General features: G+C 38.7%; 1 protein-coding gene across 5 annotated transcripts; it reads right to left on the reverse strand.

Annotated features, from left to right (window-relative positions):
* Nucleotides 1-6,768: 6,768 nt before the first annotated feature.
* ca (RCC1 and BTB domain containing protein claret) lies at nucleotides 6,769-97,737 on the reverse strand. Of its 5 annotated transcripts, none has more exons than XM_076199498.1 (26): nucleotides 97,621-97,737; nucleotides 76,916-77,043; nucleotides 74,581-74,714; nucleotides 73,901-74,039; nucleotides 71,732-71,903; nucleotides 70,465-70,732; nucleotides 58,773-58,990; nucleotides 55,503-55,676; nucleotides 53,450-53,694; nucleotides 48,778-48,952; nucleotides 45,433-46,287; nucleotides 45,140-45,334; nucleotides 42,792-42,995; nucleotides 42,496-42,650; nucleotides 42,170-42,266; nucleotides 41,769-41,954; nucleotides 38,748-39,279; nucleotides 37,994-38,212; nucleotides 31,891-32,036; nucleotides 26,797-27,006; nucleotides 25,838-26,026; nucleotides 25,373-25,626; nucleotides 22,544-22,741; nucleotides 21,917-22,056; nucleotides 17,443-17,774; nucleotides 6,769-15,514 (listed from the first exon to the last, which is right to left on the reverse strand). In XM_076199498.1, exons 2-26 carry the CDS (start codon nucleotides 77,029-77,031, stop codon nucleotides 15,347-15,349), a joined length of 5,721 nt encoding a protein of 1,906 aa, XP_076055613.1. In that variant the 5' UTR covers nucleotides 77,032-77,043; nucleotides 97,621-97,737; the 3' UTR covers nucleotides 6,769-15,346. The 5 variants fall into 5 exon arrangements, with proteins under 5 accessions (XP_076055613.1, XP_076055522.1, XP_076055370.1 ...); XM_076199407.1 differs by having other exon boundaries at nucleotides 41,769-41,957; XM_076199255.1 differs by lacking the exon at nucleotides 6,769-15,514 and adding an exon at nucleotides 16,811-17,109.
* Between the last annotated feature and the right edge of the window lie 46,442 nt (nucleotides 97,738-144,179).

Below are 144,179 nucleotides of genomic sequence, written 5' to 3' on the forward strand. Positions count from 1 at the left end.
ACAAAAAGAAACTAAAGAAAGACAGTTAAAGAAGAGACCTTGAGAGAGGGAAAAAAAAAAAAAAAAAAAAAAAAAAAAAAAAAAAAAAAAAAAAAAAAAAAAAAAAAAAAAAAAAAAAAAAAAAAAAAAAGCTTCCCACACAAAGTGATTGATGTCTGGAACAAGCTGAATGGAGAAACAGTGAATGCCAAAACTATACATGATTTTAAGATTAAACTGGGTGTAGAGAAATACGAAAACAGGTCACTACGAGCATAGCTCTCATCCCATAAAACACAACTAGGTAAATACACACACACATATATATATATTATACTGTATATATATATTACACACATACATATTATATATATACATTACCCATATTACATATATATATATATATATATATACATGTATATGTAATATTTATATAAATATATATATATATATATGTATACATATATATGCATACATGTGTATATATATATACATGTATATATGCACAATATATATATATATATACATACACACACATATATATATATATTTACACATGTATACTTTATATATATATGTATACATGTATATATGTATATACATACACACACACACTATATATATATACTTATATTTGTGATGAATGGAGCAAATTCTCATAAATACAGAACTTATTCTTTAGCATCCTCCAGATGGTTGAGTTCTGGTTAGGAAATTGGAGAATACTAATGTATCAGTTGTCACAATGCTATCAGTTTCAATTCCACTTACATACATACATACATGTATATATATTTATATATACACATATATATGCATAAATGTGTGTATATTTCCATAATTGTAACATACAGAAAAACAGCTACACTGGTAGGGTCTCCTGTTTTTCTCCAACAATCACATGGTTTTAATTTATATGATTTTAGATGGTTCTATATCCTCCCAGGTATTCCAGAAGTTGATGCATCAATACAGAAACCCATATCACATGACATTCTCCATACTCATCATCTTCAATTTGTTCCCAAAATCTTGTGATGGCCTTGCATCCAAAACCACGAAATCTTCTTCTTTAGTTTTATCAATTTCTTTTCATCACCTGGACATAATGATTACTGTAACCTCTCCCTCTCTCTCTTCTATATTTCAATGATGGCAGATCCTGTATTTACCTAGTTGTAATATACAGGAGGGGAGCTATGCTCGTGGTGACCCGTCTTTGTATCTCTCCGCATCAAGTTTTATCTTAAAATCTTGTATAGTGTTAGCACATACTGTTTTGTTGTCTAATTTGTTCCATGTATTTATTGCTCTGTGTGGGAAACTGTTCCTTTTCAAGTTTTTTCTATAACTATCCTTTTTCAATTTTTTTCCGTGTCCTCTTGTTTTACCGTTGTGCTTCAAGATGTCTGTAAACTTAAAACTGTATTTCTTCTATTTACATAAGGAAAGGTAACAATGTATGCCCACATCCCCCCTCTTATCACTTTTAGCTCTTTACACAGAAAATTCCACATTAATACAGCACAGACAACAGTCCAATGTTTCTTCCCAAAGAGATCTCTGTGAAGAGACCATACCACTGCTGTGTATTCTCTCCCTCTATTAAGTGAAAATCCATTTTTATATTAGTCTATGTTTCACCCAAAAGTTCACAAATATGGTCAGGTGACAAGTATCTGTAATCAACACTCCCTAATTCTTCTCTTTTGTTTTTGTAATTAACTCATTTCCCACTGTATATGTTGGTCAGGTGACAAGTATCTGTAATCAACACTCCCTAATTCTTCTCTTTTGTTTTTGTAATTAACTCGTTTCCCACTGTGTGTGTGTGTGTGTATTTACCAAGTTGTCTTATATGGGAAGGGAGCTATGTTCGTAGTGACCCATCTTTGTATCTTTCATGATCTAGTTTGTTCTTAAATTCTTGTATGGTTTTTGCACATACTATTGTTTCATCCAATTTGTTCCAGACATCCACCACTCTGTGTGGGAAACTACTTTTTTCAGATCTCTTCTATAACTATCCTTTTTGAGCTTCTTTTCATGTCATCTTGTTTTTCTTTCATCCCACTTTAATAAATCTTCTCTGTCAAGGACTTCCATACCTTTCATGATTCTGTAAATGACCAATCTTTGTTCATATATCAATTTTGAAAGTCTTGGTGCCATCTTTGTCATTGGTCTTTGGATTCTTTCTTTTTTTTATATTCTTTTTTGTGCAGAGTGTTCATAGTGTCATAGCATACTCCAATCTTGGTCTTACCAGTGTGTGTACGTGTGTGTATTTACCTAGTTGTATCTTATGTCCCGCCTTTGTATCTCATATTGTCTAGTTCATGTCTTGTTTTTGCACACACTATTGTTTTGTCCAGTTTGTTCTAAGTGTCCACCACTCTGTGTGGAAAACTCTTCTTCAGATCTCTTCTATAACTATTTTTTATGAGTTTCTTTCCATGTCCTCTTGTGTTTCTCTTGTCCCAATTTAACAAGTCCTCTCTATCGAGTATTTCCATGCCCTTCATGATTCTATAGATGGTCAGTAGGTCACCTCTCTTCTTTGCTCCAAAGTCAGTAACTCCAATTTAGCCAGTCTCTCTTCATATGACAGGTTTGAAAGTGTTGGAGCCATTTTTGTGGTTGCTCTCTGGATTCTTTCAATTTTCTTTATATTCTTTTTGGTACTGGGTGACCATAATGTCACATGTTCCTGTCTAGGCCTTATTTGTGTGACTAATATTTTTTTCATAATTTCTTCGTCCAAATAGGTAAATACCACTTTTATTGATCTTAGCAAGTTATAGGATTTTCCAACAATTTTGCTTATTTGTTTATTAGAGGGCAAGTCATTTGAGATAATTACTCCCAGATCTTTTTCAGATCCCACTTTCTTTACTTCCTTAGTTCCAATTTCATATTGTCTTGATATTTTATTTTTACTTTTTCCGAACTCCATTAGGCTACACTTAATGTTTAAGTCCACTTCATTTCCAAACCTTGTTCAGGTCTCCCTGTAGTGATTCACAATCAGTTTCGGTTTTCACTTTCCTCAACAATTTAGCATCATCTGCAAAGAACCTCATGTAACATTCCACATCATCATCCATGTCATTCATATAGTGAACATTATTGGAACCAATACAGATCCTTGTGGAACTCCACAATCACCTTCCAACATGAATGTTTTTCTCTGAGTACTACTCTCACCTTTCTACCATTCAGGAAGTCCTCCATCCAGTTTAGTAGGTTGCCTTGTATCCCTCCTATGTTTTCCATTTTTTTTTTTTTTTTTTTTTATAATTTTTTGTGTGGTACCTTGTCAAAGTCTTTCTGTAAGTCCAAGAAAGCACAATCACCCCATCCATCCCTTTCTTGTATTATATCTATTAGTCTTTATCAAAAACAGATTAAATTTGTGGTATATTATCTTCCCTGTCTGAACCCAAATTGTCTTGGGTTATATCATTTTCTTCCAGGTGTTTTACCTATCTATTCTTGATAATTTTCTGACAATTTTGGCTACAGTGCTTGTTTGTGAGACTGGTTTGTAATTAGTTGATTCTTCCTTGTTTTCTCCCATCTCAACATCTTTAATTATCAAACTGCTTCAATATTATTTACATTGTCTGCTGGATTGTTTCTTCTAACCTATTTCTCAAATCAGAATTAGTACATCCATATAGAAAGCTGCATTTCTTTATGTACTTCAAAGACTCGTCTTCAGTTTTTCACTACACCTTTAAATTCATTAGTCCCATAATAATAGACCTTCTTTGTTAATTTTTTCCAGTTTCCATAGTCCTAAGGACAGAAGTCAAACTGAGACATTCTTTCCTTTCTTCCAGTGTGAGTAATACCAAATTATCTTGGGATTATTTGATTATTAACCTTTTTATTCTATTTCTTTTTCTTATATACAATGTTTTTTTTTTTGTGTGGGGAAACACCACTACTGTATATTCAAATTTGGGATAGACAAGACTTTTAATATATATTATCATATCTTTGTCAATATACTGAAATGCCACTCTTATGTTCACCAACAACTTGAATATCTCCCACTATCTTCTTCACATGTTGGGAGTAAGAATGGATACTTGTATGTGGTGCTCTTACAAGATGGATGGCAAAACTGCCCATTTTCAAAATATGTCGTCCCCTCAACTCCATCAGGAGGTACAGCTCTGAGGAGCTGGGATTCAGTCTCCAGACTGGGACCAAGGTCTCTCTTTATCAACTTCAACTGCATTTCTTTAGTCTTTTTCACATGAGAGCTGACAACCAGCAACTGGTCTCCTCTCCCTACCACTTTGAGCAGGTGACATAAAAAGTCCCACACTGATACAACACAGGCTACAGACCAAGGTTTCTTCCCAGAGAGATCTGTTGCAGGTTCTGTGGACCATTGCCAGCCACTGTGGGGGTGCAGATTTTCCACTTACAGAAACTCAAGGCAACATTGAATTGATTGTTAATATGTTTTTCAGGCAACATATTACCCATAACTAAGACTTCCAGGTTCCTTTCCTGCTTTAATTTAACCATTTCATTTCCCATTAAATAACTTCAGGGACCAATGACATGTACCTGCAAGATAGACATCTGGAAGAATTGTCTCCTTGCTACCCATCTTCAAATACACTTACATCTCAAGGTGCACCCTGAGAAGCTGACACTAAGACTCTGGACTGGGCCCAAGATCTCTCTAAACTTTAACTACATTCCTCCACCTTTTCAAAATAGGCAAACTGACATCCATAGATTGTTCTACTTCTACTATTACAACCCAGTAATACAGAAACTGCCCACAACAATGCAACAGTCCAAAGTTTCTTTTTGGAGAACTCTGTGGGAGGGTCTGAGTCACTGTGGGGCTGCAGGATTCTAGTCTGTAAAATCTGAGGCAATAATTATCATTACTGTTTAACTTCATGGCAGTCCTCTTATCTTCACCCATTTCCCAAATTTTGCAGTAAATTTAATTTTCCTCTCTGGGTTCTGTCATAAATCTTGTTTAGATCTTCCTGTAATATGCAAGCTTCATTATTTTCTACTCTTCATGATCTTGGCATCACCTGCAAATAGGTCATTATAACTATTTGTTTCATCTATTATGTCCTTGACATACATTAGGAACATTACAAATGTCAGACCCAAACCCTGTGGGAACCTACTAGTTACTTCTCTCTAATCCAACATCACATCCTCCACAACTGTTGTCATAAACCTATCTTTTTGAATATGTGTGTGTTTTTACCTAGTTGTATTTTGTGGGAGGAGAGCTATGCTTGTAGTGACCCGCAGTTATATCTTTCCGCATCCAGTTCTTTCTTAAAATCATGTATAGTTTTAGCACTCACTGTTTCTTCTTTCAGTTTGTTCCATGTATCTATTGCTCTGTGTGGAAAGCTGGGTTTTTTTCAGATATCTTCTGTAACTGTCTTTCTTAAGTTTCTTTTTGTGTCCTCTTGTATTTCTTCTGTCCCATTTTAGTAGGTCATCCCTTTTATAATTCTGCAGATGGTTAGCAGGTCTCCTCTCTCTTCTTTGTTCCAGGGTTGGTAGTTCGAGTTTTGACAATCTTTGTTTGTATGTCAATTTGGAGAATGTTGGTGCCATCTTTGTCATTGCTCTTTGAATTCTTTCTAATTTCTTTATGTTCTTTTTAATACTACATGTCCACAGTGTCACAGTATATTCCAATTTTTGTCTAATCAATGCAACTAATACTTTCATCATTTCTTCATTCATGTAGTCAGAGGCCAATTTCATTCATCTTAATAAATTGAAAATTTCTCCGACTAATTTGCTAACACGTTTGTCTGGTGCCATGTCATTGTCGATAGTTACTCCTATGTCCCTTTCCGAGTTGACTTTTTTAATTTCCTTTGTACCAATTTTGTATTGTCCCAATATTCTGTTTTTGCTTTTTCCAAATTCCATTTTTCTACATTTCTTGATGTTGAAATTTATTTCACACCTCTGACTCCATTTCCAGATTTTGCCCAGATCTTCTTGTAATGATTTGCAATCTTCCTCTGTACTTACTCTCTTTAGTAGTTTTGCATCATCTGCAAAGAAGTTCATATAACATTCCACACCTTTATGCATGTCATTTATATATACAACTAAAACTATCAGAGCCAATACAGAGCCTTGTGGGACTCCACTTATAATTTCTTCCCAATCTGAATTCTTGTCTCTGAGTACCATCCTCAATTTTTCCCATTCAAGAAATCTTTCAACCATTCCAATAATTTTCCTTGTATTCCACCCACCTATTCTTTCAATTTTCTAAGTAGCTTTTTGTGTGGTACTTTGTCAAATGCCTTTTACAAATCTATGAAGGCACAATCTGCCCATCCGTCCCTTCTTGGATTATTTCTATTAGCCTCGGGTAAAAGCACATTAAGTTACTGCTTGCAATTGTTCTTTTACCTTTCTTCAGTTCTTCATTTGTCTTTCTAATTTCATTTTCCTTTCTTTTATTTTCTCTTTTTATTGCACTTAGTTCACTTTTTAGCTTGTTTAATTGCCCTAGTATCACCTCATTAGTTGTAAGTTGGATACCTCTAGTTGTAAAGCTTTATGGTCTAATTTTAAATCAATCAATTCATCTGTTAAGTTGTTAATTTCTCGATTCCTTATTGCTCTGCTAATCCTAATATCTCTATCAGTGTCCAAGGTTTTATCCATTATTTCCCCTTGCCTCATAAAACCCGAGAATAAATCCTCATTGATGTACCTGCTAGTCGTCTTAGGAGTATCATTTAGCCTTTTTTGTTGTTGTTGTATCACTCCCAATGGGGACTCAATTCTGGATACATCCAGTCCTCTCTTGGTTGATTCATTAATCTTTAATTCTTCTTTGTTATTTTCCATTTTGTGCTAAAACTATTAATCCAAGAACTGGACCAGGTACATACCTTGCCGGTCCCATGAAAACATATTGTTTCACCCCGAAAATGACAACAAGGCATTTTTCTTGTTCTAGCAACAAAGCACTAATGCGTGTGTGTGTATTTACCTAGTTGTATTATACGGGAAGGAGGCTATGCTTGTGGTGACCCATCTGTATCTTTCAACATTAAGTTTTTTTCTTAAAATCTTGAATAGTGTTTGCACACACTGTTTCTTTGTCCAATTTGTTCTAGGTATCTATCACTCTGTGTGGGAAGCTACTTTTTTTCAGATCTCTTCTGTAATTATCTTTTTTGAGTTTCTTTTCGTGTCCTCTTGTGTATTTACCTAGTTGTATTTATCTTGTTGTATTATACGGGAAGGGAGCTATGCTTACGGTGACCCGTCTTTGTATCTTTCAGCATCAAGTTTCTTCTCAAAATCTTGAATAGTGCTTGCACACACTGTTTCTTTGTCTAATTTGTTCCAAGTATCTATCACTCTGTGTGGGAAGCTATTTTTTTCAGGTCTCTTCTGTAATTATTTTTTTTTAGTTTCTTTTCGTGTCTTGTTTTTTCATTGTCCCATTTCAATAAATTATTCTTATCTAAGATTTCCATTCCTTTCATAATTCTATAGATAGTTTGTAGGTCTCCTCTTTCCCTTTTTTGTCCCTGAGTTGGTAATTCTAATTTGGACAGTCTTCGTTCATGTCATTTTGGAAAGAGTTGGTACTAGTTTTGTTGTTGCTCTTTGTATTCTTTCTAATTTTCTTATATTCTTTTTGGTTCTGGGTGTCCATAGCGTTGCTGCGTACTCGAGTTTTGGTCTTATTAGTGCAGTTAAAAAAAATTATCATTTCCTCATCCAAATAGGTTTCTACGACTATTTTATTAATATGCTTGTCCGGTGTCATGTCTTTGCTGATCATCATTCCAAGGTCTTTTTCTGAGTTTACTTTTTTTACCTCTTCTTCACCAATTTTATAATCTCTCGATATTCTGTTTTTACTTTTTCCAAATTCCATTATACTACATTTCTTGATATTGAATTTCACTTCTCACTTTTGAGTCCATTTCCATATCTTGTCCAAGTCTTGTTGTAACGAGTTGCAATCCTCCTCCGTTTTTTCTTTAGTATTTTTGTGTCATTTGCAAAGAAATTCATATAACACTCTACTCCTTCATCCATGTCATTTATGTATATGGCAAACATGATCGGGGCCAGTACTGATCCCTGCGGGACACCACTTATCATTTCTTCCCAATTTGAGAATTTATCTCTAATTATTACTCTCATTTTCCTCCCAGTCAGGAAGTCTTTCATCCATTCCAATAATTTTCCTCTGATGCCACCTATTGACTCTATTTTCCTTATTAGTTTCTTGTGTGGTACCTTATCAAACACCTTTTGTAGGTCCAGAGAGGCACAGTCTGCCCAACCATCTCTCTCTTATATTATATCTATTAATCTCGAGTAGAAGCAGATCAAGTTTGTTGTACATGATCTTCCTTGTCTGAATCTGAGTAGAAGCAGATCAAGTTTGTTGTACATGATCTTCTTTGTCTGAATCCAAATTTATTTGTTTTGTTGTACATTAGTCTTCCTATTCTATGTTTATATCATTTCTGCTTTGATCCATTTGCTCTTTCAACTCATATTCTATTATTAATTGGACACTCTTTCCTATCGAAGTTTTGTCATCAATTTTATCAACAATTTCAGGCTCTGTCGTAAGTATTAAATCCAGCCTTGATGGTTCTTCACTACCTCTGTACCTGGTATTTTCCCTTATCCACTGAGTCATCATGTATTCGATGGTCATGTCGAGCAGGACGTTGCCCCAGAGTTCCTCTCCACCCTTCACTGTCATTTCCTCCCAACATAATTCTTTTGAATTAGAGTCACCCATAATTACTATATTTCCTCTGTCCTTCAGTATATTAGCTAATTCGTATTTTGTACCTTCTAATATTTTGGAATGATCACTTTCTGTCCAGGACTGTGTTTTTGGAGGGGGGGCACATACACCACTACAAATTTTCTACTCTTAATATATTTGCTTTCAACTTGTATCATAATTTATTCTACATTATTTTCTCCTTCAGTTATTTTTGTTACATTTAAATCTTTATTATTCAAAATTAATACTCCACCCTGTTTATCTTTTCTCTTCTTTGTCCAAGAGTATAAACCTTGTCCCACGGTGTTGGGTGGTAGAGTACACTTTAATCTAGTCTCCACTGTTCCCATTCTGTCTGGTTTTTCAAAGGCCAGATAATCATTTAATTCATTCATTCCTGAGGTTTTTCCATCTATATTGGTATAAGCTATTTCTAATTTCCTTCTCCTCATCTTTTTCTGTCTGCTTTGTTTCTTTTTCCTTATATACCATTTTCTCAGCCTTAGGTCCACAACTCTCCAAAAAAAAATTATTCTTTTCAGTTTGTTCTTTTTTTAGTTTTTTCATTCGCTTTGTTTTTAAGTTCTTTTTCTTTTTCACTTGTTTCTTTTTTATCCATATATTTTTCATTGTTCACTATTTGCTAATTTCGTTGTTCTGAATAGTACTTCCTCTGCAATTGTTTGAGATCTAAGCTTTACTTTCAGTGGCCTGTATTGTTTTTCTTTAGAGTATCTACCTATTCTATAGGTCTCGATTTCCCTATCCAAACCTTGTCCTTCCGCTTGTAATACTTTCAGAATTTCCTTAGCGATCTCTTTCTCCTTTTCCCTCTGATGTCTAGGTACATCATGCTTCTCTTTAATGCTATAGATTACAATGCATCTTTTTTTATCCACTGTGTCCCTAAGTTGCATTTCTCTTTAATTACTTGGATCACCATTTCCTTGGTATTCTACTTGACCTGTTGCTCCATTATTTCTTTAAAGGATACTTTTTGACATTCCTATTCAACTTTCCACTGTTTATTTCCTCAAGTAATTTTCTTGGATTTTTTCTTCCACCTTTTCAGTCACTGCTTGCATTTGATCTTTTATCTCCTTTTCTAATGCCTCATTCCTATTCATATCTTCACTTTTCAACCTTTCATTTTCTCCCTTTTATTTAATTCCTTTTTTAAGTCATCTATCTCCCTATTATTCTCCTCATTGGCTTTCCTTAACATAGCTACTTCTTTGTACATTGTTTTATACTCACTTTTGAGGTCTATTCATTCATCCAAAATGTCATTAATATCTCTATTTCTCATTATATTTCTATACCTGGGCTCTCTATCCATTTCTAACCCTTTATGCATAATTTTTCTTTCCCCTTCAAACCCCGAAAAAAAAAAATCTTTCAAACCTTTGGTATTCCCTTAGTGTTTGAGAAAGACACATCTTCTTTTGAATGACACCAAATGGAGTCTCTATTCTGCTTTCTTCCAAGCATCTTTTTGCTGGTCCTTTGTCTTTCGGAGTTTCTTTGCTTCTTTCCATTTTTTATATTAACAAAAAAAAAAACAAAAAAAAAAACAATAATAATAATAATAATAAAATGGAGATACAAAGACGTTTACATTCTGGTCACAGTGAATACATTCTCCCTTTACCATATCTTTGTAAACAACTAGGCCCGCTTTCAAATTCGTTCATTCACGAATTGTGAATGTGTGTATTTCCAGCACGTCTTGCTTCAACCACGGTTGGTGTAATTTGTGTGTGTATGTGTGTATTTACCTAGTTGTACCTAGTTGTATTTTACGGGACGAGAGCTATGCTCATAGTGACCCGTTTTCACATCTCTCCGCATCCAGTTTATTCTTAAAATTGTGTATAGTTTTGGTATTCACTGTTTCTCTGTTCAGTTTGTTCCAGACATCAATCACTCTATTTGTGTGTGTGTGTGTATATGTGTGTGTGTGTGTTTGTGTGTGCACACATTGTACATGTGTGAGTGTGTTTTTGTTTTTCAGAAAACACACTTGCACATGTTCATGGTTAAATATACACATCACTAAGCAAATGACCCATACGGCCAATTCTTTTTTCTTTTCTGCTGATGACAGTGACTTAAAAATGCAGATCATTACTTGAAAATAAGCACCACATGAAATAATATCACAGACTCTGAATCATTCATCTGGTTGCAGCTTTTGTGGGCACTTGGATCAAGTACAAATACAATCCTGGACTAATCTTATTATTAAATCAACAAAATCTGTGGCTCTATCTTCTTCCAGCAAATTGTGACAAGCCTTGATGGAACACCTAAGAACCATTTTAAGTCCCTTTTGCCCTTCTTTGGCACCTGCATGACTAGACTATGTCCACTGGTAGGCACATAATGCTATTAGTCTAAATAAACACGATTATTACCCTAATACTCAGTCTAAAGTCTATATATATTACTAATGCTAACACATTATCTAGCCTCCCTGAATTGAATTTACACAACATATCATATAATTGAGTCATTATTTGAGATTCCTATGGATTAGCGGATCTGCTCTACAGCATGCCCATGGTAGAGCACACACAGGATATTAGAACCAAGACATTGTAAATGTATTTAAAAAGACAGGTTAAAGTTCCATTCAGCAAAGGAACATCACTATCTTTACCAAGGCAGTAATCTAAAGCAACAATACAGTATCATTTTCAACATAACTCATAGCAACAAAGTGATTCTTTGACAGTGACAAAATGTCTACCTTCTCTAAGCAACAGCAAGCCATTCATCAGCTACTATAACAGATTTGATAATTTGTCTGCATTTTACAAAACAGTCCAAAGAAAGATAATTGAGGCTACTTTCAGATGGTGAGAGAGAGGAGGAAAGAGAAGTGGTCTGAGAGATGGAGGTGAAAAGCAAAAGTATTAGAGAGAGAGATGGAAGAAACAAGCAAAAGCAAGAGGGAGGAGGAGTGAAGAGAGAGAGAAAGAGAGGAGAGAAGATAGAAAAGAGAGAGAGGAAAGAGAAAAGGGAGGGATAGGAAAGAGAAGAGAAGAGGCAGAGAAGAAAGAATCCAATAAAAAGAAAGGAAGCACAACAGGCTCAAATCCTTCCTAATCTTCAACATGTATGTAATCTGAATTCTAATTAAAACCAAATTTCACCATAAAGTATACAAAGAAAGACATGGATATGCTTAAAACTAGAATAAAAAAAGTAAATTTTGAATGTGAAAAAAGGCAACAATTATGACATCAATAACTATATCAATAAACTATGCAACTTAAAGAAAAAGAAAAAATATATATAATTCACATATACATGGGTTTGTATTCTTGATGAGTATCTTTACCACATTCTAAAAATGACAGGAAGCTTTTTCTGGTTAACCTTTTTCTTTTGGGCAGAATCCTTCAAAACAAAGGAATAAACACAACAAATAACTCCAACAGCTTTCTTCCATGATCCTGCCAGCCACAAATATTTGCACACAAAAATTACCCTTAAATGATTTATATCAATGTTCATAACACACAAAAGTAAACACATACACACACACACCTACACACATTCAGTCATAAAGGATTATTTAAAAATGTATATTTAAAACTCATACAAATCAAATCAAACGTAAATGCACAAGTTCGCTAACATACACACAATCCTAAACATGTGAAATCAAGTTATTCAATAATATATACATAAAACTCAAATACAAATCAAACACAAACAAACATCCACACATGCATTTTGATTGCCAGTCCATGGTGGCTGATGACAACACTGCTTTGCTTTCAATGCGGTGAAATGTGGATTCAGTGGTTGTGAGGCTGTTAAAACCTACACGAGAGTCACATATATGGCGTGGTTTCGGCTCTCCTGTCAAGCTCACCAAGTTGGTCTGTCAGCAACCTGTGTTTATCTCCAGTTCCTAGGTGTCATTTCTCAAGAAATTCCTAGAAATCCCTGTACCTCTTTATTCATTCATTCATTTATTTGTATGTCTTACAGTTCTATCAACCTGCAAATTGTCTATAAAGAATTTGTCTCAGGAAGCTGAAATTCAGGCACCAAATACAGTGACCCAGCCAGTAAAGATGTTGTTTCTATGCTGGAGATCTGAGTGTGACAACATAATAAATTTTTCTCTTCCACAAAACACCCAGAATCCTTCAGAGACATCCAGTGTTAAAATTCTCCAGAGAGCATATTTGGTGTCTACCCAACCACCATTTTCTGAGCTCTACAGCAAGTTGGAGAAGCATATGACCTTGTATAAGGCAGCATTAATGTTTATTCTATTATTCTTGTTTAGGATGACTCTCTCAGGCAGCCAAATCTAGTGGAATAAGGGTTTATTCTCTTAAGCTTCTCCTGATAAGTAAGTAGTCTGCAGTAACTGTGCTACCTAGATATGTTAAACACTCAACAGCTTTATAAGTTCCCCACTTATGTGGAAGTGTAATGGAATTTGTGGTGGGTTCCTGTATTGTGTGAATTTTGTTTGTTGACTTTGAAGCCCATGGCAGCATAAAAGGAAGAGAATATATGAAGTATGTTTTGTAAAGAGCCAAGTTCATGGGCAACAACACAATCATCAGCATACTGGGGCTTGATTATCTATGTTGGGCATATTTTGGTCCTGGTTTGCAGACAATAGAGATTGAAAAGTTTGCCATCCAACCAGTGATAGATGTTTACACAAATATCACTGCCAATATTAAAAAAGATAGTAGCAAGTATTTACCTAGCTAGACAAAGACAAAGTTTACAAAGATGGGTCACTATGAGCATAGCTCCCTTCCTGTATAATACAACTAGGTAAGTACATACATGTATGTATGTATTTACCTAGTTGTATTATATGGGAAGGGAGTTATGCTTGTAGTGACCAGTCTTTGTATCTTTCAGCATCTAGCTTGTTCTTAAATTCTTAAACTTGCTTGATGACAACCTTCATTCTAAATGGATCCAAGATATCTGAGAATAAACTGCACTCTTCATGAATAGTCCCCAAGAGGGTGTCAGATGCCTTTGTGGAATCCATATGAGCAATGAAAAAAATCTTTATTTTCCCTTTGGGGCTTTTCTTGAACCTGACAAATTGAGAAGACGATGTCAATTGTTCTGCATTTTTTTTTTTTTTTTTTTTTTTTTAAGCCACAATGATTTAAGAGATTTCTTTTAGTAGCAATCAAATTTGAAAACCTGATCCTGTAAAGTACTTTCCCAGCTACTGCCAGATGTGAGATGCCTCTGCACTTTTTACATTTTGCTCTGTTTTCCTTTTCATTTGAGACAGTTATGATGGTGGCATCTTCCAGTGTTTGGGTTACTTCTAATGTTCATGCTTCAATAATTATGTCATGGAGATGCAATTTCAAAAGGAATCCCCTTCTCTTGAAAATTTTATAAGGGATACAATAATATTTGCCCCTGGACTCTTATTATTCCTTAGCTCTGTATGGTGTTCCATTCATTGGTTCCATTCACAAGAGGGAGGCTAGGTCTTGTCAAATATATGTGGCATGATAGGGTTTAGGTTAAGTGAACTATTAAAGTGTTCAGCACATTTGAATCGAATTTGCTAACCAGGTAGCTTGTATGTTTCTTTGATCCACAGATTGTCTTCACTACATTATAGAAGCCTCGTGTTGCTAGTGCCGATGCTCACACATACACTCATGCACACACATTCACATAACAATTCCAAGCAAATACAAAGTAAGTTCACCAAGAATTCATAAAAATAATATACAACATACAAATATACACACGCGCATACTAATATATTTATACAAAACAATACAAGTGGATACTGTGCAGCCTTCTGTATCCATATGTCTGAGCACCACAGATAGTTCTTGACTTGTTTACCCTATTAAGTTTTGATATAGTCCTTCAAAATTCCTATAATTACATACCCCCTTTATCACCATGTTAAGAGTAATTGCAACAATTTCACAATAACTATGTCAATCAAATGTTACTTCTGATTTACCCAGAGTAACCAAAATACCCTCAGACATTTGTCAACCCATGTTGCACAATCAAACACTAAATGCAGCTGTTTCCTCCTGCAACAAATGTACATTTTGATCATAAACAAAATACACATTTGATATTAATAATCTGCACATTCATAATAAAAAATATCTATATTCCCCAGTATGATGCTCTGAACACTGAAGCCTTGCTTTACCCACTTCCAGACTATTATACCATCCTTTCCTTGTTATTCACACCAAAACACCACTATGACTCCAAACAACTCCGTTCATGACTACAAAAGCTTATTAAGTTCTGCAAATGCTTATTTCCAGTCTTAAAATCAAAGCCTTTGTTCACTTTCCTATACATACATCATATTACTTCAGCAACCTCTAGAGAAAAATATTATAGTCACTCTTCATTATAAAATCTGAAATAATTTCAAAAACCTTCAGACTTGTAGAAATCTAAAAGAACTGGGGATAAACTTTCTACACTTTCACACTAACGCAATTTACTGAAAGAGTGTCACTGTAGATGTAAGACATTGTAAATGTTCCAAATTCTCGGGTTCAATGACTACTTGGCATGCTTAGTGAGCTTGATTGCCAGGTGAGCCAGGACACAGTGTGGGCAAGCCATTTCAGGTTGATTGGTGTGGTACTGGTCAAGCAACACCTTAGCTGTCTGGCCAAGAAGTCCTGGAACTGTCATTACTGAAGTTTCCAATTGGGGTAGCACATGTTTCTGGAAGAAATAATTTGGGAAAACTTCAAGTACACATACAAAAGGTATTTAGTATTTCATTGATAAATATTTTGTGCTTCTATCCTTGAGGACAAAATCATATCTAAGAGATAGAGTCAGGGGTGTTACAGGAGAGATTTAAAGAAGTTAGCAGAACTGATGGAGAATACATATGTACATACATACACCAATGTTTTTTCCCCTTTACAAGGGAGGTAGCCAAAGTCAAAGGCATAAATCCACTCGCACCCATTTCATCCCCACATACTCCACTCCCATTTACCACCCCTCTCTCACTCTTTTCTTGACACCTCCTGGATGATGGGTCATCATTGCATCTTGCCCACTGCCCTGGGTCAGAGGCAATTTAGCAAGACACAGCACATCCACAGCAAGGCCACTTCATTTAACTGGCATCCCCCCTCTCCATTCCCTCATGCAGAAAAAGAGAAGACAGGAAGAAATCCTTTTGAGCTGAGTCAAAATATCATTCACACATACTCCCTCACCCCCCATCCCCCACCCACTCCCTTCCATGCATCACAGCATCATCCATACACAACCATTCCCCACTCACCCCTATCTTGTCTTCTTCCTTCCTCAACAGACATTCCCCTCTTTCCCATCCATCCATCTCATCCTTGGTCACCCCCTCATGATGGAATAAGTCTAAATAAAAATATTCTTCTAAAAAATGCTGTGGAAGTCGGGGACAGGTGGTATTACGGTGACACTTTGTCCTAAAAATATTCTTGAAAAGCGCTTGGGTAAGTCGGGGTCAGGTGGTATTCTTCTTCTTCTTCTTCGGGTCCCTCTTCTTCTTCGCGTTCTTCTTTATCTTCTTCGCGTTCTTCTTCTTCCTCGCGTTCTTCTTCGCGTTCTTCTTCGCATTCTTCTTCGCGTTCTTTTTCTTCACGTTCTTCTTCGCATTCTACCTCGTGTTCTTCTTTGCATTCTTCTTCGTGCTGGGGATCCCGTGTTGGGGTTCCGCCCCGAGGCCGAAGGGGAAAACAAGGGATTAGAGCACAGAAAGCTGCGGCCGTAGGCCGCTGTTTGCGCAGCCAAGCCCCCAGCGAAGCCCGCGGCTTGTATAGAAGTAAAAAAAATATCTTGTTTTTTTTTTTTTTTTTTTTTAATGGAGATTTCAATTTCTATGAAGCTCTGGGCTATAAAGACATCACTAAAGTCACAAAAATTTATCTATATACCAAGGTCCTCTTACCCCTTATATGTAAAATAGCCAGTCAATGCACCCACCCACCCACCCACTCCCACCCATTCTACAAGTACTTCCATCCAACACCCATTGTTGTTGTTGTTGTTGTCGTTCCCTAGACTGTCTGTCCGAGCAGTCCCGTCTCCCCAAGGAATGCCATAGCCGAAACTGGGTTTTCCCACAAATCCTTTATAGAGTGTATGTTGTGTTGTTTGCGTGCATGATTGTGTATAATGCAGTCTTCCATTATGTGTTGTATGGTATGGGGTGAAGTGTTACATCCTGGGCAGCTGTTCACAATGCGGTCATCCAGCCTCTTCTGGTAGCTTAGAAGTGCTAGGTGGTGGCCACACCGCAGTCTGGCCAGGTGGACTCTGTCCTTTTGTGGGAGAGAGGATTCAGTGTGTTGTCTGTCTCATACAGCATCACAAAAAAATGGGTCACAAAAATACTGATTGCAGAATATATATGCAATCAATATCTAAGACAGAGCACACATAAAAGGACAGAACCAAATAGCACCATAAACCCTACTTTTACATACAAACATGTTGGTGCTGGGAATGGACGCAATAGGCAGACTATGGAAAAATGGGTGAAATAAGTAAATGAAGTCATTTGAACTTGTGATCAGGATGCCTAACAAAAGCAAATGTAAACCAAATGTACAACCCCTTTTACAATAATAAAACTGACACTTATCAATATTTACCTGAAACTCCTTTGTAGTGAAGTGGTGCCCACATGTAAAGAGAACACAGTCTGTTTTACTCTTTCCTTTCTCTTCTGGCACCTCCTTGTGTTTTACTTTCTTTGTTTGCTCATCCTCTTTGCTCTCCTTATCTTCTTTTTTCAATGCTGCTACATGGTCTGGACCAAGATTGATTTTGTCAGGTGCATCCATTGCTAAACTTCCAAGAACTGTGCTAAATGATGGGGTATTGCATGTGTCCTCCAAGCTTGTGACAGAAGACTCTGCTGTTGTTCCCTCTGAGACTCCACTTATTTTGGCAAGTGCATCAACATACTCATTGCCAATACCACCTGCAAGACAACACAATGTCATATTTGTATCTTATGAATTAAAATTTCTATACTAAATTTTTTAACAGTGCATATATATATATCCAAGTCTCTTCATCCAACACTTGCCAACCACTACTCATGCAGATGTTTGGGCCAAGGGCATAAACCCACTTCAGGAATTGGCCCTGGACATAAAACACTATCAATTCCCAAAGTGGATTTATATCCTGGACCCAAACATCCACACAAATAGTAATTGGTGATTGTTGGATTAAGAGACCTAGGTGTACATACATATATAAAGGATACTTGCTGAGTGTGTTACATACATACATATACCAAGGCTTTTTCCCCCTTACAAGGGAGGTAGCCAGAAAGGAAAAGGCATAAAATCATTCCCACCCATTCCATCCCTGAATACACTCCACACCCCTCCACCCTCCCTCTTATCTTAGCACCTCCTGGATGACGGGTCATCCCTGCATCTTGTCCACTGCCCTGAGTCAGAAGCAGTGTCACCAGACACAGCACATCCACAGCAAGGCTGCTTCATTAAATTGGCGACACCCCCCTCTCCGTCCCCCCATGCATAAAAGGAGAAGACGGGGAGAAATCCCTTTGGGCTGCGTCAAATTTTGCTCACACATACTACCTCACCCCCCATCCCCCTGCCCATTCTACCTCATGCATCACAACATCATCCATATACAACCATTCTCCATTCATCCCTGTCTTCTGTCCTCTCCCATCCTTCCTCAACAGACATTCCCCTCTTCCCCAAAGCCCCCTTCACCCCATCCATCCACCTCATCCTAGGACGTCCCCTCATGTTCACTCCCTCCACATCTGCCTTCCATACCTCACTTATTAGTCTTTCTTCATTCATTCTTTCCATGTGTCCAAACCATCCTAATACTCTTTCATCAGCCCTATCTCCCAACTCCCTTTCCACCCCCATTCTTCTTCTCACCTCCTCATTTCTCACTCTATCTAGCCTAGTAACCCCCATCATACTTCTCAGACACCTCATCTCAAACACATTCAAACTCCTTCTCTCTTCCTCTCTTATGTTCCATGTTTCTGCCACATACAGTGCTGTTGGCACAATCACTCCTTCATACAGTCTCCTCTTAGCATCCATTCCCAAATGTCTATTCCTCATTACACTCTTCAATCCACCAAGGCATTTACTCGCTTCTCTCAATCTACATTCTACCTCCACCTTCACTCCACCTTTTCCTGCCACATTTGCACCCAAGTATCTAAAACTATCCACTTCCTCCAGTCGCTCTCCCTTAATGCTCACTTCCAGTCTACTGCCACTTTCACCCCTTGTACATCTCATCACCTTACTTTTACCCACATTTATCTTTAGCTTTCTTCTATCACATACTCTCCCAAACTCTGTCACCAACTTCCTCAGTCCCTCCTCCGATCCTGCCACAAGCGCAGTGTCTTCAGCAAACAACAGCTGGTTCACCTCCCACTTTTCTCCATTTTCTTTAACCATCTCCAATCCCTGACCCACCACCCTTGCATTTACCTCTCGCACTACCCCATCCATGTATAAGTTGAACAGCCAGGGCGACATAACGCATCCTTGACGAAGTCCCACCTTTACCTCGAACCACTCACTCTCTCCATTTCTAATCTACTACTCTCATAAAAACTCTTGACAGCTCCCAGAAGCTTTCCTCCTATCCCATATATCTGCATAACCTCCCACAGTGCCTTTCTGTCTACCCTATCGTAAGCCTTTTCCAGATCCATAAAAGACCAAAAAACATCCTTACCTTTTCCTATAGCTTTCTCACATATTTGTCTTACCACAAAAATCTGATCTACACAACCTCTACCTGTCCTAAATCCACACTGTTCCTCACCAATTACTCCCTCTGTTCCTCTCCTAATCCTCTCAATCAAGATCCTCCCATAAGCCTTCCCAACTACACTTAACAAGCTAATCCCTCTGAAACTACCACATTCACACTTGTGTTAGAGTCACACTTGTGTTAGAGCATCATTAATTGGGACAGAGGTAGTGGAGGAAGTTCAAGTTCTGCCTGGCAGGAAGAGTTTGCAGTAAGTACATACATACATATACCAAAAGCTTTTTTCCTTTTACAAGGGAAGTAGCCAAAATACAATGGCATAGAAACCACTCCCATCCATTCCATCCCCTACATACTCCACTCCCTTCCCTCTTATCTTTGGCACCTCCTGGATGAGGGGTCATCCCTGCATCTTGTCCACTGCTCTGGGTCAAAAGCAGTGTCGCAAGACACAGCACATCCACAGCAAGGCTGCTTCATTAATAAATCAGCAACCCCCCTCTCCATCCCCTCATGCAGAAAAGAAGATGTGAAGAAATCCCTTCGAGCTGCATTAATTCATTTCTCATATATACTCCCTCAACCCCCATCACCACCAACTCCCCCTCATGCATCAGAGCATCATCTATACACAACCATTCTCTATTTACCCCTATCTTCTATCCTCTCCCATCCTTCCTCAACAGACATTTCCCTCTTTCCCAATGCCCATTTTACCCCATCCATCCACCTCATCCTAGGTCGACCCCTCATATTCACTCCTTCCACCTCTGCCTTCCACACCACCTTTACTAGCCTTTTTTCACTCATTCTTTCCATGTATGAAAACCATCCTAATACTCTTACATCAACCCTATCTCCCAACTCCCTTTCCACCCCAGTTCTCCTCCTCACCTCCTCATTTCTCACTCTATCCAGCCAAGTAACCCCCATCATACTTCTCAGATGCCTCATCTCAAACACATTCAAACTCCTTCTCTCTTCCTCTCTTATGTTCTAGGTTTCTGCCCCATACAGTGCTGTTGGCACAATCACTCCTTCATACAATCTCCTATTAGCATCCATTCCCAGATGTCTATTTCTCATTACACTTTCTAATCCACCAAGACATTTACTCGCTTCTCCCAATATACATTCTACCTCCCCCTCCACTCCTCCCTTTCCTGCCACATTCATACCCAAGTATCTAAAACTATCCACTTCCTCCAGTCGCTCTCTCTTAATTCTCACTTCCAGTCTGCTGCCACTTTCTCCCCTTGTACATCTCATCACCTTACTTTTACCCACATTTATCTTCAACTTCCTTCTTTCACACACTCTCCCAAACTCTGTCACTAACTTCCTCAATCCCTCCTCTGATCCTGCTACAAGTGGAGTGTCATCCACAAACAACAACTGGCTCACCTCCCACTTTTCTCCATTTTCTTTAACCATCTCCAATCCCTGACCCACCACCCTTGCATTTACCTCTCGCACCACCCCATCCATGTATAAATTGAACAGCCAGGGTAACATAACACATTCCTGACAAAGTCCCACCTTTACCTTGAACCCCTAACTCTCTCCATTTTTAATTCTGACACATACTCTACTACTCTTGTAAAAACTCTTGACAGCTCCTAAAAGCTTTCCTCCTATCCCATATATCTGCAATACCTCACACAGTGACTTCCTGTCTACAGTCATAAGCCTTTTCCAAATCCATAAAAGCCCAAAATACATTCTTACCTTTTCCTATAGCTTTCTCACATATTTGTCTTACCACAAAAATCTGGTCTACACAACCTCTACCTGTCCTAAACCCACACTGTCCCTCACCAATTACTCCCTCTGTTCCTCTCCTAATCCTCTCAATCAAGACCCTCCCATAAGCCTTCCTAACTACACTTAACAAGCTTATCCCTCTGAAAATACTACACTCACACTTGTCCCCTTTTCCTTTGTAAAGTGGAACTATACAGGCACTCATCCAATCCTCCAGCACTCTACCCTCTCTTAAACATCAGAGAGAGCCCCTGAATTAGATAGAATAACTTTTTCGCAGACAGAACAGACTAAGATTTCTCCTGGGTCCTGCCAGATGATTTGATTTAATAAAGGGTTTAGCTTCTCTCCATCTAACCTTTTCACAGAACACCACAATTCAATTCTCTTTTCTTCAACTTACTGCCACACAACTTCACTCAACTATAGAAATAACCCTTGTCTGTAAAAGGGCTAAATTCATCAAATTACATTTTTCAACTTGGTGCTGTCCTTTGTAGGTTTAATTCTAAGCACAACAAATATTCTAAAAAGAAAGATAACAAAATCACCTAAGATTCTCACCTGCTTCTAAGTGGTGCACAACTGAGGAACACAGATTAAGACAAAATTTGGTAGATAAGTGGCTGAGAACCTTCAACACATCCTCCTCTTTTCCCTCTGCTGTCTCTTTCTCATCTTTGTCCTCTTTTGAAGTTCCATCCCTGCAACATACATTTAAATACATAAGTATTTGAGGTTGATTGTGGCAATGAATGAAGAAGTGGGAGGAATGGAGGTGGAGGTGAAATATAGAGTAAGTGAATCAAGTAAATGTCTGGGGTAATGAAAAGTATCATGAGAAATAGGTATCTCAAGATAAATGCAGAGAAAAATCTGGACAAGAGAATGGTTTTTCCCACACCGTTGTAAAGAACAAAGATTTAGAATATGAGGGAGGCAGACAGGAAGAGACTAAACATACTGAGATGAAGTGTTTAAGCAATATAGTGGGGGTTAGGAGCATAGTTAGAATGAGAATTGTGGTTTAACGGAGATACATATATATTTACAAAAGAATCCCATTTGCTTTGAGAAAATGAAATTACTGGAAAATGTTTTCAAAACTAAGCAAGAAGTCAGATGAATATAAATCCTAAATTATGGAATTAAATTCTCTATGAACCAGTGCATGATACAACCATTACTTACCCAAACAAAAGCAGAGCTAATGGATAAACAGTACGAGGTAAATGAGCCAAAAGCAACTCCTCAAGCTTTGAGAGTGGTAAAGCATGATTTAGCCATTGTGATATGCCTTCGTGTAGAACCTGCTGAGTGCCTGATTGCGATTCCTCATTTTGTAGGTGAAGGAAATGATCAACAATTCTTACTGCTTCTTGAACAATCCTGGAAAAGAGAATATAGATCTGAGTAATCATGCCTTATTCACATACCATAATACTTAACATACAATAACTCAAAATAATATTCAAAAGTATTCTGTAACTGTATACTGAAAATTAATAAATAAATAAAATCCTCACTGTCTAGAGTAAAAAGAAATTAAATAACATTTCTGGATGTTACATACATACATATACCAAAGGCTTTTTCCTCATTACAAGGGAGGTAGCCAAAAAGGAAAAGGCATAAAAACCATTCCCACCTATTCCATCCCTAATACACTCCACTCCCCTCCACCCTCTACCCTCCCTCTTATCCTTTTATCTTGGCACTTCCTGGATGACGGGTCAACCCTGCATCACTGCCCTGGGTCAGAAGCAGTGTCGCAAGACATAGCACATCCACAGCAAGGCTGCTTCATTAAATTGGCGACCTCCCCTCTCCATCCCCCTACACAGAAAAGGAGATGGGGAGAAATCCCTTCGGGCTGCGTCAAATTTTTCTCACACATACTACCTCACCCCCCATCCCCTACCCATTCCACCTCATGCATCACAACATCATCCATATACAACCATTCTCCATTGAATCTTGTCTTCTGTCCTCTCCCATCCTTCCTCAACAGACATTCCCCTCTTCCCAAAAGCCCCTTTCATCCCATCCATCCATCTCATCCTAGGTCGCCCCCAAATGTTCACTCCCCCCACATCTGCCTTCCATACCTCTTTTACTAGTCTTTCTTCACGCATTCTCTCCATGTGTCCAAACCATCCCAATACTCTTTCATCCACCCTATCTCCCAACTCCCTTACCACCCCCGTTCTCCTCCTCACCTCCTCATTTCTCACTCTATCTAGCCTAGTAACCCCTATCATACTTCTCAAACATTTCATCTCAAACACATTCAAACTCCTCTCTTCCTCTCTTATGTTCCATGTTTCTGCCACATACAGTGCTGTTGGCACAATCACTCCTTCATACAGTCTCCTATTAGCATCCATTCCCAAATGTCTTATTTCTCATTACACTTTTTAATCCACCAAGGCATTTACTCACTTCTCTCAATCTACATTCTACCTCCACCACCACTCCTCCCTTTCCTGCCACATTCGCACCCAAGTATCTAAAACTATCCACTTCCTCCAGTCGCTCTCCTTTAATGCTCACTTCCAGTCTGCTGCCACTTTCACCCCTTGTACATCTCATCACCTTACTTTTACTCATATTTATCTTCAACTTCTTTCACACACTCTCCCAAACTCTGTCACTAACTTCCTCAATCCCTCCTCTGATCCTGCTATAAGAGCAGTGTTGTCCGCAAACAACAGCTGGCTCACCTCCCACTTTTATCCATTTTCTTTAACCATCTCCAATCCCTGACCCATCACCCTTCCTTTCACCTCTCACACCACCATCCATGTATAAGTTAAACAGCCAGGGCGACAAAACACATCTCTGACAAAGTTCCACCTTTACCTCGAACCACTCTCTCCATTTCTAATCCTGACACATGCTCTACTACTCTCGTAAAAACTCTTGACAGCTCCTAAAAGCTTTCCTCGTATCCCATATATCTGCAAAACCTCCCACGGTGCCTTCCTGTCTACCCTGTCATAAGCCTTTTCCAGATCCATAAAAGCCCAAAAAACATCCTTAACTTTTCCTATAGCTTTCTCACATATCTGTCTTACCACAAAAATCTGATCTACGCAACCTCTACCTCTCCTAAATCCACACTGTTCCTTACCAATTACTCCCTCTGTTCATCTTCTAATCCTCTCAATTAAGATCCTCTCATAAGCCTTCCCAACTATACTTAACAAGCTAATCCCTCTGAAGCTACTATACTCACACTTATCCCCTTTTCCCTTGTAGAGTGGAACTATACAGGCACTCCTCCAGTCTCCCGGCACTCTACACTCTCTCCAGCAAACATTAAATAACCTCACCAGCCAGTCCACCATAACTGTACCTCCTTTTTTCAGGTGGTTTGGGCATACAAAAAGTCAATATATCAAGGGTCTCTTCTCCTTTATATGGGAGGTAGCCAGCCAACACACCCACCCACTCCTACCCATTCCACCTCATCTTAGCTCCATGTGGATGAAGAGTCATCCCTGTCTCCTGCCCAATGTCTGGGTAAGAAGCAATGCAGCAAAACATAGCACATCCACAACAGGTTTGTTTCATTTACACATTGACCCTCCTTCCTCGTCCCCTTTGCTTTTTCACAATCTTTTTCCTGATGTTTCTTTTTTTCCATGTAACCAAACCATCCCAATACTCTTTCAGCAGCCCTAGCTGCCAGCTCTCTTTCTACCCCTGCTCTTCACCTCACCTCATTTCTCACTCTATCCAACATTGTAACCCAAACCATACTTCTCTGATATTTCATCTCAAACACATCTAAACTTCTCCTTTCTGCCTCTCTTAAATACCATGTCTATACCCCATACTCTGTCGTAGGCACAATCATCTCTTCATGTAATCTTCTCTTTACATCTGAGGGGGTGATTGTGCATGAGGCATAATTTCACATCTTTACATAATACAGTTAGTTTAATCTTAGTTTGTGCACTTTCATCAATAACCCAATAATTACTCCCAATTTTGATTCCACAGTGCTATACACACCCATTCTCAGTGACTGCAAATCCTCCAACATCATTTTCGGTTGTACTGTCCACATCTTTAGTCGTTGATTTGACTTCCTTTTCGATAGAAATTTTGTCATCACTGGGATCATTTTCTTTTGTTTCACTGTAAACACTATGCTTGTCCTCTTGGCCTCTGAACAGTGCCTGAAGCTGGTGGTGCATGGCTTGACTGTACTGTCGCTCGAGAGCATACACCCTCGCTAAAGCTTGATGAGCTTCTGCTTCTTTCAACTGCAAAAAGTGTTTCATCAACTTTAGTTGTATCCCCAAACTGCTGATAACTAAGATATTGTGACCCAAACATCTTTATCATTTGCAGTAAATGCAGAAAAAACAAAATATTTCAATTTCTTTTAACAAATCCAAGGTAAACACATCTTCTGGAAAAACTAAAACATAGAAATGGTTTCAAAACATTTTAAATATCAAAACTAATACTAACCATGGTTATGATATTTTTTGTATTATATGTGCTGTGAAGGAACTGCAAAGCTGTATGTAGCGTCTTTTCCCCATACATGCCTATGCTAGCTGCTTCAGTGCGAAACTTGTTGCTGATGTCATCTGGGTCAAGTTTCTCAAGGGCTCCCATCTGAATTCCACTTAGCCAGTGAAGCGCATTAACTGGCTGCTTGAAAATATGAGAGAGAGATCTTATTCAAGATTTTATGGGCTTGCAAACAGGATCTACTACAGCTACATGAGCTAAAAGAAGTAAAACTGGGAAGATAACAACACTGCTTGAAGATAGGAACACTAAAATAAATTTTCAGGGTTAAAGCCATCAATTCACATTATCAAGAGGGAAAACAGAGAAGATAAATAAGGGAAAAAGAGGGGAAAGAAATAAGAGAGAAGTAAAAGAAAAGAGGGAGATAGATGGGAGAGAGGAGAGAGGGGATCTAAAGAGGGAAGGGAAGAGAGGAAACAAAAGAGGGAAAAGAAGAGATATGAGAGAGGGAGAGACAAGAGAAGAGAGATTAGGAGATAAGTGAGGAAGAAAGAAAAGAGAATGAATGAAGAGATGAGAATGGATGAGAGGAGAAGAGAAATGGAGACAGAAGAGGGAAGAAATATGAGGGGGCGATACAGAGAAGGGAGTGAAAGACATGGGGTGAAAGAGAGGAGGGAAGAGTGGGAGAAGAAGAGAGAGGGAAGCAAAAGAGGAGAAAGAAATATGAAGAAGAGAGTGGGAAAATAGGGGAAATAAAGAAGAGGTAGGAAAGAAAATAGGGGGAGGGAGAAAGAAGAAGAGAGAGAAGGGGAGAGAAAAGAGGGAATCACAAAAGGTGGGGATGAAGTAAGAGGGAATAGGATGAGGAAGGTTGAAAAGAACATAACATTTATACAAGAGTAACAATGATAAAACCTAAACACAACCCTTCTCATCCCAAAACTCACCTGATCTATCATGCCTCCATTACAACCTGCTTGATAGTGTGGTGAAAAGGAGGCTGGCTGTGAGGTGCAAGTGGGAAGGCCACTGATGAGCCTTGGTGCTTCGCAGTTAGAGTGCACACTGTGAGGAACTTTAAGAACTCTTTTTGTGGTTCTCAACATGAAGACCCTTCCTGCCTGTCCTTTGTCTTCCTCTGGTCCACCCTTACCAAGCTACGAGAGAATTAAATACCACTGTTAATGAATTCTGTGAGAACTAATCTCATTTCAACACCAGTACTTCAATAATACATTTTCTCAAATAACATTTTTCAGTGAATGTAATATGCAAAACATTCTATATCAGAGGTAGTACACTATCTTCTAGGGTATCAGAGATTTTCCTTTCCTTTTAATTTTTTTTTTAACCTAATAAGATGGAAGAAGTCTTTTGGTTTATAAAGATAAATTGATAGAATTCATATACAACTTCCCACAAAATGATTGATGTAGGTAGGCATAGGAGACTGTTATATGATACAGGATACTCTATTTGGTGATAAAATTGGTCCTGACAGTAGTTTTAGCTATGTACACAAGAGGAACTAAGCTCATTGGAGCCCCCATCTCTTTTTTCTTGACCCATCATTCATACCTAACTTTAAATTTGTTTATGGTCTGAGCTTGAACTATATTATTCTTTAGACCAGTGGTTCTTAACCTGTGGAGATTGGCGGAGTTGCCAAGTGGGGAATGACCAGTCGGACAAAAGAACCAGTCTTTTTTTTTTTTAATCGATGTGTTTTTGTTTCTTTTTGTTTGTTTCTGGTGTCTTCTTGTCACATTTCGTGAATTTGTTTCCATCCACAAATAATCGATAGTGCTTCAAAATTTAATACATTACATCCAAATGTTGACTTACTTGGCTCACTAAAAAGTGGGGAATTGGAGAAAAAAGGTTAAGAACCCCTGCTTTAGACTATTCCAGTAGTTAAATAAACCTGTAACTATGTGAAATTCTGTTTCCTGACATCCTTCAACCCTGTGGTCTTTTTTCAATTTGTTCACATGACCTCACAACATCTTTTTGTCTCAAACCAAGAGATCATTGCCAGTTGTGTGTGTACATGTTTCAGTAAGTCATTGTGGGAAAGAAGGATAGGTTATGGAAAGTGTTGTGGGTGTTTGTTTCTTATCAAGGCCTGTGGACTTGCATCTTGCACCTCCATCTGAAGGCTGACACTTCACCTCATCCATTGTTCACCCACAAAGTGCGGTGGCTTGGCATGGAAATCTATCCTCAATCTTGTCATTCCCATCACAAAAGGTTCTTTCATTCCTTCCTGCTTACACCATGCAAAGACTGCAACAACACTCTCCCAACAATGATAATGATATGGTTTAACGTCACACACTCCCCCCTATCAGGAGGCTAGGACGGTGCCCCTCACAGAGGGCTTTGTAGTGTGGGATTTAATGAACCATGCCCTTGGTTCAACTTCGCTGGTGACAGGATTCGAACTGCCCTCACCTCGATCTTCGTCGCAAGTAACAACACCCTAACCCGCTCAGCCAGCGAGTTCCCAACAATACTGTGTGTATTTACCTAGTTTTATTATACGGGAAGGGAGCTATGCTCGTGGTGACCTGTCTTTGTATCTTTCAGCATCAAGTTTATTCTTGAAATCATGAATAGTATTTGAACACACTGTTTCTTCATCTAAGTTATTCCATATATCCAGCATTCTGTGTGGAAAGCTATTCTTTTTTTATCTCTTCTATAGTTGTCCTTTTTGAGTTTCTTTTCATGACCTCTTGTTTTTCCAGTCATTTTTTAGTAAATCTTTTCTGTCAAGGATTTCCATTCCTTTCATGATTCTATATATAGTCAGTAGATCACCTCTTTCTCTTCTTTGCTCTAGTGTTGGTAGTTCTAGTTTCGTTTATCTTTGTTCGTATGTTAATTTGGAAAGAGCTGGTGCAACTTTGTTGTTGCTCTCTGTATTCTTTCTAGTTTCCTTATATTCTTTTTAGTACTGGGTGTCCATAGTGTCGCTGTATATTCCAGTTTTGGTCTAATCAGTGTGACTAATATTTTTTTTAGCATTTCTTTGTCTAAGTATTCAAATGCCACTTTTATTGACCTTAGTAGGTTGCATGTTTCACCTACTATTTTGTTTATATGTCTGTCCGGTGTCATGTCATTGTGTGTGTGTACATAGGTATAGTATATACATACAGTACCTGTATACATATATATATACTGAAATACAGTACAGTATTAAAATATTAAAAAACCAAGAAAGAATTATAAAAATGAAACTAAAAGGCATAAGATTGATAAATAAACAGTAAACAGCTTGTATGTAATAGTATTCAATAGAAAGTTACTTAAAAATGCAACACATTGATATCATGTATCCTAGAGTATAACCCGCGTGTTGGCCATTTTAAATAGGATCCGACTTACGACAGGTTGGTCAGAACCAATCTAGGTTGTAACTTGGATAGTGACTGTACCTTCATTTTTCTGTGAATAGAAATTTCCTCTACCACAGACAAAATGATGTGTGGCTCTGGTCTGTAGGGGCGCCCCATATAGACCCTAAAATATCAGCTGCACGTTACTTTGTAGCTTTTAACCCCACAATAACATGCAGTCAATACCCCGGACAGGGAAAATGAGTGAGAGTGGTTTTTATGCCTTTGTTTTTTGCTTACCTCCCTTGTAAGGGGGAAAACCTTTTGGTGTATGTATGTATATTTTTAAAGTAACTAACTTCCGGATTTCTCCCCGTCTTCTCTTTTTCTGCATGAAGGGACAGAGAGGGAGGCTCGCCAATTAAATGAAGAGGCCTTGCTGTGGATGTGCAGTGCCTTGCTGCATTGCTTCTGACCCAGGGCAGTGGGCAAGGTGCAGGGATGACCACCCATCCAGGAGGAGCCAAGAAAGGAGAGAGAGAGAGGAGTGGTGAATGGGAGTGGAGTAGGTGAGGATGAAATAGGTGGGAGTAGATTTATGCCTTTGACTTTGGCTATATCCCTTGTAAGGGTGAAAAAGCCCTTGATATATATATATATATATATGTATATATATATATGCATTATATATATATATATATATTATATATATATACATATATATATATGTATATATATATTATATATATATATATACATATATATATATATACATATATATACATACATATATATGTATATATATATACATATATACATACATACATATATATATATATATATATATATATATATCTACGTAACTATCTACCAAAAGGAAATCTACTTTAATACATCAAAATTCCAACAATTACCAGTGTAAGGAAACAAGTTGTGCACAGAGCATATAAAAAAGGAGCCTTTATATGACCTATGGGGGATGAGGGGTTTTGAGTATGTCTGAGAAATAAGTTGACGCAGCCCAAAGGGATTTCTACCTGTCTTCTTTTCTGCATGAGGGGACGGAGAGGGGGATCACTGATTTAATGAAGTGGCCTTAATGTGGATGTGCTGTGTCTTGTGACACTATTTCTGACCCAGGGTAGTGGGTGAGATGCAGGGATGACCCTTCATCCAGGAGGTGCCAAGATAAGAGGGACGGAAGGGGGTGGAGAGTGGAGTATGTTGGGGATGTAATGGGTGGGAGTGGTTTTTATGCCGTTGTTTTTTGGCTACCTCCCTTGTAATGGGGAAAAAGCCTTTGGTATATGTATGGTATATGTCTCAAGTTTCACTGACTAGAAACCCATGGTCTGAAAGTGGATGGCAGTAGTCTTTGGATCCTCCCACATATCTCTAAGGAAAGAAACTCTGGACTGTTATCCGAGTTGTTATTGTTGTTCTAAGTCTCTTTTGCATAAGACCCATGGCTCCCAGGTACCCTGCAATGGCCACCAAACTGACCCACAGGTCAAAGAAGAGATTTTGTGTTAAGGTGGCAGCACTATCATGCTACTTGCTTTTGCTAAATTGTTTGAGTAATGACTTCGGTAACAACATTCTAGATTTCCATAAGAACATCTCAACAATGCACCTAATATTCATATTCTAGGTTTAACTTCTATTAGTTCATCATTCAGCTTCTCATTATATGATGCAAGAGTAATTTGACATTTGGAAATTTGAAAAACAAAAGATCATGACCAAAATCATTTCTACTCAAAGTACATACATATACCAAGGCTTTTTCCCCCTTACAAGGGAGGTAGCCAAAAAGGAAAAGGCATAAAATCATTCCCACCCATTCCATCCCTGAATACACTCCACACCCCTCCATCCTACCTCTTATCTTAGCACCTCCTGGATGACGGGTCATCCTTGCACCTTGTCCACTGCCCTGGCTCAGAAGCAGTGTCGCAAGACACAGCACATCCACAGCAAGGCCGCTTCATTAAATCTGCTCAAAGTAGCAAAAGCAATAGGCACACTAGTGAGAAATGCCTAGTGTGCCACCACCTTTATCTGTTTGGGTTGGGCAAGAGTGGGGCAGTGAAGGAGCCATATTAACCCCTTCGTTACCGACCCGTCAACCTTACGTAAGTAAACATACGTTTCAAACCGTCCCACGAATGGCTGGAGCCTTTTGTTTGTAAACACAGACACTTGCCACCACGTGGGTAGAAATAACCCAGAAACCGAGGCCTTGACAGCTCTCAATACACACAACTTATAACTGTGACACGTGTGTGTCACGGGGAGCATGCTCAGTTCCTGGCGGGTGCACTCAGCCGTGACACGCAGGTGTCACAAAACACACATCTGGTACTCAAGGGGTGTGGGACAGTTTTCATGTCACCAGCTTATAGTATTATGAGGAAGAAAGCAGCTGCCACTTTTTAGCTCTCAGTGTGTAAAAAGGTGGAAGAAATAGAGCTGAAGTTGATAGAGAAAAATCTTAGGCCTGGTCTACAAACCAAGAAATGGCCCCTTGGGGCTGGACCTCCAGAGAGAGATGAGGCTGTCAATGGGTTTTCAATATCTGTGGCAGGTAGACAATTCTCTCCAACATCCTTCTTACAGAAGCAATATTTGCATGTACCCATCATTTGTCCCAAAGAGCTGTATAATAGTGTATGAAAAATCACAACCTTCTCTTACCTGTGAATAATAGTTGGAGCCGAAACCCCATACGCGCCCTTGTGCATCTATGGCTAGTGTGAAGTCAGACCCACAAGCAATATCTGTTACGTGTGCCTCCTCTAACACTCTTACTGGTGTCAACACTTCCCGCTTATTACCAGTGCCTGAAAAGAGAAATTCAAGTTTGCAACATCTTTTTGGTTTTGGAAAAAGCCACTAATATTTTAGGATCTTAATGTATCTCATTGTATATATCATACCACGGGCCTCTTCCATCCAATTGTAAGGGGCTTGGCCAAGACAAAGCATACCTCAATTCAGTGTATATGCATACATACATATACCAAAGGCTTTTTCCCCTTTACAAGGGAGGTAGAAAAAAAAAAAAAAAAAAAAATCCCACCCATTCCAGTGCATATGAAAAAAATATAATGGGGAGCCCCCAGTCTTTCTCCCCCATTTACATGCCTTTTACAACATGCATGGGAATATAGCAATGGCATTTTTATCACATGATCATAACAAGAACCTGAAATTTTTAGCTACATATCTGCAATACACTGCCCCTTGAGAAAAGGTCAAGCCTATCATATTCCTTGTATAAGGGCCTTGGTACCTAATGGAAGGGGTCCTGCAAGATGGTGAGACGAGAGAATCACCTCCTTTCAAAATCCATCAACCCTCACCCCCATCTGCAGGTACAGCCTCAAAGGTTGGCACTTTCTGGACCAAGCCTACGATCTCTGTAAACATTAACTCTATTTCTTCCACCTTTACCTATAAGGAGAGCTGACAACTGGTGACCACTCCCCTTCCTCCTCCTCCTACTTTCATTTAATGACAAAGACATAGTCTCACACTCATACAACACAGAGACCAGTCCAAAATTTCTTCCTAAAGAGATCTACGAGAGGGCTCGTGGATTGTTCCTTGCTACTCTAGAGCTCTGGAGCCACTTGAAACTCAAGGCATCAATTAGTGTTCCTTGTAAAACTGAAATTTTGTGAAACCGGTACATTTAGCTATGAGGACATTATTGTGTTGCAGAGGTGATACAGGAGAGCTTTAAGAACAATAATCAAATACAGTAAAATCACCATATACAATATCTACACTGTAGTCTATTGATGAAACAGACTACAATACTTGTACTACAGGAAGCTGATGTTAGGAGACCAAATGGTCTCTTGACATTCATCCCATAGTACAGTCAATAGTGCACTAGGGTTTGAGATGGTATAGTAGCATCCAGCCTAGGGTTAAAATCCCACGGGCAGAGGTATTTAACCACTGTCAGTATGCGTATACATATTTGTTGGAAGGCTCTCCTGAATATGGACACAATGAAATAGACAACAGGACTTGTATCACAGGAATCTCTTAGTCACTTCTTGCCACCTCACACTTCCCTACTACTTCACCTATTGGCTCATCTCCTACTCTAGCACTAAGATCTCCTAACACCACTATATCAATATTCTTCCCAAAACTTTCTAAACACTTATTTAAATCAATCCAAAATGCTTCTGTCTCTGTGCCCTCCCATGGATCTCTAGAAACTGGACTGATGTCTGCATTGTATTAGTGTGGGGCTATTTCTATTAAGCTGCCTTGTAGTAGCAAAAGAGGAGCAGTTGCCAAGCTGTCAGCTCTCCTCATGTGAAAAGGTGAAGGAAATACAAGTTCAAAAAGTGAAATCTTGGTCCCTGTCCAGAGACCTATTCAGTCCTTCAGGTTAACACCTCCTGATGGGGAGATGTTAATGGGTTTTGAAGATGGAGTTCAAGGAGATGATTCCCTCTGATATTCATCTCACAAGGCCCCATTACGCAGGTACACAACATCATTCCTGGGAGACACTAAAGGCCCTAAAGTAAGGAGGTGTGGGGCCCAATTGAAAAAAAAATTTGGCTGGCCCCTAGTTCCCAGCTAACTTGCATCAAGGTCTGTAGAATCATAAATATATAAAAAAGTCTATTATAGACTTTATATACCTGTGGCAGAATGGAAAGCAATCAAAATGTGTGCTTGAAAAATGCATGCGAGTTAATAGATCATATAGATGTAAGCTACATTTTAATATAAATTTGCATACTTGTAAGCCTACAAGTACATATATACATATACATACATACATACATATACATATACCAAGGCTTTTTTTTTCCCTTACCAGGGGGGTAGCCAAAAAGGACAAGGCACAAAAACATTCCCACCCATTTCATCCCCGAAAACACTCCACACCCCTCCACCCTCCCTCCCATCTTAGCACCTCCTAGATGACGGGTCATCCCTGCACCCTGTCCACTGCCCTGGACAGTATACCAAAGGTTTTTTCCCCTTACAAGGGAGGTAGCCAAAAAAACAAAGGCATAAAAACCACTCCCACCCATTATCCCCACATACAGGTTGTTCGGGATAAATTTGATAATTTTTTTCTTCTGTCATTTCATTTGATGGATTTAATAGTGGTAAAGTGTAATGTATAGCTAATTCTGTGTTCTATTGGTGGATGTGAGAGCTAGAGAGCATAGACGACTGGAAAGTACCAGAATATTGGAAGAGGGTGATCTGCATCATGATGATTCAAGCCAGATTAAAAAATTCAGAAATCTTAGCTGCAGCTCAGTGCTCCTTGAATACTGTGAAGGCTGTGAGATGTGAGCTGGAGAATTGTGATGGAGATGTGGAAGTAGTGACTAGCAGGAAGGATCATAGCAAGTGTTTTGACTGTCCACACAATGAAATTTATTGAAAGTTGCAAAAAAAGTGTGGCAAGATCCAGGCAAGGCAATGCTGACCTTGGTGAAAGAGATGGGCATTGGAGTGGCAACTATGAAGAAACCACTGAACAAGGATCTTCACTACTCATCATACAAGAGGTGCAAGGGGCAACTGCTCACCACCAAGGGCCAAGAGAACTGCCTTATGAAAGCCAAGGAACTCCTCAATGAGGTCAAACACCCAGTCAAGCTAGAGATGCTCTGGTTCTTCTCAGATGAGAAGAACTTCTGCCAGGACCAGTTGCACAACATGAAGAACAACTTGTGGCTAGCCTACAGTCCGCACAAACTCCCGTGCTTCATGAAGACCAAGTTCCCTCAAATTGTATTTACCTAGTTGTATTTTGCAGGAGAAGAACTATGCTCGTAGAGACCTGCAGTTGTATCTTTCCACATCAGTTCTTTCTTAAAGTCATGTATAGTTTTAGCACTCACTGTTTTCTCTTTCAATTTATTCCATGTATCTATCACTCTGTGTGGAAAGGCATTCTTATTCAGATCTCTTCTGTAACTGTCCTTCTTCAGTTTCTCCTTGTGTCCTCTTGTATTTCTTCTGTCCCATTTAAGTAGATCATCCCTGTCAAGGATTTCCGTCCCTTTCATAATTCTATAGGTAGTTATCAAATCGCCTCTTTCTCTTCTTTGCTCCAGAGTTAATAAGTTTAGTTTGTCCAATCTTTGTTCGTATGTCAACATGCTAAGTGTTGGTGCCATCTTTGTTAGTGCTCTTTGAATTCTTTCTAGATTTTTTTTTGTACTGGGTGTCCATAGTGATGCTGCATACTCTAATTTTGGTCTTATCAGTGTAACTAGTATTTTCTTCACCATTTCCTCATCCATGTAGTCAAAGGCCACTTTAATTGATCTTATTAAGTTCTAGGTTTCTCCAACTATTTTGTTTACATGTTTGTCTGGTGTCATGTCATTTGAAAGAATTACTCCTAGGTCTCTTTCTGAGTTTACTTTTGTGACTTCTTTTGTTCCAATTTTGTATTGACTGGATATTCTATTTTTGCTTTTTCCAAATTCCAATATACTACATTTTTTAATGTTGAAATTCACTTCATTCTTTTTACTCAAATTCCAGACTTCGTCCAGATCCCCCTGAAAAGATTTGCAATCTTCTTTATTACTCATTCTCTTCAATAGTTTCGCATCATCTGCAAAGAAGTTTATATAAGATTCAATTCCTTCATCCATGTCGTTTATATAAATAGCAAATATTATCGGAGCCAACAGAGCCTTGGGGTACTGCACTTATCATGTTTACCCATTCTGAGTTTTTTCTCTAAGTATCACTCTCAATTTTCTTCCTTCCAAGAAGTTTTACATCCATTCTAATAATTTTCCTTGTATTACACCTATTATTTAAATTTTTCTTAGTATTTTTTTTGTGCGGTACTTTGTCAAAAGTCTTTTGTAGGTCCAGGAAAACACAATCTGCCCAGTCATCTCTTGTATTGTCTAGCAATCTTGAGTAAAAGCATATTAAGTTTGTAGTACATGATCTTCCACTTCTAAATCCAAATTGGTTGGGGTTTAATATTTTGTTCTCTTCCAAGTGTTTAGTCCACTTATTTCTTATAACTCTTTCGCATATTTTTGCAATTGTGCTTCTAAGGGATAACAGTCTAATTTGTTGGATTTTCTTTATTTCCTCCTTTATATATTGGTATAATATTAGCATTTTTCCAGTCTTGTGGTACTTTTCCTTCTCTGAGTGAAGTCAATTATCATGTGTATTTTATCTGTGAGTTCATCTATGCATTCTTTTAATATCCAGTTCGCTATTCTGTCTTGCCCATGTGACTTTCTGACATCATGTTTCCTTATTTGGTCTCTTATTTCTTTCTGTGTCACCATTATTTCTTTCATTTTAGGGGATCCTTGCTGGTGATGGTCTTTGGATGTGTTTCCAGCAAAGGCCACATCATGCCATCCCTCATTTTTGAAGATGGACTCAGACTCACTTCAGATGGTTATATTGAGTTGTTGTCTACTGTTGTCAGGTGCTGGGTGGAGAAGGTGGCTGCAGGAAGATCATATGTGTGGCAGCAGGACTCATCTCCATGTCACACCTCCAGGAAAACCCAGAAGTTGTCTGAGAACTTCTACAACTTCACCAGTCTCAACATCTGGCCCCTCCAACTTGCCTGATTGTAACTCCATGGACTATTATGTGTGGAGCACAGTTGAAAAAAAGACACCAATTGTACCACCTGCAACACCAAGGACAAGCTGATTGCCAGGATCAAACTGGTGTTCAGGCATCTCTCGAAGGACACCGTGAAGGCATTTACTTGCTTCTCTCAATCTACATTCTACCCCCACAACTAACAAACATTCTACCTCCTACAAGTAACAAAAAAAAATTGTATATCACCTCTAAAAAGGATGGTTTGGACACATGGAAAGAATGAGTGAAGAAAGATCAGTAAAAGAGGTGTGGAAGGCAGAGGTGGAAGGAGTGAATATGAGGGGGTGTCCTAGGATGAGATGGATGGATGGGGTAAAAGGGGCATTACAAAAGAGAGGAATGTCTGTTGAGGAAAGATGGGAGAGGACAGAAGATAGGGGTGAATGGAGAAGGGTTGTGTATCAATGATGCTGTGATGCATGAGGGGGAGTGGGTGGGGGATGGGGGGTGAAGAAGTATGTATGACAAATAATTTGACACAGCCCGAAGCGATTTCTCCCCGTCTTCTCCTTTTCTGCATGAGGGGACAGAAAGGGGGGTCGCCAAATTAATGGAGCGGCCTTGCTGTGGATGTGCTGTGTCTTGCGACACTGCTTCTGACCTAGGGCAGTGGACAGGATGCAGGGATGACCCGTCACCCAGGAGGTGCCAAGATGAGAGGGAGGGAGGAGGGTGGAGGGGAGTGGAGTATGTAGGGGATGGAATGGGTGGGAGTGGTTTCTATGCCTTTTTCTTTTTGGCTACCCCCCGTGTAAGAGGCAAAAAAGCCTTTGGTATATGTATGTATGTATGTAAAAAGTACACAATCACAATACCACTTCTTCTAGTAATTGTGAAGTTATGAAAAATATCAATTAATTTTTGTTCAGAAAAATAAAAATCAGAATTTAAGTCATTGTTGGAAACTTTTTTTTTTTTTTTTCTTTTTTTAAGCCTGACAAGCTAAGAGTAAACTACACTAGCACAGGGGCCCATCAGAAGCAATTGGTCCAATTGACTTAAGGTTAGCCCTGGTAATGAATACTTATAACAATGCAATCAGTACTACAGTACAGGGTTACAATAAACCAAATAAAAATAATTCAGACAAAACCATATGGATTTAATTTATCTAAAAGAATAAATCCATTGTTGCACCCACCTAATTGGCCACATATGTTGCGACCCCAGGTGTACAGTGAACCATGTGTGGTGAGTAGGACACAATGCTGGTTGCCACATGCCACTGCCTTGACAGCCCCAAACCCTTCAGGCATTTCCACCTCCTTGGGTGTTAGGTGACCCAAGTCATTAGGATCACATGAAGGCACTGTATTAACGGTGATGGGCTGTGGTTGTCTACACAAGGTCACAGTTTCATCTGAAAAGTATTTAAGAATCAATACAAGGAATACATTAAAAACGCTTAAATGTTCGATAGTTCAGTTACTGTATCCCTCCTTAGAAGTCCCTTGGAAGTTACTATAAGTTGAATACAGTAATCTAGAATAAGCAAAAATACATCATCTAAATGTAATGTACCCAAATATGCTCTAAAAGGTTGATCAAGATAATCCAATTAAGACAGTTGCTCAATCGTTTATAGCCTACATTCCTCAAAGCTGAACAAGTCTGATGTTAGCCATGACAAAATCCTCAAACATCCCAAAATTTATCCCAATACATTGTGAAGGTGGCAGGGAGGTGGGGTAAACAAAGAAAACAGTTGCCATTTTCATCTAATTACATTTCGTCCTTAGCCGTACGCCCATACTTCCTCAGTAAGTTCTGGTAGTATAGATGAAATGTACAGGAACAAAAACACCAACTGTTTCTGCATTTATCTCACTATCCTACAACTACTTCCATATCTCAATATTGTGAAAGGTTAAACAAGATTTGATTGAATGCATTACCATGGTTTCTGTAGCTATTGTTCTGTGTGTCCTGGTTTTCTTGACATGAATTTGAGCTCTTGTCCTTTGTGCTGTTTGAGTCACTGTCAGTGTTTTCATCAGATGCATTATCAAGTCCTAGCTCCATAATGGGAGTTTTGTCCTTTGGAGATGGTTCGGGTGAAATTTCAAACTCTTTATCCTGAGTGCTACCATCCCCCTGTTCCTCTGGCAGAGTCATAATTACATCCTCGTCATAATCACTCGATACTTTACAACTAGGGTCTTGACTTTCAGATTCACTGTCTACAATTTCATTTCCTTCAGTAACACCCTGCAGTTTCTCTTCATCATCTTGTTTCACTTCCTCCTCCCCATTTTCCCTATCATCACACTTCTCTTCTTCCTTGGCATTTGCTTTGTTTTCTTCCTCATCTGCATTCTTCTTTGTTTCGTTCATCATCTTTGCTCTTTTCTGCAGCTGAGCCTGAACCCTTAAGCAAGCTGGGTTACTTCCCCAAACAAAGACTTTATGGGATTTCGTAACAGCAAGCTGAAAAATTGTGAAACAAGAATTAAGTAAAATTACAGCCACACACATGCGCTTCAAATATATAAAGAACATACAGTCTACGATGAGAAATTGTTAAAAAGCACAAATTCATAGTGTTTAGAGAATGTGAAAAAAATGTGGAACAAAGGGATTCAATGGTGTCTTCTAGTATTTCCACTTACTTTTTTTTTTTTTTTTATATATATAATTTTTTTTATCTTAGACATCACAATTTTCATCCTAATCCTAGGAGCTGACAAAGGTAGGTAACTTTACCTAGATACACTAAAACCTTCATCCCACATGCCCAAGATATGACAATGAAAATCAACAAGAAAATATCTATCTATATACAAACAGGCCTCTTCCCTCCCTTATAAGGGAGGTAGCCAGCCAACGCATGCACCCACCCTTCACCCATCTCATAACCATCCAACAAGAAAATTAACATACTAAGATCAATGAGGAGCTAAGATGAGAGGTAGGAAAGGGTGGTGGATGGGAGTGGAATGGATAGAAGTGGAATGGGTGGGAATGGAATGGGTGGGAGTGGAACAGGTGGGAGTGGAACAGGTGGGAGTGGAATGGGTGGGAGTGGGTACATGCCTTTTGACTTGGTTATTTCCCTTGTCTATCTAAATCCCAAAGGCTTTTTTCCCCCTTACCAGGGAGGTAGCCAAGTCAAAAGGCATATACCCACTCCCACCCATTTCATTTCCACCCATTCCACTCCCATCCACCACCCTTTCCTCCCTCTCATCTTAGCTCCTCACAGATGATGGGTCATCCCTGTATCCTGCCCAATGCCCTGGGTCAGAAGCAATGCAGCATGATACAGCACGTCCACAGCAAGGCTGCTTATAAGGGGGAAAAGAGTCTGGTATATAGAAAGATAGAAAATCAACTGCAAGCACGGTTTTTGGACAACAGAAAGAATTTCTAATCACAGTCCACAAATAGTTATGAGAACCATATACGACTATACTTCCACAGTATGGCTCACACTTAGGAAAACAAATGAAGACACTTTACAAATTACATAAAATAAAGCATTGAGAATAATAACTATGCACCAAAGCCACCCCAAATAGAACATCTGCACAGATAAAACAATATTTTTCCCTGTAGAACATCACATGAAAATGATAGGTGTACACTTGCAAGAGCCCTCAACTGCACTTACATATCTTGTTAAATCCTACAAGCACTACCAATTTAATGCTTGAAAAGAAAAATGACACCAGCAGCATATTACTCAAACATCTACAACATCCTTTCTTGTGTGACACACACTTCTATACAAAAATGCATTCACACTCAGATCACAAGATGACCACACAAAGACTGACCACCAACACCATTCTCCATCAAACCTCTCAAGACAGACCCCACAGAAAAATCTCTCCCAAGAGAAGTGAGAACCACACAAGCACAACTGCATTCAGGTCATCATCCAGCAATAAGACAGTACCAACAAAGAACTGACATGGCCACAAACACAAACTGCCCCAGATCCAATTATCATACAGAAGAAAATGACCACCTCATCTCACAATGCCTGACTCTAGCCATACTCAGAGAACAGAAAGAACTGGGTGAAAGGTCTGGAGTGAAAGTAATTCAAGGTTGCAAATTTGTAGTAAGGGGACACATACATATATCAACAGGTTTTTTCCCCCTTACAAGGGAGGTAGCCAAAGTCAAAGGCATAAATCCACTCCCACCCATTTCATCCCCACATACTCCACTTCCATTCACCACCACTCCCTCCCTCTTTTCTTGACTCCTCCTAGATGACGGGTCATCCCTGCATCTCACCCACTGCCCTGGGTCAGAAGCAATGTAGCAAGACACAGCACATCCACAGCAAGGCTGCTTTATTTAACCAGTGACCCCCTCTCTCCTCCCTCCAGCTGCTTCAAAATATCATTCACACATACTCCCTCACCCCTCCCCACCCACCATCCACTCCCTTCTGTGCATCACAGTATCATCCATACACAACCATTCTCCAAAATGTTCTATGTCTTCTGTGTCATGATTACTCAAGATCAAGATATGAAACAAACTCAACTGTGTATAGGCAACTTAGTATAGAGAATATCTGTCCTACAAGACAATGTACCAGGGATGAACTATCAGTGTTGAAAAAGAAACAAGGAAAATTTTCAAATGGTTCAAGCTGGAAGGACTGAAAGATCTCAGTGTGATGGGAATGAAAAAGGTAATGGCCACTTCACATAACAAGTAATGGCTAATTGGTTGGAGGGGGTTTAAGGAAAAAAAAATATATATATAAATACATACATACATACATACATATACCAAGGCTTTTTCCCCCTTTCAAGGGAGGTAGCCAAAAAGGGAAAGGCATAAAAACACTCCCACCCATTTCATCCCTAAATACACTCCACACCCCTCCCACCCTCCCTCTCATCTGAGGGATATATAAATAAAGTAACAAATTACTTTTCTCACTGCCTACTTACATTGTGGAAATAGCCAGCAGCAATGTGAGTCACTGGATAGGACATGGGAACCATCTTTGGCTTGGAAACTTTTGCGATAGCTCCATTGCCAATTTGCCCATAGGTGCCACATCCCCATGCATACACTTTCCCATCAGCAGCTAGAGCAACTGTGTGGGCATAACCACCTGCTACAGCAGTAATGTGCTGCTGGTTGAAAGGAGAGACAGTATAAGTTTAATGTAATTAATAATCAAGGAAGTGGAATAGACATTCTAAACCCTTATTGAATGGTCAATACAATTTGGTTTCACCTTAAGCACACCAATTTTCATACTGTAAAAACTAAACCATATTTCTAATCTTAGAAATAAAAAGTGTATTACTGAAATAAAAATTGTTTAATTTTTCCCGTGCCTAACCTTCTTGGACAATCGCATGATGGCCCTGGGCTGGAGGACATCCTCCACATTTCCGTGTCCCAGCTGGCCGTGAACTCCCCAGCCCCACGTGTACAATCTACCAACAAAAGTACAAGATGAATAATGTCAAACATAAACATAAGGCAATCCAATCATGGGTATGTAATCGGATAATGAAGAAAAACAAAAGAAGGCCTAATCTGCATACTTTATTATATATTCTGGAATATACTGTAATGTATTTTGTTTCTCAATTTGCACATATCTCTCATGAAAGTAAATGCTTGAACTATACGAAAAACTGATACCACAAAACAAAAACTCACTTTCCAGTTGCTGACACTGCCATCGAATGGAACTGTCCACAAGCAACACTAGTGATACTGGCACCTTCTAAACAGGAAATCACCATTGGATGAGGAAATCGACCAGTACTGCCAGTGCCAACTTGACCATACTTGCTGCTGCCCCAACCATACACCTATTGAAGAGATTTTTATTTTCAAGCCATTTTTTGCAACAACTAAACACTACATTAATCCCAAACAAAACTTAAATCTTAAAGATGAAAATAAAAACTTCTATATAAAATATATCTATAGTTTTTAATTTAAATCCTTACCCCATTATCAGTTAGTGCCAACATGTGATTCTTGCCACAGGCAACACTGAAAATTCGCATATTGGCCAGAACAGACACTAGACGAGGTTCACTGCCATCTGTTACAGGAGCCAGGTTAGCCCCAACCTTCCCATTCAAGAACAGGGAGAGGAAGTTAGCTGGGTTGTTGTTGGCACTGTTGAGTCCTGTACCACTGGCAAAAACCTAGAAAAGAATATGAAACATTTTGAGTTTGTTTACAAGGTGCATATATATATATATATATATATATATACATATACTCATTCTCCTTTTCTCTCTCATTTAAGCAGTTCACTCTAAGTACCTCCCTACCTTCTGCCCTTTTCCTTTTTCTCCACCTATTTTCCACTCTCAATTTACCTTCCACCAGAAAATGATCTGATATTCCCCCATTCTCTCCCCTTAGAACATGTACATCCTTAACTTTTCCTACCATACTCCTGGTCACCACTATATAGTCCATTAATGCTCTATCTGGCACCCTTCCATCCACCACCCTCTCCCATGTGTACTTATGCTTGACTTTCTTCCTAAACACTGTATTTGCTATCATCAACTCTCTTTCAAGACACATCTCCACCATCAATTCTCCACTACGATTTTTATCTGGAACTCCATACTTCCCAATCACTCCGTCTATTGGTTCGTTTCCTACCCTAGCATTAAGGTCTCCCAATACAACTACATTGACATTTCTCCCTAATCACTCTATGCACTCATTTATTTCTACCCAAAAAGCCTCCCTTTCCTCTACGCTATTCTCACTACCAGGCCCATATGCACTTACAAAAACCCACATCTCCCTTGCCAGCTTCACCTTCATCCACATCAACCTTGATGAAACCTCCTTCCACTCCACTACACTCTTACTTATTAGTATAGTCACCCCTTCTCTCCCTCGTCCCCTCTTCACCCCTGAGTACCTCCCAGCCACACTCCCAAACTCACACTTGCCCTTCCCTTTCATTTAAGCTTCACTCAAAGCCAGCACAATCATCTTTCTTCTCGCAAACATACTGCCTATCTCTTCCCTTTTACTCTCATCTGTACCACATCCATGCATATTAAAAGACCTAAACCTTGGGGTACTGGTTGGAAAACTCCCAGACCCTATTAACAATGGAACAGAGAAGAGAAAGAGGTGATTTGTTGACCATTTACAGAATTATGAAAGGGATGGAATTTCTCGATAGAGATGACTTATCAAAATGGGACAGAAGAGAAAAAAAGAGGACACGAAAAGAAGCTAAAGAAGGACTGTTACAGAAGAGATCTGAAAAAGAATAGCTTCCCACATAGAGTGATTGATGTCTGGAACAAACTAAATGGAGAAACAATGAGTGCCAAAACTATACACAATTTTAAGAATAAACTGGATGTGGAGAGATATGAAAATGGGGCACTACGAGCATACCTCTTGTCCCGTAAAATACAACTAGGTAAATACACACACATATACACACTAAAGGACCACTCCTTTATAAAGGGGAGGGAGGGGCCAAGTCATAGGTTACACCCACCCAACCTCCATCAAAACCCATTCATTATCCCTCCCATCTTAGCAACAAATAAATGAAGGGTCATCCCTGTCCCCTGTTAAGCAACTCAGATCAAAAAAGCAATGCAGAGATGCAAAGCCTCCACAGTAGCACCTCACAGGCAAAGCTGGTTTATCCCCACCACTTCAATATATGGTGATTTACTGCCTCATTTGAAGGCTGCAGCCAAGGTAACATAACACATCCCTGGCAAAGTCCCACCTTTATCTCAAACCACTCTCTCCATTTCTGATTCTAACACAAGCTCTACTACTCTTGTAAAAACTCTTGACTACTCTTAACCACTTCAGTATGAGTCAAATTCACTCCTTCCACACTTCTTTTACTCTTCTTCACTCATTCTTTCCAAGTGTCCAAGCCATCCCAATACTATTTCATCAACCCTATCCCCCCATTTACTTTCCCACCTTTGGACTCCTCATCTCCTTGTTTCTCACTCTATCCAACCTTGTAAGCCCTACCATACTTCTCACATTTCATCTCAAACATATTTAAACATTTCCTCTTTTATGTTCCATGTCTCTACCCTATACAGTGCTGTTGGCACAATCACCCCTTCATAAAGTCTCCTCTTAGCACCCATTCCCAAATGTCTATTTCTCATTACACTTTTTAATCCTACAAGGCACTTACTTGCTTCTCTCATTCATCAATCTACCTCCCCCTCCACTCCTACCTTTCCTGCCACATGTGGCCCCAAGTATCTAAAGCCTCTAATACATCTGTTCAATCACTTCCCATGGATTTGCACCAAATAGAAATACTTACATCTTTCTTCATAGCATGAGGGAGGTTAATGCCTTCCAGCAGTTTGGGGCAGGTAGTTGTCCGTACACCATGACCCAACACTCCATAGTCAGGCATACCCCAGGTGTACACCTGACCAGATATAATGGCTGCAGAGTGTCCATAGCCACAAGCCAAGGGACACCTAGTAACCATTTCTAAACTAACTTGTTGAATCTGCAATAAAAGCATGGGTAAACATAAAAAAAATTCCTACAGTGTTTGAAAAATAAAAATTATATGTTTCATCAGTGATTGTATATCTATCAACTTGCCTGTTTAGGGGCTTCAATGGTGGAAGTCAAAAGAGTAGAACTGTAGTTCCATCCTCTTTTTTGATTAAGCTTAACAACAATGGCTAAAAAGATCTCCACAAAGGATTCTAAGGTTATCTTTCCATCTGACCCATATGGCACTGAATTAGAACTGTTCATGATGGAAGAGAGAGGATAAAGTGAAGGATAACCTTGCCACTTGGCTGTTGTTGGCTGCAGGAATGGCCGTACAGAAGGTCGACTTGGATCATACAAAGCTGCAAGTCTGTTCAAAACTGGTATGTCTAAAGAATCCAAAAGACTTCGTACTAATGCCATGTGAGCTCGAGCAAGTGTAGGTCGAGTCAGGATGTAGTGACCTATCTCTGGATCAGAGATGCAGTGAAGGTAGCCCGTCTCCTGTTCCCGTGACAGAGGACAATTCAAATTGCTCGTCTGGTCCTCTCCTTCACTCTCAGCCTCTTCATCATCTGACAGCAGATCCAGTACAGGGGAGGGTTGTGGGTCTAGGAGTACCTGTATCTTTTCAAGGTGCAAACCACGAGCTGAAGAGAGGTACTGCAAAGTCTCCCACCTCCAAGAACCAGCTGCAAGAATTAGGGCAAGACCTTCATCATAATACTGATTATCTCTTAGGAACACCAGAAGGTTCTTCAGTGGTTGTTTTGCCATTCCAAGGATAGGATGACATAGCTGGTAAAGGTGGCAGATGACAGCCATATTTGCTAAGTTTCTTCTTTCTTCTAATCCAAGATCAGGTGTGCTGGTGCCTGAAGTTAAGGTTCCCATGTAGGTTAAGAACTCTGACAGAAGACCATGAGCAGCAAACTTGATCGAGCACCGGACATGAGGACACTGTAAGTTTAAAATATTATAATTTTCTAAGGACCCTGGAAAACAAGTACAGGTTGTCAAGATCCTACAAGTATTCCTGTTCCTCATTTGAGGATGCATATGTATTCATAGAGATATAATCAAGTTAAATAAGATAACCACAAACAAATCATGATCATAGGCAAGAACTTAGAAGCATTAATCACTAAGCAGGTACCTACCATTGGTCCCTCATACGCAGTGGTATTAGAAACTTTTCACCATGCACCTAGATCTCTTAATCCAGTACTCACCAACCGCCACTTGTACGGACATTTGGGCCCAGGACATAAACCCACTTCAAGCATTGGCCCAGGACAAACCCATTTCGAGCATTGGCCCATGACATAAAACACCAACTTTTCTTGATGTGGGTTTATGTCCTGGACCCAAATGTCTCCACAACTAGTGTTGGAGAGTGCTGGATTAAGAGACCTCTGTGTAATAAACTATTGCAGGAGTAAAAGAATCATCTTATAACAGCAAAAGTAACCCATGAAATGTTTTGGAGTGTTTTTTTTTTTCCCTTCTTTTCAAAATTTAGCTAGTTACTAAATATCTTGGACGATGAAAACCAAGGTAATTATATATATATATACCGTATTTTTCGGTGTATGACCCGCGGCTTTTTGCCTCAGAAAGGGGCCAAATTTCGGGGGTGCGGGTGATATAAAGGTGCGGGTCATCTGTGGATTCTGGTTAGAAATTGCCCTCTTACGCAGTCAAAAAAAAAAAAAAAAAAAATGAACGATTAGTTTAGCTGGGTGCCCTCTCGGATCGGGGATTTGCGGGGGGACCGACCGGATTCGTCGTATGAAAGTTGATTAATTAAAGTCATAATACAGCGCGTACGATCGAGACAAACGACAAAGAGAAGGTAGGATTTGTCTTACCCGCTTTACATGCTCTTGTTATTAATAAAGGCATTATCACAAATAAAACAGGCTTAACTAAACAGCATGAACACAATACAAGTGACCGGTACCAACACCAACATCGTGTGTCGCGATCAAACAAAAACAAGCGGGCGGCCATTTTCACAATTACAAATTACAAACTGTACCTGATTCCTTAATGCTAAATTTGTGCATTACATGTGGGTCGTTCAAGCATGGAAGAAAATTAAAGAATCGACTATTCAGAACGGTTTCCGTAAATCAGAAATGTGCCATCCTGCAATGTTCGATGCATGCTACGACTCGGAAAAGGAATCGGACGAATCCGAAATCGAAATGGAAACGGATGAGGTTACTGCATCAGAATTGGCCGATTTATATCACAACCTCTTCCATGACGATACAGAGGATGAGGAATTCGATGGCTTCGTGAGCGATGATACGCCTTCATAAACATTGACTGTCGTCTGTGATCACTTTTTTTTTTCTAATAACGATGTGCTCCATTGACTCTGTTCATAACAGTTCAGTAATGTGCTCTATTATTGTTCTATTCTATTGAAAACTAACCATTGGAAATTGTTTGGTTTAAAAATTAATTACCAGTGTTTGTATGGCATTTATAAACCAATTGATTAATTACCGGTAAACAATCAAACAGGGTTTTATGGCATTATTTACACAAATTTATTAAGGTTCTTTGTAATATATATATATAAGTGCATTAAAATATATTGAAATGTAATTTGTTGGTTATTCTTCATCTTCATCACAATCAGAAATAAATAGGACTGGAGGAATACTAGTATCATGATCATGAATCGCAATGCCGCGTCCTCGACCCATCCCAAAGGCATCGTAAGATCAGTTGCACACTTTCGAGATCACCCCTCTTTCATCGAAGCTACCACTATATCTAGTGGCAGCTTCAGAAACCAAATTGTGATGAATCCTGAAAAGCAAGATATCACCAAGAAACCTGCTAATATCGGAAAACATATATCTTTTTTTTACTTTATAAATCACATAAGCATTGATGAAACAGAAAATTTAGAAAAAGCCTCAACTTTTAAATTACTTTGATCACCACGTCAACGGCCGGCCGTAACAACAACCGCCGTGAGCTGTGCCTGTGGCCACCCATGCATGGGTGCCCACGCACGCCGCGCACGCCATATGACTGCGGGTCATACAGCGGTGCGGGTCTTGTGTGGATTTTCACTAAGGTGTAAGGGGGTGCGGGTCATATAACGGTGCGGGCTATAGTCCGAAAAATACGGTATATGTATGTGTACGTATGTATATTTATATGTATATATATATATATGTATATATATATATATATACACATATATATATATATATATATATATATATATACATTCATTAACAAAACTAGCAGTTACTAATTGACTGTTATCTATTGATTACAATAGAACTATATTAAACACTTCTTACATCTCTTATTACAGCAAAATCTTAATATGCTAAACCAGTTATTTCTAGCTATTCTAAAGAAAAAAAAAACTGTAACCTGACTTGATATACTCAATTTTGAAGAAACAGTTATACATACCCTTGAGTGTTTATAAAGAGTAATAGCAGAGGCATATTGTCTTGCTCTTAGTTTTGCATCAGCTGCTATTTCAAATAGCTTTGGGTCAAGATAAAATATGACACCAAGTCTATTGGCACCGTCAGTATCACCCAGACACAGTACCAGGTCCATGAACTGGGTTTCTATGCTTGCCCTAGAAGATAAGAACATTTGTAGATTAATCATGGGATGATTGAGGATGAGGTGGTTGGATGGGGTGAAAGGGGTGGAGCAGGAAGAGAATGTATGTTGAGTAAGGCAGGGAGAAGGGAGGAGATAAGGTGAGTGGAGAGACTGTGTATAGATGATAATGTGAAGCATGGAAGTGAGGGAGTGAGGGCTGGAGGAGTAGGGAATGGTCATGCATGAATGATATTTCGACGCTGCTCGAAGGAATTTCTCCCCATCTTCTCTTTTTCTGCATGAAGGGTTAGAGAGGAGGGTTGCCTATTAGATGAAGCTGCCTTGCTGTGGATGTACTGTGTCTTGCTGCATTTCTTCTGATCCAGGGTGATGGGCAAGATGCAGGGATGCCCCGTCCCATGAGGAGCCAAGAAAGGAGGGAGGGAGGGGTGGTGAATGGGAGTAGAGTGGGTGGGTATGAAATGGGTGGAATTATGCCTTTTGACTTTGGCTACATCCCTTGTCTAGGGGGAAAAAGCCCTTGTGAGGTATGAGGTGGAATGGGTGGCGGGTGAGGTAGTATGTGTGAAAAAAAATTGACATAGCCCAAAGGGATTTCTCCCCATCTTTTCCTTTTCTGTATGGGGGGATGGAGAGGGAGGGGTTGCCGATTTAATGAAGTGGCCTTGCTGTGGATGTGCTGTGTCTTGTGACACTGCTTCTGACCCAGGGCAGTGGACAATATGCAGGAATGATCCATCATCCAGGAGGTGCCAAGATAAGAGGGAGGGTAGAGAGTGGAGGGGAGTGGAGTGTATTAGGGATGGAATGGGTGGGAATGGTTTTTATGCCTTTTGTTTTTGGCTACCTCCCTTGTAAGGGCCTTGGTATATGTATGTATGTATGTATTTGCAAAACTATATATGTAAAAAAAATCTTCCATTATATATTTTTTTATTATTAGGTTTGTATATCCTTTATAAAGGTTATATTTCAACCTTTGTTATAAAGTATAGTATTTTTGTTTTTGAAATGTACTTATCACTTTTTTGCAAAAATATATATTATGCCAAATGTCTTACATTATAGAATCTTTTTTTTTACTGAATTTTCTTCCATATCCTTTCAAAATTTTTGTCTCTACTTCACTTATAAAGTATTAATGAAGAGGTCAAACATAGGAAAGCCACACTACAACATATATATTTATTCTTTGATATAAATCAGTTATAATGATATAAGTCTACTCAAGATTGGAGTGTATGTGTGTTGTATAGGCTTTATAAAATATGTAGGCCATAATCAGTTAATTACATTAAGAGGAGTCGGAGTCGGTGTCGGAGTCGGTGGTGCCAAAAATAGAGGAGTCGGAGTCGGAGGTTTTGTGTTCCGACTCCACAGCCCTGCTAGCAACCCCTATCATACCTCATTAACACCTCATCCCAAACACATTCAAACTCCTTCTCTCCTCCTTTCTCATGTTCCATGCTTCCTCCTCTCCCATGTTCCATGCTTGTGCCCCACACAGTGCTGTCGGCACAATCACTCCTCCATACAATCTCTTCTTAGCATCCATTCCCAAAAGTCTATTTCTCATTACACTTTTTAATCCACAATGGATTGGATTTTTGTGGTAAGGCGAATGTGTGAGAAAGCTATGGGAAGGGGTGGGTATGTTTTTTGGGCTTTTATGGATCTGGAAGGGGCTTATGACGGGGTGGACAGGGGCCACTGTGGGAGGTTTTGCAGATGTAGAGGATGTACAGGGAAAGGGGGACAAGTGTGAGTGTAGTAGTTTCAGTGGGATCAGCTTGTTGAGTGTAGTTGGGAAGGCTTATGGGAGGGTCTTGATTGAGAGGATTAGGAGAGGAACAGAGGGAGTAATTGGTGAGGAACAGCGTGGGTTTAGGAATGGTAATGGTTGTGTAGATCAGATTTTTGTGGTAAGACAGATATGTGAGAAAGCTATAGGAAAAGGTAAGGATGTTTTTTGGGCTTCTATGGATCTGGAAAAGGCTTATGACAGATATATGGGATAGGAGGAAAGCTGTTAAGAGCAGTCAAGAGTTTATACGTGAGTAGTAGAGCTTGTGTTAGGATTAGAAATGGAGAGAGTGAATGGTTTGAGGTAAAGGTGGGACTTCGTCAGGGATGTGTTATGTCGCCCTGGCTGTTCAATCTTTACATGGATGGGGTGGTGTGAGAGGTGAATGCAAGGGTAGTGGGTCAGGGATTGGAAATGATTAAAGAAAATGGAGAAAAGTGGGAGGTGAGCCAGTTGTTGTTTGCTGATGACATTGTGCTTGTAGCAGGATCAGAGGAGGGATTGAGGAAGTTAGTGACAGAGTTTGAGAAGGTGTGTGAAAGAAGGAAGCTGAAGATAAACGTGGGCAAAAGTAAGGTGATGAGATGTACAAGGGGAGAGAGTGACAGTAGGCTGGAAGTGAGCATTAAGGGTGAAAGAGGAAGTGGATAGCTTTAGAAACTTGGGTGCAAATGTGGCAGGAAAGGGAGGAGTGAGGGTGGAGGTAGAATGTAGATTGAGAGAAGCTAGTAAATGCCTTGGTGGACTGAAAAGCATGATGAGAAATAGACATCTGGGAATGGATGCTAAGAGGAGGTAATATGAAGGAGTGATTGTGACAACAGCATTGTATGGGGCAGAAACATGGAACATGAGAGAGGAAGAGAGAATGAGTTTGAATGTGTTTCAAATTAAATGTCTGAGAAGTATGATAGGGGTTACTAGGCTAGATAAAATGAGAAATGAGGAGGTGAGGAGGAGAACAGGGGTGGAAAGGGAACTGGGAGATAGGGTTGATGAAAGAGTATTAGGATGGTATGGACACATGGAAAGATTAGTAAAAGAAGTGTGGAAGGCAGAGGTGGAAGGAGTGAATATGAGGGGGCATCCTAGGATGAGATGGATGGATGGGGTGAAAGGGGCTTTACAAAAGAGAGGAATGTCTGTGGAGGAAGGATGGGAGAGGACAGATGATAGGGGTGAATGGAGAGGGGTTGTGTATAGATGATGCTGTGATGTAAGAGGGGGAGTGGGTCATCATCATAGCTTATCACGCCAGACAGACAGCCATTCAAGTGTTCTTTGGTTAATTTTGACCAGGTCAATGTTGTCTAAATTGGTTGAAAGCGGGCACGAGCTTAGGACATGGTCAATGTTCTGTTCAGTTTCTCCGCACTCGCAAGATGGGTCGGTTTTGAGGCCCCATTTAACCAGATTGTCACCAGTTCTGGCAACTCTGGATCTTGCTCTATTTAGTGTGGACCATTCGCGTCTTGGTAGCAGTGCCCCATCTGAGAGCTCTTCACTGGGTCCTTGCACTGTACTGTTAGGGAGACTTGTGCTGTCAGACTCCTTCCACTGTTGTATTCTGTAATTGTGGGGCAACATACCAGGTGGTATCTCCTCCACGGTGGCAAAGCTCTTTCGCGACTTGAGTCTACTTGGGGGAGGCACATGTGACTGTAGTGGGTGCCTTGTGTCCGAGGTTTGTATGCCCTTTTCGACTTTTGCTAAAGCGCGTCGTCGAATATCTGGGGGTGCTATGCCTGCGATTCTGTACAGGATGTTGGTGGGCATGGGGCGAAGTGTTCCTGTGATGATTCTGCAGGTTTCGTTCAGTACTGGATCTATTTTCTTTGCGTTGGCTGATCTACTCCACACCGGAGCGCAGTATTCTGCTGGTGCATAGCACAGTGCTAAGGCAGATGTTCTGAGTGTGTGTGCATTTGCGCCCCACTTTGTTCCCGCTAGTTTTTTGAGCAGGGAGTTACGGGAGCTTACTTTCCCTCTTAGTTTTTGGATGTGGGTGGCAAACGAGAGGGTCCTGTCCAGGGTTACCCCTAGGTATACTGGATATTGGTGGTGTTCTAGCTCCTTTCCACACCATTGGACTTTAACCTTTCGATTAGGAGTGGGTGAAGGATGGGGGGTGAGGAAGTATGTATGAAAAAAAATTTGACGCAGCTCGAAGGGATGGGGGGTGAGGAAGTATGTATGAAAAAAAATTTGACACAGCTCGAAGGGATTTCTCCCCGTCTTCTCCTTTTCTGCATAGGGGGATGGGGAGGGGGGGTCGCCGAATTTATGAAACGGCCTTGCTGTGGATGTGCTGTGTCTTGCAACACTGCTTCTGACCCAGGGCAGTGGACAGGATGCAGGGATGACCCGTCATCCAGGAGGTGCCAAGATAAGAGGGAGGGAGGAAGGTGGAGGGGAGTGGAATATATAGGAAATAGAATGGGTGGGAGTGGTTTCTATGCCTTTTTCTTTTTGACTACCCCCCGTGTAGGGGGAAAAAGCCTTTGGTATATGTATGTATGTATATATATATATATATATATATATATATATATACAAAGATGTGTTTAGATAATAACCATGATGATTAACTGTATTAATGAAGAGGAACAAGCATATGTGGGAAAGGGTGGTTGATATGTTCTACACATTGTGAAAACAAATTCATACAGGCCACTCTACATACTTTTAAGCCCATCAACCTACCTTGTTTGACAAGTATAGAGGCTGGTTTTTGTTACAATAAGACAACCATGAGGCCAAGTGTGAGATGGTAACTCCATATTTGTAATTCCATCAAGTCCATCATCATCTATTGTTGAAGAGCTGCCTGAAGGAGGTGGAGTGCTTGGTAGATCCAAGCCATGAAGAGCAGGACAGGGAAATAATGCAATTATTTCCTCACCTTCCGGTAATTCAATTTCTTGTACTACTGGATTTATTCTGCTATCCTGTGCAATAGAAAATAAGATTACTGAGCAAATATTATACAAAATGTGCGTCTCTCAACTCGTCATTAATCAATCAATTGTTGCCTCAAGTTTCACTAAGTGGGAAACCAGCAGCCCCACAGTAGCTGGCAATTGTAATCAGAACCTTACACTGATCCCTCTGGGGAGAAACTTTGGACTGTTGTCTATGTTATATTAACCCCTTGAGTACCGGATGCGTGTTTTGTGACACCTGCGTGTCACGGCTGAGTGCACCCGCCAGGAACCGAGCGTGCTTCCCGTGATACGCATGTGTCACAGTTATGAGCTGTGTGTATTGAGGGCTCTCAAGGCCTCGGTTTCTGGGTTATTTCTACCCACGTGGTGGCAAGTGCCTGTGTTTACAAACATAAGGCTCCAGCCATTCGTGGGACGGTTTGAAACGTTTGTTTACATAAGGTTGATGGGTTGGTAATGAAGGGGTTAATGTGAGACTGTTTCCATGTCACTAGCTTAAAGTGGTAGGGGAAGGAAATCAATTACCAGTCACTGTCTCCTCATATGTGAAAAAGTAAGAAACACAATTAAAGTTGATAAAGAGAGATATCTTGGACCTAGTCCAGAGATCAAGTGTTAGCCCCTCAGGGTTGCACTTCCTGGAGGTGAGGGGTTGATGAATTTTGAATATGGGCAGCTTTGCTCACCTTGAAACACCATCAAAAGCAGGTACCTGTCTTTAGTCCCTTTCAACATGTACACCATTACAGGCAAAAAGTGGACAAGGATGAGAGAACATTCTTAACCCATTCAACTCCTATGACAAGATGTCTTGTCATTTGGTCAAATAAAACAAAAAATCATAATAAAACAACAAAATGTTTGATTATCAAAAAGCACCAGAAAAATATGACGTCATCAGTCCTCCTCGAGGAGGACTGACGACGTCATATTTTTCTGGTGCTGTTTGATCATCAAACATTTTGTTGTTTTATTATGATTTTTTGTTTTATTTGACCAAATGACAAGACATCTTGTCATCGGAGTTGAATGGGTTAACATTTTCACTCCCATCCCACTTGTCCCTTTTATTCTTTCCTGCTTAACCTCTTTGATACAATTATACCTATGTAGGTGTCATGAGGCACCAGTAGGCCATGAGAATAGTGGTGTCTTATTTTTTAGTTGTAGCTGAATGATCCCCAAATTCTGTTCACTGGTTTGATCATATTTCCTGTGTTTATTATCACTCACAGTGAAAGAGAATGAGTAATATAGCTGTGACTTTATACTTTATAACACAAGTAGTGTGATGCATTGTACATTAGGTGTCCGATGCTGCATGCAAGAATTTGACTCATACTGAAAAGGTTAACCTATATGAAAACTATATCTCCTTTTCTTTCTCCCCAATACTTTAACCCCTTCACTACAGGCCAAAATCTCGTGGGCAGCATTAGCTGCCAGACGTGCGATGTTGCATCATAATACTCGCATTATAAAAAATAAAGTTACCGCTGTATTGCTCGTTCTCTTTCACCCGTGAATTTTGATAACCATAGAAAATATGATGAAGCCAGTTTACAGAGTATGGGGGTCATGCAGGTACAACTACAATATATATAATCAAGACGCCAACATTGGCATCCTCGTGTACCCACTTGTTCCTGATGACGCCTATGTAGGCGTCATTGTATCGAAGGGGTTAAGTTCATTCTCAGTGCTATGGGGCTGCAGGTTTCCAATCAGAAAAACTAGAGGCAACACATTATAATATCACTTATTCACATATTCAGAAACGTTAAAAAGCGAAAATCACATACGATACATACTATCTGACCATCAATTTTGGAAGAAGCAGCAAAGAATGTGGATACAATTGTGACCTTGTGCTTAGAGGAGGCATCCGATACAAAAATTATTTCGTCCTGAAGTACAATATGTCCTGCATTTGTTGGCAGTTTGAAGACATACAATGGTGTGGGTTCTAAATCTGTGCTGTAAACCTGCAAGATAAAAGATTCCCAACTTAATAGAAGTAAAATTAACACCCAACCTTTCTCTTAGGTATGTACCAATGTAAATCATATTTGTAATGGTAAGCATGATTACATAAAAACCAACAAGAAGCATACAATAGAGGGTTTTTACATGTAACTCGACACCTCATCTTTATCCAATGTGTTTGAACAGCCAGTAACAATTGGTAGTTTTTAAAAGAACAAGCTTACAGAACTCTAAAAACTAAGATGAAATCAAACAATCCATACAACTCCCATGAATAACAATCCAAATGCCATCATTGAAATACAGATAGTCCTCGATTTCCACAAGTTTACTTTATGCAAATTTGCTTCAACATGACTGATAAAATAATATATTTTATCTTAATTAAGTAGTTTGTTTGAAATAATACGAGTTTTTTTTCCTTTGGCGGGGGGGGGGGGGTGCATCCAGAAATACTCCTCAAGAAGCTGTTTATCTCTATGTACAATTTGTGGTACTACCACATTACAAATACTCATAGAATTTTTTCAAGACAGCCACCTTAAAAAAGAAAGAAAATAGAAAAAAATAAAAATAAATAAATAAATAAATACATATAACAATGGCTTTTTCCCCCTTACAAGGGAGGTAGCCAAAAACAAAGACATAAAATCCACTCCTACCCATTTCATTCCCACATACTCCACTCCCATTTACCCTCCCTCCCTCTTAGCTTGGCTCCTCCTGGATAATGGGTCGTCCCTGCATCTCGCCCACTGCCTTGGGTCAGAGGCAATATAGCAAGACACTATAGCAATTCAACAGAAACATTACAACAAAAAAGAGAATACCAAAATGTGGTTTGCAGTAGAAACCATCAAACACTAAAAACTAAATCACCTCCACCTTGTTCATGAACTAGTTGCTGCAACTCAGGGAAAATGCCAACACTAATGCAGCAATGTGACATCAACAAGTATTTCTCCAAAAGTAGCTTCAAATCCACAATATCGTTAAAGAGGAAAAATAATCAAAGAAATACATAAAAGCAATCCTGTCACTGAAGTTACCTCTACTCTCACCAGTTAAGATACAGAATAGGCAATAGAGAATTTAAAAAAAAATCCAAAGCTGAAGGCCCAGACTCCAGACAAGATCTCAAACTTTCACATCAAACACCTTGGCCAAACAACCATAAGTACATACATACATACATATACCAAGGCTTTTTCCCCCTTACAAGGGAGGTAGCCAAAAAGGAAAAGGCATAAAAACACTCCCACCCATTTCATCCCTAAATACACTCCACACCCCTCCCACCCTTCCTCTCATCTGAGCACCTCCTGGATGACGGGTCATCCCTGCACCCTGCCCACCGCCCTGGGTCAGAAGCAGTGTCGCAGGACACAGCACATCCACAGCAAGGCCGCTTCATTTAATCGGCGACCCCCCCTCTCCGTCCCCCCTTGCATATAAGGAGAGGACGGGGAGAAATCCCTTCGGGCTGCGTCAAAACTCACTCACACACACTACCCCCCCCCCACCCCCACCCCCCCGCCCATTTCTCCCCATGCAGTCACAACATCATCCATATACAACCATTCTCCACTCACCTCTGTCTTCCGTCCTCTCCCTTCCTTCCTCAACAGACATTCCCCTCTTCCCCAAAGCCCCCTTCACCCCATCCATCCACCTCATCCTAGGACGTCCCCCTCATGTTCACTCCCTCCACATCTGCCTTCCATACCTCTTTTACTAGTCTTTCTTCACTCATTCTTTCCATGTGTCCAAACCATCCTAATATTCTTTCATCAACCCTATCTCCCAAATCCTTTTTCACCCCTGTTCTCCTCCTCACCTCCTCATTTCTCACTCTATCTAGCCTAGTAACCCCCACCATACTTCTCAGACACCTCATCTCAAACACATTCAAACTCCTTCTCTCTTCTTCTCTTATGTTCCACGTTTCTGCCCCATACAGTGCTGTTGGCACAATCACTCCTTCATACAGTCTCCTCTTCGCATCCATTCCCAAATGTCTATTTCTCATTACACTCTTTAAACCACCAAGGCATTTACTCGCTTCTCTCAATCTACGTTCTACCTCCACCTTCACTCCACCTTTTCCTGCTACACTTGCACCCAAGTATCTAAAACTATCCACTTCCTCCAGTCGCTCTCCCTTAATGTTCACTTCCAGTCTACTGCCACTTTCACCCCTTGTACATCTCATCACCTTACTTTTACCCACATTTATCTTTAGCTTTCTTCTATCACATACTCTCCCAAACTCTGCCACCAGCTTCCTCAATCCCTCCTCTGACCCTGCCACATGCGCAGTGTCGTCCGCAAACAACAGCTGGCTCACCTCCCACTTTTCTCTCCATTTTCTTTAACCATCTCCAATCCCTGACTCACTACCCTAGCATTCACCTCTCGCACCACCCCATCCATGTATAAGTTGAACAGCCAGGGCGACATAACGCATCCTTGACGAAGTCCCACCTTTACTTCAAACCACTCACTCTCTCCATTTCCAATCCTAACACACATGCTCTACTACTCACATAAAAACTCTTGACAGCTCCCAAAAGCTTTCCTCCTATCCCATAAATCTGCATAACCTCCCTTATATAATATTTCTAACAATTCCTGATTACATACTAACAACCCAAATGAATGGAAAAGAGCTCACATAATAACATTCTTGAAACCAACTCATCTGAAAACCCTGCATCATACAGAACAACCTGACTATTATCCACAACATCCAAGCTGATGAAAAGCCAACTGCAAGTATCAAACCAGAAATACAAAAAAAAAAACCCAACATGGTTTCAAGGAAGGTCACTCTACTAGTTCTCTGCTCAAAAACATCACACAAGTACTAGAAGAATTTAATTAAAAAAAGACCCATTCCAGAAAGAAATTAAGCTTGCCATAAATATAAACAATGCTTTCAACAAGGTCCCCAAACACTATCCAAAAAAAAATAATTGAGACAGATTGATCAACTAGCGGTATTCTAACAGTACTTCAATACATGCTTGCATCGAAAGATATCAAACCCAACATAATAGTGTATGCCGATAATTGCATGGCAAATTCGTACATACCATAAGTGATTCATTAGGCTTGCAGTGCCCGGCCAGCAGGTACCGCTCCTTCGCATACTGTGGGGTGGCTAAAACTTCATGAATGAATTTACTCAAACGTTCTGGCCTGCTTGAAATGTGGCAAACCACTTCATCGGACCCTGCCGATGTGGTTGAAGCAGTCATGGCTTCAGCGGTCGGGATAGCAGATATTTCATCTATATCACATGTATCCACACCTGAAATGTAATAGATATAATGAACTAAAGATAGTGTAGTAGTTTCAGAAGAATCAGTTTGTTGAGTGGAGTTGGGAAGGCTTATGGGAGGGTTTTGATTGAGAGGATTAGGAAAGGAACAGAGGGAGTAATTGGTGAGGAACAGTGTGGGTTTAGTACAGGTAGGGGTTGGGTGGATCAAATTTTTGTGGTAAAACAGATATGTGAGAAAGTTTTAGGAAAAGGTAAGGATTTTTTGGGGGCCTTTATGGATTTGGAAAAGATTTATGACAAGGTAGACAGTAAGACACTGTCGGAGTTATTGCAAATATATGGAATAGGGGGAAAACTCTTAAGAGCAGTCAAGAGATTTTACGAGAATAGTAGAGCCTGTGTTAGAATTAGAAATGGAGAGAGTGAGTGGTTTGAGGTAAAGGTGGGACTTTGCCAGGGGTGTGTTATGTCGCCTTGGCTGTTCAATTTATACATGGATGGGGTGATCCAAGAGGTAAATGCAAGGGTAATGGGCCATGGATTGGTGATGGTTAAAGAAAATGGAGAAAAATGGGAGATAAGCCAGTTGTTGTTTCCTGACGACACTGCACTTGTGGCAGGATCAGAGCAGGGATTAAGGAAGTTAGTGACAGGGCTTGGGAAGGTGTGCGAAAGAAGGAAGTTGAAGATAAATGTGGGTAAATGTAAGGTGATAAGATATACAAGGGCAGCATATTGGAAGTGAGTATTAAGGGAGAGAGACTGGAGGAAGTGGGTAACTTTAAATACTTGTGTGTGAATATGGTGGGAAAGGGAGGAGTGGAGGTGGAGGTGGAATGTAGGTTAAGAGAAGCATGTAAATACATTGGAGGATTCAAAAATGTAATGAGAAACAGACATTTGGGAATGGATGCTAAGAGTAGATTCTATGAAGGCATGATTTAGCCGACAGCACTGTATGGAGCAGAAACATGGAACATAAGTGAGGAAGAGGGGAAGAGTTTAAATATGTTTGAGATGAAATGCCTTGAGATTTTATGCCTTTTTCTTTTTGGCTACCCCCCTTGTAAGGGGGAAAAAGCCTTGGTATATGTATGTATGTATGTATGAGATGAAATGCCCGAGAAGTATGGTAGGGGTTACTAAGCTGGTTAGAGCGACAAAGGAGGAGGTGAAGTGAGGAGAATTAGGGGGTGGAAAGGGAGTTGAGAGATAGGGTTGATGAAAGAGTAATGGGATGGTTTGGACACATAGAAAGAATGGGTAAAGAAAGATTCATAAAGAAGGTGTGGAAGGTAGAGGTGGAAGGAGTGAACATGAAGGGGCCACCAAGGATGAGATGGATGGATGGATGGGGTAAAAGGGGCACTCAGAAAGAGGGGAATGTCTGCTGAGGAAGGGAGAGGACAGAAGATAGGAAAATGGTTGTATATGGATGATGCTGTTATACATGGAAGGGAATAGGTTGGGGATGGGGGGGGAGTGAGAGAGTATGCATTTTTTTCCTAGTTGTATTATATAGGAAGGGAGCTATGCTCGTAGTGACCTGTCTCTGTATCTTTCAGCATCAAGTTTGTTCTTAAATTCTTGTATAGTTTTTGCACACACTGTTGCCTCATCCAATTTGTTCCAAATATCCACCACTCTGTGTGGAAAATTATTCTTTTTCAGATCTCTTCTATAACTATCCTTTTTGAGTTTCTTTTCATGTCCTCTTGTTTTTCTCTTATCCCACTTTAATAAATCTTCTTTGTCAAGGACTTCCATCCTTTTCATAATTCTGTAAATGGTCAGTAGACCTCCTCTTTCTCTTCTTTGTTCCAGGGTTGGTAGTTTCAGTTTGGACAATCTTTGTATGTTTAGAGAGAGTTGGTGCCAACTTTGTCATTGCTCTTTGAATTCTTTCTAATTTCGTTATATTCTTTTTAGTACTGGGTGTCCATAGTGTCACAGCATACTCCAATCTTGGTCTTATCAGTGTAACTAATATTTTCTTTACCATTTCCTCATCCAAGTAGTCAAAGGCCACTTTCATTGATCTTAGTAAATTGAAAGTTTCTCTGACTATTTTGTTGATATGCTTGTCTGGTGACATGCCTTTGCTAATAACACTGTATAACAATGAAAAAAAAAACGGAAATGAGACTATCCTTTTCTAGAGTTATTTTTTGCGTAGATCACGAATATAACATCCGTTTCTTTCTGTGACCCTCCAGTTCTTCGTAAATAGCAGTGCCCGCAATGTCTATCTGAACGGTATTTTTTGTTGCTTTTACCATTTATATAATTTTTCACATAGCTATGTGTTTTTTTTTCTTAACAGGATACAGAGTTAAGATGCCTAGAGAATGCAAGAATTCGCCAGACAAGTTTTGTGGATCAGTTACATTAACCCCTTCCATACGGTGCCGCACACGTAGGCGTCATGGACTTAGATCTCGGTGGCAGCAACCAATGCCAGCCGTACGACGTGTCGTAATAATACTCGCATCATAAAATATAGTCACCGCTTATATCGATCGTTCTCTCTTCACCCGTGAATTTTGATAACCATAGAAAATGCGATTACAAAAGAATTAGAAAGAATGTCATTATGGAGGGGCGACTACAATAAATATAATCAAGACGCCGATATGGCAGCCTCGCGAATACACTCGCTCCCCATGACGCCTACGTGTGCGGCACCGTATGGAAGGGGTTAAGGCAATACAAGAGACAGTTGACTCAACGTGTAAAGAAACTTTATGAGCTGTACTTTGGATGTAAAGTGGGTGACCAGGACAAAAGCTGGGCACCTCACATATGTTGTGTCAAGTGTACAAGTTCCCTTTCTGCCTGGGTGAAAGGCAAAGGGACTGGCCTCATGTTTGGCGTACCAATGGTCTGGAGGGAGCCAAAGGACCACTCAACAGATTGCTACTTCTGCTTAACGGATATTAAAGGTGGGTGTTCAGTGTTTATTTTTTACTGTTTTTATATATATTTTCAAGAGATGTATCAATAAAAAAGATCGAAATACATAATAAGTTGCACTTCCACTATTTTTGCACGTGATCACAACCAATAGTATCCATTTTTAGTCTGATTTTATTTTATTTTCCAGCAGGTCGCAACAGAAAAGGCAAGAAATCTATCGTGTATCCAGATCTTCAGTCTGCTATTCGCCCAGTTCTACATTCAAGTGATATTCCTGTACCACAGCCGCCCTCTGAACTACCAAGCGATGACACGAGCAACTCAGACGATTCAGAATCTCAAGATGCAACGTATACGACACAACTTGAATCTGATAAGAAACCACACCTCATCACCCAACCAGAACTCAATGATCTAGTTCGTGATCTAACACTTACTAAGCAACAGAGTGAACTCCTGGCCTCACGTTTGCAACAATGGCACCTGTTGGATGAAGAAGCTCGAATTACAGTATTTAGGAAGCGTTCTGCAAATCTACAGGATTTCTTCACTTTGGAAAACAACTTGACTTATTGTAATGATATCAGAGGCCTATTCAGTGCCCTTGAGTTGTCCTATGAACCCAATAAGTGGAGGCTATTCATAGATGGATCCCTTTACAGCATAAAAGCAGTTCTGTTGCACATTGGGAACACCATGCCTTCAGTTCCAGTTGCTTACTCAGTCATTTTAAGAGACATATGAGAACCTTGCTTTTATTCTAGACCGCATAAGTTACAAAGAGCATGAGTGGTTAATTTGTGCAGACTTGAAAGTAGTAGCCATACTTAATGGGCTACAAACTGGATACACCAAATTTATGTGCTTTCTTTGCAAGTGGGACAGTAGGGCCAGATCAGAACATTATATACGCTCAGAATGGCCATCTCGGGAATCTATGACGCTTGGATGCCATAATGTAATTCATGAGCCACTAGTTAAGAAGGAGAAAATCATTTTGCCACCACTGCATATAAAACTAGGCCTAATGAAGCAATTTACCAAAGCACTGCAACATAACAAGCCATGTTTCCAGTATCTCAAAGGGATCTTCCCTAAAATTAGTGATGCCAAGATTAAAGAGGGTATATTTGTAGGCCCTCAGATTCGCAAGCTTATAAATGATGAGGACTTTGAGGCGACAATGGATGAACCTGAGCTAGCGGCCTGGCATGCATTCAAAGATGTATGCAAAGGGCTTCTGGGAAAGCACCAAGAGTCCCAGCGAGAGCGTAAAGTGGAGAGGCTAATCAAATGCTACCAAGATCTCGGATGCAATATGTCACTGAAGATACACTTTCTTCATTCTCATCTGTCCTTCTTCCCAGAGAATGCAGCAGATGTGAGTGATGAACATGGAGAGAGGTTCCATCAAGATATAGCGTCAATGGAAAACAGGTACAAGGGAAAATGGAGCCCTGCTATGCTGGCTGACTTCTGTTGGAACCTGAAGCGTGACACGCCTGAGACGTCTTATAAAAGAAGAAGTAAATAATAGATTGTAGGTTAATACATCATATAAAGCTAACAAACATGCAGATTCATTATATATAAATTAAATAAATACAATGAAGACATTTAATCTGATTTTCGGAGCAAAATACATATATGGAACCTTGGATATCTCTATTAATTGCATAATTATTAAAACAGCGATTTACAAAAAATTGTGACGTGGCATGAAATTTTTATCAAATTTGAATTAAGCACACTGAACTTCATAACAAAACGCACATGAGAACTATGTTTTTTTCTTAATCCTAAAATTTGTTGTACAGTGTAATTACTCCTAAGTCCCTTTCCAAGCTAACTTATTGAAATTCCTTTGTACCAATTTTATATTGCCCTGATATTCTATTTTTACTTCTTCCAAACTCCATTATACTACATTTCTTGATGTTGAAGTTAACTTTACACTTTTGACTCCATTCCCAGATTTTATCCTGGTCTTTCTGTAGTGATTCACAGTCTTTCTCTGTACTTACTTTCTTTAGTAGTTTTGCATCATCTGCAAAGAAGTTCATATAACATTCCACATCTTCATCCATGTCATTTGTATATATGGCAAACATTATCAGAGCCAATACAGCCTTGTGGGACTCTACTTATCATTTCTTCCCAGGTCAAGTTTTTCTCTCTCAGTACCACCCTCATTTTTCTCCTGTTCAAGAAATCTTCCATCCAATTCCATTACTTTCCTTGTACACCAGCTATTATTTCAATTTTTCTTAATAGCTTTTTGTGTGGTACTTTATCAAATGCTTTTTATAGATCTTGGAAAGCACAATCCATCCATCTGTCCCTTTCTTGCATTATTTCTATTAGCCTCAAGTAAAAGCAAATCAAGTTAGTGGCACATGATCTTCCATGTCTAAATCGAAATTATTTTGGATTCATACAGTGCTGTTGCCACAATCACTCCTTCATACAGTCTCCTCTTCGCATCCATTCCCAAATGTGGAGGGAGTGAACATGAGGGGACGTCCTAGGATGAGGTGGATGGATGGGGTGAAGGGGGCTTTGGGGAAGAGGGGAATGTCTGTTGAGGAAGGAAGGGAGAGGACGGAAGACAGAGGTGAGTGGAGAATGGTTGTATATGGATGATGTTGTGACTGCATGAGGAGGAATGGGCAGGGGGGTGGGGGGTGGGGTAGTATGTGTGAGTAAATTTTGACGCAGCCCGAAGGGATTTCTCCCCGTCCTCTCCTTATATGCAAAGGGGGACGGAGAGGGGGGGTCGCCGATTAAATGAAGCGGCCTTGCTGTGGATGTACTGTGTCTTGCGACACTGCTTCTGACCCAGGACGGTGGGCAGGGTGCAGGGATGACCCGTCATCCAGGAGGTGTTCAGATGAGAGGAAGGGTGGGAGGGGTGTGGAGTGTATTTAGGGATGAAATGGGTGGGAGTGTTTTTATGCCTTTCCCTTTTTGGCTACCTCCCTTGGAAGGGGGAAAAAGCCTTGGTATATGTATGTATGTATGTATTTTGGATTCAGTATAAATTACCTTCTTCTAGATGTTTAATCCATCTACTTTTGATAACTTTTTCACATATTTTTGCTATTGTGTAGGGGAGATTGGTCTATAATTAGTTGGATTTTCCTGGTCTCCTCCTTTATATACTGATACAATATTTGCATTTTTCCAATCTTGTGGTACCTTCCCTTCTTTGAGTGAGAAATAAATAATTTTATATACTTTGTCTGTTAGTTCATCTATACATTCTTTTGATATCCAATTTGCAATTCCATCCAGATTGTGTAATTTTCTGAATTCAAAGTTTTCTATTTCATCCCTTATTTTTTTCTTTGTCACAGTTCTTTCTTTCATTGGAGGGGATCTTTCTCTATGTCCTTCCTTCCAATTTTGTGTACTTTCAATTGTGAATACAGATTTAAAATGTTTGTTCATAATTTCAGCCATTTCTACATCTTCTATATATTCATCATTCCCTTGACGCAGTTTTACTATTTCTTGTTTATCTTTTAGTTTACTAATCACATACCTGAGATCAGTTTGGGTTGGTCTTTGCATTTTTCTATTATGTCTTTTTCATAATTTCTCTTTTCTTCCTTACATATATTTACATATTCATTTCTCCCTGTCTTCTCCTTTTCTGCATGAGGGGATGGAGAGGGGGGGTCGCCGAATTTATGAAGCAGCCTTGCTGTGGATGTGCTGTGTCTTGCGACACTGCTTCTGACCCAGGGCAATGGACAGGATGCTGGGATGACCCGTCATCCAGGAGGTGCCAAGATAAGAGGGAGAGAGGAGGGTGGAGGGGAGTGGAATATATAGGAAATGGAATGGGTGGGAGTGGTTTCTATGCCTTTTTCTTTTTGGCTATCCCCTGTGTAGGGGGAAAAAGCCTTTGGTATATGTATGTATGTAGTTTGATTTATATTTGCCACTTACTCTTTTTTTTTTTTTTTTTTTTTTCCATCTTTTCCAAACTCTGTCTCTTCTATCTTTGGCCTCACTACATTTTTTGTTGTCCCATCACTTAATGTACACCCTTTCTTGTTTCTTCTTTGGTAAATATTTGTCTATTCCCTCGTTATAAATTTCTTTTATTATGTTCCACGTCTGAGAAGTATGATGGGGGTTACTAGGCTGGATAGAGTGAGAAATGAGGAGGTGAGGAGAACAGGGGTGGTAAGGGTGTTGGGAGATAGGGTGGATGAAAGAGTATTGGGATGGTTTGGACACATGGAAAGAATGAGTGAAGAAAGACTAGTAAAAGAGGTATGGAAGGTAGATGTGGAGGGAGTGAACATGAGGGGGCGACCAAGGATGAGATGGATGGATGGGCTGAAAGGGGCTTTCGGGAAGAGGGGAATGTCTGTTGAGGAAGGACAGGAGAGGACAGAAGACAGGGGTGAATGGAGAATGGTTGTATATGGATGATGTTGTGATGCATAAAGTGGAATGGGTGGGGGAATGGAGGGTGAGGTAGTATGTGTGAGAAAACAGAGCTCATTTCTAGCCATCTGTTACTGCCTGTGGAATGATATTTTAATGCAGGCTGAAGGGATTTCTCCCTGTCTTCTCTTTTTCTGCACGAAGGGACAGAGAGGGGGGGGTTGCAAATTAAATGAAGTGGCATTGCTGTGGATGCTGTGTCTTGCTGCATTGCTTCTGACCCAGGGCATTGGGCAAGACATAGGGATGACCTGTCATCCAGGAGGAGCCAAGATAAAAGGGAGGGAGGGGGGTAAATGGGAGTGGAGTATATGGGGATGGTATGGGTGGGAGTGGATTTTATGCTTTTGTTTTTTGCTACCTCCCATGTATGAAGGAAAAACCATTGGTATATGTATGTGTATGTATTTAATACATATACCAAAGGCTTTTCCCCCCTTACAAGGGAGGTAGCCAAAAAACAAAGGCACAAAAACCACTCCCACCCATTCCATCCCTAATACACTCCACTCCCCTCCACCCTCTCTCTTATCTTGGCACCTCCTGGATGACGGGTCATCCCTGCATCTTGTCCACTGCCCTGGGTCAGAAGCAGTGTCACAAGACACAGCACATCCACAGCAAGGCTCCTTCATTAAATTGGCAACCCCCCCCTCTCCATTCCCTCATGCAGAAAAGGAGAAGACACCTCATCTCAAACACATTTAAACTAATTCTCTCTTCCTCTCTCATGTTCCATATTTCTGTCCCATACAGTGCTGGTGGCACAATCACTCCTTCATACAATCTCCTCTTAGCCTCCATTCCCAAATGTCTATTCCTCATTACACTTTTCAATCCACCAAGGCATTTACTTGCTTCTCTCAATCTACATTCTACCTCCACCTCCACTCCAACCTTTCCTGCCACATTTGCACCCAAGTATCTAATACTATTCACTTCCTCCAGTCACTCTCACTTAATGCTCACTTCCAGTCTGCTGCCACTTTCACCCCTTGTACATCTCATCACCTTACTTTTACCCACATTTATCTTCAACTTTCTTCTTTCACACATTCTCCCAACCTCTGTCACCAACTTCCTCAATCCCTCCTCTGATCCTGCTACAAGCGCAGTGTTGTCCGCAAACAATAGTTGGTTCACATCCCACTTTTCTCCATTTTCTTTAAACATTTCCAATGCCTGACCCACCACTCTTACATTTACCTCTCTGACCACCCCATCCATGTATAAATTGAACAGCCAGGGCAACATAGCACATCCCTGACGAAGTCCCACCTTTACCTCGAACCACTCACTCTCTCCATTTCTAATCCTGACACATGCTCGACTACTCTTGTAAAAACTTTTGACAGCTCCTAAAAGCTTTCCTCCTATCTCGTACATCTGCAAAACCTCCCACAGTGCCTTCCTGTCTATCCTGTCATAAGCCTTTTCCAGATCCATAAAAGCCCAAAAAACATCCTTACCTTTTCCTATAGCTTTCTCACATATCTGTCTTACCACAAAAATCTGATCTATGGAACCTCTACCTGTCCTAAATCCACACTGTTCCTCACCAATTACTCCCTCTGTTCCTCTTCTTATCCTCTCAATCAAGATCCTCTCATAAGCCTTCCCAACTGCATTTCACAAGCTAATCCCTCTGAAACTACTGCACACATTTGTCCCCTTTTCCCTTGCACTCCTCCAGTCCTCTGGCACCCTACCCTCTCTCCAACAAACATTAAATAACCTCACCAGCCAGTCCACCATCACTGTACCTCCTTTTTTTAGACATTCTGCATGGCATCCATCCATACCTGCTCTCATCATCTTAACAACTGCCTTCACTTCATCCTTCCTTATTTCTCCTCCATTTTCCTCACTCATCATGGTGATTTTCTTAGCACTTCCCACAGCAACTAGTTTTCCCTCCCTATCCTCCTTCACATCTAGCAACTCCCTAAAATATTCTGCCCATCTTCCCCTTATTGCCTTCGCTTCCATTATCATCTCTCCTTCTGCACCTTTTACCTTTTCTTCTCTACTTGATTTGCCTCCTCTTCCTCTCTTAACCACTTCACTACGGGACTTAAATCTCGCGGGCAGCAGCCAATGCCAGCTGTACGACGTGTCGTAATAATACTCGCATCATAAAATATAGTCACGGCTTATATCGATCGTTCTCTCTTTCACCCGTGAATTTTGAAAACCACAGAGAATGGGATTAAGAGCAGATAAGGGAGAATGTAAAAACACAGGGGCGACTACAATAAATATAATCAAGACGCCAGTATGGCAGCGTCGCGAATCCACTTGCTCCTCATGACGCCTACGTGTGCGGCACCGTATGGAAGGGGTTAATTTATTTCCAAAACATCTTTTTATTACTTTCAAAATTTTCTGTCATACTCTTACCCCATTTTACATCTGCTCTCCTCTTTGACTCCTTTACCTTTTGCTTTACTTCTCTTTTCTTTTCTTTGTACCTCTCATATGACTCCCTCGTCCTATTTTGTAACCAATCTGTGAAAGCTCGCTTCTTCTCTTTTACAACCTTCTTTGTTTCCTCATCCCACCATTCACTACTCTTCCTTCTATTTCCTCCTGTTCTTCTTGTTCCACACACCATCTTTGCACACTTTGTGACTCCCTCCTTGAACCATCCCCATTCCTCCTCCACTCCTAGCTCTACTCTATCCTTCACTCCCTCCCACTCCTCTCTCAGCTTCTTCTTGTACTCCTTCTCCTTTTCCTATTCATTTAAAGAGTTCACTCTAAGCACCTCCCTACCTTTTGTCCTTTTCCTCTTTCTCCATCTATCTTCCACTCTCAACTTACCTTCCACCCAAAAATTATCTGATATTCCCCCACTCTCTCCCCTTAGAACATCTACATCCTTAACTCTTCCTATTATACTCCTATCTACTACATAGTCCATTGACACTCTATCTACCACTCTTCCATCCACCACCCTCTCCCATGTGTACTTATGCTCTACTTTCTTCTGAAACACTGTATTTGCTATCAACTCTCTTTCTAGACACATCTCCACCATCAACTCTCAACTACAATTCTTTCCTGGAACTCCACATTTCCCAACCACTCCATCAATTGATTCATTTCCTATCCTAGCATTAAGGTCTCCCAATACTACTACATTGACATTCCTCCCTAATCCCTCTATGCACTCATTTAAATCTATCCAAAAAGCCTCCCTTTCTTCTCACTACCAGGCCCATATGCACTTACAAAAACCCACATCTCCTTTCCCAGTTTCACCTTCATCCACATTATCCTTGAAGAAACATCTTTCCACTCCACTACACATTTACCTATCTCTTCACTTACTAGTATAGCCACCCCTTCTCTCCCTCTCCCTCTCTTCACTCCTGAGAACCTCCCAACTACACTCCCAAACTCACACTCGCCCTTCCCTCTCAACTTAGTTTCACTCACAGCCAACACATCCATCTTTCTTCTCACAAATATACTACCATCTCTTCCCTTTTACTCTCATCTGTACCACATCCATGCACATTAAAAGACCCAAACCTTAGGGTGCTAGTTGGAAAACTCCTAGACCCTCTTATGCCTTAACATTTTTTTAGGAATGTCCCCTGTGGGGCTACAGGGAGAAGGATGCCTGGTCCCAATCCCCGTCCCATTTTTCTCGCCTCTTACAATCCAAGTGGGAATACCTGGTGGCAGCATTCTTTTCCCCCAACCACAATAAGCTCAATATTCAAATTTTCTGACTAATGGAAAACCTATGCATCCAAGTCAGTAACAAACAACATACTACAAGAAGGAAGTTTGAATTGTTTAAATGTGGGTGGCACTGGGTTGTCTGCTGTTGGTTCACATAGCACTACTTGTTGAGGGAAATTGTAATAAATAAATATATAAGATGCCAAGAGAAGAGGGAGGGTAGAGGGTGGAGGGGAGTGGAGTGTATTTAGGGATGAAATGGGCGGGAATGGTTTTTAGGCCTTTTTCTTTTTGGCTACCTCCCTTGTAAGAAGGGAAAAAGCCCTTGGTATATGTATGTATAATGATATTGGTCTATATTACAAATAAGTTAATGTATGCAAAAAGGAAAATGTAAATAGGTAAATAAACTATCAGTAGCTGAAAATTACCTTTATTTTCTGTTAAGGGTCGCCTTGCCCTTCCCTGTTTGGCTTCTGCTAATCTCTGTTTCAGGAGTTGTAACTTCTCAACTGAAAGCTGTTTGAGACCCTGGAGCCTTGACCTTGGAGGTGGCACCGAGGCCGATCCCAGTGGCCGCAAAGACCCAGAAGAATCATCATCAGGCCACTCAGGGGAAAGGTGCTCAAGGGGGTAGAGATATTGACTACTTCGCTGCTCTAGGACAAGACGCCACTGCCGTTCTTCAGTTCCTGTAATCTGCACATAAATCAAGGATCATTTTCTTGTTCTTTACACATACAAATCCTTCCAATGGTCTATTTGCACAAATACAGTAACTTGTTCTATTTATAGAAAATTATGGTCTATACAATATGCTAGTATGATGAAATACCATGGAATTATCCTGGTATTACTTGATTTATTTTCTTTAACTCTGTGATGTTTCATCATACCAGCAATTTAAATAATCAAATGGGCTGTGAAAATGCTGCCATTATTTTCCTATCCCAACGTATTTCTACAAAGAAAATAGTTGAATACTCTTAATTCAAATACCTCCTTAATTGTAATATTTCCAAAGTACAATGGTCTTCAAAGTCCATTACTTGCCTCACAATGAACAAATCAATTTTTAAAATAATCTCTTCTGTCCCTGCACAGTGTCAATTACTTTTACAATCTGACTGGGGGGCATATGACAAAGTCTCTCCAAGTTCTGTTTGACTGATTAATTTGGTTTAATGTCACAAAATTTCCCCTATCAGGATGCTAAGATGGTGCCTCTTACAGAATACCCCAAAACATGGAATCTAACGAATCATGCCCTTGGTTCAACACTCCCGTAGCAGGGTTCGAACCTCCATCACCTCAACTTCCAATGCAAGTAGCGATGCCCTAGCCAGCTTGGCCAGTGAGTATCCAAGTCTTGTTACGTGTGTTTAAATGTTATGCATTCATTCTGTTTCTCATCTCTTTATATCTATCTGTTGAAGAGGACCATGGCTATTGATCATGGTATACAGAACTTAGAGTACCTCAGTTTTTTTTTTTTTTTTTTCCTTCAGACAATGGGTTTTTTAATTTATTTTTACAAACATTACATTGTTCAGCTCAAATGGATGAAAACTTAAGGTGTTGGTGGTGTCTCCCAAAACAGGGATCAAGGACAATGGATTAAGGGCTTGACAATAAACTACACAATATTTTATTATATCCATACACAAAAAAGGATATAAAGATTATAAATATTCTTACCAAGAGATAGACAGTGTCCAATGAATTGTCCCTGCAAATAAAGAGTTCCGTTACAGGCACTGTTATGTAGGTTCCTCCAACCTCCTTTCCTGTGCTGATCTCCACAAAGGAGAGCTCTCCAAGCTCCGTTCCAATGATGGCAAGTGATGTGTCACCAACAAGGGTTTGCCACCTACAAAGGAAAAATTGCAATGACTGAGGTTTCTGTTGTTTATGTACTGTATCAGTAAGGTTAGAAATTAAAAAGTGCTTTCCTATACATTTGTCTACTGAAATGGCCTCCAACTGAGAGAAAAGAGAGAGAGTGAGAGAGAGAGAGAGAGAGAGAGAGAGAGAGAGAGAGAGAGAGAGAGAGAGAGAGAGAGAGAGAGAGAGAGAGAGAGAGAGAGAGAGAGAGAGAGAGGAGAGAGAGAGAGGAGAGAGAGAGGAGAGAGAGAGATGGAGAGGAGAGAAGAAGAGAAGGAGAGAAGGAGAGAAGAAGAGAAGGAGAGAAGAAGAGAAGGAGAGAAGAAGAGAAAAGGAGAGAAAAGAAGAGAGGGGAAGAGGGAGAGAGGGAGAGAGAGAGGAGAGAGAGAGAGAGGAGAGAGAGGAGAGGGGAGGAAAGGAGAGAGAGGAGAGAGAGGAAAGACAGAGGAGAGGAGAGGAGAAGAAAGAGATGAGAAAGAGAGGAGAAGAGAGAAAGCGAAGAGAGAGAGGAAAGAGAGAGGCAAGAGAGAGAGAAGAGGAGAGAGAGAGGAGAGAGAGAGGAGAGAGAAACAGCAGAGAGGAGAGAAAGAGGTGTGTGTGTGTGAGAGAGAGAGAGAGAGAGAGAGAGAGAGAGAGAGGGAGAGAGAGAGAGAAGAGATAGAGAGAGAGAGAGAAAGAGGGGAGAGAGAGAGAGAGAAAGAGGGGAGAGAGAGAGAGGGGAGAGAGAAAGAGAGAGAGAGAGAGAGAGAGAGAGAGAGAGAGAGAGAGAGAGAGAGAGAGAGAGAGAGAGAGAGAGAGAGAGAGAGAGAGAGAGAGAGAGAGAGAGAGAGAGAGAGAGAGAGAGAGAGGAGAGAGAAACAGCAGAGAGGAGAGAAAGAGGTGTGAGAGAGAGAGAGAGAGAGAGAGAGAGAGAGAGAGAGAGAGAGAGAGAGAGAGAGAGAGAGAGAGAGAGAGAGAGAGAGAGAGAGAGAGAGAGAGAAGGAGAGACAGAGGAGAGAGAGGAGAGACAGAGGAGAGAGAGGAAAGACAGAGGAGAGGAGAGAGACAGGAGAGGAGAGAAAGAGGAGATAAAGAGGAGAGAGAGAGAGGAGAGGAGAGGAGAGGAGAGAGAGAGAAGAGAGAGGAGAGGAGGAAGAGAGGAGAGAGAAGAGGAGAGGAGAGGGAGAGGAGACAGGAGAGAGAGAGAGAGAGAGAGAGAGAGAGAGAGAGAGAGAGAGAGAGAGAGAGAGAGAGAGAGAGAGAGAGAGAGAGAGAAGGAGAGACAGAGGAGAGAGAGGAGAGACAGAGGAGAGAGAGGAAAGACAGAGGAGAGAGAGGAAAGACAGAGGAGAGGAGAGAGACAGGAGAGGAGAGAAAGAGGAGATAAAGAGGAGAGAGAGAGGAGAGGAGAGAGAGGAGAGAGAGGAGAGGAGAGGAGAGGAGAGAGAGAGAAGAGAGAGGAGAGGAGGAAGAGAGGAGAGAGAAGAGGAGAGGGAGAGGAGAGGGAGAGGAGACAGGAGAGAGAGAGAGAGAGAGAGAGAGAGAGAGAGTGAGAGAGAGAGAGAGAGAGAGAGAGAAAATTAATTCCATTAACATAATTTGAATTTTTTTTAGTGTTGAAAAATCAAAAGATAACATGAGCGCACATATCACCATAAAAAACAAAACATGTTTAGACGAAGAAATGAATACAATAGACATGAGATTTAATCACTGCAGAACTGAGATACCTGACAATTTAGTTGTTATTGAGTATAAACACTGAAATACTAAAAGAAATTATAGCTATTGTACTATACATCTATATACCAAGAACTTTTTCCCCTTTATAAGGGAGGTAGCCAAATCAACGGCACACACCCACTCCCGTCCACCACCCCTTCCCCCCTCTCCTCTTAGCTCCTCATGGATGATGGATCATCCTTGTATCCTGCCCACTACCCTGGATCAGATGCAATATAGCACAACATAATAGCTACCAGAAATAAAAACCACAGGGCCTACCAGACAAGTGCTGTTGGTCGAGCACGACTGCCATTGGGTGGCAAGACAAGCACATCATCTGTCTTAAAGCGATGATCTGGAGCCACATTGGGGTCCAGGTAGCCCCCCAATGGAATGACAAAGAGAGTACCATCTTCACCTGTAATACAAATAAAAACATGAACTGACAAAAACTAAAATGAGTAAGAATGAATGACAAAAAGCCTAGTACATGCAGATGACATTGTTGTGCTGATATCAAACAAGGTCATACAGTTTTACTGACTGGAAACCCATAGCCACACAGTAGCAGGCAACATTCTTGGACCTCCATGTCTCCAAAATGCAACCACCTCACAGCACCTCATCCTACATTGCTTTACACTCACTCTTTCCAGAGAGCAAAGCAAAACCTTTTTATTGAGTGGCTTGTGGGCTGAATGGCTGTGGCTTACTTCCTGTGGGCCACAAGTCTCCAGCAAGAAAGAACCAGGGCAACTGACCAATTGATTATAATTATCTGTATTTCTAAGGAATGACCCAGAAAAAGTTCCTGATCTAATTACAATTTCAGAGAACCACCAAGATACTTGGTGAATACAAAGAACACTAGTGTAAAGTTTATTGTTGGTTAGCCTACATTGTCAGGGTCAAATGTGCATGTAGGAAAGTGCCTGACTACATACTAGACATAATCTTACTTGCAACTAGAAGCCACTCAGCTGTAGGGCTGAATGCTAAAGCAACAGGTTTGTGATTGTCATCACTGGTCCATGGAATCTTCCTGGTTGTTGATTCACCTTCACGGTAGTCAAAGATTATGATATCCCCAGAGCTGTTGGTGAAACAAATGTCAATATATTTTTGGTTTATAAAACTGTTTACAAGAAGTATATCAAACAGAAACACACACATATGCAGATAAAGAGAAACTTGAGGAAAGTTCAGAGCCATTTGGAAATAGATTCTACTTATTGAAGACATCATACTTGGAGGCTTAATATACATGTATGTATATACTAATGGCCTTTTCTCTCTTGTAAGGAAGGGGGAAGGGTCATTAAGTCTAACCATGCTTTCACTCTTTATAGATGTATACAGGTACTCCTCACTTAACCTCTTCCATACGGTGCCGCCTACATAGGCGGCATGAGGAGCAAGTGGATACGCAAGGCTGCCATATCGGCATCTTGATTATATTTATTGTAGTCGTCCCTGCGTAACTGACATACTCTCTAAACTGGCTTCATCACATTTTCTATGGTCATCAAAATTCACGGGTGAAAGAGAGAACGATCAATATAAGCGGTGACTATTTTTTATGATGTGAGTATTATGACGCAACATCGTACGTCTGGCAGCTAATGCTGCCTGTGAGATTTTGGCCCGGAGTGAAGTGGTTAACAACGTACTTGTTTTATGACAACTCAAGAGTTACTACAGCTTTATGAACGATCCGATATTCATTTAACAAAAATCTCTCCAAGTTATGACGTGCACGGAGTGCAGTGGTAGCAGTCATGAGTGTAATTGTATGCAGCTGTGTACGATAAGTTGGGCTGAGGCAACTGGCAGTGCGGTCTCCATCTTATCACCTATTGCTGCCTCACATGGTCTTTCATGTGCATCACCCAGTTGCGATAGGTTGTGTAGTATTTTTTTGCTTTCAATACTCGTATATCCCCTCAAGATGTCAGAAAAAAGAAAGAGTACTACTTCTCAAGGATCTTCTGCCAAGAGGCAAAGGAAAGCTATCAATATCAACACAAAGCTTAAGATCATCAAGAAACATGAAGAAGGAAAGAAAGTTCAAACAATCGCTAGTACTATGGGCTTAGCGCATTCTACGATATCTACCATCCTAAAGGACAAAGAACAAGTGAAGGAGATGGCCAAGCCTACAACAGGATACAATGCTTTGATAACAAGGCAGCGAAAAGGTCTCTTACACGAGATGGAAAAATTGTTGGCCATTTGGTTTGATGACCAAATAAACAAAAGAATACCTAGTAGCCTTAATATAATTCAAAGTAAGGTGCTCAGCATCTTCAACATGCTCAAATCATGTGAGGGAGAAGCATGCATGGAAACCTTTATGGCAAGCCACGGTTGGTTCCAGCACTTTCATTGACGATTTAATTTGCACAACTGTAGTATTTGTGGTAAGTAGCAAGTGCAGATATGGAAGCAGCAGCAAAATTTATTAATGTTTTGGATAAGATTATTGAGGAAGGAGGCTATCGCCCAAAACAATTTTTCAACATAGACAAGACAGGACTATTCTAAAAAAAAAAATGCCATAAAGAACGTATCGGTAATTTTGAGAATTTATGTTAATAAAATAATTATTTGTAAGTTGAGTTTCTTTTATTGTATCTTCTTTTTTGTAATTTTAAAAATTTTGTAGGTTAAGAAGATAACTCAACGACGAATTCACTTAATGATGGGGTCGCTGGAACAAAATCCCGTTGTTAAGTGAGGAGTAACTGTACTGTTTACATAAATATATATAGGTATACATATACCACTGTCCTTTTCATTCTTATAAGGGAGAAACAGAATCTAAGCATGCCATGACTCTTTGTACATACATACTTCACTCCCAATGACAACCACTCCTCTCCTTCAGGAAAGGAATGCTACAAGAATAACCTCACTACCATAAAGCAAAACTAAATGATACTTAACATGTATACTCTTTGCAATTAACATTCTTCCACAGTATCTTATAACATAGTCACAGTACCTCTGCAACAAAGCTGTCTGACCCTGCTATTCAAGTACTGTATCTCACTGCATTGCCTTTGACCCACACAGTGCAGAGATGAACCTTCAACTATGAGATGCTAAGATGGGATGGGCAAGTAATGAATAGGTTTGGATAGGTTTGTAGGATGGGTGTATGCTTTGACTTAGCTACTCACCCCCTTATACAGATGAAAAGGCCCTTTGATATGTGTATATAAACATACATTAACCAAAGAATCTAGATCCAAATGGATTTCATGTAGTGAAAAATCTGGTCACTGCACTAACCTAGTTGCAAGTGCTGTTGTGGTGCCCCTGGGTGTGGTTGAGGTGGTAGTGGTGGTAATGTGGCTACGGCGAAGTCCTCCCACCAGCCGCACCACCTCATAGACCCCACCCACCATTGCACTCCTCACCTGAAATAAATATATCAATTAATAAAACCTATGATGATGGCATAACTCAAGCCACAATGGTAAATACTGTCATACATATTTGAAGCACTCATCTCAGTTTACCTTCTCGTAGATCTATGATCACAATATGGTAATAAGGAAATGTATTGGTTTTGCCTCACCTGCACAGGGCTGGGGTGAGCAACCTGTTAACCCAAAGTTATTCAAGCTTCAATGCAAAAAGTTTCTCACATGCCAGCCAAAATTGCTGAGAACATATTATTCATAGTATTTTAAGTATTGGGGGAACCTTTACAAATGTTGAGAGAAAATTGCACTAGGGCTGTCAAATTAAAGAATATTGTAAGTGTGAATGGTAAGCCATGTCAGATTGAACAAATGTAAAATTCAGTGAATTCATTTTTCCTAAAAGGTCATGCGCCCCAACTGCTCAATACTGTATTGAGTTGTTGCGCCCCAACTCCGCCCCAAGTCCATTTGCCCCAGAAATTTGGGGGAATCTACTTCATCAGTAGTTCATGCGCCCCAACTGCTCAATATTAAGTTGTTGCGCCCAAACTCATTTTTTCAATGTTTGAAAGAACTCGGAATTAAAAATTAATATTACGCATTGTATGCAGTAAGAATAATTTTCATGTATAGACAATTCTTTATTGCATTTTCGTCATGAAATAAGATTATTAGACACAGGGCGTAGTAATAATATTTCTATATTCTTTATTCTGTATTATTCGTCATGAAAACCTCTAAATAAAAAGACAACATAAAAGGAGACAAAACAGGATGAAAAGATTAAAAGATTAAAAGGGCACAAAATAGGAACAGTCGGCAAGTAGTTGCATTGGTGACAGATCTCCATTATTATACCTATCTCAGCAATTATGCAAACGGGCCTGGAGTGTCCTATATGATTTTCTCTGGATCCGCTCTTTTTGTACTTTTTAATTCTTCCCAAATAATATATCTTATTTCTTGATGATCGCTAGAGCCTAAACTATCTCCCATTTTTCTGTTACTCGTTAGGTGCTCATTTGTTTTAGGAAGTTATCCTGAACCACATCTAAGGAAAATTTCACTTCCTGATCCCCTACTAAAATTTCCAGTCAATGTTTCTATAATTAAAATCTTCTACGATCACAACGTTTTTGTACTGGGACGCCCTGCGAATTTCATGAATCAGGGGATCAGTCTGATAAATGCTGAGGTCAGGAGGTCTATGGGGGTATGGACAAATGTTCACAGCCTTAATTAAAAAAAATGGACAAATGTGCACACCCTAAAAATCTCACACCCCCTGATGGCATTCTTATCTAAATCTATATGATTTTTGTGGGATTGATCTTATTTTCATTCAGATTTTTTGTGGGATTATGATTTCATTTCTATTAAGATTTTTGTGGGATTATGATTCTAATTTTGTTTCCTTTTAATTACTGGACTGTTTTCTTTGAATTTCAAGGTAAGATGGAATAGAATACAAGTAGTTTTGGCTGAGTAATTTTGAAAAATATTACAATTCTTTGAGGATCTTATGTGAGATAGTGTGCATTAATTGGCATTGGTAACAGAAAACTTTTGATTAAAGATAATGATAACAGTTTATTTTGGGGGTAATATTATTTCCTTTGAGGGATTCCTAATTGATTTTATTTTATTAAAGAAATGTTTTTCTTAATTTGTTTCAAGTTTGAGGGACCCCTGATTGCGTTTTGGTGTTTTTTATAAAGTTTGTTCAAACAAGTGTTTCTTATTGTTTGAACTTTGAGGTGAGATTATTATGAGTGGATAAATGTTTTGAATAATTTTAGAATCATTTGTATATTTGAATTGTAGGTTTTTATAGCAAAGTTTGTTTAAAAACTTCTTAAGTATTACAGTTTACATTTTAGAGAGTTGTAAAGCATTACATATTTATTTGAACTTTATAGGTGGGATATTTCTTATGATTTATAGTAATTAGCAAACTTACACTTTTTAAATGTAATTGACCTTTTGCATACATTTTTACCTGCATATTATTCACACTTCTTTATCTAGTATCATATAAAAGAAAGGTCAGTAGCTACCATTTCAGTTTATTCCAAGACTGAGAAGTATAGGCCTACATGTTCATGTTACCATGGAGGTCATAAAGACAAATAGGGGTGGAGTCAAATTGTGTTGCAATGATTACATGTATGTTGAAAAAATAAAAGAGAAGATTATGTAAGATGGCAATGCGTGAAACAGAGGAGTGAAGGCTGTACAGGAGGCCTGACCAGCAATCTCACAGTAAATATGGGTGCCATGATATTTTACTTTTTCAAAAAGTTATCTCCTGGTAGTTTTTGGTAGCTATACAGATTTTCATTTACTTTTAACATTTTAACTAATAATATGATACATATAAATTTACCTAGCCCTAATCTAGATCCTTAGCCACCAAAACAAACTATAGGACTTTATATACAGGGATGCACAAAATACTGAAACTTTGTCTTCAACTATTATTGAATTGTCACCAACCCGAACCCATGAAATTCGTTAATTAAATTAATCAGTGACCCAAACCTTAGGGTACTGGTTGGAAAACTCCTAGACCCTCTTATGCCTTTACTTTTTTTTTTTTTAGGAATGTCCCCTGTGAGGTTACAGGTAGCAGGATTCCTAGTCCTAACCCCCGTCCCATTATCTGTCGCCTTTTACGACTCAAGTGGAAAGACTTGGTGGCAGCATTCTATCCCCCACCACAGGGTAGGCAAAAAAATGGAAATGAATATTCAGAGAAATGGTACAGGGCAGTATCAAGGGGTTGGGGGACAGCAGAACAGAGGGCTTTGGTCCATAGGGGCACCCCATATAGACCCTAAAGTATCAACTGCATGCTACTTTGCCACAATAACATGCAGTCAATACCCCAAATGGGGCAAGAATAGGTTTCTGTCGAATGAGCTGTTCAGTGTCTTCTGTGTAGTGATTGCATCTGGACCAATTTGCACTTGTAGGTCTATTCTATGTATCGTTTTAAAGCTGTACATGGTCACCTGAACACAGATGTGCTAGTGTGGCTCTTGCTAGTCATGGGAGGAACTTCCATATCAAGCTAAAATCTGGGGGGTTTGGTGCACTTGGGAATTTGGTGGTCAGACTTGGGGGTGCTTGTTCTATGATGTGTGTACATGTCTCTGTACACACGTGTTCCTTGAGCCTGGTGGTAGGTTGTTGATGTTTGAAAACTCATTCACCCCATTACATAATACATGAAAAAAAGACAACGATAATGACAATATTAGCAGCATATTGTTCAAATATATGCAACAAGTGATATACCTATGTGGTACTGCACTTCACTGCTAATTCAGCAATCTGAGCTGGAGTCCCCAACAAAAGCTAGTGGCTAGATTCTTCAAAAGCACAGCTGAAATGCATCACAACGCTGCAATCTAGCATCCAACTCTGATGGGCAAGGTGTATATGTATTTACCTAGTTGTATTTTAGGGGAAGAGAGCTATGCTCGTAGCGACCCACTTTTGTATCTTTCAGCATCTAGTTTGATCTTAAATTCTCATATAGTTTTTGCACTCACTGTTTCCTCATTCAGTTTGTTCCAGATATCTGCCACTCTGTGTGGGAAGCTATTCTTTTTCAGATCTCTTCTGTAACTATCCTTCTGAAGTTTCATTTCATGTCTTCTTGTTTTTCTTTTATCCCACTTTAGTAAATAATCTCTATCAAGAACTTCTATCCCTTTCATAATTCTGTAGATGGTCAGTAGATGATCTCTTTCTTCTTTGTTCCAGGGCTAGCAGTTTGAGTTTGGCCAATCTTTGTTTGTATGTCAATTTGGAGAGTGTTGGTGCCATCTTTATCGTTGCTTTTTGAATTCTTTCTAATTTCTTTCTTTTTAGTACTGGGTGTCCATAGTGTTGTAGCATACTCCAATCTTGGTCTTATCAATGTAACTAATATTTTCTTTACCATTTCTTCATCCAAGTAGTCAAAGGCCACTTTCATTGATCTTAGTAAATTGAAAGTTTCTCCGACTATTCTGTTGATATGTTTGTCTGGTGCCATGTCATTGGTGATAGTTACTCCTAGGTCCCTTTCCGAGTTGACTTTTTTAACTTCCTTTGTACCAATTTTATATTGTCCCGATATTCTATTTTTACTTTTTCCAAATTCCATTATACTACATTTCTTGATGTTGAAGTTCACTTCACACTTTTGACTCCATTCCCAGACTTTGTCCAGGTCTTTTTGTAGTGATTTACAATCTTCCTCTGTACTTACTCTCTTTAGTAATTTCACATCATCTGCAAAGAAGTTCATATAAAATTCCACACCTTCATCCATGTCATTTATATATATGGCAAACATTATTGGAGCCAATACCTTGTGGACCTCCACTTATCATTTCTTCCCAGGTTGAGTTTTTGTCTCCAAGTACCACCCTCATTTTTCTCCCGTTAAAGAAATCTCTCATCCATTCCAATAACTTTCCTTGTACTCCACCTATTGTCTCAATTTTCTTAGTAGCTTTTTGTGTGGTACTTTGTGTGTATCTGTGTGTGATTCACCATGGTCTTGGATAACATGTTGGACTTGTGATCAATAGCTATTACCCTCCCGGAAGAGAGCTCAGAGCTCGTACATAACTGATCTATGGGTAATGCTGTGATCTTATATACACACACACCCAACTCCCTGGCCACGAAAGTTGGAGTAATGACTCACAGCACAGTGATACTGAAATTATTTCAGCACTGGGCAGGATTCGAACTTGAACCACCACAGTTACAGCTGCAATTGCTACCCCTGCGCCATCAAGTGTGTGTGTGTATTTACCTAATTGTAGTATACAGGAAAGGAACAATGCTTTTTGGGTCCTATCTCCTATTCTCTAACTTTCTTACATACCTAGACTCAAATTCATGTATGGTGTGTGCATTTACCTTGTTGTATCATACAGGAAGGGGAGCTATGCTCATGGTGACCTGTCTTTATATCTTGCAACATCTAGTTTGTTCTTAAATTCATGTATGGTGTTTGCACACACTATTGTTTCATCAAATTTGTTCCAGAAATCCATCAGTGTGGAAAGCTGTTTTTTTTCAGATTTCTTCTATAACTGTCTTTTTTTAGTTTCTTTTCATGTCCCCTTGTTTTTCTTCTATCCTAATTTAATAAGTGTTTGTGTGTATTTACCTAATTGTAGCATACAGGAAAGGAGCAATGCTCATTGGGTCCTATCTCCTGGTCTCTAATTTTCTAACAAGCTTAGATTCAAATTCATGTAAAGTTCCAACTTAACCTATATCTTTTATTTCCAATAATCATATTTCGAAGTAGGAGGTGAGCCAGCTGTTGTTTGCAGACGACACTGCGCTTGTGGCAGGATCGGAGGAGGGACTGAGGAAGTTAGTGACAGAGTTTGGGAGAGTATGTGATAGAAGAAACTAAAGATAAATGTGGGTAAAAGTAAGGTGATGAGATGTACAAGGGGTGAAAGTGGCAGTAGACTGGAAGTGAGCATTAAGGGAGAGCGACTGGAGGAAGTGGATAGTTTTAGATACTTGGGTGCAAATGTGGCAGGAAAAGGTGGAGTGAAGGTGGAGGTAGAATGTAGATTGAGAGAAGCGAGTAAATGCCTTGGTGGGTTGAAGAGTGTAATGAGGAATAGACATTTGGGAATGGATGCTAAGAGGAGACTGTATGAAGGAGTGATTGTGCCAACAGCACTGTATGGGGCAGAAACATGGAACATAAGAGAGGAAGAGAGAAGGAGTTTGAATGTGTTTGAGATGAGGTGTCTGAGAAGTATGATGGGGGTTACTAGGCCAGATAGAGTGAGAAATGAGGAGGTGAGGAGAAGAATGGGGGTGGAAAGGTAGTTGGGAGATAGGGTTGATGAAAGAGTATTAGGATGGTTTGGACACATGGAAAGAATGAGTGAAGAAAGACTAGTAAAAGAGGTATGGAAGGCAGATGTGGAGGGAGTGAACATGAGGGGACGTCCTAGGATGAGGTGGATGGATGGGGTGAAGGGGGCTTTGGGGAAGAGGGGAATGTCTGTTGAGGAAGGACGGGAGAGGACAGAAGACAGGGGTGAATGGAGAATGGTTGTATATGGATGATGTTGTGATGCATGAGGTAGAATGGGCAGGGGGATGGGGGGTGAGGTAGTATGTGTGAGCAAATTTTGACGCAGCCCGAAGGGATTTCTCCCTGTCTTCTCCTTTTATGCATGGGGGGATGGAGAGGGGGGGTCGCCGATTTAATGAAGCAGCCTTGCTGTGGATGTGCTGTGTCTTGCGACACTGCTTCTGACCCAGGGCAGTGGACAAGGTGCAGGGATGACCCGTCATCCAGGAGGTGCTAAGATGAGAGGGAGGGTGGAGGGGTGTGGAGTGTATTCAGGGATGGAATGGGTGGGAATGATTTTATGCCTTTTCCTTTTTGGCTACCTCCCTTGTAAGAGGGAAAAACCCTTGGTATATGTATATGTATATTTTGATTTGAACTCATGTATTTTTTTAGCTTAGGCTATATCACCTTCTCAACTACTCCGTATAGTTATACATCTATATATGGAAAATGTATTTCTTCACATCCTTTTAACATGAGGTCTTTCTTATTTTACTTTCATAACCTCTTAAAGCCCTCCCATCTTTAATCAGGATATCTATAGTATTCTATCAATGCTATCTGTCCTCTCTAGTGACTTTAACACTAATCATGCCACCTCTTTCTCTTCAATCTTTCAAAGTTAACAGAACCAGTACCTTTAGTCTGTGTGCGTGTATTTACCTAGCTGTATTTTACGGGAAGAGGAGCTATGCTTGTGGTGTCCCGTCTTCATATCTCATTTTATCAAGGCTGTTTATAAAATTCGTGTATTGTTTTTGCACACACCACATTTTCATCTAACTTGTTCCAAATGTCTATTACCCTGTGGGGAAAGCTGTTCTTTTTCAGGTCTCTTCTATAACTGTCTTTCTTGATTTTCTTTCCGTGTCCTCTTGTGTCTCTACTATCCCATTTTATTAGATCTTCTCTATCAATAGTTTCTATGCCTTTCATGATTCTATAAATAGTTATCAAGTCTCCTCTCTCTCTTCTTTGCTCTAATGTCTGTAGCTCAAGTTTTGCTAGTCTCTCATGTGATAGTTCAGAGAGAGTTGGTGCCAATTTTGTAATTGCTCTTTGTATTCTTTCAAGTTTTGTTATACATTTTTTGTACTTGGTGACCATGTCATCGCTGCATACTCCAATCTTGGTCTTATCAATGTGACTAGTATTTTCTTCACCATTTCTTCGTCCAGGTATGTAAAATGCCACTTTGATTGTTCTTATAAAATTATAAGTTTCTCCAAAAATTTTGTTTATACATTTCTCAGGGGACATATTATTCATAATAATGACTCCCAGATCCTTCTCATTTTCTACTTTTTTAATTTCTTCCTCTCCCAATTTATATGATCCCACTATTTTTTTTTTTTTTTTTTTTTTTTTGCTTCCTCCAAATTCCATGATACTACACTTCTTGATATTGAATTCCATCTCCCACTTCCTACTCCATTTCCATACTTTATTGAGATCACTCTGCAGTGACTCACAATCTTCTAGTGTTCACTTTTTTCAATAATTTTGCAAAGAAGCTCATATAACTTTCAATTCCTTTATCCATATAATTAATATATATAGCAAACATTATTGGGACCAGAACTGTTCCTTATGGAACTCCACTTATCATTTCATCCCAATTAGTGTTTGTCTCTTATTACCACTCATTTTTCTTTCATGCAAGAAGTCTTTCATCCACTTCAGCAATTTGCCCTATATTCTTCCTGCAGTTTCTAATTTCTTTAGCAATTTCTTATGTGGCACCTTATCAAGCTTTTTTCAAGGAAATAGCTGTTGATCACAAGTCCAACACATGATCCAATGACCAAGGTGAATCACAATCAGCCCATCCATATCTTTCTTGTATTACATCTATTAGCCTTGAATAGAAATGCATTAAGTTTGTGACACATGATCATCCTTGTCTAAATCCAAATTCCCTTGGATTTAGTATGTTGTTTTTTTCGAAATGCCTTACCCATCTACTTTTGATCGTTCTTTCACAAATTTTAGCTATCGTACTTGTAAGAGAGACCGTTCTATAGTTAGTTGTTTCCCCCTTTATATATTGGCACCACATTTGCTCTTTTCCAATCTTCTGGAACTTTTCCTTCTTTCAATGAACTGCTTATTAGACTACGTATTTTGTCTGTTAGTTCATTACTTCGTTCTCTCAAAATCCAGTTTGCCATTTCATCTGGTCCATGCGATTTTCTGACATCGAGATTACTCAAGTGATTCATTATTTCATTCCTTGTTACTTCTATCTCTTTCATAGGGGGGACTTTCTCCTCCCACTTGACATCTCTAAGTTGTACGTTCTTCCTCATAAACACCAATTTAAAATGTTTGTTCATAATTTCTGCCATTTCTATTTCCTCTGTGTATTCAACTCCTCCTTGTCATAGTTTCTCTAATTCTTGTTTCTTTTTCAGTTTGTTGTTTACAAATCTGTGAAATAGTTTTGGTTGATCTTTACATTTTTCTATGACATCTTTTTCGAATTTTCTCTTTTCTTCTCTGAACATTTGTACATATTCATTTCTATAACTAGTACAGGTAAACGTCGACTTACGATGGCCGCGACTTACGATTGTTCGACTTTACGATGACGACGACGACGACGACGATATGATAATTTAACCCCTTCCATACGGTGCCGCACACGTAGGCGTCATGAGGAGCAAGTGGATTCGCGACGCTGCCATATCGGCGTCTTGATTATATTTATTGTAGTCGCCCCTGTGTTTTTACATTCTCTCAAATGTGCCTTGAATCCCATTCTCTGTGGTTTTCAAAATTCGCGGGTGAAAGAGAGAACGATCGATATAAGCGGTGACTATATTTTATGATGCGAGTATTATTACGTCACGTCGTATGGCTGGCATTGGCTGCTGCCCGCGAGATTTAAGTTCGGTACTGAAAATACATATTATAGTGTTTGAATATGGTAAAAAGGATAAAAATAATTAAATAAACTACTGTACATGTTTAATAGGCTATATTCAGTATCTCTGGGGGTTAATATACAGGTAGGCTAGGTACAGTGACCACGGAACGGTGATACACAAATTGGGGATCGACTTACGATGAAATCGTCTTACGATGGCTCTATCGAAACCTAATGCCATCGTAAGTCGACGTTTACCTGTATATATTTTCCACTTTTTAGGTCTTGTCTTTCGTCCATTTTATCCAAGCTTTATCCCTTTTGTCTTTTAACTCCCTACATCTTTTGTTGTACCAACACTTTATACTTTTTCTTGTTTTTGTCTTGGAACATACTTTTCCACTTCTTTAATTTTGTTTTTTTTGTCAAAATATTCAATTTCTCTTCTACTGTTGTTTCCTCCTTGTGTATCCTTTCCCAGTCTGCTTTTTGAAAGAATTCTCTTATTTTATCAAAATTTGTTTTTCCATACATCAATCTTCCCTTTCTATACAGTTTTTTTTTCATGTATTTTTCCTCATTTAGTTCCAGTTCAACCAATATGTGGTCACTTTTACTTATCGGTGTCTTATATTCAACCTTGTCCACTATTTCAGGTTCTGATGTGATTATTAGGTCCAGTCTTGATGGTTCTTCCTCATTTCTATACATAGTATTCTCTTGTATCCATTGCGTCATTGTATGTTCTATAATCATATCAAGTAGTACATTTCCCCATAGGTCGTCTCCACCCTTCATTGTCATCTCTTCCCAACAGATTTCTTTACAATTAAAGTCACCTATTATAACTACTGGTATTCTTCCTCCATCTTCCAATATCTTATTTAGTGTTATCCTTGTGTCTTCTAACATATTTTTGTGTTCTTTCTCTTCCCATGAAGCCGTTTTAGGAGGCACATAATTTACCACAAACTTCCTGCTCTTCTCATCCCTGTCCTCCACTTCCATCATAATCATTTCTACTCTATTCTTTCCATATGTGACATTCCTCACATTCATATCCTTCTTAGTCAGGAACATAACTCCACCCCTTTGTTTCTAATCCAATAATTATATGCACCATGTCCTACACTGCTGGGTGGTAGTGAACTTTTCAATTTTGTCTCTACAATTCCCATTATGTCGTTCTTTTTCCTTCAGGTAATCATTCAGTTCATTCAAGCCTATTATCAAGCCATCTATATTTGTGTTAGACACTTTTAATTTTCTGCTACTTCCATTGTGCTTTCCATTTCCCTTCCATTTTTCTCTGCTATGAACCATTTCCTCACTACTCTCCAATAGAATTCATCTTTGACTCTGTTTCTTGTTTTTTTCCTTAGCTTCTAGTCTTTTTGGTTTTCTCATCCTCTCTTTCCTCTTTATTCATTTCTCTTTTTATCCATACCTGTTTATACTGATCACTTTTTGCTAGTTTCCTTGCTTTTGCTAAGATATTCTCTGCTGTCATTTGTGACCTGAATTTAACCTTAATTGGTCTGGTCTTATCTGTATTGTATTTCCCTAGTCTATACATTTCTTCAATTTCTTTCCCTGTTTCTTGTTCATCCTCTTGAACTACTTCTAATATCTTGTTTACTTTTTCCTTCTCTTTTACTCTTGTAGTCCTATTTGGATTATGCTTCTCTTCCATCCCTAATATAATTATACATTTATTTTTATCTGCTAAGTCTCTTACTATATTCTCCTTCTCCCTCATCACTTCAATAACTGTGTCCTTAGTTTATTCTTTCATCTGTTGGTTTACTATTTCTCTAAATTCAATTTTGTTGTTCTCTTGGACTTTTCTCCAACGCTGTAACTCTTTTGCTATGGACTCTTTATTCTCTTTATCATTCCTCTTTAATTCCTCATTCTCATTCTTTACTTCTTTTAACTGTCTTTTTAATTCTATTTCTTTATTTAGGTTTTGGTTCTCCTTTAGTTCTTCCAATTTACTAACTCTTTGTGTAATCCATGCAAGTTGACTGAACCTAACCTCACACTGTTTGTTCATATTCTCTTGTTTTTCCTCTAGACTTGCTAATTGGGGGAGGTTGTCATCTCCTCCCTCATTAAATCCATGGAAATAATTATCTTCACCTTCCATTACAGTGCTCTTATCTATATTTCTATTTTTTACATTTTCACTAATGTCTTCGACTTCACCTCTATCATCTGCGCATCTCTTGTTGACATTCCTTCTGACTTCCGGGGCCTGATCGTCCCCTTCCTCATTACCTTCCATTTTCCTCAGTAATCCCTCCCTTTCTCCTTTTTCTTCACCTTCCCACTACACCACAAGCTTTCCCCTTCCCTATTAATACAACAAAGGTACTCCTTTGTCATTGAGATCCACAAAATTTGAAGTTTTCCTGGAGTTCCAAACTTCGTTGTCACTTCCACTGGCGTGTGTGCGTATTTACCTAGTTGTATAATACAAGAACCATCTTTGTATCTTTCAGCATAAAATTTGTTCTTAAATTTTAATAGTATTTGCACACACTGTTGCCTTATCTAATTCATTCCGGGTATCCACCACTCTGTGTGGGAAGCTATTTTCAGATCTCTTCTATAATTATTCTTTTTGAGTTTCTTTTCATGTCCTCTTTGTTTTTCTATTGTCCCACTTTAATAAATCATCCCTATCTAGGTTTTCCATTCCTTTCATGATTCTATAAATAGTCAAGAGATCTCTTTCTCTTATTTGTTCCAGAGTTGGTAGTTCCAATTTGGACAATCTTTGTTTGTATGTCAAGTTGGAGAGCATTGGTGCCATCTTTGAATTCTAATTTCTGTATATTCTTTTTAGTACTGGGTGTCCATAGTGTGTGTGTATTTACCTAGTTGTATTTTATGGGACAAGAGCTATGCTTGTAGTGACCCATTTTCGTATCTCTCCACATCCAGTTTGTTCTTAAAATTGTGTATTGTTCTGGCATTCACTACTTCTCTGTTCAGTTTGTTCCAGACATCGATCACTCTATGTGGGAAGCTATTTTTTTTCAGGTCTCTTCTGTAACTGTCCTTCTTTAGTTTCTTTTCATGTCCTTTTGTTTCTCTTCTGTCCCACTTTAATAAATTGTTTCTATCAAAAACTTCCATCCCTTTCATAATTCTGAAAATGGTCAACAAACCGCTTCTTTCTCTTCTCTGTTCTAGTGTTGACAACAGTAATTTCTCCAATCTTTATTCATATGTCAGATTTGACAGTGTGGGTGCCATTTTTGTCGCTGCTCTTTGGATTCTTTCTAATTTTCTCATGTTCTTTTTTGTGCCAGGTGCCCATTGATACAACATATTCTAATTTCAGTCTTATCAGTGTAACAATTATTTTTTTAACCATCTCCTCATCTATGTAGTCGAAGGCCACTTTCATTGATCTTGATAAGTTGTAAGTCTCTCCAAATAATTTATTTACATGTTTGTCAGGTGTCAAGTCACTTGAGATGATTACTCCTAGGTCCCTCTCTGAGTTTACTTTTTTGACTTCTTTGTTTCCAATTTTATATTGTCCCGAAACTCTATTTTTACTTTTTCCAAATTCCATTATGCTACATTTTTTTATGTTGAAGTTCATCTCATATCTCCGACTCCATTCCCATATTTTATCCAGGTCATCTTGCAGTGATCTGCAATCTTCTTCTGTTCTTACTCTCTTGAGTAATTTGGCATCATCAGCAAAAAAGTTCATGTAACAATTTACTCCTTCATCCACATCATTTATGAATATGGCAAACATCAAAGGAGCCAAAACAGAGCCTTGTCGGATGTCACTTTTCACGTCTTCCCATTTTGAATTTTTGTCTCTAAGTGCCACTCATTTTTCTCCCAGTTAAGAAATCCTTCACCCATTCCAACAATTTGCCTTGTATTCCTATTTTTTCAAATTTACTTATTAATTTTTTGTGTGGTACTTTGTCAAATGCTTTCTACAAATCCAAGAAGACACAATTTGCCCATCCATCCCTTTCTTGTATTATCTCAATCTCGAGTAAAAGCAGATTAGGTTTGTGGTGCACGATCTTCCACTTCTAAAGCCAAATTGTTTGGGGTTTATTATTTTGTTATCTTCCAAGTGTCTGGTCCATTTGTCCCTGATGACCTTTTCACATATTTTTGCTACTGTGCTTGCGAGGGATACTGGTCTGAAGATTGTAGGATCTTCCCTATTTCCTCCTTTATATATTGGTACTATGTTTGCATCTTTCCAATCTTGCGGCACCTTTCCCTCTTTGAGTGAAAAGTCAATTATCTTGTATAGTTTGTCTTTCAGTTCATCTATACACTCTTTCAATATTCAATTTGCAATTCCATCTGGTCCATGCAATTTCCTGACATCTAGGCTTTTTATTGGGTCTCTTATTTTTTTTTTTATCTTTATTTCTTTCATCATGGGTGATCTTTCTTGTTGTCCATCTTCCCAAGATTGTGAGCTCTCAATTGTAAAAACAGACCTGAAATGTCTGATCATAACTTCTACCATCTCTGTGTCATCTATGTATTCTTTATCTCCTTCATGCAGTTTCACTATTTCCTGTTTATCCTTTAGTTTGTCATTTATATATCTGTAAAAGAGTTTAGGTTGATCCTTACTTTTGTGAATGATATCCCTTTCATGTTCTCTTTTCCTTTCCTGCATATATTCACATATTCATCCCTAAGTTTTATGTTTACCATTTAGATGTTTTTCTATCTTTTTTCCATTTTTTTCAGGCTTTGTTTCTCCTGGCTCTCTCACTACACCTTTTGTTGAACCAACATTTTATATCTCTTTTTGTTTCTTTTTTGGTACATATTAATTCCTTCTTTGTACTTTTCTCTGAATATGTTCCATTTGTCTTCCATCTTTGTTTCCTCTTTAGAGAATTTATCCCAATTTGTGTTTTGGAAAATTTTTCTTAGTTTTACAAAATCTGTTTTGTTGTACATAAATCTTCCTTCTCTATGTTTATCATTCCTATCTACATTGTTCTGTTCTTTTAATTCAAACTCTATTAGTATATGGTCACTCTTTCCAATTGGTGTTTTATACACCATTTTGTTCACAATATCAGGTTAATATTAAGTATAGTTTCAATGGTTCCTCGTTGTTTCTATATCTAGTATTTTCCTTAACCCATTGCATTAGAGTGTATTCGATGGTCATATCCAGTAGAATGTTGCTCCAAAGTTCATCTCCCCCTTTAACTATCATTTCTTCCCAAATTATGTCTTTTGCATTGAAATTGCCCCATGATTACTATGTTTCCACCCTCTTTCAGTAACTCATTTAGCACATTCATTGTTTCTTCCAGTTTAGAATGTTCGCTGTGTGTGTGTATTTACCTAGTTGTATTATAAGGGAAGGGAGCTATGCTTGTGGTGACCCATCTTTGTATCTTTCAGCATCAAGTTTATTCTTAAAATCGTGAATAGTATTTGCACACACTGTTTTTTCATCTAAGTTATTCCATATATCCAGCATTCTGTGTGTGTGTGTATTTACCTAGTTGTATTTTATGGGAAGGAGAGCTACACTCGTGGTGTCCCGCCTTTGTATCTCGCAGTGTCTAGTTTGCTCTTAAATTCATGAGTGGTTTTTGCACACACTATTTTTTCATACAGTTTGTTCCAAGTGTCCACCAATCTATGTGGAAAACTGTTCTTCTTCAGATCTTTTCTATATGTTTTTTGAGTTTCTTTCCATGTCCTCTTATATCTCTCTTGTCCCAGTTTAACAAGTCCTCTCTATCAAGTATTTCTGTGCCCTTCATGATTCTATAGATGGTCAGTAGGTCGCCTCTCTTCTTTGTTCCAGAGTCTGTGCCTCCAATTTAGCCAGTCTCTCTTCATATGACAAGTTTGAAAGTGCAGGGCCATTTTTGTGGCTGCTCTCTGGATTCTTTCTATTTCCTTTATTATTTTCTTTTATTTTTTGGTACTGGGTGACCACAATGTAACTGCATATTCTAGTCTAGGTCTTATCAGTACGAATAATATTTTTTTAAATAATTTCTTTGTCCAAATATGTAAATGACATTTTTATTGATCTTAGCAAGTTATAGGATTCTCTGACAATTTTGTTTATTTATCATAGGGCAAGTCATTTGAGATAATTACTCCTAAATCTTTTTCAGATCCCACTTTACCTCCTTAGTTCCAATTTTATATTGTCCTGATATTCTATTTTTACTTTTTAGCACCGTCTGCAAAGAAGCTCATATAACATTGCACATCATCATCCATGTCATTCACATATATAGCAAACATTATTGGAGCCAATACAGATCCTTATGGAACTCCACTGATCACCTCCTTCCAAACTGAATATTTTTCTCTGAGTACTAATCTCATCTTTCTACATATCAGGAAGTCCTCCATCCATTTTAAAAGGTTCCCATGTAGCCCTCCTATATGTTCCAGTTTTTTTTTGTTTTGTTTTTTGTGGTACCTTGTCGAAAGTTTTTCGTAAGTCTAGGAAAGCACAATCAGCCCATCCATCCCTTTCTTCCACTATGTCTATTAGTCTTGAGTAAAAACATATTAAGTTTGTGGTGCATGATTGTGCATGTGTGTGTGTGTGCATGTGTGTATTTACCTAGTTGTATTATACGGGAAGGGAGCTATGCTTGTGGTGACCCATCTTTGTATCTTTCAGCATCAAGTTTTTTCTTAAAATCTTGAATAGTGTTTGCACACACTATGTGTATGTTTGTGTGTGTGCACAGGAGGGTAATACTTGTTGATCACAGGTCCAACACATAATCCAAGACCATGATGAATCATCATACAATGCATCCTTACAAAAACATCTATACTCAGATCCCAGAAACAAACTCATGTGGTGCTGAAGGTTTTCAGTCAGTGAAACTCCAGGCAACAATCATTATTACTATTATTTTCACCGACTTGACAGGAACTGAGTTATGTAATTGGAAGACAAGCTATTTAACACAATATAAATAAGTAATTACATTTCCTATTTTTGTAAAGAGTAGATCTAGAATCACTACTCTATCCTCTCTCTTAAATCTTCATGGTTTATCTATATGATAGAATGGTTGATAGTTCTTGTGATGACCCGACTGGAATATTTACATGTAAGTACTAAATTGATTAGATTACCATTCCAATTGTGATCCTCTTCCTTATCTTTTAATGTGACTTTTCCATCTTGCCACAAACTGACAGGTGCAACACACCTCAATTAAGGCTTTGCCTGGTGTGTGAAGTCACTCAATAACGAGGTTTTATGTCTGAAGAGTGTATAACTGAGTACTACAAAGTGCTCCATATCCTTTATTAGGTGGTTGCATCTGAGGTAATTGGCATATATTGCCAGGTTAATCTGTGTTGGTACCTATTTAATATGAGGTGGTGTGCCAGTACAATTCTTGCTTGTCTTGAGAATGATTTCTCATCTTGGTTAATTTCTTAATGAGTTTAGTGAAGTATAGAATTTGGTGGTCTACTGTACTAGGGAGAACATATTAAGTATAGTTATATGAGCTATTAACATAATGATGATTTTTTTTTTCTGCTGTCCAAAGCCTGTGCCTCCTACTATTATATATTCAGCTTATTTGTGTTCAATGAGGTCTTTAATGTATCAGGTGAAGGTTGTGTATATCAACTCTGAAGCAAAGTATTTTAGGAGAGGTTGACATATATATACTTTACACACACACACACAGAAATATGATTAGAAACTATGGTTATAGACCAAGTTGGAGCTCAGCATGAAATTCAAGTTAGGTATGATAAATTGTAGAGTAGGAGACAAGATCCAATATGTGCTGCTCCTTTCCTACATATAATTAAGCCCTTGAATACAATGATGCCTACCTACGTAGGTGTCATGAGGTTCGAGTGAGTACATGAGGATGCCAGCATCGGCTTCCTGATTATATTTATTTTGTAGTTGTAGCTGAGTGACCCTCTTATTTTGTAAACAGGGTTGATCACTTTTTCAGTGGTTACAAACATTCTGAGTGAAAGAGAATGAAAACAGCTATAACTTTATATTTTATGATGTGTGTATTATGATGCATCACCATACATCAGGCAGCTAATGTGTGCGTGAATATTTGGCTCATATTGAAGAGGTTAGGAAAATACACACAAGCAAGGGCAATATAGAAGTCATAATCTCCCTATTTCTCTTCTAGACTGATATTAATCAATCTATTGTCAGTTACCTGGGAACTTTGGGTCTCCTGCAAGAGACTTGGCACAATGGATTGACAGGCTTGTGATTTATACATAAATACTATTGGATGGAATTAGGTTGTTGATGAGTGAATAGTGTGCTCATCAAATTATGAAAAAAGTATCAGTTAACAGAACTGAGGCCATCACTAGGGTTAGGTTAGGACAGGAGGGATATTACCAAATATTGCTTTGGATTTATAGAATACCCCCATACTGAAAGTGATGTTGATCATATGCATATTGCAGATACGGGCGCATCCGCTCATGGCGCCACCATCAAGCATTTACTGTTTACAACGCAATCTTTTGCGGCCCATTGAAATAAGTATGTCTCAGTATAAATGCTTGCATCGTTCAGCGCATGCACAGGGTATTCAGATTATCTTGTTGTTCTGCAAGTGTATGCCCAATTCTAATACAAATTTTCACTGATTTAAATGGAAATTTGGTTATCAAACTCAGCAAAATAGTTTTCCGAGTAAAAATATTAAGGTAAGACACCAAGAACAAAATTTTTTAATGTAAGAATATTGTTTTTTAACCTATTTTCTCCCGGAAATGAGCCGCTTAAGATCGTTGGTTATTCTACAGTTGAGCTTCATTTCATTACATGTAAGCATATTATGTGATACGTCCAGGTTGTGTTTGTTTTTGTTTACACATGTCAGAGATAGTCTAGTAATAGTCGTAGAGGATGTTGTTCACAAATAATACTTATATTGTTATGGTATGAATTTTAAGATGTTGGACAGGCTATGCTATGCCTATTACATAGCTGGCTATAGCTATGATAGCAAATATATGAAATAACTATTAATAATATGGTCAGTATTCTATGTCCATGACCATGAGAAGTCTGAAGACTGATAGAGGCCTAGAGAAAAGACTTCTTCTGGGTTTCATGGTAACAGACATGAGCTGTTGAAATAAGGCTGTTTATTGAGATTATCATGATTATAGATAACATGATTAAACAAAATAACTCATTTGAAAGTAAAAATACATTATTCTTTTTTTCTATATCAGTAAATTGGTGTACAAAATAATGCACCAATATCAATGTATATTTAAGTTAGGTCTTTGGATAGTTGCAGTGCTGACTGGTTAGTGTACCTAGAGGCAATCTAAGGGTGGCTAAGGCACCTATATATGCATTTTTTAATGTGATAGAGTTCTTTTAGCTATGTATACATTACATTGTGCATACATTACATTGATGAAACATGTTACATGATAGGTGTTAGTAAGAATAGTATAAAAGGAAGGTCCTACATTCTTTTTGATATGCTCAGGTGATTTGTTGACCCAGAAAACCTTCACATGCCAAGTTGCATGTCAATTGGGCCAGGCATTAGGATTTTATGGATGATTATCTCTAAATTGATAACAGTTGCCATGGCAACATGGAAGGTGTTGGTAAGAATAGTATAAAAGGAAGGTCCTGCATTATTTATGACATGCTCAGGTGATTTGTTGACCCAGAAAATCTTCATACAAGTTGCATGTCAATTGGGCCAGAGGTTTGGATCTTATGGAAGATTATCTCTAAATTGATAGTAGTTGCCATGGCAACATGATAGGTGTTAATAAGAATAGAACAAAAGGAAGGTCCTGCATTGTTTTTGACATTTTCAGATGATTTGTTGACTCCTGAAACCTTCACATACCAAGTTGCATGTCAATTGGGCCAGGCATTTGGATTTTATGGATGATTATCTCTACATTGACAAGAGTTTCTATGGCAACATGATAGATGTTAGTAATAATAGTACAACAGGAAGCTCCTGCATTGTTTTTGACATGCTCAGGTGATTTGTTGACCCAGAAAACCTTCATATGCCAAGTTGCATGTCAATTGGGCAAGGGATTTGGATTTTATGGAGGATTATCTCTAAATTGACAATAATTGCCATGGTGTTAGTAAGAACAGTATAAAAGGAAGGTCCTGCATTGTTTTTGACATACTCAGATGATTTGTTGACCCATAAAACCTTCACATGCCAAGTTGCATGTCAACTGGGCCAGGGGTTTGGAGTTTATAGATGATCATCTCTAAATTGACATTTTAATAGTTGCCATGAAAAGGCAAATTTGGTATGATGGAGATGTTCCACATTGTTTTTGACATGCTCAGGTAATTTGTTGACCCATGAAGCCCAAGTATTCCAAATTTCAATAAAATTGGACCAGTGGTTTAGAGTTTGTGTATTTCTTTACCAAAATCTTTACAAATTACGACCCTTAATTCTAACCTTTTGTTATGGTAGTCTAGCCAAAAATTCGGGATAAAAAAAAAAAATGTATCTCCCTTATTTGTCAAGCTATTTTAAAAATTTAGAAAGTATTTTGTTTCTAATGAAATTGTATTTCATATGCAACACTGATTTAAGGGATATTTTTTTTTGTGCCCGGACCTATTGTTTATAATAGGAATTATTCCAGTATCACAGATTTCTCACTTCTTTCTTTTCTGCATTTCAAATACCTACTTTTTCTATGGAATTGGGGTTAGTTAGGTACTTAGGTTAGAAAATATCGAACATTTGTCTGATTCTGGAATTTTACCTTACAATAATCATAATGGGGACAACAATGCTAGTGAATGTATTTTCATCATAATTTCCCATGAGGTGTTCAGTTTGTTTTCTTGTGGCATATTTTGGAATGTTTCTTGTGTGATGTGATGCAAAGGGCAAGCTAACATAAATAAGAGTTCTAGTATAGAAAGGTGCCATTATTTTGTGCTAATGAAGAAATCAACCAATGATCTTAATTATATATATATATTATATATATATATATATATATATATATATATATATATATATATATATATATATATATATATATATATATATATACACGCGAGTATATCACCTTTAATATTTCAAGATTTCTAACACTGCTCTTCAACCATCCTACAATGCATGTTTCAAAATAATGTTTACCACTTTAGATTAATATTTCTGCTCAAAAACATTAAAAAAAATCAACATTAGAATTATCAAAAGAGCAAATGGCTGTAACTTGCTATAAGAGTAGCACTCCTTGTTCATGTTCCACGAAACAAATTTTATTTTCACTAACAGTAGTCGCAAATGTACCTTGCCCCTATCAAGGCAGTGTATGGGGATCTAGGCTTTAACCGCAGCAATACGGTAGCTGGACACCCAACCCCGTGACATGCAACTTGAAACCTAAGGGCGAGGCGAGATGGACTCACGCATTTTCATTATGTATATTATCATGATTATCACAGAAACACTACTTCACTCGCTTGCATGTTCACTGTCACTTGATCACATAATTTTCTGACTGCTTAGAACTGCACAATGAAGAAAATAACGCTTACATGAAGGCTTAAATTTTGTTAGTAGATGGGCAAATACGTCTCATAAGCAGACGACCTAACCAAGGTGCTGACATCTACTGGACTGAGCATAATTTGCTGCTAACAACTCTCGATTTCTTTATATTGCTACCATATACGAGTCATAATATATATAAATATAAAGAAAATTAAATATATATATTACAGGTTAGTCTTCAACTGGTAAATAACGATTACTACTTTCAATAATCTGTCATAAACCCGTTGTTGACGTAATGATGGATATGCATACACAACAAAAATGAGGCAATTAATTAATATTGAGGAATAAAACACAGTAAACCAGAAAAGAAAAATTAATTGAACAAGTTCAATAATTTATTATTTTACAAGGCCGTGCCTTATGGAACCTGTTCTTATTATGAAACTCCGTTAATTTTGTCTTGGTAACAGATTACTAGCACTATACCTCTATTTTTAATGCTTTAAGTTGATACTTTGCAATATTTATTAGTTCCAGAGGACAAGTGTATAATCTTTGCTATAGATAGTTTCAACTTGTCCGAAACCAGTAACTACAGTAGCTTTAATATAATCGGGTTTTTTATGTAACACTTTATCCTTAGATTTATCCGTAGATAGCTTTGAATTACGCACTTGTTGCTTGAACTTAAAACGGCAATCAGTTTGTGTAATATATAATTGAATTAAGTCTTAATTAAAATATGATCCCTCCACAGACCGTCCGAATATCATATGTAAACAAAACAACTTTACTTGCTGTAACCTGTATGGGGCACACTTCAAATAAAAGGAATTTAGGTTAGTAGTTTTATAAGCCAGAGTTGAGAAGTAAAAAAATAAGATAAAGGTTCGTACATAGGAATGACGTGTACTCATAAAAAATAGGAACACATGACATAAGCCCAACGGACAACCCCAACTCAATCAATCTGCATAGCAGCCAAAACCCCAATTGGAAAATTTGGGTGGGGTGGGGTGAGGGGCATATCCTAACCTAAAATAACTCCGCCTGCAGATTGCCACTGGTGTGACTGTGATGTTGTCCGGATATGACGTTTTTCACTACTTGGGGTTTTGTGCATTGGGGTATTGTCCGTTCACCTGCGAGTGCTTTTAGTGTACACAAGATATGAGGATATGAGACCGCCTGTCTAGAAAAGTTAGTATATTCATATACACAATGATAGATACCTTATAGAAGTGACTTTTGATATCCCAAAGTTATGGAGTACTGCATTGGCCTTATGCGCCATCTCCTTAGATATATGCACATACGCTATGACTAATCAAAGACTAATAGCTTTCATAGATTAAGATGCATTAGACTAGTGCTATTTCAGTTCAATTCCAGTGTCACACAATTTCTCATTTTTTTATGTTTGCATTTGAAAGATATTTTTTCTATGGAGTGGTTATAATAGGTTAAATTAGGTTACTTGTTACTTGTTATTTGGGAGTTCTAGGCCCCGCTCCACCAGCATCGGTGCTCTGCAGGGCCTCCATTGATGTTATCAAACACTATAGTCACTTCTAATACACAAATCATCCATGTCATAACACTCGGTGAACAAATGTGTCTTCAATTTTTTCTTGAAAATGGCACAGTTTCTACTCATTTTGACATTTAGTGGTAGCTCATTAAAAAGTCTTGGCGCACATCTTTCAAACGCTCGAAAACCCATTACCAAATTACTTCTTTGCTCATTCAACCTATATTGTTCATCACTATGCCGAAGCCCCATAGTAGTATGCACTTGAAAATCGTTGAGAATACTCCTTAGATATTCTGGTTAGGCTATATAAGGCAAGAGCTAATGGACAGCTTAAGTTTGTGTTTGATATCTATACTTATGTGGTTCTGGAATTTTACCGTTGATTCACCAATGTGTCCTTTGTGTAATAGCAGTACTACTAGTAGATGAAAATGCATTTGTTTGTTTTGCATCTTTTAGTTAGATTATTGAAATTATAGTAGAGAATCATACATAGATAAACTTATAACTGCAAGCAGTAATTATAGTTGGATTGGTTGCACCACTATTACTTACTGGCTCCAGTTGGAATTATATTTTATTGCCCTGCCTTCCCATTCTAAATGTGGTACAATGAATGCCTAAAATGCCCTTGTATATTCCAACTAGATTAAGTAATCTTTTATTGATAAGATAGATTTTGATAATTTTCCTAAGTTTAGCATGGGAGAACAAATCATGTTGCCATACATGATCAGTATATTCTATAGGACGTGTAGGGTCAATTTGGCCCATCGCTAACTCAGCCCATACTTGACCAACTCAGCCCATCTGCTCTACCAAGTTATCCCACCATTGCAGCCTGCCATGACTAACTCCATTTGTTTGTCTTCATGTTTTCACCTCAGAGTTTCGTCATGCTAACATTATTTAAAACTTTTCTTCAAATGAGTGATATTCAATTAAGTTTAACTGAACTTGCCTCAGACTTTCATCATGATGATATTAATCGTGATGGTTTTTGTGAAGTTTTGTCTCACCTGCTTGCAGAGCAATTTGTATATTTTTTGCATCTATATTGTGACAAATCCAACAACTTTTCGTAGGAATGTTTCTTGCGGAAATTGATGTTAATAGATGGTGAAAAAATTATTCCCACAACCTTTTCATCTCATCTTGGCATCTCTGTATAGGCTGAGTTGGTATGGATGGATTGAGTTGGTATGGATGGGCCAAGTTGGCGATGGACCACGATGGCAATAGACTGAGCTGGCCAGCAAGCTTCTAGGAGTACTGGGCTTGTATAGGCCAGTCAGTCACTATTAAATTGTGCAGGGTAAAAAGTGTATTATTATAATATTAAAAAAAAATCATCAAATGATGGATATCAAACTGTATATGCCTTTCCAGTTTATGCCAATGTTGCCAGATATTATTTCATTGATGAAATATTTTTTCATTTGTATGAATGTATTGTTAATTCATGAGGTGATTTCTTTTAGAAACCAGTCATTTTTTACTTAAGACTGCACATCGGCCTAGCAGGGCACCATTGGGGAGTTGGAAGTGGAGATGTCTCTCAGTAAAGAATGAATGGCTTCTGATGATTACATTAAGTAAATACAAGAACTGTAAAAAATATTATTATTGATAGTACATAGGGAAGTTTAGTTGACTTTCTTGTGATCTCTTGTAATGGTTTTGTACTGTTGTCCTCAGCTTCAGAAACAAAGGAGTACAAAGAAGGAACATGCTGACAGACATTTTGGTCCATAATTAGGTCAGATGCAAAAAAGAATATAAAAGAATTAGATAATGATAAACAAATAAATGATAAATAGATGAATGATAATAATTTATAATAAATAAATGAATAGTAAAAAATTAACATGAATAATAATAAATGATAATAGATAATAATAATAATAGATAAATAGAATGAAATAAATGGCAGGCATTACATCATATTTCTGAGGTGTTTATCAAAATGAATCTTAAAATTTCAAAATGCTCTACATTGCACTGCATCTACAGAAAGTTTATTCCATTCATTCACTACATGGTTGGTGAAGCTGTTTCAACCCAGAACTAAATTAAATCTACTTTTTGACAGATTAAAACCATTATTTCTTGTCTGATTTGTATTCAGTATTAAGATATCACTTTTGATGTTGTCATTTCCCTGCAGAATCTTAAAGACCTGTTTTTTTTTTTTTTTTTTTTTTTTTTTTTTAAGGGAAAATAGATTCATATATTTCATTCAGTTTTTGTATGATTCATTTCTGATATTTGGAATTGGTTTTGTGGCTTGCTGTTGTACTTTTTCCAATCTGTCACTATCTTTAATGAGATTTGATGACCATATTCCAAATGTAGATGAACTAACAATTTATATATTTTGATAATGACAAATGGACTTTTAAAATCAAAAGATCATGCAATCAGTCCTAGAATCTTATTTGATTTCTTTTAGGCTGAAATACACTGCTTAGATGATTTGAGATCATTACTAATGATTATGCCAAGACCCTTTTCACTGTCCACTTTTGTGAACGAATTTCCAAATAACTTGTAATTGACTTTGTGCATAACCATGCATTCTGGCTACCTCCCTTATAAGGGGGAAAAAAGCCTTTGGTATATGTATGTAAATTTCATTGGCCACTTTTCAGACCATTGCTGTAGTTTATCTAAATGTTCTTGAATATCTATTGGATTTAAGTGATCATATGCCATTCTGCACAGTTTTGTATCATCAGCAAATTTGGAGACAATAGACTTCAGTCTGTGGTCTATATCATTTATATATGCTATGATAGTAATAGAACTGGCTCAAGAATGGAACCCTGAGGAACTTAACTTATAACATTTTTCCATCTAGAAGTTTTGCCATTTAGAACAACTTGTACAATCGTTTAACCAATTACTAGTCCAGCTTAATAGGCTATCACTTATTCTGTGTGAAGCTAATTTACCAAGTAGTCTTTCATGCGGGACAGTATCAAAAGCGTTCTCAAAGTCCAAATATATTAAATCTATATTGTTTCTTTTATCATAATTTGAGATGACTGTGTTGTAGAATTTGAGTAGGTTAATCATGCAAGAATGTTTCCATCTGAATCCATGCTGGCTATCATTTATTGAATAGTTACTTTTTAAATGGTGTTCAATAACATCTCTAATGATAGTTTCCATAATTTTTCCTACAATTGTGGTTAAGCTTATAGGCCTGTAGTTCATAGGCTTCTTTTTGTCACCCCTTTTTTGAATATGGGAGTAATGTTAACTAACTTCCATTCTCTTTGGACATCTTTGGATATGATTAATTCTTTGAAAATAATTTCTAATAGAACAACAATCTTGCTTTTCATCTCATTCAAGATTCTTGGATGCCAACCATCAGGCCTTGGCATTTTATTAACCTTAGATTTTTCTATGCATATTTTAATCTTTTCTTTTGTTATATTTACAGTAGTAAGTTTCCTCTAGTCTTATCACAATCCACTTTGAGGTGCTTTGTTTACGAATACTGAGATAAAATAATTGTTTAAGATATCACACATCCCTTCATTTTATCTCTAATGTAACTATAGAATTCTTTGGATTTGTCTGCAATATTCATTTCATATTATTGCTTTCTTTTTTGATTGTCTTTTTTAAACTCATCTGTATTATCTCGTAACTTTGATAACACCATGTAACACAAAATTTGTCCATGAATTAAAACTAATATTTTCAAATTCCCTATGGCTTAAATAAGTAAAAATGAACAGTCACCAAGCTCAGACTTCAGTTCTGAGTTCATAAGATCGATTTATTGATTTTTTGGCCACTTTTGCTTATTAATTTAAGGGTTTTTCACAGTATCTGCTTTGAAATCAAATGATTCCTGTTAAGTATAATTTTAATTGATGTTAACACAATTACATACATATACCAAGGCTTTTTCCCCCTTACAAGGGAGGTAGCCAAAAAGGGAAAAGCATAAAATCATTTCCACCCATTCCATCCTTGAATACACTCCACACCCCTCCACCCTCCCTCTTATCTGAGCACCTCCTGCATGACGGGTCATCCCTGCACCTTGTCCACTGCCCTGGGTCAGAAGCAGTGTCGCAAGACACAGCACATCCACAGCAAGGCCGCTTCATTAAATCGGCGACCCCCCCTCCCCATCCCCCCATTGCATAAAAGGAGAGGACGGGGAGAAATCCCTTCGGGCTGCGTCAAATTTTGCTCACACATACTACCTCACCCCCCATCCCCCCGCCCATTCCACCTCATGCAATCACAACATCATCCATATACAACCATTCTCCATTCACCCGTCTTCTGTCCTCTCCTGTCCTTCCTCAACAGACATTCCCCTCTTCCCCAAACACAATTAATATGATAAATCAGTGATAAAAAAGGAAGTTCTCCAGGCCCCATTTTTAGAAATGAAAATAAAAAGGAAATGAGTAGGGTATAATTATGCATTATAATATGTTAATACACAGACAGCAATACAGTGTAGTGATGCAGAGCATTGATGAAGAGTATTGCTCTGGAGAATTGATACAGAATTTATACAAAATTTTTAGTGTTATAGTTTAATCAAAAAGAAGTTTGTATACGAGATTGGCAATTGTATTTCAGTTCACTTTTGTGCAAAAGGTTCCAGATGTAGTCCTCCATCAAACTTTCACTGTACTGTCCCTTATAGCACTCCTTGAAAGAGCTGACATCCTGGTGAAATCTTTCACCTTGTTCTTCTGAGTAGTCTCCCATGTTTTCTTTGAACTCATCAAGGTGGGCGTGTAGTATGTGCAGTTTCAGCGAAATCTGGCAACCCATGCTCTGGTATGTGTCCACAAATTCATCAACAATTTCCCTGTAGTTCTCTGCCTTATGGTTTCTGAGGAAATCTTTGACTACAGAAACAAAGCTTGTCCAAGCGGCCCACTCAACATCAGACAGCTTCTCAGGAAAGCTGTCGGAGTCAATAAGTTGCTTCACCTGAGGGCACACAAATATGCCTGCCTTGACCTTTGCCTCCGACAACTTTGGATCCAGCTGTTTAACAAACTGCTTAATGAGGCCCAAATTGATATGTAGGAGTGGCATCAGTATTTTCGTTGGCTCCACCAGTGGTTCTTGTTTCATGTTATGGGCCCCAACCTCATAGCCAGTCCTGAGGAGCCACTTCCTCTTCTCATAGTGAAGGGCTGTATTTCAGCTATCCCAGAGGCATGGATAGCAAGGGAACTTGTTGAAGCCTCCCTGAAACCCCATCAAGAAGGCCACCATCATGAAATCACCAATAACCTCCCAGCTGAATTGTTCATACTTCAGTGCACTCAGCAGGATTTTGACATTCTGGTAGTCTTCTCATATGTGCACTGAATGAGCCAGAGGAATCGAGGGCCACTGATTTGTGTTGTGCAGTAAAACAGCCTTCAGGCTTTTAGATGAACTGTCGATGAAGAGCCGCCAGTCAGAAGTATTGTAGAGAATGCCTACAGCATTGAAGAGTCCTCTGATGTCATGGCAGTAGCACAACCCATCTCTAAGAGTGAAGAACACTGAAAAGCTGTGATGCCACTTCCTCTGGGAAGTAATTTGAACGCTGTCATCCAGTAAGCACCGCTGCTTCAGTCTGGAAATGAGCAGTTCGGCGCTGGACTTTGTCAAGGCCATTTCTTTTATGGGGTCATTGATGTCCTCTTGTTTGGGGTAGTAGGGGCACCTTTCACCAGCCACCCGGCATTGACAGCACACATCAGATGATGCACCTTGCTCCTCCTCAGAACCATCATAACTTGCTTCTTCTGCTGGACAAGATTGATCTTTCAATGGAGGCTGTGGCACAGGTAGGTCCATTGTGTTATGGGGAACAGGTGTAATAGATGATGGAATGTCAGGGTACTCAATGGGAGGCACATTCTTCCCCTTTCTTCGTTTTGTTGGGTCCACCTTACAGAAATAACAGTCCACGAGATGATCTGAAGACTCACACCAGACACAGGGGATAGCAAAATGCATTGCCCTCTTCTCTCCTCCAAACCAACCTTCAAGAGTGCGGTGGCAGTAGTCACAGATGACATGTGGTGCCCAGCGTTTGTCTTGGTCACCGACTGGTATTCTGAAGTAGGCATAGTAGGCTTTCTTTGCACAGGTGCAACTATCCAGGTAGTGTTTTTTAGCCCTCTTTGCGAAGAATTCCCCGCACACATAGCAGAAGGAATCTGCTGGGTATTTGCAGCCACGAGCAGCCATAACATTATCTTCGTCACACGTCTGAAAAAGTAAATGGATCAATTTAACCCTAAATGGACATAATTCTTTTTATAACCTAAATCACTCTAACAACATATATTGAGAAAAAAAATATATTCCACTTACCTTTAATCAAATAAAGTGAAAAACAAAATGAACTGCATGACCATGCACTTCCACATCTACTGATGCACTGACTTATATTTTTCATTAAAGCTCTGTTTTTCTGTAGTAGAAGTTGCCAATTTGTGAAATAAATTCCTTCAAACATTACAGATTTGACAATATTGTCATTTAAGTACTTGTTTTAGTAAATATATAGTAAATTTTGAAAAGTTTACAGATCTGTCTCAGATGTCTATATAGGGTTAAACATAATATCATTTCAACAAAATGGATCTACTGACAACAAACCCAAAGTTTAAAATCACAGACAGTTATTTTCCAACAATTTAAACCATACTGAATCAGAAAATAATGGTTAGTTGCCAGAAATAAGGATTTTTTTTTTTTTTCACGGTGTAATTGTTAGGTGCACCAGAACACTTGTATTCCTTTTAAACCTATCTCTTTCTAGCAATACTTTTTACAGTTTCATTGTCAATCCATTTTGGGTGAGCCTGATTTAGGGGGGGTGTCTCTCCTTAAATGGGATGTAAGAACAAATCATCATAGTAAACATATATGTAAATGTTTCCCACATCTGATCTACAGGACTTTTGCTTAATTTTCCTTCCCAGCCTGTAAGCTGAAACTCCTGATGTAGTCCTATGAACTGAACTTTACTGAAATCAGGTATTTTAGGTAAACAACACCAACTGAAATAAGTAACTATCCCTGAGAAAATCTATCAAGGAACTACCTATATCCTCCATTCTGCCTTATATACATGGGGATGAGATGGTCCACTTTGTTGTAGTATGGTTAAGTACAGTATGATGATGTGAGATGTGTCTTTCATCTTTTGCAGGAAGTTATCTAGATGATATTTGATAACTTCTACATTACAAGGTGACATCACATGAAGGCTGTTGAAAATTTGTGGCCCTGTCCAGCTGAAACTTAGTTCTGAGTATTTTTAGGCTTTGAGAGTTGCTCTTTGGCCTTCATTATAACATTTTCCTCTTGTCCTGTTAGGACTCAATGTGATGCCCATGTTAGGCTTGACCATCCAGAATTTTTTTTCAGGTACTCAGGTGTTTCCAGTATTTTTTACTGGTCAGTGATGTGATATTACTGGTGTAACTTCTCTTCAGCTGAACCAATAGTTATTGGGTTCCACAACTGGCAGCGGTATTGTAGTTTTGGCATGAGGCTTATCCATAGTCACGAGCCATTCTATATCTTTGGTGCTGAAGGTTCTTAGAAACTAGCCAGACTGCCTTCTTGCAGAATTTAGCAATGCTGTGTGTATGCAGATTGAATGTGTCATTGCTGCTTACTTTCACCCCCAGATCATGGAGGCAGTTTTTGACAGATTTAGGACCTTGGGTTATGCTGTAGCTTGTATATTATTTGACTCTTTGATGATGAGATCACTGCTACATTGTGGAATCTCAAACTTGGTTTCAATGAAAAGCATGTTGTTCTTGGCAATCTGCAAGTATATTGTATCAAGGACATTTTGTAGCAGTTTAGCATATTCTTGTTGCTTCACTTTACTGGCTACTCTGGTGTCATCAGCAAAGGATGAAATGATAAAGTCTTTGACATCTGTATCTATGTTGAGACATTCTGACAGGTTGATGTAAGCGGAATAGGAAACACAGGAGTCTTAGTCTTGAGTTTATTCCTGACTAGTTTCGCAGGTATGCTTCGCAGGTATGCTTTTTCAAAGGAATTTGAAAAAGCATACCTGCGAAACTAGTCAGGAATAAACTCAAGACTAAGACTCCTGTGTTTCCTATTCCGCTTACATCAATCTGTATCTATGTCACTGGTGAGAGTGAGAAACAGGAAGGGTCCTAAGATGGATCCCTGTGGGACTCCATATGTCACTGAAAATAACTCAGATAGGATTCTATTTGCTACCACCTGCTGGATGCACCCAAGAAGAAAGCTGTGACCCTGCTTTCCCATGTTTCATTTTATTCACATGACTAAAAATATGTGCAATAATACATCATGAACCCTGTCAAATGACTTTGCAAAATCCAGGTAGTCTATGTCCACATTGCTCTCCTTTTCTAGGCTATCAAACATAAATTGTTAATGTGCAAGTACTGTGATAATCATGGATATCCTTTTTTAATCTATGGTGGTCATTGTTGATTGGCCATGGTGATTAAAATAGTCCACTAGCTGGTTTGAGATTTTTCAAAAACATTCATAATAAAGTACATTGGTATCATAGGCTGGTAATTGCCCATATTACCCTTTTACCTAGTTGTAATATATGGGAGGGGAGCTATGCTCGTGGTGACCCATCTTTGTATCTCTCCGCATCAAGTTTTATCTTAAAATCTTGTATAGTGTTTGCACATACTGTTTTGTCGTCTAGTTTGTTCCATGTATTTATTGCTCTGTGTGGGAAACTGTTCCTTTTCAATTTTTTTCTATAACTCCTTTTTCAGTTTTTTCTGTGTCCTCTCGTTTTACCATTGTCCCACACTAACAAGTTGTTCCTGTCTAAAAGTTCCATTCCTTTCATTATTCTATAGTCAGCAAATCTCCTCTTTCTTTTCTTTGTTCCAAAGTTGGTAGATTCAATTTGGACAGTCTTTGCACATATGTTAGTTTGGCAAGAGTCAGTGCTAGTTTGGTTGTCACTCTTTGTATTCTTTCTAGTTTCATAATATTCTTTTTGGTACTGGGTGTCCAAAGTGATGCTGCGTACTCAAGTTTTGGTCTTATTAGTGTAGTTAGTATTTTCTTTATCATTTCTTCATCCAAATAAGCAAATGCCACTTTGATTGACCTCAATAAATTGTAGGTTTCTCCGAATATTTTATTTATATGCTTATCTGGTTTCATGTCCTTTCCAATCATCACTCCAAGATCTTTTTCCGAGTCTGCTTTTTTTACTTTTTCTGCCCCAATTCTGTAACCTTGCTGCCGTTTTTGTGTATAATGAGGTAAGGCTATACTTTAAGGATTCTGGGACTTTGACTTCTTTCAGCAACTTCATATATATATATATATATATATATATATAGAGAGAGAGAGAGAGAGAGAGGAACTGCCAACTCCTTTTTACATTTCTTTAACTTTACATTATACTGATCTGATTCTTGATTTCTATGAATTGTGGATATCTTTTCTGCTAATTCTATCTGTAACTCTTGGTGGTGGAAGGTGATGAGTAGGGGGAGTGGCCACAGCCAAAACCATCACCTTTGCCCTATGTGCTTGGACTGCAGGGGCAGGTAACTGTTACTGCTGGGATTTGGAGAGAATTGCAGGTTTCAAACCTACAAGTAAACAAGCAAATGTGAGACCAGCATGTTTCATAGTTATACCACTATCAAACATTCATAAGTCTTGAATTAAGTCTTTATGAGCTTCTTTGGATGTTTGGCCAACTTGTTTTGGATTTTCCTTGGTAGGTTTTTCTTTTCTTTTCTTTCTTTATGTTTTGAGTAGGTAGAGGTTTTCTGTGAGTACCTCTCAAGTGTGCAAGGTCAGTCTCTTACAGAATTTCTCCATAGCTTAGGATGGTAGTAAAGGCATCTCCAGTGTCTTGCTTGGTTGCCATTGTTAACATTTTCATCATTGATTTTGCCTTTGTTGCTGATTAGTTCTGTCAAGGGCTTAGTTTTGGTTGACTGACTAACTTGGGGGGGTTTTGCTGGCTTGTTTTGGTATTTGGTGATTGGTCCTTGTTAGTGTCGGCAGGTGTTAGTGATTTCTGGTCTGTTTCTTCATCAGGATTTACCATATCATTACTACTCTCATGCAGTTTTCTTGATTTAACTTCTGATTCTTCCATTTCAACTAGTACAATGTTATTTTGTGCATCCTGTTCTATTGAGATGCACTTTCAATTCATTAAGAAACTCATTGTACCGTATTTTGTGTAGCTATGTTTGATACAGGTCAAAGACGTGTGCCTCTCACTGGAGTTTGTGAGTGTTAATGTATAATAAACAGGTAGCCCAGTGTAGTCAACCCTTAACATTTGCAAGGTTTAAGGGACAGAGGCCCCCGTGAATGGTAAAAACTGTGAATAATTTCCAATTCCCTTTTAAACACATCTCGACCCCCTGTTTACATATACTGAGTGTATAACTGAAGAAGACTTCCTATGTACATCCTTCAAAACACTATTTATTAAAATAGATATTAAAACACTATTAGAACATAAATATTAAAAAGATTCAGTGGTGGTAGCACAAGTGGGGCTTATTTAGGATGGTGGGTGAATACATTTGACCTATCATCTCTCATCTCTCCCCTTCCTCCGGTGCTTAGAGGCTGCACCAAGTGACCTACCTGCCTTCTTGGGGACCATCACAAAAGAGAGGCAGAGTAGATATCACAGTATACACACAAGATGTGAACACTATGGTGGTCAGAGCATGAGTGAGGGAGAGCAGTAATGGTGCAGAAACATATGCAGCACACTCAATACATCAACAACAACATACTGCCTATACCATGGAACATAGTTCATTCAATACCTCTTTCAGCTCCTATGTTGGCTGGAATCTGACTTCCCTGAGCATGTCTTTCATGCATGGGAACAGGGCTGTAGGGTGGGTGTTGTAACACTTTCATTCCCCTATTGACCATTCACATGGTCACTAGCATTGACCTGTGGCAAGGGGCATTGCCTTAGTGGAACCACCACTCACCACTCCACCAATGCTGCAGCCTCTTCTTCCTCATCTTCTCCCTGAACCTTTGCAGAACTTTAAGGTAATACTCTTTATTGACACTTTGACCCGCAGGAACCCATTCAACATGAATGAGCCCCTTAGAGTCCAAGAAAAGAATGACCATGGCCTTCTCTTACAACCTGCTCATATTTGCCTTCTTGGGTCTGGGGATGACATGTGCTTCCACTGGACACTCTGATGTTTGCCCTTAGGGTTGTAGGTGAACACCCAACTCTTGTCACAAGTCACTACTTTATTCAGGAAACCTGAATCAGCTGCTATCATATCAGGGGTGTCAGTGCAACATTCCACATGAAACTGCCTCTGGTTGTCGGAGAGAATCTTTGGCACAAACTTGGAAAGGACTTTGTGGAGCTTCAGGTCTTTGGTCAGAACTGTATCCACAGTGCCAATATTAATACCAACAGATTCAGATAACATCCTCACAGTTATTCAATGGTCTTGCATCACTTACCTTTGCACTTTCCTCCTTACATATAGTACACTGTTCAGTGTTCAAGATCTGGGTTTATCATCTTTTAAACTACCTATAGAAACTTGTTTTACTCATTAGTTCATCCTCATAGGCCTCCTCAGACATTCCATAAGCTTCATGTTTGCTTTTCTTAAATTTAACATAAAATTTGACAGCCTAATGTTGCTGCATCTGGTCAAGTGTTGACTGACTGGCAAAATGGATCAAATTGTTTCTACAACATACACCTCTGCACTCAAACCTAAAAACATAGGTGCCAATTAGTCATTTTATAGACAACATGTATGTGTACTTCACAATTAAGTAGCTTTTTGATCAAATGATATATAATGCCTCTCCTGAAATTTTCTCATTACTTATTGAACATATCTCATACAAGTATATATTGTATATGTAGTGTAAGTTATTCAGTATAAAGTCATAAACTCCCCCACTCAGAAAGGGCTAGAATGATACCTCATTACAGAGGAGTTTTTGAAGGAGGGAGTTTAATGTAGTGTGTCCTTACTACGAACTCCCTTGCTGCTGAGCAGACTCAATCTTCCTCCACTCTGCCCTTCATCGCAAGTAGTGATGTTCTAACCTGCTCAGCCAGCAAGTACTGTAAATAAAGTAAGCAATGTGTGTTTATATACTTGGTTGAACTTACCTGTGCATGAATAATCATTATAGAGTATCATCACCCCTAAAACAAATGGACCTTTTCCTGAGTCCAGGAATGTAACTCACCCCTCCCCATTAACCATTGTTTCATGTGGGAAAAACCTGTTTGAAATATGAGGCTTTGAGATATATGATCTGTTGAGGAATGTAACCCTTACATAACTTGAAAAGAATCTCATTTTTTCTTTGAGTGATTTATGATCTGGTGGCTGTTACTGGTTTCCTGGAAGCTGTGTGTCTCTTGCAAGAGTGATATGGGACAGTGGATTGATTAAGATTTTGGCTTCCAGATAACCAGCTGTTGCCACCAGCTTGGCCCATAAGTTCTTCACTGAAGAGAACCTATATCATTGTCTGTAGGAAGTGGGTGAAGGACAATGCAGCAATGGGTGTTGTGTGTCTTCTGTGTAGTGGTTGATCTTGGGCATTGGGTGTTTCTTATGAGGCCAGTCCTTTGTTGGTATTTTATCAGTGAGAAAAGTTGACCTGGACATAGCTGGCATTACTCTTGCCTGTTCTGTAAATTATTTTTCTGTGGGGTCAATTTTAGGGGGATTTAGTGGATTATGAACTTTGATGTTCAGTTCAGGAGTGTTTGTTTGATTTTTGTGTGCATGTCTACATCTGTAAGGATATAATGTGGAGTGAGTTATTGTGTATGTTTGAAAAGAATGCTATTGATTTTTTTTATTGAATTGTTTATTTTATATTATTGTATTTTGATAATTATTATTGTTATTATTTTATTTTATTAATTATTTGTGTTATTTTTTTCCTTTGTATTAGGGGAAATTTTAATTTCTGAATGCAGGTGTTCTATTGGTGATTAGGTGTACCTTGTACTATTCTCAAGGCTTTGTTTTGTATATTTTTTTAACCATAATGTGGATACCCGTTCTACTCCACAGGGGTGGAAAGGGAGCTTGGAGATAGGGTGGATGAAAGAGTATTAGGATGGTTTGGACACATGGAAAGAATGAGTGAAGAAAGACTAGTAAAGGAGGTATGGAAGGCAGATGTGGAGGGAGTGAACATGAGGGGACGTCCTAGGATGAGATGGATGGATGGGGTGAAGGGGGCTTTGGGGAAGAGGGAAATGTCGGTTGAGGAAGGACGGGAGAGGACAGAAGACAGGGGTGAATGGAGAATGGTTGTATATGGAAAATGTTGTGATGCATGAGGTGGATTGGACGGGGGAATGGGGGTGAGGTAGTGTGTGTGAGCAAAAATTTTTGACGCAGCCCGAAGGGATTTCTCCCCGTCCTCTCCTTTATATGGGGGGACGGAGAGGGGGTGTCGCCGATTTAATGAAGCGGCCTTGCTGTGGATGTGCTGTGTCCTGCGACACTGCTTCTGACCCAGGGCAGTGGACAGGGTGCAGGGATGACCCGTCATCTAGGAGGTGCTAAGATGGGAGGGAGGGTGGAGGGGTGTGGAGTGTTTTCGGGGATGAAATGGGTGGGAATGTTTTTGTGCCTTGTCCTTTTTGGCTACCCCCCTGGTAAGGGGGAAAGAAGCCTTGGTATATGTATGTATGTATGTATAATGTGGATACATAGTTAAGTGTTGTTTTTATTAGTTATTAATATATAATTAGAGTTTCTTCATTATTGAACAGTGAGCAACAGCTCTGAGTATATTCATTTTCTTATTTGCATTCATTGTGAGGTCCTTTATGTGTGGTGTCACATCCCTAATGTGAATAGAATCCTGTGGTTGTGCTGTGTCACACCCTTGTATAAATAAAGTCTCCTGTCTTTAATTTTAAGATATGCCTTGTGTGAATGTATGTTACAATTTTGTATTATGTTTCCCTAATGGTATATGTACGATTGTACGTGTACATTTGAAATGTTTAAGCATTGCATGATACCAGTCTGTTGGAACATGCCCCTTTTCGTGTGATCACAGGTAACGCCAAGCAAGAAACCTTCCTGATTTGGCGGGAAAAGCTCACTCTGCTTTCCCATTGGCTGAGGATCTCCAAATTACCTACTTTGGATACATTTTCCCATGTTTGAAATGTCGGCTCCCATTCATGAAGTATAAAATGTGATGCAGAGAACAACCGAGACAGTCAATAGAGAAGAGAATACAGAGAGATAGCATCAAAATATATCAGAAAGAGAAGACAAGAAAAGAAGCTGAAGCCCAAGGCCCCTCTGAATCTATGTAGAATTCTACATTCCGTCAATTACAACAACTCTGCAAAACAAGTCCTTTGGACCACAACTACAGTCTGTCTCCAAAACAAAGTTCAAATCCTTTATTTTCTGAATTGTATCAGACACTTCCAGATTGCTGCTTGACTACGAGCGATGTGCTCTCTCTGTTAATTTTTGTTTAAGGAACATCATCAACCATCTATTTGTTCCTGACTACCAGAAGCTTCTCCTACCAGAAGAGACTACCAGAATCTGCCCCCTACCAGAATTTATTGTCCACCGCAAACCACCACTACCAGAAATTATCATTCACCTTAAACCACCTATTTAAGCCCCTCACCCCCCACCCCTGAGAATGTTGGTGTGACCATCAACAACAGATATCAAGATTCGTCAATACTATAATCAAGACTTTGTTTTGCCCACCTGGTTATATGTGTTGCAAATTTAAGCCCTCAACAACTTAGTAATATAATCATATTTCTTGCCATATGTAAGTAATATAATCATAATTCTTGCCATATGTAATATGCTATTATTATTTTATGTTCATTTATGTTTTATGTGTTATTTTTGTTAGTGTAATAATATTTGATTTTAATGAAGAGTTTAATTATCCTGCCTAAACTCTGCCATTCGTCCAAACTGCACACAGCCTTAACTTTTTTTCGTGTTGCGACTAGCCTGAGACATAGGTGAGTCGTGACATATGGGATTTACAAAGGATTACAAAGGCGGAGCATGCCGACAGGAGACCTTTTGATCCATATCTAGGTCGGATGCAAAAAAAAAAAAAATCATATTAATAATAAATAAAAACTATAATAATGTAAATAACAAATAAAATACATAAATAAATGCATAGGTATAGTTGAATAACAAACAAACAGGTAAATAGTAAATGATGATAAATTGACATATAACTAATAATAAATGAAAATTCAGACAGACAAATGTTAACAAAACAAAAACAAATAATATAAGATAAATTATAATCATTACAGCATCTTACTTAGGTATTTATCTAAATGATTCTTAAAGCTTCGAACTGAACTACATTGCACTACCTGTGCAGGAAGTTTATTCCATTCATTAACTACACGGTTGGCAAAGTTGTTTCTACCTACTTCCAAATTGAATCTATTTCCGGACAGTTTGAGACCATTGTTTCTTGTCTGATTCTCATTCAATGTGAAAATTTTGTCACTTTTGATGTTGTCAATTCCCTTTAAAATCTTAAAGACCTGTATCAAGTCACCTCTGAGTCTACGCTTTTTTAGGGAAAACAGATTCATGTGCTTAAGTCGATTTTCGTATGATTTATTTTTGATATTTGGAATCAGTTTTGTGGCTCGCCGTTGTACTTTTTCCAGTCTGTCAATGTCTTTAATGAGATTCGGTGACCACACGGAAACAGCATATTCCAAATGTGGACGAACTAACGATTTATATAGCTTGTTAATGAGTGATGGATGAAAGTCAGTTGTCAAATGGAAGTCCCAGATTTTTTGCAACAGAATCAGATTTTGCAATATCACTGTGGATACCTGAAAGGAATGCTGATAACCACAGCTCCAGCTTACTAAGATAGGCTTATGTGTTCTTGGCTGTTGTTTTGTAGCTACATTGTTAAGCAATTACAATGTTGTTAGGTCATCTGTGTAGGTTAGTGTCATGATGTTGTGCTCTGGGACAGTGTAGCTGGCCATAGTCCTTACACAAGTCTCTCTGGGAACAAACTTTTAACTAATATGCACATTGTGTAGGACTGCCTCTGTGCCGTTGGCAAGTAGTAGTAGGAGGAGGGGAGCAGTCATCAATTGTTAGACCCCTATGTGTGAAAAAATAGAGAAAATAGTCGCAGTTTATTGAGAGCTTGAGCCCAGTCCAAAGACCAAATGCCAGCCCCTCAAGGCTGCACCTCTTGACAGATACTGAAAATGGGCAACATCTTGCAACTACCACATGCATAAACCCATCATTGGTCCTTGTTTGTGAAAATAGCTATGTGTATTTGTTTATACTGTATGTATATGTACAGTATTTACCTAATTGTATTGATTTAATTGTATACAAGAAAGGATCAGCTTTTTTGGATCCTTGGTTTATTTTATTTATATATATATATATATATACCAAAGGATTTTTCCCCCTTACACAGGGGATAGCCAAAAAGAAAAAGGCATAGAAACCACTCCCACCCATTCCCTACATATTCCCCTCCCCTCCCTCCCTCTTACCTTGGCCTCTCCTGGATGACGGGTCATCCCTGCACCTTGTCCACTGCCCTGGGTCAGAAGCAGTGTTGCAAGACACAGCACATCCACAGCAAGGCTGCTTCATAAATTCAGCGACCCCCCCTCTCCATCCCCTCACGCAGAAAAGGAGAAGACGGGGAGAAATCCCCTCGGGCTGTGTCAATTTTTTTTCTCTCTTACATGCTTCCTCACCCCCAAGAATATGGGTGGATGGGGTAAAAAGGCATTTGAGTAAAAGGAAATGTCTGTAGAGCAGGGAAGGGAGAAAACAAGATATAGGTGTGAATGGAAAATAATTTGATGCAGCCCGAAGGGATTTCTCCATGTTTTCTCTATTTCTGTATAAGAAGGCGAGGAGGTAGGGTCACCATATGAATGAAGCAGCTGGCAATACTATGGATATGATATGTCCTGTTTCATTGCTTCTGACTCGGGCAGTGGACAAGAAACAGGGATGACCCTTCATCCACAAGGAGCTAAGATAAAAGGAAATGATTGATGGGTGGGGGTGGGTGGGTGCATTTGACTGGCTACCTCCCTTGAAAAGGGGAAGGAGCCTTATGGTATACAGATAGGTTATTATTTGATTTCTGGGGGACATTAACAATAGCTTTGCTACCCTAGTAGACACCAACAAAATTTTTGTAGTTCTGCACAAATCTCCAACTTCATTCTCACATTATATTTTCTCTCAACTGAAGTTTTACTTATGTATTATGAAGCATCTATATCTGAAAGTCTTTTTATATATGCCGTTCAGTAAATAAAAACTTTTTCTAAAAAAAGTATATATATATTTTCAAGTATTTTTCCACTAACTGAGCCAAACATCCAGCCGACTAGAACAACATAGTGCTGTCCGTATTAGCTTGTGGGCTCAGTCCACCTGCGAACTCCACGAATATCCTTTTTTTTTATGTGGTATATATGTGCGTGAAGGCTTTGCATATCTAGCTGACAAAGCAGGATGATTAAGCAGTATCTTGTTTTTGATGGGTACACGGGAGAGGTCCATGGTGATGCTCTGGCTGTCAATGACGTGGTGCATTGCCCTAACGTATCACGTAGTCGCGTTGTGTTAATGGGCGGTTGTGTCGTTGTTGTGGCTGAAAAATAAATAAAAGACTCGTGGTTTCATCGCCTCGCTATTTTCTTGCGTTCTTGGGGGACGTCACGACTGGTGTTGGGTCAGTCATCTTGTAGGCGGGAGCAGGGCATACTTGGGGTCAGTGACTTGTGGAAGCCGAATAGGACACGACCATGAATTGCATGTGTTTGACAGTGATAGCTCCTCACTCACTCGATCAGTGGCCTCCGCTGGGGGAACGGTCATTCTAAGTACCGTCCAGTATCAATTAAAGTAATGCGTTCGTATAAATACTACTTTCAGTGATCTATATGCTGATTCTAAATGAAATCTGTAAGTTTCAACCGATTCGGAGTATTGACTCTCCATGCCGAAATCAAAGACCAGTGGCGGGCCTCCAAAACGACACGTGACGGCCATCTTTACTTGTCATCCGGTGATAAAGTTGGGGTTTTACACGGTCAAACATGTTGGCCAACACGATGTTTGAGAATATGTTTGAACATGTGAAAGGGGTAAACATGTTGGACCAACGTGTTTGACGGATGTCTGATCTGGCCTGACTTTTGTGGGCGGAGCTTGCTCGTTCATGTCCATGCATGGACGTCTGAACACGCATCAGTCTCCAACCGTCATGCATACTCAAATCTCGCAGAGGTAACATATATAGCAAATCCTTCAGTGACAGACTTGCCGATTATTTCCAAAATGAATGATACGTGTACTGTGCCATTAAGGACAATCAAAGGGAAATTATGGTGGATTTCATTGACATATATAGGAATCATATAGCATTGTGGAAGGTGAAATCGAAAAAATACTCTGTAATATTAATTTAAGAAATACAGGTATAGATGAATGGCATGTAAAACTAAAAAAAATTGACCGCCGGTGCACGCGGGATGATGTGATGAAAAAAATCAACTGTCTTCGTAGTTCTTTTAGAAGGCATGGCAAGTTTCTGGTAAAATCCTAGATAAGGTGCTAGTTGCGATGAGAGCTGAAAATCTCGAGTCTTGCAGAGATCTGTCCGTTGCTAAAAAACGCCATGTTGCGCTCAGCCGTTCATGAGGGCTAATGGACTTTCTCATAAAGGTGTCTTTACAAGTAATGAATGGAGTAACCAAATTAAGAAGTTCTAAATAAGTTGATTCGTTCATGCGCATATAATTGCGCCAATCATCTGGGTGTAATTTCAGCTCCTTCAGTTGGTATGAGAAACGTGGTCCCTTTTCAGTAACCAGTCCTTTGTCCACTTTGAACGCTTCCTTTTTTTATCGTTGAGGACAATCACTATCCCAATTGCAATCACCTCGTCTTGAGTAAGGACATGTTGCCCCCCTCTCCACTTGCCACCGACTGAGGTTGTCTGTCTGTTTGGTCTGAACGTGTAACAACTCTTCAAACATGTTGTGTTGGAGGTTTGATGAGCGAGTTGGCCAACACGTTTGATTGTGTAGAACCCCCTTTACAGGAAAGAAAAACAAATTAATTTATGGTGGCCGGAAATAAGATCACAGGAAAAAATCCCGGAATATGTCACAATTCTAACTAGGAAAGAAAAGTGATAGACTAAGATATTCAAATTAGATTTCGAAATGTCAACCATTCCGATTTCGTGAATCCGCATTTTATGAAACCCACAAAAATAATGGAATCCGGATAAACACACACATAGAAACTACTGATTGAGAGGATCTAATAAAATGGGATAGTAGAGATACAAGGGGACACGGAAAGAAAATCAAGACAGTTATAGAAGAGACCTGAAAAAGAACAGCTTTCCACACAGGGTAATAGACGTTTGGAACAAATTTGATGAAAATGTGGTGTGTGCAAAAACGATACACGAATTTAAAAAGTATATTAAACGAGATATGAAGACGGGACACCACGAGCATAGCTCCCCTTCCCGTAAAATACAACTAGGTAAATACGCACACACGATCGGCTGAGAGACGGCGACGATTGGAACTCCGAAAAAAAACGAAATTTTCGTAGATTTCAACAACGAGGGAGTACCCGTGTTATATCAGTAGGGAAGGGGAAAGCTCGTGTTGTAGTGGGCAGGTGAAAAAAAAGAAGGGAAGGGATTAGTGAGGAAAATGGACGAAAAATACGAAGGAGACGAACGGGCTCCCCCAGACGTCAGAAGGAATGTAAACAAAAGGGCTGCAGACGACGCAGGTGAAGTCGAAAATATCAGTAAATGCATTAGAATTAGAAATATATATAAGGACAACACAATAGAAAGGAGAGATAATCATTTCCATGGATTTAATGACGGATGGGATGATTAGCAAGTCTAGAGGAAAAACTAGAGAACATGAACAAACAGTGGGAGGTTGGGTTCAGCCAAATTACACGAATTACACAAAGAGTTGATAAATTGGAACTAAAGAAGGAGAACCAAAACCTAAATAAAGAAAGGGGTGGAGTTATGATCCTGACTAAGAAGGATATAAATGTGAGGAATGTTACATGTAGAAAGAATAGAGTAGAGATGATTATGATGGAAGTGGAGGACAGGGATAGGAAGAGTAGGAAGTTTGTGGTCAATTATGTGCCTCCTAAAACGGCGTCATGAGAAGAGTGAGAACACAAAAATGTGTTAGAAGACACAAGGATAACACTAAATAAGATGATGGAGGAAGAATAGTTATAATGGGTGACTTTAATTGTAAAGAAATCTGCTGGGAACAGATGACAGTGAAGGGTGGAGACGACCTATGGGGAAATGTTCTAATTGATATGATTGTAAAACATAATGACCCAATGGATACAAGAGAATACTATGTATAGAAATGAGAGAGAACCATCGAGACTGGACCTAATAATCACATCAGAACCTTAAATAGTGGACAAGATTGAATATAAGACCAATAAGTAGAAGTGACCACATATTGGTTGAACTGGAACTAAATGAGAAAAAAATACATGGAGAAAAATGAACAATATAGAAAGGTGTATAGATTGGTGTATGAAAAAACAAATTTTGATAAAAAAAAAAAAAAGGAGAATTCTTTCAAAAAGCAGACTGGGAAAGGATACACAAGGAGGAAACAACAGTAGAAGAGAAATGGAAAATCTTGACAAAAATTTATAAAGGAGTGGAAAAGTATGTTCCAAGACAGGAACAAGAAAAAGGATATGTAAAGTGTTGGTACAACAAAAGATGTAGGGAGTTAAAAGACAAAAGGGATAAAGCTTGGATAAAATGGAAGGAAGACAGACCTGGAAAATGAAAAATATATACTAGTTATAGAAATCAATATGTACAACTGTGCAGAGAAGAAAAGAGAAAATACGAAAAAGATGTCATAGAAAAATGCAAAGACCAACCAAAATTATTTTATAAATTTGTAAACAACAAACTGAAAAACAAGCAAGAATTAGAGAAACTGCGACAAGGAGGAGTTGAATACACAGGAATAGAAATGGCAGAATTTATGAACAAGCATTTTAAATCTGTGTTTACGAGGGAGAACATACAACTTTGAGATGTCGAGTGGGAGGAGAAAGTCCCCCCTATGAAAGAGATAGAAGTAACAAGGAAAGAAATAATGAATCACTTGAGTAATCTCGATGTCAGAAAATCGCATGGACCAGATGAAATGCCAAACTGGATTTTGAGAGAAAGCAGAAATGAACTAACAGACAAAATACAGTCTAATAAGCAGTTCATTGAAAGAAGGAAAAGTTCCAGAAGATTGGAAAAGGGTAAATATAATACCAATATATAAAGGGGGATCAAGGAAGACCCTACTAACTATAGACCGGTCTCTCTTACAAGTACGATAGCTAAAATTTGTGAAAGAATGATAAAAAATAGATGGGTAAGGCATTTAGAAGAATAAAAAACCGTACAAAGTCCAAGGCAATTTGGATTTGGACAAGGACGATCATGCGTCACAAACTTAATGTGTTTCTATTCAAGGTTAATAGATGTAATACAAGAAAGAGATGGATGGGCTGATTGTGCATTTCTAGACCTGGAAAAAAGCTTTTGATAAGGTTCCACATAAGAAATTGCTAAAGAAATTAGACACTGCAGGAGGAATACAGGGCAAACTGCTGATGTGCATGAAAGAAAAATGAGAGTGGTGATAAGAGACAAACACACTAATTGGGATGAAGTGATTAGTGGAGCTCCACAAGGAACAGTTCTGGCGCCAATAATGTTTGCTATATTAATTATATGGATAAAGGAATTGAAAGTTATGTGAGCTTCTTCGCGGACGATGCAAAATTGTTGAAAAAAGTGAACACTAGAAGATTGTGAGTCGCTGCAGAGTGATCTCAATAAAGTATGGAAATGGAGTAGGAAGTGGGAGATGGAATTCAATATTAAAAAGTGTAGAATAATGGAATTTGGAAGAAACAATAAAAGAATAGTGGGATCATATAAATTGGGGGAGAAAGAAATTAAAAAAGTAGAAAGTGAGAAGGACCTGGGAGTCATTACTATGAATAATATGTCCCCTGAGAAACATATAAAAAAGATTTTTGAGAAACTTGTAATTTTATAAGAACAATCAAAGTGCCATTTTACATACCTGGACGAAGAAATTGTGAAGAAAATACTAGTCACTTTGATGAGACCAAAATTGGAGTATGTAGCGACGACGTGGTCACCAAGTACAAAAATATGTATAACAAAACTCGAAAGAATACAAAGAGTAATTACGAAATTGGCACCAACACTCTCAGAACTATCATATGAAGAGTGACTAGCAAAACTTGAATTACAGACATTAAAGCAAAGAAACGAGAGAGGAGACTTGATAACTATTTATAGAATCATAAAAGGCATAAAAACTATTGATAGAGAGGATCTAAAAAAAAAAAAAAAATAGAATAGAGATACAAGAGGATAGGGAAAAAAATCAAGAAAGACAGTTATAGAAGAGACCTGAAAAGAAACAGCTTTCTCCACAGGGTAGTAGACGTTTGGAACAAATTAGATGAAAATGTTATGTGTGCAAAAACGATACACGAATTTAAAAAGTCTAGATAAAACGAGATATGAAGACGGGACACCACGAGCATAGCTCCCCTTCCCGTAAAATACAACTAGGTAAATACACACACACAGTGGTGTGTGCAAGAACGATACACGAATTTAAAATCAGTCTCGATAAAACGAGATATGAAGACGGGACACCACGAGCATAGCTTCCCTTCCCGTAAAATACAACTAGGTAAACACACACACACACACACATATATATATATATATATATATATATATATATATATATACTATATATATTATATATATATATACTGTATATATATATATATACATATTATATATATATATATATATAAAAACTTTACATAAGCTCTGGGTGTACAACTCAGCTAATTTAACATGAACTAATTTACCTGCATCTTTCAACAGATCTATCGATATACCATCTTCTCCGGGTGGTTTTCCTCGTTTCATGGTTATATATATATATATATATATATATATATATATATATATATATATATATATTATATATATATATATATACATACATATATATATGACGTAAGCGGAATAGGAAACACAGGAGTCTTAGTCTTGAGTTTATTCCTGACTAGTTTCGCAGGTATGCGAAACTAGTCAGGAATAAACTCAAGACTAAGACTCCTGTGTTTCCTATTCCGCTTACGTCAACCTGTCAGAATGTCTCAACATATATATATATATATATATATATATATATATATATATGTATATATATACATATATATGTATATACATATATATATATATATATATATGTATATATATATATATATGTATATATCTACATATATATATAATTAGATATGTGTTTGGGGTCAATTGTACATGTCTCCACTGGTCAACCGTAGAACTTCCACCTAACTACATTCAATTGTAGAACCCCCCCCCCCCACTCCACACACGCGCGCGCACACACACACACACACACACACACACACTTCAACGAACGGACGGCTTAGAAGACGTTCTGAAGAAAATTGAAGTTTCGTGGATCCCAACGCAAAGAGAAGTGCCTATTTTATTTACAGGGTGGGGGGGAAATTGCTCGTGGGGTAGTGGGAAAGTAGGGAAAGAGGAGAAGGGGAGGGATTGCTGAGGGAAATGGAAGGAAATGAGGAAGGAGAGGAATTGGCCCAGGCAGACAGGCGAAAGGTAAACAAACGGCCCCCCGACCAGCTGAGCGACGATGAAATGTCTAATAAAAATGTAAAGATTAGAAGTATAGATAAGAGCAATACAGTAGAAAGTGATGAGAATATTTTCCAGGGATTTAAAGAGGGTGGGGGGGGGGGGACACAAACACCCTCCCCCCCTGACAAAACTAGAAGAGAAGGTTGATAAGATGATCGAGGACTTGGAGCGTAGGTTCGGTCATGTTAACAACATTATACGGAGGGTTGAAAAATTGGAAGAACTAGAGAAGGCGAACAAAAACTTAACTAAGGAAATTTAAGAATTAAAAAAAAAAACAGTTAAAAGAAGTAAAATATGAGAAAGTCTTAAAGGAGAATAATAAGGAGAACAAGGAGGGTTGGAAAAAAATCCAAGAAAATAGCAAAGTTGCATTCACTGACATAATCAGACAGCAAATGAATGAACAAACTGAAAACTCAGTTATTAAAGTGATGAGACAGAAGGAGAATATAGTAAGAGACTTAGCAGACAGAAAGAAATGTATAATTATATTAGGAATGGAAGAGAAACATAACCCAGATAGAACCACAAGAATCAAAGAGGAAAATGAAAAGTAAGAAATTTACTAGAATTAGTTCAGGAAGATGAACCAGAAATAATGAAACAAATCGAAGAGAAATTCAGGCTCGGGAAATATAGTACAGACAAGACCAGACCAATTAAGATTAAATTCAGGTCACAAACTACGGCTGAGAATATCTTATCCAAAACAGGGAAACTAGCAACAAGTGAACAATATAAAAAGGTATGGATAAAAAGGGAAATTAATAAAGAGGAAAGAGAGGAAGAAAAACAGAAAAGACTTGAAGCTAAGGAAAAAACGAGATAAGAACGGAGTCAGAAAAAGAGAGATTCTATTGGAGAGTAGTGAATATGAAACTAAAGAAAGTCGACATACAAGAGAAAAACAAAAGGGAAACAGAGAACACAATGGAAGTGGCAGAAAACTAAGAGTGTCTTACACAAATATAGATGGATTAATAACAGGATTGAATGAGCTGAATGATTATTTGAAAGAAAAAGAACCAGACATAATGGGAATTGTAGAAACAAAATTAAAAGGTCCACTACCACCCAACAGTGTAGGACATGATGCATATAATTATTGGATTAGAAACAGAGTGAAAAAGGAAGGGGGTGGAGTTATGTTCCTGACTAAGAAGGATATAAACGTGAAGTGTGTCACATATGGAAAGAATACAGTAGAGATGATAATGATGGAAGTAGAAGACAGAGATAAGAAGAGCAGAAAGTTTGTGATAAATTATGTGCCCCCGAAAACAGCCTCATGGGAAGAGAGTGAACATAAAAGTATGTTAGAGGACACAAAGATAACATTAAACAAGGTAATGGAAGAGGGAGGAAAAATAGTTATGATGGGCGACTTTAATTGCAAAGAAATCTGCTGGGAAGAAATGACAGTAAAGGGTGGAGACGGCTCATGGGGAAACGCTCTACTTGAGATGGTTACTGACCATACAATGACACAATGGATACAGGAGAACACTAGGTATAGAAATGAAGAAGAGCCATCGAGACTAGACCTAATAATTACATCCGAACCTAGAATAGTGGACAAAATTGAATATAAAACACCAATAAGAAACAACTTTGCCAACTGTGTAGTTAATGAATGGAATAAACTTCCTGCACAGGTAGTGCAATGTAGTTCAGTTCAAAGCTTTAAGAATCATTTAGATAAATACCTAAGTAAGATGCTGTAATGATTATAATTTATCTTATATTATTTGTTTTTGTTTTGTTATCATTTGTCTGTCTGATTTTTATTTATTATTAGTTATATGTCAATTTATTATTATTTACTATTTACCTGTTTGTTTATTATTTAACTATACCTATGCATTTATTTATGTATTTTATTTGTTATTTACATTATCATAGTTTTTATTTATTATTTTATTATTAATATGATTTTTTTTTCGCATCCGACCTAGATATGGATCAAAAGGTCTCCTGTCGGCATGCTCCGCCTTTGTAATCCTTTGTAAAGTAAAAGTGACCACATATTGATTGAACTGGAACTTAATGAAGAAAAATATATGAAAAGAAATGAACAATATAGAAAAGGAAGAATGATGTATGAAAAAACAAACTTTGATAAAATAAGAGAATTCTTTCAAAAGGAAAACTGGGAAGAAATATACAAAGAAGAAACAACAGTAGAAGAGAAATGGAATATTTTGACAAAAATTTACAAAAAAGGAGTGGAAAAGTATGTCCCAAGACAAAAACAAGAAAAAGAATATGTAAAATGCTGGTACAACAAAAGTTGTAGGGAGTTAAAAGACAAAAGAGACAAAGCCTGGACCAGATGGAAAAAAAAAAACAGAAAACCTGAAAAATGGAAAATATATACCTGTTATAGAAATGAATATGTACAAACGTGCAGAGAGGAAAAGAGAAAATATGAAAAAGATATCATAGAAAAGTGTAAAGATCAACCAAAACTATTCTACAGATTTGTAAACAATAAACTGAAAAACAAACAAGACTTGGAGAAATTAAGACAAGAGGGAGTTGAATACACTGAGGAAATGGAAATGGCGGAAATTATGAACAAACCTTTTAAATCAGTGTTTACAAGGGAGAACATACAACCTGAAGAGAACGAATGGAAAGAGAAAGTCCCCCCTATGGAAGAAATAGAAGTAACAAAGAATGAAATATTAACACACTTGAGTAATCTTGATGTCAGAAAATTGCATGGACCAGATGAAATAGCAAACTGGATACTGAAAGAATGCAGGAATGAACTGGCAGACAAAATACATAGCATACTAAATAGTTCCTTGAAAGAAGGAAAAGTTCCAGAAGATTGGAAAAAAGCAAATATAGTACCTATATATAAAGGAGGAAATAAAGAAGAACCTACCAACTATAGACCAGTCTCTCTAACAAGTACAATAGCAAAAATTTGTGAAAGAATTATCAAAAGTAGATGGGTAAAATATTTAGAAAAAAACAAAGTGTTAAATCCAAGGCAATTTGGATTCAGACAAGGACGATCATGCGTCACCAATTTAATATGTTTCTATTCAAGGCTAATAGATATAATACAAGAAAGAGATGGATGGGCGGACTGTGCATTTTTAGATCTAAAGAAATCTTTTGACAAAGTACCACATAAGAAGTTGCTTAAGAAATTAGAAACTGAAGGAGGAATACAGGGAAAACTACTAAATTGGATTGAGGACTTTTTGCAAGAAAGAAAAATGAGAGCAGTGATAAGAAACCAGCACTCAAAATGGGATAAAGTAATAAGCGGTGTTCCGCAGGGAACAGTTCTGGCCCCAATAATGTTTGCTATATATATTAATGATATGGATGAAGGAATTGAAAGCTATATGAGCTTCTTTGCAGATGATACAAAACTACTGAAAAGAGTGAAAACTGAAGAAGATTGTGAATCACTACAGAGAGATCTAAATAAAGTACAGGAATGGAGTAGGAAGTGGGAGATGGAGTTCAATACAAAAAAGTGTAGTATAATGGAATTTGGAAAAAGCAAAAACAGAATAACGGGATCATATAAATTGGGAGAAGAAAGAATAAAAAAGTAGAAAATGAGAAAGACCTGGGGGTCATTGTTATGAATAATATGTCACCTGAGAAACATATAAATAAGATTTTTAGAGAAACTTATAATTTAATAAGAACAATCAAAGTTGCATTTACATACCTGGATGAAGAAATGGTGAAGAAAATCCTAATCACCCTGATAAGACCAAGATTGGAATATGCAGCAACGATATGGTCACCAGGTACAAAAAAATGTATAAAAAAACTTGAAAGAATACAAAGAGCAATTACAAAATTGGCACCAACACTCTCAAAACTATCATATGAAGAGAGACTAGAAAAACTTGAACTACAGACACTAGAGCAAAGAAGAGGGAGAGGAGATTTGATAGCTATTTACAGAATCATGAAAGGCATAGAAATTACTGATAGAGAGAATCTGATAAAATGGGATGACAGAAATACTAGAGGACACGGAAAGAAAATAAAAAAAAGACAGCTATAGAAGAGATTTGAAAAAGAACAGCTTTCCTCACAGAGTAATAGACAGTTGGAACAAGTTAGATGAGAAAGTGGTGTGTGCAAAAACAATACATGAATTTAAAAATAGTTTAGATAAAATGAGATATGAAGACGGGACCCCACGAGCATAGCTCCCCTTCCCGTAAAATACAACTAGGTAAATACACACTGATCAACTGTAGACACGTCACCATGACATAGGTTTGGCTAGGTCATGGAATGTATTAAGCCAAAATCAACTGTAGAGTGTTAACCTATGTATCACGAGTCATAATCAATTGTTGAATGTCCACCCCAGCAACAATCAATTGTACAATCTCCATCGTAAGTGCGTGTGTTTGTGTGTATGTGTCGAGGAGGGGGGATTCTATAGTTGATCCGGTGTTTCATTTCCCTTCTTAGCCAAAAATGTGATTTTATTAACGGCCACCATAAATAAATTGTGATTTTTTCCTTGCCAAAATTGTGGCTTTATTACCGGCCACAATAAATCAATTGTGTCTTTTTCCTATTCAAAATTGCTACTATTTCCGAATGCCAAATTAGTCGAGTTAGTTGGTCGGTCGGCATGAGAATGAAGGCAGGTAAGGGTGGTTTGGATTGGGTTGGGTGGAGGGAGGGTGTGTAGCGTGTTGCCTGCCTTCCTCTCTTTCCCTTTCCTTTCCTTTCCCTGTGCTCTTCTGCTGCTGCTGCTGCTGCCGACGACCCCCGCTGCGTACGTGCTCATGAACTATGTGTTCTTGTCATTATTTGCACTTCATGTACATTGATTCATTGCCAAATAAAGTCTATCTATCTATCTATCAAATAAATATGGCTGACGCATGAGGTACCGGGGGCTATAGTCTATTGACTATGCCATGAAAAACTTCATTATTCCTCATCCGAATCAGTTGAAAGTTACATATATTATTTAGAATTAACACACTCATAATCTAAAGTAGTATTTATACGAAAGCATTACTTTAATTAATGCTGGACGGTGCTGGACTGCTTAGGACGATGTTGAGGGTGACCTAACGTCGCCGAACTTCGAATTCCTACAAAACGTGGTCAAATTATTTACGTAGGATTAAGAATATTCTTTATTTGCTAGGCATAACAAACGTTTTTGCATTTTTTATTGATGTCACAAACAAAGGTAAGTGTATTCTTTCGATGATTGTTTCGAAGAGGATTCTTTCGGATGGCGTTCGACCTTGCAGTTGTGTTGGTCAGACGAAGCAACTGCGTGTAGAAAAAAACTCTTATCTAGTGAATTACTATTCAATTAATTAGATTTAAGGTCACGTGGGTGTAGAAAGAAATATCTAGTAAATTACTAATTATTTCTAAGGTTGCCTCAACATTCGGTAGTGATAGTAATGAGGACTATCGCAAGACCAGAGAAGCAGTGTCGTATTTGAAAAATATCAATGTATATTTCCATATCAAGCGTTTAATGATTTAACCCTTTGCCCATAATACTGTATTCGTTTTCTTGCGTATTGTGAGGAGGAAGTGGCAAGTCAAAGTTATCCAAACAACCCAGAATCCATTTTAGTTGTTATTTTTATTTACTTTTGTCGTCTACTTTCTAGTTACACGATCGTCTTCGTGTGTTAGCAGAAGGAAATGTTGCTGGCAAGAGAAGCCAATGCGAACTTGACCTATGAGTAAGAAACTAACAAAGAAATCTTTGTCTATGGAACCTCGACATCCCAGGTCCCCCAAACAATTGCTCAGTTGATGCTTCTTGTCAGGGCAGACCCAGCGTACGCACCACCGAGTCTGCCGGGGGCACAACAGTCAACCTCAACATAACTAATATTACATTCATAGGGAGGGCTTAGGGGGGGGGGGGGCTCGGCATGGTGTGTTTCTATCCTTAAGAACCATCTCGCCGAAGAAGTGGAGTTTGAAAGGTGGCAAAGGAGATTTTGGGAGGGTAGTAGAAGTTAAAAGGATCAGTATTCTTCTTTTGAATGGAGGAATTGGGGTGAAGGTTTAGTGTATAGGGCTTGCGTTTGGATGGATGAGGTGCAGAGGGAGGGAGGTATGTTTGTGAAAGGATAGTGTGAGGTGGTCGGGTAGGTAAGGCGTATGAAAACATAGAGGTTAGAGGAAGTGGGGATGGTGGTGAGGAAGGGAGAGGTATAGGGGTGGGTAGAGGATGTGAATGGGCTTCGGGAAGGAGACAAAGGGGAAAGTTGTGGCACATGTCTGCCGTAAAAATATCATACTCATTTCCACCCCCGCCCCCCTTCGCCTGTTTTGATTAAACCCTTCCCTAATTATGTCACATTTTATTTTATTCTAGCTGCTACCAGGCTACTTCAGTCATCTCTGTGAGACTTCCTCGGCAGTAGTGAGTCGCTTCAATACAATGACAGCCTGTATAGACTCCTCATGGCACATGGCCAGTTTGTATAGTCTCTTTGTGGCTCTCTTGCAGACCCTGGTCTGAAAGGAGTTTCGGTTGTTAGCTGTAGTTGTTATGAACTGTAGATTACGGCGCTTCTGTCCTTGAAGACAATCGCCCTGCTGTCTGTTGTTGTAGTTTGTTGAGGTATTCGTATTTTGTGTAATGATCCTCTTTTCTGTAGGAAGTTGTAGAGGTAATAGAGGTATTGATGTTTTGTCGCCCAAGATTTAGTGTAGTCATTGTTTTAGAGGGTAAAAGACAGAATAGGTAGTTGTGAGGTGTTACGTAAATTGAGTACTCTAGAAGTATGTGTGATAATGTGGGGGGGGGGTTCTTACATTGGCAAATGGGAGGGTTGTTACCTCATGAGGTGACCATGTTTTATGTGGGAATTTCTTCTCATTAGTTGTACTAATGCTGTTTCAAAACATTGGTTACGTTGCTGTAAAGACATGGATGTACATGGAGTTTGATTTTTTTTAGATGATTCATTACATGTGTCCATGCCGCATAGCATTGCGGATCAAAGAACTTGGTAATGGTCTGTTACTGTCAGTGGAGATATGTAAAGTTCCTTGTCGCTCGTTCATTTCCTAGGATGCCTATATAAGTTGGCACACAGCAGACTGATATATATTTGAAACCGGTAAAGGTATAGATGACTCATGAATGGATTTTATGGACCAATGGGTGGAAACTGCTTGTAGACCACTTTATATACGATGTAGTGTGGGTGTAATGAACAACATATAAGGCAGTGAAGGTGGCAAAGCTCAGATTAAGGCAATGTGAGGTCGTCATCATCATTATATCTTATCGCGTCAGCATTGTACCCGTGTTAGGGCATTTTGGTTCGCTTTTAATTAGGTAGATGTCAGCGCATCGATGTGGGGTGGGGGTAGGGGTCCAGATCTTTTTTCACTTGGGGTCACTATTGTATAATCCCCTCCTTGGTTGGAGCGGGAGCCATCGGTGTATATATTGATATTTCTTGAGTGGATAGATGGGAGAGAGATCCTTGTCGGGTGGCTTCAGTTGGCATTTGATCTTTTGTTTAGGTGGTGAAGCAATGATGTATTAGAGCAGTGGTTCCCAAACTATCTTGCCTGACGCCCCCTTTTTGCTTCCAGTAGACCCGCACGCCCCCACTCCCTCTTTTGTTCATGTGAAATGATTCTTGCATTTATTTCTTAGCATTGTTCAGGAAAACAGATTTCTGTTTGTATCAATTCTTAATAATGAAAGCCACTCAAACAAATAATAGTACATTCCAGAGACATTTTTCTAAGTAACTAAAAACAAAACATTTGGTTCAAAGGGAGCGGAAAAAAAAAGTTTGAACATTAGCAAATTGTGGTTGGTATCGATGACGTGTCCAAAACGTGTAAGGAGAACTAGCTTAATAGAAAACGGGTTGGAGTGACTGCTATAATTATATTTTGCATGTATGTAATGGCAGATATTTCTTCTTTGAATGATTTTATTATTCTAATTAAACAAATATTTTGAGCAGATGACTTCACGCCCCCCTTGTATCCTCCACACGCCTCCCTAGGGGGGCGCGCCCCCTAGTTTGGGAACCACTGTATTAAAGGTAGTAGCCAGGGGACTCGGTTAAGGCGCGTTTACATCGGTGCGCCTTGCGTCTAGTTGCCGTGCGGCTACGCATGCCTCTCCGCCAGCAGTAGGTGCGTTCACGCATCCCATCCATATCCTTGAAGATGTTCAGCTCGTAAAATGATTCGTGTTGTTTCGCCTAATCAGCAAGAGCCTCCTGCTCCGGGATGATGAATCCAGATCGTTTTGTTTTCTTGCGCGCATTGTTCTGACTCTCTAGTTTCTCAGTGGCAAAAAGGTCCTTGGGGTATTGCCGGTCCATGGTAGAGGGTTAAGGTAAGTCTCGAGAAGGGAATACAGGAAGAGCTTAGAGGGGAACGATGTACGTCTTTTACTAAGATGACTTACACCTATTTTGTCTTGGTGTAATTGATGGTAAGTGTGGCCCGGTCGCACGCTCGGCTCCAGGACACTCGCCTTTTTCGTTTGGCCGGGGACCTTGAACCCACGCCTTATTTCCCGCCAAGACTCTTGACGCCTTCTTTGCCCGGTCTTCGTGTTCTTTGCATGATCTTGGTCCGGTTGTCATGTTCCATAACACATTAAAGATTTTCGTCAAAAGCTGTGAACTTGAAAAGCTGGAAGACTGCTTTGCTGGCAGTATTCCAGACATCCCTATGGGCAATTCAACAACGTGTCTATTGTTCGCATAGGTCTCTTAAAAACAGAATTGATTATATTTATTTATTTCAAAATGCTTCCTAAACTCTTCCAGTAATATTTAATTCTGGCTGGCACCGAAGAGGTTGAGTGTAACTGCATAAATAAATAATAACGAGGTGACATTAAGCTACGGCCGAAAGTCACCCGAACCCTACGAGTTGAGACAGCCAGGACAGGTGATAGTCGCCGGTTGACGTCGAGGGTCAAACCTGGGTCTCCGTAGATACGATATGGCGAATTACAAAGGAGGAGCATGCCGAGAGGAGACCTTTTGGTCCATAACTAGGTCGAATGCGAAAAAAAAACATAATGATGACTAAATGAAAATTATAATAATAAATAAGATGAATGCATAGGTATAGTTAAATGATAAACAGGTAAATAGTAAATTATAATAAATTGACAATAATACACAAAAATCAAGCAAATGATAAACAAACATGCAAATAATCACAAACAAATAAACAATATAAAGTAAATGACAGGGATTACAGCATCTTAGGTGTTTATCTAAACGAGTCTTAAAGTTTCGAACTCCAACTACATTGCACTGCCTCTTCAGGAAGTTTATTCCATTTATTAACTACACGGTTGGCGAAGTTGTTTCTACCCACTTCCAAATTAAATCTATTTCCTGACAGTTTGAGACCATTATTTCTTGTCGGATTCTCAGTGTGAAAATGTTGTCACTTTTGATGTCAATTCCCTTTAGAATCTTAAAGACCTGTATCAAGTCACCTCTGAGTCTACGCTTTTTTTTTTATTTTTTTTTTTATTTTTTTTTATTTTTTTTTTTAAGGGAAAACAGATTCATATGTTTTAGTCGATTTTCGTATGATTTATTTTTTATATTTGGAATCAGTTTTGTGGCTCACCGTTGTACTTTTTTCAATCTGTCAATGTCTTTAATGAGATTCGGTGACCATACGGAAACAGCATATTCCAAATGTGGACGAACTAACGATTTATATAGCATGTTAATGAGGGATGGACTCTTGAAACCAAAAGATCGCGCAATCAGTCCTAGAATCTTATTTGCCTTCTCAGAGGCTGAAATACACTGATTAGATTATTTGAGATCGTTATTGATAATTACGCCGAGATCCTTTTCACTATCCACTTATGTTAACGAATTTCCAAATAACTTGTAATCATACTTACTGTTTTTTTTTTACCCATGAGCATAACCTTGCATTTACTTGTGTTAAATTTCATTAGCCACTTTTCAGACCATTGCTGTAATTTATCTAAATCTTGAATATCTAATTGATTTAAGTGATTATTTGCCATTCCGCACATTTTTGTATCATTGGCAAATTTGGAGACAGTAGATTTTAATCCGTGGTGTATATCATATATACTATGAATAGAAGTGGCACAAGAACGGAACCCTGAGGAACTCCACTCGTGACATTTTCCATCTAGAAGTTTTGCCATATAGAACAACTCTCTGTTTTCGATCATTCAACCAATTACTAGTCCAATTTAACAGGCTACCACTTATTCCGTGTGAAGCTAATAGAGTAAGTAGTCTTTCGTGTGGGACAGTATCAAAAGCTCTTGGAAAGTCTAGATATATGAAATCTATACTGTTTCTTTTGTCATAATTCGGGATAACTGTGTTGTAGAATTCAAGTAAGTTAATCACGCAAGAACATTTCCGTCCGAATCCATGCTGACTATTATATATTAAACAGTTACTTTCTAAATTATGTTTGATAGCATCTCTGATTTCTTGAAAATAATTTCTAATGGAACAACAGTCTCATTTTTCATTTCCATTAAGATTCTTGGATGCCAACCGTCAGGCCCTGGTGTTTTATTAACATTGAGTTTTTCTATACACCTTAATTTTTTCTTTTGTTATATTTACCGTAGTGAATAAGTTCACCCTGGACTTTTCGCAAGTTTCAGTATGTAGTTCGCTTTGAGGTGCTTCGTTTACGAATACTGAGCTAAAATAGTTGTTTAAGATATCACATATTCCATCATTTGAGTATTCAAGTTGACTGTCAGCAGATAATAGTTAGCCAATGTGATTTCTAATAACCTTTTATCTCTAATGTAATTATAGAATTCTTTGGGATTCTCTTTGGATTTATCAGCAATCTTGTATTGTCGTTTTCGTTTTCATTGTCTTTTTTTTTAACTCTGTATTATTACATAACTTCGATAGTCATTAGGTGCACCCGAGCACTTGTATTTCTTATAACCCTGTCTCTTTTTAGCAATACTGTTTTCATTTTATTTGTCAAGCCATTTTGGGCAAGCCTGATTTGGGAGGCGTCTGTCCTTAAATGGAATGTAAGTATGAATCATCTTAGTAAGCGTATTTTGAAATATTTCCCACGTCTTATCTACAGGTATTTCGCTTAATTTTGCCTCCCAATCTGTAAGCTGAAGCTCCTGACGTAGTCCTATGAACTAAGCTTGACTAAAATCGGGTATTTTAGATATACAAGTATTTATTCTAAAAAAAATTAGGAATTTGACTCTAAGTTTTAATCGCTACTTTTGCAATAGTTCCAATTTCTTGATCCTTGGTATATCTTTTCCAGACGTCATGACCTTTATGCTTCTGATGGGATCCACCTTACTTGCAGAGTCAAAGATGTCCCTACAAACCTCATTGTGGGAGTTTGTAATGAACTAGCTCTTTTTTTTTTCTTGTTTTTTTTTGTAGAAACTCAAAAGGAAGGGGGAATAGAGTGTATTGGGGAAACAGAGTAGTGCATAGCAATAATTTAGAGCAATGTGCCAGTATAGGACAAAACATCATTTTAGGATATAATATCGGTAGAGGACGAAATATTACATTCGGATGTAATGTCAAAGGACATATCACGATGGGATGTAATAATAGTAAACAAATATCACGATGGGATGTAAGGATAGTGTAGGACAAAATATCACAATGGGATGTAAGGATAGTGGAGGACAAAATATCACGGTAGGACATAATGTCAGTGGAGGACAAAATATCATTCTATGAAATGATGTCGGACAGAATGTCAATGAAGAACGGGTGGCCAATGTGGGACGCGGTGACGAAGGGGGATAAGGTGTACATAAGATATCGGATGACCTTGAGGAACTAGATGTCCGTGATGTGGCAAATGTCCATGAGGCATTGAATGTCATTGAAGGAACAAATCTCAGTATAGAGCAAGGTGCCAATAAAGAACAAAATTATAATGTAAGGCATGATGTTGAAATTCAAGATGTGTCAAAAAGAAATAATCACGAGTTTCTTAAAACCATGTACTTTAATACTCGTAGTAGTAGGAACAAATTCCAAGAAATCCAAGCGTATGTCAAAAGCGAAAATCTCGATATGATAGGAATAACCGAGACATGGTTAAATGGATAGAAACAACAAGAAAGGTGGGAGCGTTCTGTTGTACGTTAAAAGCAATGTTCATGCTTGTGTTTTAGAGAAAGTGAAACAGGATGCATATGATAGTTTGTGGGTAGAATTAACCTAAAGAAATGGAAAAAAATAATGTAAGTGTAATATATAGGCCAAAAACATTATTAGCAGACGACAAACTGTTGTTTCAAGAACTGTCTAGTTTTTGCAATCGGGACTTATTGATAATGGGTGATTTAAATTTCACTGTCAATGATTGGATGAACCTTGAACATGGCCATATAGGTAGTAGCTTGATAGATTTTCTCGATAACAATTACTTAGTTCAGCATGGAAATTTACTCGATCTATTGATCACTAGCCACAAAGGTATGATAACCGATGTAGAAGTTGGTGAAACTATTGCAAGTAGCGATTACAACTTAGATTCAAACTGCTCATTTTTTTAGAATAGATACTTGTGTATCTAAAATACCCAATTTTAGTAAAGCTCAGTTCATAGGACTACGTCAGGAGCTTCAGCTTACAGATTGGGAGGCAAAATTAAGCGAAATACCTGTAGATCAAAGGTGAGAAATACTTCAAAATACGCTTACTAAGGCATGGCAAAGAAAGTGAAAAAAGTATTGATAAAAAGAGACAGACTTATAAGAAATACACATGCTCGGGTGCACCTAATGACTATCGAAGTTATGTAATAATACAGAGTTATTTAAAAAAGACAATAAAAAACGAAAATGACAATACGAAATGGATATCGGAGAATCTCAAAAATTCTATAGTTACATTACCGATAAAAAGGTTATTAGAAATCACATTGGCCCACTATTATCTGCTGACGGTCAACTTCAATATTGAAATAAAGGAATGTGTGATATTTTAAACAACTATTTTAGCTCAGTATTCGTAAACGAAACACCTCAAAGTGAACTCCTTACTAAAATTTGTGAAAAGTCTAGGGTTAACTTATTCACTACGGTAAATATAACAAAAGAAAAAATTAAGAGGTGTATGGAAAAACTTTAATAAAATACCAGGGCCTGAGGGTTGGCATCCAAGAATCTTAAAGGAAATGAAAAATGAGACTGTTGTTCCATTAGAAATTATTTTCAAGAAATCCGTCATATCCGGAGATGTCCCAAGAGAATGGAAGCTAGCTAATGTTACTCCCGTATTTAAGAAAAAAAAAAAAAAAAAAAACGAAAAAAAAAACCTACAGGTCTATAAGCTTGACTTCAATCGTAGGAAAAATTATGGAAACTATCGTCAGAGATGCTATCGAATTTCATTTAGAAAGTAACTGTTTGGTAAATGATAGCCAGTATGGATTCTGACGGAAACATTCTTGCGTGATTTACTCGAGTTCTACAACACAGTCATCTCGAATTATGACAAAAGAAACAATATATATTTAATACATCAAAAGTTTTTGATACCGTCCCACACGAAAGACTACTTACTAAATTAGCTTCACGCGGAATAAGTGATAGCCTGTTAAGTTGGACTAGTAATTGGTTGAATGATCGAAAACAGTTGTTTTAAATGGCAAATCTTCTAGATGGAAAATGTTACGAGTGGAGTTCCTCAGGGTTCCGTTCTTGGGCCACTTCTATTCATAGTATATTTAATTATATAGACCACGGACTAAAGTATATTGTCTCCAAATTTGCTGATGATACAAAAATGTTCGAAATGGCAAATGATCACTAAAATTAATTAGATATTCAAGAATATTTAGATAAACTACAGCAATGGTCTGAAAAGTGGCTAATGAAATTTAACACAAGTAAAAGCAAGGTTTACACTAGGTACGATTACAAGTTATTTGGAAATTCGTTAACATAAGTAGATAGTGAAAAGGATCTTGACATGATTATCAGTAACGATCTCAAATCATCTAATCAGTGTATTTCAGCCTCTGATAAGGCAAATAAGATTCTACGACTGATTGCGGGATCTTCTGACTTCAAAAGTCCATCTCTCATTAACAAGCTACATTCGTTAGGTCGTCCACATTTGAAATATGCTGTTTCCGTATGGTCACCGAATCTCACTAAAGACATTAACAGATTGGAAAAAGTACAACGGCGAGCCACAAACTTATTCCAAATATCAAAAATAAATGATACGAAAATCGACTAAAACATATGAATCTGTTTTCCCTAAAAAGCGTAGACTTAGAGGTGACTTGATACAGGTCTTTAAGATTCTAAAGGGGATTGACAACATCAAAAGTGACCAAATTTTTACACTGAATGAGAATCCGACAAGAAACAATGGTCTCAAACTGTCAGGAAATAGATTTAATTTGGAAGTGGGTAGAAAAAACTTCGCCAACCGTGTAGTTAATGAAAGGAATAAACTTCCTGAAGAGGCAGCGCAATGTAGTTGAGTTCGGAGCTTTAAAATTCGTTTAGATAAACATCTAAGCAAGATGCTGTAATGCCTGCCATTATTTTATATTGTTTATTTGTTTGTTATTATTATATGCTTGATTTTCATTCATTATTATTCATCTGTTAATCTATTATTATTTTGTAATCCTTTGTAATATGTATATATATATATATATATATATATATATATATATATATATATATATATATATATATGTATATATATATGTTGCATCACACCCACCTGAATTTTCCTTTGAAGAGAGGAAAATTTTATCTGAGGAATTTAAAATAACTGCTGGTATGGCTGGAAGGACTTAACTGAAAGAGAGGGTTTTATTTTGTACACTTTTTTATTCCTTTTTGATGAACAACACCGACCATACTCGACCAGTACCTGAGCCAATATACTATTTGACTGAGTGTACTTCACACCAACTAGTTACGTGGCTCACATGATGCACTTACGAGACTTGGCAACAGAAAACTCCTCAATTATTCTTGATGTGTTAATTTCCCTCAGTAATTCGTTCTCACTACTCATTAGAGAGAGATGGTTCAACATTGTTTGACTCATACTGACTCTTACTTCGTTCTTAATTCTATTTAATTTTGAAAAGGAGCGTTCACCACTGCAGTTGGTAACCATTAGAGTTAAATAGATCTTCAACGCGATCTCGACATTAGGAAAACAAGACCCAAAAGAATGATCAACTATCAGACGATACAGTGTCAGTTCGTAAAGGTCTTGTTGAGATCCAGCAACAGTATCGGCTAGGTCAGTTTTCAAAAGTTCACTAAGCTGGATCAGTTCCTCTTCAAACTCCTTCAAGTCTTTAGGGAAACCGTGAATCAGTTTTGTTGCACCAGCCTTTACTTCATCTGGAGTTAGTTTTGGCAACTTTCGAAGAAACACAAACATACCTTTCAACTTCTTATATGCTATCTGCCATTTTGAGAGAGCAGTCAGCAACTAGGCTGTTCACAATACCCAGAAAAATCCAATTCTGAATGGTTCAGATGGCTGGATGGATTCTATGCTGCTCTCATCTGAGGTAGAACCATCGTAGTGGTCATAATTGCGATTCCTTCGTCTTTGTCGTGAAATGTCCTTGCGGTAGTGATTGCAATCAGTAAGAATTTTGGCCTCATCTTCAAAACCTGTGAAAGTTAGTCGAAAAGCTTCAACATAACCTTGCAAAGATTCGTACAACGCACAAGCAGAATTTCAGTCCTGATCTGATGACTGCAAAGAAACACTGGTTTTCTGAAAAAATTCCAGAATCTGATCCCACAGTATTATCATAAGTTCTGTCTCCAATGTTTTCAGTTACCAAGAGTCCTTTAGCCTGTTGTCTGCATTCAGGCTTGACATAAGTATCCTCAGCAATGAAGTTGCATCTGCTCGAGCAGACCATCTAGTATCAGACATTCTTTTGGGCAGTGCAAGGGGAGACTTACTATTTGACAGTGCCTTTGCGAGAAGACCCCATCGATGAATAGAAGCAGAAAAGAATGTGTAAATATTTTCAACAAAAGCAAAAAAATTGCTAGCAATTCTTGAAGGGCAAACAAAAATATACAAAAGCCAATAATCTAAAGTATGCAATAAGCCAGTTGTTGCATATTGCATAGCTTGCTAGGTATGCAATAAGCAGTAACCAACATAAATACAACCTAAAATGACCTAACCAAACTTGGCTGAGTATGAAAGTAATTATAAAGTATTTATCAAGTAATTATTAGGTCTTTAATTAATTATTAAGTGATCAATTATTAGACGGAGGCAGCCGAAACCTCCCTTTTCTCACCTTTATCGGTGCTGGTCATACAGTAAAGAAGGATTTTTCAAGCAATTCGATATTGTATTATGGATAGGGAAGGAAAGATTGCTGCAGTGGGAAGTGCGAAGAAAATGAGAGTGATGAATGAGGAGAATGGAGGAGAAATAAGGAAGGATGAGGTGAAGGCAGTTGTTAAGATGATGAAAGCAGGTAAGGCACCTGGTCTGGATGGATGCCATGCGGAATGTCTTAAAAAGGGAGGTACAGTGATGATGGACTGGTTGGTGAGGTTATTTAATGTTTGTTGGAGAGAGGGTAGAGTGCCGGAGGACTGGAGGAGTGCCTGTATAAATCCTCTTTACAAGGGAAAAGGGGACAAGTGTGAATGTAGTAGTTTCAGAGGGATTAGCTTGTTAAGTGTAGTTGGGAAGGCTTATGGGAGGATCTTGATTGAGAGGATTAGGAGAGGAACAGAAGGAGTAATTGGTGAGGAACAGTGTGGATTTAGGATGGGTAGAGGTTGTGTAGATCAGATCTTTGTGGTAAGACAGATATATGAGAAATCTATAGGAAAGGGGAAGGATGTTTTTTGGGCTTTTATGGATCTGGAAAAGGCTTATGATAGGGTAAACAGGAAGGCACTGTGGGAGGTTATGCAGATATACGGGATAGAGGGAAAGCTTCTGGGAGCTGTCAAGAGTTTTTATGAGAGTAGTAGAGCTTGTGTCAGGATTGGAAATGGAGAGAGTGAGTGGTTCGAGGTAAAGGTGGGACTTCGTCAAGGATGCGTTACGTTGCCCTGGCTGTTCAATGGGGTGGTGCGAGAGGTAAATGCAAGGGTAGTGGGCAAGGGATTGGAGATGGTTAAGGAAAATGGAGAAAAGTGGGAGGTGAGCCAGCTATTGTTTGCGGACGACACTGCGCTTGTGGCAGGATCGGAGGAGGGATTGAGGAAGTTGGTGGCAGAGTTTGGGGGAGTATGTGATAGAAGAAAGCTAAAGATAAATGTGGGTAAAAGTAAGGTGATGAGATGTACAAGGGGTGAAAGTGGCAGTAGACTGGAAGTGAGCATTAAGGGAGAGCGACTGGAGGAAGTGGATAGTTTTAGATACTTGGGTGCAAATGTGGCAGGAAAAGGTGGAGTGGTGGTGGAGGTAGAATGTAGATTGAGAGAAGCGAGTAAATGCCTTGGTGGATTAAAGAATGTAATAAGGAATAGACATTTGGGAATGGATGCTAAGAGGAGACTGTATGAAGGAGTGATTGTGCCAACAGCATTGTATGGGGCAGAAACATGGAACATAAGAGAAGAAGAGAGAAGGAGTTTGAATGTGTTTGAGATGAGGTGTCTGAGAAGTATGATAGGGGTTACTAGCAGCGGCGGCTCCAGGAATTTTTAGTTGGGGAGGCTAAGGGGGGCTGAGCAATTTTTTTGGGGGGCTGAGCAATTTTTTTGGGGGGCTAATAGTAATATGATAATACACATATATTATCCTCATTTCAGAAGGGGAGGGGGTTAATGGTTGGGCTAGCACTGATGGCTGACAAATCTTTAGCCCTGGCAATTAAAGATTCCACTTAATAAAATTATTTCAATGAGTGTTTTAAATTTTCAATTTGCTCATTTCAGTTGGGGGGGCTAATGGGGGGCTGGCCACTTTTTTGGGGGGTGCTAAAGCCCCCCAAGCCCCCCCCCTGGCGCCGCCACTGGTTACTAGGCTAGATAGAGTGAGAAATGAGGTGAGGAGGAGAACAGGGGTGGAAAAGGAGATGGGAGATAGGGTTGATGAAAGAATATTAGGATGGTTTGGACACATGGAAAGAATGAGTGAAGAAAGACTAGTAAAAGAGGTGTGGAAGGCAGATGTGGAGGGAGTGAACATGAGGGGACGTCCTAAGATGAGGTGGATGGATGGGGTGAAGGGGGCTTTGGGGAAGAGGGGAATGTTTGTTGAGGAAGGGCGGGAGAGGACAGAAGACAGGGGTGAATGGAGAATGGTTGTATATGGATGATGTTGTGATTGCATGAGGTGGAATGGGCGGGGGGATGGGGGGTGAGGTAGTATGTGTGAGCAAAATTTGACGCAGCCCGAAGGGATTTCTCCCCGTCCTCTCATTTTATGCAATGGGGGGACGGAGAGGGGGGGTCGCCGATTTAATGAAGCGGCCTTGCTGTGGATGTGCTGTGTCTTGCGACACTGCTTCTGACCCAGGGCAGTGGACAAGGTGCAGGGATGACCCGTCATTCAGGAGGTGCTAAGATAGGAGGGAGGGTGGAGGGGTGTGGAGTATATTCAGGGATGGAATGGGTGGGAATGATTTTATGCCTTTTTTCTTTTTGGCTACCCCCCTTGTAAGGGGGAAAAAGCCTTGGTATATGTATGTATGTATGTATTATGGCTTAATGTCTTAAGAGCATTAATGGCTTTCTTTACATGAATACAACCTAACATAACCAAACTTTGGCTGAGTATTTTAGTAATTATTAGACTGCGCCACCCAAAATCTCACCTTTTCTCACATTTCCCGATGCTGCCTATACAGTAGAGAAGAGATTTCCCGAAAATTCTATATTGTATTATTCTGGACATTTGCTGTTTTTTTTTTCAGACTTTCCAGGGCAGGCATGTCAAACTTAGTCTCCCGTGGGCCATATTATTACGTTTGAATTGTCATGAGGGCCGCACTTGCTTCAATTAAAGTGATTTAATGGAACGTCATTAAATGCAATTTATTAGACAAAATTATAGACAATGATATGATCACTTACAAGGTTGTGAGATCAATTGGCACACTCAAGCAACATACAACGATGCACAATTAAACACACACATCTGGCCGACTGTTTTCATGCTACAATTTAATGAAATACAAGTGAGTTTGAAGGGTTCCTGTTGCACGCGCACGGCGCTAATAGCTTAGGTCGAATTCGAATGTTTGTCGTCTTCATGTTTGTACGTCTGTATTTACCTAGTTGTATTTTACGGGAAGGGGAGCTATGCTTGTGGTGTCCCGTCTTCATATCTCATTTTATCTAAACTGTTTTTATGTGCAAATGCGCGTGCGATTGTTCATATGTTTTTCCAGAGCGCTTCTACATTTGAATGCGTAAAATCGGCGCGACTAAATATGTGCCTAGGCATATATGTTTTTTAATCTACAAAATCACTTGGTAAATCTACTGTTAACGCTGTTATTATGAGACTAGCGATACGATGCTCTAATGAAGAGTTCTATATTTCTATATAATGATATAAAAGATCAGGAAAATTAGTAATTATTTTGTCTCGGGCTTCTGTGCCTAAGGGCAAAAACTTTTATTATTATTATTATTATTATTATTATTATTATTATTATTATTATTATTATTATTATTAATGATAATCATAATGATAATAATAATAGTAATGATGATGATGATGATGATGATGATGATGATGATGATGATGATGATGATGATGATGATGATGATGATGATGATGATGATGATGATGATCATCATCATCATCATCATCATCATCATCATCATCATCATCATCATCATCATCATCATCATCATCATCATCATCATCATCATCATCATCATCATCATCATCATCATCATCATCATCGTCATCGTCATCATTATTATTATTATAATTTTATTTTTACATCCGCGGGGTGCTCTATGTGCTACCAGGACCGGCACTGTTCACGACTGTATCGCAGTCGGTCGTGAAGCAGTTTTAGTTCCCTCGGATGAGTCGTGGTGTGGTCATTGTCACAATTATTTATCTTCATGGCATACGTGAGGCGGGCAATTAAGGTTTGCTCTTCTTGGCATCTGCAGCACTTACGTCAGATGTTAGTTAACAATGGTTACTCTTACACATAGTTTTGATCAAATCAATAAATACTTGCTAGACTGTCGTGCCTCTGAGTACTCTCCGTGTCAGCAAAACAAAATCACAGTTTACTACCAAAATATTTTCAGCAGTTCGTACCGGAAAATTGCAAACCGGTGGATAACAACCATGTCTTACGAATGGTGATTTTTTATAAGAACCCCCGCACTTGCTCCTTAGTGCTGAAAAATTATTTGTCTGGCAAGTCTGGGACTCCGTTAAAAACCAATGTTGTGTACAGATTTAACTGTAATTATGGAGACTGCGCGCTCTATGATGTGCATACATTGGGTTTACGACCTGTAGCTTCAGCTGTCGCCTAACGCTCCATTTCCAACAGAGAGCGATTAAAAATAATTTTCAGCACGAGCATCATCTTCCCTTGATAGAACAACCATTGTTAACAACACTGAAGTAGTTACACAATGTAATGATGTTAGAGAATTAAGGATGCTAGAGGCTATGTATATCAGGGAATGGGCTCCTAGCATTAACATTTAATTTAATATGGTAACGGACATTCCCTTATTCAACAGCTCCTCAAGACATGTGAGAACTAATCCCACCAATAGTGGGATTATGTCCACCCTTCTCACATTGCCTACTGCCCCGACCCCCCCTTCTCCTCCCCCTCCCCCTCCTCTGAGACGATCAGCACGGGTCAGGTCGACGGCCCACACACTATTGTAAGCCTTTCCATGTACATGGAAAGACGTCGCCTTGTTCAGTCTGAAAATGTAGATGTTCTGTGCCTGTCTAATTGCGTTGTGTTGAATTGTAATCTATTATTTTGAGAATGACTCCTTGAAGTCGAAACGTCAAACTATGTCATTAAAATGGATAACTTTGGACAGCTCGTTTACGATCACCCTCCCAAAGTCAGAACTGTAGTGAGGAGAATTGAAAATATTAGGAAGAAGATAAATAATTGTGACAATGCTGTGGT

Source organism: Oratosquilla oratoria, chromosome 1 (assembly GCF_046742065.1).
Source record: "Oratosquilla oratoria isolate Oo_2021 chromosome 1, ASM4674206v1, whole genome shotgun sequence".
NCBI lineage: Eukaryota > Metazoa > Arthropoda > Malacostraca > Stomatopoda > Squillidae > Oratosquilla > Oratosquilla oratoria.

What these genes read in the sequence shown, in the direction of transcription:
- ca (XM_076199194.1), bottom strand. Translation starts at nt 77,031, where the DNA reads ATGGTGGGTGGGGTCTATGAGGTGGTGCGGCTGGTGGGAGGACTTCGC. An exon ending in TGAGTGGCTTCTAGTTGCAA is followed by an intron (nt 74,040 to 74,580) that starts GTAAGATTATGT and finishes TTTGTATTACAG; the next exon opens with GTGAAGATGGTACTCTCTTT. An exon ending in TGGACACTGTCTATCTCTTG is followed by an intron (nt 70,733 to 71,731) that starts GTAAGAATATTT and finishes ATTTATGTGCAG; the next exon opens with ATTACAGGAACTGAAGAACG.